We start from the raw sequence: 144,179 nt of genomic DNA on the forward strand, positions 1-144,179 counted from the left end.
GTTGACCCCTAAGCTCATCATAGGTTCGGTTTATACCCGATTCCATCTGGATCTCGTGACTTAACGGTTTAACGGTGTCGGCTCGTCGTTTCATGACTATATCTAACGGGTTTAAGCGAATAAAACATCATACTAGTATTACCTCGGGTCGGTGCTCGGTTTCCTTCTTGGTTTCGGTGTAGATAGGGAAGAATTAGAGAGAAATCTTAAGTGTGTGTTTAGGGTGGTGTATGGAATGTGTGAGAATGAATTAAATGAAGGATTAATGTTTTATATAATTATGGATCATGGACTTAAGCCCATGGTCTTTCCTTCTTTCATTCATAACACAAGTCCATAACCCATATCCATTTACCCAACACTAGCCCAACTCGTATTCTGTTTCTCTAAACCGATAACGACCCACTATAAAATAGACGATATTTATTTTATTAATAAAACCGAAATTAGGATGTTACAAGTCTTCCCTCCTTAAAGAGGTTTCGTCCCCGAAACCTAACTATTACATAAACAAATTCGGGTAAAACTTGCGCATCTCTTCTTGTTGGTGCATAAATGTCAGTAGTTCATAGTCTAGTGTCTGTAATCGAGTCTGTATTGTTATTTATGTTTTTGTTTAAAGCGAAGTTGTTAACAGGTTCGCCTAGGCGAACTTGTTGAACAAGCGAAGTTATGGACAACTTCGCCTGAACATATCAGGCGAAGTTGTCGTGTATTTATATACAGCTTACGGCTTGGTTTAGGAAGTTCGTTGAATCGTTGTTGATAGTTGTTTGAGTCGATCGAGTTGATGTGAGTCTGCAATAGTGATATCGTATCACGTGTTCGGTTATCAATATAACGTGTTCGTTTATCGTATCGTGTTTGTTTGTTTTGCTTTCTACACTCGTAACGATCTACGCAGGGATTCCGCACCTGAGTAGACCGCGATATCACGTGTGATCCGTCCAGGGAACCTACAATTGGTATCAGAGCTTTTGCTCGATTGTGTGGTTCGGGATATTCACGCGGGTGTAGAAATCGTCCCGTTTCGACTATTCGCGGGACGTGTTTTCTGTGTTTTTGATCATTCTTACCTCCTACCATCGTGTTCAAGCCTTTACACAGTCAAAAACCTCGTTAAAATCCGATTTACAGATCTGCAGAAACTTCGTGTTCATCAGGCGAAGTTGCCGTCACTGTGCGTAGGGTTTCGGCGAAGATATAAGGTTAAGCGAAGTTATCCACAACTTCGCCTACCTTCTCAAGTTCGCTTAACTCAAGCGAAGTTCTCTACAACTTCGCCTACTTCTTAAGTTCGCTTACCTCAAGCGAAGTTAAGAATCAGCGAAGTTAATCAGCAGTGTTATCAGCGAAGTTCTTCAGTGAAGTTCTCTACAACTTCGCCTACTGCGAGCGAAGTTATCCGTAACTTCGCCTACAGTACTTTAATATAAAATAAAAAAAAAAATAAAAAAAACTTTTAACTTTTCAGGTTTCTTACTTTTCGGGAAAGATGTCGTCGATCAACATCTCTGAGTTAGTGAAGATGGAAGTTGAAGCAGGGTCAGCTACCAAGGCCCCAAGATTGCTGAAGGGAACCGATTTCGTTGCATGGAAGGATCGGTTCATACAGTACGTCAAATACCAGGATGCGAAGATGTGGGTATGCATCCAGGATGGTTATATTCCACCAATTATGGAGTATGAAGGTCGTGACCAAATCAAGAAGTATAGTAAAATGGAAGAAGAGAAAAAGATGTATGAGGCCGAGAGCAAGGCTCATGCTGCTATTACTATGGCTCTTCCACAAGAGATCCTTCATACGTTTAGAAAGTACACATCAGCAAGAGAGCTTTGGGAAGCTCTTGAGAGCAGATTTGAAGGGAATGTAGGAATCCGGGCTTCAAAGATAAAATTGCTCAAAACCCAGTTCTCAGTCTTCAAGTATTTGAAGAATGAATCTTTAGATGATATTATCACTCGATACTACCATCTGATGACTGAATTGAGCAACTATTCCATTTCCTACCGAGAAGAAGAAATAGTTGAGAAGCTTCTAGATGCTCTCCCACCAAAATGGGAGATGTACACTGTGCTGATGAGGGAAGACAAAGACTCCCCCTATGATCTAGAAACGACAGTCAACAAGCTCAGAACCTTTGAGCTTAACATGGCCAGAAAAGAGACCTCTATGGATCAGGTTCAAGATCCAGGTATGTATGGAGCTAAAGTCAACACTAGCTCAGGATCGAAGACTGAATCGGCTGCCTACTACACAAAGGGAGAGTCGGGCCCCAACTCATCTCATGAGGGGCATGTGTCAGTTAACACAAATGGGGATGTTTGCTATATAGCAGCTGGATCGAGTGGTTCTCAACCCCAGGTAAGCAAGAGTAGTTGCTCTTCAAGTGTTCCCAGCAACAACTACTCCAAGATGCCTATGAGTGTCAAGTCTGCTGAAGAGCAGTTTGGTCTCTATGCTTCTTTTATCGCTTCCTTTGAGAACTATATTCAAGGAAAGATTGTTGATCCAGCTATGTTGGATGAAGATTATGATCAGATTGATGCTGACGATATGGAAGAAATGGATCTACAATGGCAGATGGCCATGATTGTGAGGAGGGTGAAAAGGTTTATGAATAAGACCGGTAGAAAGTTTGTCGGAGGAAGACCAGGGTTCGACAAGTCAAAGGTGAGATGCTACAATTGTCAACAAAACGGTCACTTTGCAAAGGAGTGTAGGAATGAGCGTGTAGAACGTGGTCAAGGAAAGTCTACACAGCATAATGAGGGAAGAAAAGATTATAGTGCCATGATTTCCAGAGGAGATGGTGAATAGAACTGGAACCTGCTTTCTAAAGAAACTTTTGAGCAGGCAAATTTGGCAAAGGTTGAAACTGAAGAAAGTGAGAGGGCTACCAAAGAAGAAAAAGCTCTTATGGCAGATGACAATGACCAGCTCTCCGAGGTATGTTCTAAACCTATATGTTCAAAATGTGAGAACTTGTCTGAGCAACTAGCAACCATAACTGATCAGTATGTTAGGTTGGATGCTGAATTTAAAACCTTAAAAGAAGATCATCACTTTATTAAATCAAGAGAAAATAATTATAAAATTAAAATAAAAGCTTGTGAAAATGATGTTAAAAGTTTAAAAACTAAACTTGCTGAAAAAATTGAAGTGATTGATTTAAGTTATGAGGTTTTGGAAGAAAAGACCAAACTAATTGCTGAGAGAGAAAAACAGATTGCTGACCACCAGGTGAAAGTGGTGGAACTGAATCGAAAACTGGAGCAGTTCAAAAATTCCTCTGCTATACTTGATCACCTTGTTAGTGATCAAGGTTCCTCTATCAAGAGAGGAGGAATCGGTTATCATGAGGTTCCACCACCGTACAATCACAATTATACTTTTAACCCTAGTGTTCAGAAATCTGTTGACTTTGAGGTTGCTCAGACAGTGCCAATTAAAGTAACTGTTAAAGAACCAAATGTTAGTGGAGGCGAAACAAGTTCGCCTGTTTCAAGTGTTAAAATTTCTGATCCAAGTCCAGTCTCATCAGATTCGGATAAGTCATCCGAGTCTGGTAAGGCAAAAGAGGAGGTTGTGTTACCCAAGAGTGGAGAAAAAGATAAAACAAATAAAAGTAGTACTCCACTAAACCCGTACGTCCCACCATATGTGAGACGAACTGGCGGTAATATAGCCTCGACATCTAAAACACCTGCTGATAAAAAGGTTGAACATAGGTGTTGTTTTAGGTGTAATCAATTAGGGCACATAGTTGCAGATTGCCCCCTGAAGCAGCGATTCAGTGGAGTAAGGACTACTAAAACTGAGAATAAGCCTAATGGTAATTATCATACTACTAAAAATGAAAACTGTTCAAAATTCAACAATGTGACTAATTCAGGTTTTCATAGAAACAAATCTCAGTTTTACACTGCTAATAACCAAACCACAAGCTATAATTCGTTCAATTCTCAAAGGTTTGGAATGCCTCACTATCAATCTTCAAGGAGGTATCCTAATGGGACTTACAGGAATTATCAAGACACTAACTTTGGAAAGCCAAAGTTTGGGATGTTTAGATCCAAGACCAATTGGTCTTGGGTCCCTAAATTCTAATCTTTTGCTTTATTGTGCAGGAACAGTTGAACAGGGCTGCCAACAATCTTTGGGTTGTAGATAGCGGCTGATCCCGGCACATGACGGGTAACAAATACTTGTTACACGATTTGAAACCTGTTCAAGGAGAGAGAGTAAGCTTTGCCGGAGAAAGTGGAGGCAATATTACTGGAAGGGGAACGGTGTCGAACGGAAAGATGACATTAGAAAATGTTAACTTTGTAGAAGAATTGAAATACAATCTGCTAAGTGTGTCACAGATTTGTGATAAGGAGTACACCGTTCATTTTACAAAGAACGAGGCGATTGTGTTGAAACCAGGTTTTCAGATACCTGAGGAGTGGATTTTGATGAAGGCTCCACGTGAAAGAAATACGTATACTATGGATATGAGATCAATTGAAATGGCCACGGCAGAATCATGCCTTATGACCAAAGCGAGTGAAACAGAGTCCGAATTGTGGCATAGGAGAATGGGGCACATTCATCTTCGGAAGATGAACCACATTGTCAGGAATGGGCTTGTGCTGGGCGTTCCCTTGAAAAATTTCAATTTTGAAGATAAATGTATAGCGTGCAAGAAGGGAAAGCAGCACAAGAAATCCCATCTCACCAAGAAAGTCAATTCAATTGCCAGTACTCTGGAGTTGCTTCACATGGATCTCTTCGGTCCCGTGAATGCAAAAAGTCTTGGAGGAACTTCTTATTGCTTGGTGATCACTGATGACTACTCACGATATTCATGGGTGTATTTCCTGAAATCAAAAGACGAAACGGCTCAGATGGTGAAGAATTTGATTACCAAAGTTGAGAACGTAATGGATAAAAGGGTTAAGTTCATCAGGAGTGACAATGGAACGGAGTTCAAGAATTTTGAGATGGAGATCTTCTGCCTTCAGAGAGGGATTGAACACCAATACAGCGCTCCGTATACACCGCAACGGAATGGAGTGGCTGAAAGGAAGAACAGAACGTTAATTGAAGGAGCCAGAACTATGTTGGCTGATTCGAAGCTTCCTGTGGTGTTTTGGGCTGAAGCTGTTGCTACAGCTTGTTATGTTCTGAATAGGGTCTTAACTGTTAAAAGACTTGGTAAAACGTGTTATGAGCTTATGCATGGGAGAAAGCCCAACTTGAGTGGTCTTGAACCATTCGGGTCCCCTTGTTCGATTTTGAAGACAAATTCTAAATTTGGTGAAGTAGCCGATGAAGGAATCTTAGTCGGTTATGTTGTTGGGACTCCCAACAGACGTGTCTTCAATACATTGACCAGCAAGGTTGAGGTGGTGTGTAACACCGATATCACAAGTTACCAACCGCCAAAACCAAGCAACGGACCTGCGGAGTTTTTCGACTATGTTAAACTTTTTAAGTCTTTTAACATACCGTATTTGGATATTTCTGAAGAAGAAGAGAGAATTGCTACGAAGATGATCCTTGATGAGGAAGAGAATCTATTGCAAAGACAGCTGATCGATAAATGTCAACCTTCCTCATCAAATGCTGTCATACCCCTGCTGCCTCGACTGAAGAAGAATTTTTCAATCCATTTCACTCTCAGCATGAAACAACCATTGACGAGCTCTCTTCTAACTTGGAAGACAATTTGCATGTCGGTTCTGTTCCGACCACGAGAATTCATAAAGATCACCCTTTGGAGAATGTAATTGGTGATGTGTCCTCAGGTGTACAAACAAGACGTAGCTTGAATGAGCACACCTGTGTTTACACAAGCATTAAGGAGACAGGAATAATCAACGAATGCTTGTACACTTGCTTTATCAGCCAGGTTGAGCCGAAGAATTATCAAATGGCTCTAAAGGACAGCTCGTGGGTCGAAGCCATGCAAGAAGAGTTGGCTCAGTTCAAGAAAATGGAAGTTTGGGATTTGGTTGAAAAACCAAAGCATGTGCATGCGATAGGCACAAAATGGGTGTTTAAGTGCAAGAGAGACGAGAAATGGATTATCATAAGAAACAAGGCGAGACTAGTTGTGAAAGGATTTAATCAACAAGAGGGTATTGATTATAATGAGGTGTTCGCTCATGTGGCAAGGTTGGAAGCCATTAGATTGTTTTTGGCGTTTGCTGCATATAAAAAGATGAAGGTATTTCAGTTGGATGTGAAGAGTGCGTTTCTGAATGGGAAAGTTGATGAGGTTGTGTATGTTGAGCAGCCTCCGGGTTTTCCTGACCCAGACTTTCCAGACCACGTGTACAAGTTAAGCAAGGTATTGTATGGACTACATCAGGCACCTCGTGCCTGGTACTCAACTTTATCAGACTACTTGCTTGAAAATGGGTTTGAAAGAGGGAAAATTGATAGCACGTTGTTCGTTAAGAGAGAAGGAAGCGACTTCATGCTGGTGCAAGTCTACGTGGATGACATTATCTTTGCTGCATCAAAAGTCTCCATGTGTCAGGAGTTTGAGGCCGTCATGAAGAAAAGGTTTGAAATGAGTGCTATGGGTGAACTAACTTTCTTTTTAGGATTGCAGGTTGATCAGAAGAAGGATGGGATGTTCATTCATAAGACCAAGTATGTCCATGATGTGCTCAAACGATTCAAGATGGAGGACAGCTCTCCATTCGACACTCCAATCTGCGTCAATCACAAATTGGGTGCTGAGTCAGACGGTGATGCAGATGTGGACCCAACACAGTATCCGGCTATTATAGGATCTTTAATGTACTTAACTGCTTCTAGGCCTGATATAATGTTTGTTGTTTGTCTTTGTGCTCGTTTTCAGGCAAACCCAAAGGAATCTCACATGAAGGGTGTGAAGAGGATCTTGCGGTATCTCAAGGGCAAAGCGAAGCTGGGGTTGTGGTACCCGAGAGGAGGAGACTTGGAACTAGTCGCTTACACAGATTCTGATTATGGAGGGTGCAATCAGAGTCGGAAGTCAACAACTGGAGGATGTCAGTTTCTTGGTGGCAGATTGGTGTCGTGGCAATGCAAGAAGCAGACTTCAGTCGCAATTTCAACCTGTGAAGCAGAATACATGGCAGCATCCAACTGCTGCTCCCAGGTTCTTTGGATTCAACAACAATTGCGCGACTATGGTCTGAATTTCTTACTTACACCTATTTGCATTGATAACACAGCTGCTATCTCAGTAACTAACAATCCCGTGAAACATAGTAAAACTAAACATATTGACATACGTCATCATTTTATATGGGATTGTGCTGAGAAGAAACTGATTGTGCTTGAAAAGGTGGATACGCTTGATAATTTCGCTGATCTTTATACTAAAGCGTTTGACAAATCTAGATTTCAAAACCTTATCGAGTTTAATGGGATGATCAATCCCGAGTAGTCATGCTTTTTATGTTTATTAATAAAAAAAAAAAGGGGTCACTATCGCTTAAAATTATGTCGGTTACCACAGTTTGAAGGACATGTCTTAGGATATGTTTTGGTCCTCATTTCTACTTGTAGAATATGAGAATAGCCATTAACCAGATGACTGAAAGTGACCGGGGCGGTTTATGATGAGTTTTCTTTCTTTCGCTGAAAATTAGTCGATCATACTTAGTTAGAAGGACACATACTTGTATGTGGTCGGTCCAGCTGATCCATTGGATCTTCGGGATAGCCGTTCACCTGAAGACTTGATTTGATCGGGGCGATTGAAGTCAAAATTTTTTTGGGAAATGAAATTATTTTTCAAGTCTACTACTTCGTAAGAAGTACGTTTTGCTATGTTAAACAGAAAATTGATCCAACCTTGGAAAATGATAGATATACTAACTTTGTATGCTTAACTAGTGAAGTTATTAGGCTTAAAAGGCTTTAGGACAGTCATTGTATGTCATGGTAACTTTTTATGGTGCGTAAAAGTAGACGTGATACAAACTAAATCTACTTGATTTTACGTGGAAACTCCTTAAGAGTTTTGCATGTCTTCATATATATCTTTCCGAATGATAGGCAGAAAAGCGATTACCCAGTCATACACGAGCCCATGTGTGTTCTGATTCCCGTGAAGATAGCGTTTCAAGAAACTGCAGTGATCCTGATTCGGGACTTGCAGTTGGTTTACTACTCTGAAGTCTATGTAAATTTGTGAGTTATTAAAAAAAAAAAAAAAAAAAAAATTGAGTTATTGAAACATTCTATAGCTGAAAATGTCAAGACTTCTCAATCATAGAGTAAGAAGGAAAACGGGAAGCAGATGAAGAGTAATTACAAACCTAATCAGACACTATGGGTCGAGGTCAATTCGGGGTGACTTGGGGAAAGCCAAATACGCTTTGAGAATAGATAGGAGGCATCATAATCTCTGAGTTGTTGCCCACTTAAATTTTGAGGCTTAATTGAATCTAACTCGTATCACAGAAACGATGAAAACCATCTTAAGTATATTACCTGCTTACACCCTGTTTCCTTATGCCATAATACAGCTAAACACGGATCTATGAGACAGTCACGTAATTAGTATGATTCCTGTTCGGATCTTTTCTAAAACGTAGCAGTCCCTATCGAGACTGAAATTCGATCCCTTATGCTTTAATTGTTAAAAGTTTTCTTTTTATGTAGTTGTATGCTTTTATAAAAGGTTACTTGGACTTGATCATGTTAGTTAATTCTTAAAGGGAAGTTTTAAACGTTAATTGCAAAATGTTCAAATTATAAGGGTTGATTTTGTAAATATAGGCGATGTTGTTAAACAGGCGAACTTGTGAATAACTTCGCCTAGGCGAAGTTAACCTTAACTTCGCCTGTATAACTTCGCCCCTATATAAGGATTTTCAAGAGTCAAACAGTTCATTATTTTCTGATCAGCGAACTTATCTCCGATTATCCAGCGAACTTAGCGATCTTAACCTTCGATCATACTTGTTTTCTTTCTTCGATCTCAAACCGATTTAAAGGTTGGTTGGGTTATTACATCGTATTATCCGTTCATTGATGTTAATCTAAGGTTGTTTCGACAACCGGGTAATAACCTCGGACGACCGATCCTTAAACCCGATTTCAAAACTTGTTTTCACGTGGTCATGTACAACCTGGTCGTTTAGTTATCATTAATATCATGTGTTTTAGCCTCCTCAATCGTCAAAATTAATCGAAACATCGGATTTTCGAGTTTGAATCAAACTCACTGTCGCCGATTCCTATTCAGGCGAACTTAAGGTTTAGGCGAAGTTATCCGTAACTTCGCCTGATGCTCAACTTCGCCTGAAGCTTAAATTCGCCTGAGGCGATGTTGTGGTGAGGTGAACTTAAAGATGAAGCGAAGTTGTTCCCAACTTCGCCCCAACTTTAACTTCGCCTGGATCCTTTTAACTTAACAATTATTAGACGAACTTAAAGATGAAGCGAAGTTGTTCCCAACTTCGCCTCAACTTTAACTTCGCCTATACAGTTTTTATCACAACTTCGCTCATGGTAACAAGCGAACTTGTGTTATGTCTTAATGTTTATCTAACTTGGTTCGTTTGTTGCAGATATGGCTGCTGTTGCCGGTGCTGGAGGTGCTGGAGGCGATGACGGAGGAGACAATCAGAGGCAATTCTTCCCGGGTCACAATATGTACATTACCTTAGACCCGGAAGCGAGCGGAGTAGAAGACTACCGTGAGATCATTTCTTTCCTCATTCGCTCGAGGATATTTCACGCAATCACGACGACTCTGCCGATATCCTTACCCAATATCGAGGATTTCTGACAGACGGTGGAGTATGATTGTCGTGCTGAGCCCCCGGTCATGAGAGCAACAGTAAATAATCAAGAAGTTCAGTTCTCATCTGAACAAATTCAGGTGGCGTTACGCTTTGGAGAGGAGACTCGGGACGACCCGACTGACTTTGTGGCTCCGTTTCGTGATGGAGCGTTTCTGCGAATGGGCTATTCTGGTCCATTGGGCGATACCCAGAGACGGAAGGGGTTCCTGCTCGATCAGTGGCGCTTCCTCATGCACGTTATGATAGTATGCATGTCTGGGAGGAAGGCGGACACTGACGGTATGGGTGCGACCATGCAGTCAGCAATGACTGCTCTGACTTATAACAAACGTTATAGCTTTAGTCAGATGGTCTTTTACGAGATCGACAGACAGAGGAGGGCGATAGCTCGGGAGCGGTTCATAATGTATCCAAGATTCATCCAGATGATCTTGAACCATGTGGCTCCGAATTTGCCTCAACGACGCCCGATAAGATACGTGGAGAGTGTGAGCAAACGTATCTTTGCTCAATGTCGCACATCCAGTGCGAGGAGCAAGCCTGAACTTCGTCCAAGGCATCCTCCACTCTTCGGGTACTTGATAAACCCGGGGTTTGTGCCAGCTCGGGGGGACGAGTTCAGAGACCCTCAACCACAACAGGCAGGAGCAACTCGTGATGTACCTACTGTGCCTGTTGTATCGGCTGAGGAGGATGTTGACCTTGATGCTGCATTTGGCGGCCAAGGTATCTTCGACATGGATCGTTTTGATCCACATGAAGAAGTGCAGGTCTCTGCTGCACAGGTGAGGGAAGTGATTGTGACTAGAGCAGCTACGACGGTGGCTGACTCCGATCTTGACGATGTTATGAATGAGGCGAGGAGGATGTTGGTGACTAGAGAGAGGACGTTGGGGAAGAGAAAGAGGACGGTGGATGATAGTGAGTCAGAGGAAGAAGAGGAGGACATACACAAGTTGATCAGACGTTCGAGACGTGAAAGGACAGGTGCTGGTATGGGAGCTGGAGAGACTTCACGAGTTATACATTTTGCTCCATCCGCACTGTCAGGTATGTCAATTGTTCCTACTTCTGTACAGGTTACAAGCGCTGCAGATGTTCCTGTGGTGGCTACATCAGCTGTTGGCATCCCATCCATCACACTACAGACGACGACTCCGGAGATTGTGTCGTTACCACCTCCAACGCTTACTCCTTCAGAGGTGGTGGCACGGTTTGTAGAGTCGACGGTCGTCGCAACTGCAGGGTTTTCGGTCACGATACCACCTGCGGTTACGTCCACAACTGCTTCTGAAGTCCCGGTTACATTCGAGATCTCTCATCAGTATACTCAAGACACATCTAACATGAGGTTTGATTTCGATGCAACCCTCTCAGACTCGGAGAGAATAGCTGCACTTGAGCGGGTCGTGGCAGAGCAATCGAGGATAAACTTTATCCAGACCCAGGCTATTCAACGCCTTGTAGCAGAGAATCAACTACAGTCGTCCCTCCTGGTTGAACATGGGCGTATTATAGATGCTATGAAGGAGTTCTTGGCATCTCAGGGGGAGACAGGCTGTAGAGGCGACGAGTTAAGGACGAAGAGGAGAAATGACAGAGACGATGATCCCAATGCACCGAAAGGTGCAGGTGGTGAGTTGCCAAGAACTACTCAAGCTCTTGGGACTTCCACAGCTCAGGGGGAGTCTGCAGGTGCAGTTGGTGGTGATGAGGTGGTGATGGTTGATGATGATGAGGATGTGATAGATGCGTTGAGAGAATTAGATGATGATATGCTAGAGGATGATGATGTGTTTGATGATGATGTGCTGCCGTTTGAGGAGATTGAGAAGATTGGCGCACAGATTGTGATTGAAGATGAGATTGAAGAGGGTGAGATAGTAGAAGAAAATGTTTAACACGAGATCCCAGATGTGGAGAAAGCCAATATGGGTACTGAGATGGAAAACGATGAGACTGAGTGGGAGGAGCAGCCTAGGTGGAAGGAACGCTGTGCTCATTGGTTTATTAAGACCAAGAAGCCTGCTGTTCCAACCATGTTCAAGAAGAGTTATAACATCAAAGGCTATGCTGAGTCGAAGAAGGGAATTATCTGTTGGATATATGATGAACATATATAGTTGTTTGTGGTGAAGCGTTTTGATGGTATTCAGTACTTCAAGAGAACCTTGAGATCTCTCAATACATTGCCGGAATGTGAGGTGAAGGATTTGGCTAGGTTGGGCCTGATTAATAGAAGTGACGACAACATGGCAAGAGTTATTGGGAAGATCGTGTGGAAAGAAAGCATAAAAGAGAAGAAGTTTGATTTATTAAAACCACAGAAGGGAAAGCTCGTGGAAGATACAGAAAGGGGAATGAGAGCAGATGGCAAGCCATGGATGGTGACGAAGTACAAACCGATCCGATGCATTAAGGAGGTTCCAATGAAGACTATGCCTCAAGATGTGTTGAAGAATCTTAAATGGTGGTATGTTGATTGCCAGACTGCTGAAGCCGTGATGGAAGACGAAGACGAACAAGAAGTGCTGAGGGTGTATGATCCGATGCATCTTGTTAACTTATCGAAAGCTGATCTGCAAGTGTTGAATGAAAAGAAGATATTCTATATTCCTGCTTGGAAGGACGAAGCAAGGAAATATCAGCGAGTAGTCACGGTATGTGTTAGAGAAGGAGTGCATGCGTGAAGATACAGGATTACAAGACAAGAGCTTAAAGATCGAGATATGAAGCTACTGCCAAGGGGGAGTCTGTTGGTGCATAAATGTCAGTAGTTCATAGTCTAGTGTCTGTAATCGAGTCTGTATTGTTATTTATGTTTTTGTTTAAAGCGAAGTTGTTAACAAGTTCGCCTAGGCGAACTTGTTGAACAAGCGAAGTTATGGACAACTTCGCCTGAACATATCAGGCGAAGTTGTCGTGTATTTATATACAGCTTACGGCTTGGTTTAGGAAGTTCGTTGAATCGTTGTTGATAGTTGTTTGAGTCGATCGAGTTGACGTGAGTCTGTAATAGTGATATCGTATCACGTGTTAGGTTATCAATATAACGTGTTCGTTTATCGTCTCGTGTTTGTTTGTTTTGCTTTCTACACTCGTAACGATCTACGCAGGGATTCCGCACCTGAGTAGACCGCGATATCTCGTGTGATCCGTCCAGGGAACCTACACTTCTTCAACTTCCCATGTAGCGTCTGAACCTTTGCGATGCTTCCATATCACTTTCACTAAAGGTATAACCTTGTGACGAAGTTGACTCTCTTTGCGATCGACAATCCCTATCGGTTGCTCAATGTAGTTCAGCTGTTCATCGACCTCAATGTCCATCAATGGCACGTGCGACGTGTCATCAGCTAGACACTTCCTTAGATGAGAAACATGGAAGGTTGAATGAATTCCTTCTAACTCACCGGGTAAATCCAGCTTATAAGCTACTTCCCCCATACGATCTAAAATCTTAAGCGGTCCAATGTACCTCGGACTCAACTTTCCTCTCTTCCTAAAACGAATAATTCCTTTCCAATGCGAGACCTTGAGCATCACATTGTCACCAACGTTAAACTCAATCGGCCGTCGCCGCTTATTAGCATACGACTTATGTCTGTCTTGAGCAGCTTTCATCTTTGCCTTAATCTGATCAAACTTTGAAGAAGTTTCTTGAACAACTTTTAGGCTTCCCATCTCCTTCTGACCAATCTCTCCCCTGAATAATGGAGTTCTACAGCGTCTTCCATACAACATCTCGAACGGTGGCATACCAATACTTGAATGGTAGCTATTGTTATAGGAGAACTCTGCTAGATGCAGATGATCATCCCAACTTCCTCCAAAGTCTAAAACACAAGCACGTAGCATATCCTCAAGGGTTTGGAACATCCTTTCAGACTGTCCATCGGTTTGAGGATGATACGCCGTACTGATGTTCAATCTTGTTCCCATAGCTTCATGGAACTTATTCCAAAATCTCGAAGTAAACCGTGTATCTCTATCGGACACAATCGATAACGGCACTCCATGCTTAGATACAACCTCTTTATTGAACAAGCTTGCCAACGTTTCTGACGAGATAGCCTCTCGTATAGGCAAAAAGTGAGCACTCTTGGTCAAACGGTCCACAATCACCCAGACGGTATCATGATGCTTAGTTATACGAGGTAGCTTCGTTATGAAATCCATGGTGATGTGTTCCCATTTCCATTCTGGTATCTCTAAAGGCTGCATTTTCCCATAAGGCTTCTGATGCTCTGCCTTGACTTGTAAACAAGTTAAGCACCTACTGACGTAATCTACCACATCATTCTTCATTCCTGGACACCAGTAGTCTCTTTTCAAATCTTGGTACATCTTCGTAGCTCCTGGATGAATAGAATATCTTGACTTATGAGCTTCATCTAAGATTCGACCTTTGAGATCTCCATGGCGTGGAATCCACATGCGGTCAAACCTAGTCTTAACACCATGCGTGTTTTCCATCAACTCGTCTTGCTGACCAAAAATCTTTTCTTTCTTTACTAGCCCTTCATCTACCAGCACTTCAGACTGCACCTTGATGATTTCTTCAAATAAGCTTGAGTTCATAACTAGCTGATATGACTTTAATGTTGCAATGACTTCCTCATTCTTACGGCTTAGTGTATCAGCGACCACGTTAGCTTTACCAGGGTAGTACTTAATATCACAGTCGTAATCCTTTATCAATTCTAACCATCTTCTCTGCCTCATGTTCAATTCCTTCTGCACAAAGAAGTACTTTAAACTCTTATGATCTGTGTAAATGGTACACTTAGTACCATACAGATAGTGTCACCATATCTTGAGAGCATGCACTACTGCTGCTATCTCCAAATCATGCGTCGGATAAGTACTCTCATGGACCTTCAATTGTCTAGACGCGTAAGCTATCACCTTTCCTCGTTGCATCAACACGCAACCTAACCCACGATGCGAAGCATCAGTACAAAAAACCAAATCCTCGTCACCATCGGGTAAAGCAAGGATTGGAGCTTGCGTGAGTCTCTTCTTTAACTCCTGGAAAGCCTCTTCCTGAAACTTACCCCAACTGAATAATATCGACTTTCGGGTCATGCCGGTCAACGGTGCGGCTATCTTGGAGAAACCTTCGATGAATCTCTTATAGTAGCCAGCTAACCCTAAGAAGCTTCATATATCAGTCGGATTCTGTGGAGTCTTCCAATTTGTTATCGCTTCAATCTTAGTTGGGTCCACGGTAATCCCTTCAGGATTGATCACGTGACCTAGAAATTGAACTTCTCGCAACCAGAACGCGCATTTCGAAAACTTAGCATACAACTTCTCTTTCTTCAGAGTCTCCAATACTTCTCGCAAATGCTCACCATGATCGGACTTTCTTTTGGAATAAATCAATATATCGTCGATGAAGACAATAACCGACTTATCCAACATTGGCCAACATACCCTATTCATCATGTCCATAAATGCTGCGGGAGCATTCGTTAGACCGAATGACATTACGAGGAACTCGTAGTGTCCATACAGCGTCCGAAACGCTGTTTTAGGGATGTATGCCTCCTTCACCTTCAACTGATGATAGCCTGATCTGAGATCTATTCGTGAGAACCAGCTTGACCCTTGCAGTTGGTCAAACAGATCGTCAATCCTTGGCAAAGGATATCTATTCTTTACTGTAAGCTTGTTCAACTCGCGATAGTCTATTCACATTCTCATACTTCCATCCTTCTTCTTCACGAACAACACTGGTGCGCCCCACGGGGAAACACTTGGTCTAATAAAACCCTTGTCGAGGAGTTCTTGCAGTTGGGACATCAGTTCTTTCATCTCGGACGGAGCTAGACGGTAACCCGCTTTCGCGACGGGCTGGGCTCCTGGTACTAAATCTATCTGGAATTCTATTTCTCGCTCCGGTGGCAACCCCGGAAGATCCTCAGGGAACACTTCTGGGTAGTCGCGCACGATAGGAACATCTTTCATTTCTTTGTTCTCGGCCGTAGCGTTGACAACATACGCCAGGTAGGCACCGCATCCACGTCGTAATAAACCTTCGGCTTTGATCATCGAAATGACATTAAGGCCGGAACTTTTCTTTATCACCATAAACCATCACTTCACTACCATCCAAAGACCTTAACCTTATTATCCTACTCTTGCATACTATCTGAGCTTCAAACTCAGATAACCAATCCATCCCCAGAACTACATCGAACCCTCCTAAGGTCATAACATACAAGGTAACAGGGAACTCATGTCCCTCTAATGCTATTTTACAGTTTTTAACCATTCTCATTATTTTAACAGAAGCGTCACTTGCGGTTTCTACTATAAAAGTTTCAGACACTCGGCAACATTTCATCTTCGCTAACTTACTAAACGGTGTAGCTACGAAACTTCTATTCGCACCCTAATCAAATAATACTAAAGTAGAAATACCGTTTACTAAAAACGTAACAGTCACAACATCCGGAATCTGCTTGGCCTGTTCCTGGGTCAGCATGTAGGCCCTAGTCCTTGGCCTAGTTTGATCGGCATCTTTCTTCACACTACCCCCAGCTCCACCATCAGTACACTCTCTTGCCATATGACCCGTCTTACCACACTTGTAGCATGCGGGTTTTACATCACACTCGTTAGCATAGTGCCCCACCTTCCCACACTTATAGCAGGCATTCGTCCCGAACCTCCACTCTCCACCATGAGCCTTTCCACATTTGCGACACACATCCAAACCAGTACCCCACTTGCACTCTCCACCGTGCACTTTCCCACATGTCTTGCACGTGTTTCTCTCCCACACCTTCTGCTTCTTGTCCTTCGAGTTCCACAACCGAGTACCCGGTCGCTTGACATTGACCCACTTCTTATCTTTCTTCTCTTCTTCCACCACAATATCATCCGCAGCCAGGTCTGCATAAACTATCTCTGCGAGCTCGACGGCAGAATCAAAGGTAGCAGGCTTACTTGTCCTGACTAGCATGCGGACTTTCTGTGGCAATCCCCGCACATAACACTTGATTCTCTTAGCCTCAGTGTTAACCATATCGGGAACAAACCTAGACATTCGGTTGAACTCGGTGGTATACTCACGATGTGTCATCGTTCCAGCTTTCAAGTTCAGGAACTTCATCTCCGCCCTCTCAACTTCGGCGTCAGCGCAGAATTTCTTCATAACTAGCTCCTTCAGATCATCCCACCTCATAGCCTTAATCTCCTATCGACTCTTCATCTGCTCAACCGAATCCCACCAGTACATTGCTTATTCTTCAAACGATTGGGTGGCATAACCGACAGCTTGATCGGGACGTCACTCGCTAATGCGGATAATTTTATCCATGGTGGTTATCCATTGAAGAGTAACGATTGCGTCTCCCAAACCAGTCATCTTTGGCGGGCCACAACCCTTAAAGGACTTATAGTTGCAACCGCCGCGGCCTCTCTTCTATCTTCAACTTTCACAGACTTAACCATACTCAAGGCCTCTCTCTCCTCTTCATCATCCTTCCTACCATCACCACCTGCCCCTCCAGCAGTTCTTTCACGGCTTCCACCAGGCCTCTCCGGATTCATGTTCTTCACAACAGTGGCTACAGCTTGAACGATAGCTGCTTGAATTAAGGGATCTAGCTGAACCCCTTCATTGTTGTTAAGGTTTCCTCCAGCTGCGCTTCCCTCAGCTTCGGTGTTGGAAGCTGTTTCTACCGAAGGTCGTTGGGCACGACGAGGCCTGCCACGACGTCTAGCAGGGCCCTCAGTTCTCGCAATTACTCCAGCTCCTGCATCGCCTCTCGTTCTAGCCATCGTATTCTAAAAGGGAAAACACAAACGTCATCACTTAAGGAACTATTTAGTACAAGGATAGTAAGGCTAACAGGTAATAACAGTGGCCAATTGTGATTAGCTAATCACGTTACTTTCCGTGTCCTATACACCTCCTCTTATGAGTCTATTTGTGCTGGTTCTATCCTAAACAGTTAATCAATCAAGTAATCCTATCCCTAACATTCACATTCATATTCAATCATACATTTTACCGTTACGGAACTTGCTTGAGTGACACATGGCTATCTCGAACTGGCATCTTCTTTCTTTTCTTACTTTAATCCCATTCTCAGTTCGAGTCTAAGCATATAGGATGCTTAAATCTCTCAAACTTTGCTCTGATACTAACTTGTAAGGCCCCGTTACCGATAGCCCTACTTTAACGTTGGATTTACTCAAAAACGCAGTTCTATATATCAGAGTTACATAAAATTTTATGTGTAATAATAAAACTTCAACCATAAAATTTTACCTAACCATCAAATCATGTCTTATAAAACATTTGTAGTCAATTAAAACAAAACGTAGTCTTTAAAACATCACAACATTTCTTCGAGATGCCAGTATCTTCGATTTCCATGCCATGTGTCTTCAGTCACGCGAGCTGCCTCAACCTATTTGCATGCGTGCATACTAAAAGTCAACTATGCTGAGTGAGTTCTAGTTAATCACATAACTTACTTTTCATACACATATACGTGCCCGAAGCTACGCATTACAACATATCAAGATCAGCATTCGTCCATACACATTCATATCTAACCATACATTATAAAGGGCGTTTCACCCTACATACCTTGGATAATTTTTAGGGTCCGGTACCCTCCATCCTTGGATATTATTAGGGTCCGGTCACCCTTCATCCTCGGATATTATTAGGGTCCGGTCACCCTTCGTCCTCGGATATTATTAGGGTCCGGTACCCTTCATCGTCGGATATTATTAGGGTCCGGTACCCTTCATCCGCGGATATTATTAGGGTCCGATACCATTTCTTCCATAGCTTCACACTATACCTGTCCTTAAATATTTTTCCTGACAATACATGCAATCTCCGAAGAGCGTTCACGTACCATTAACTTATCATACATACATTATGCATACATCATAAATATTTATACATGCATCTTATCTTACATCATACATAGCAATCACGTCTTTAGCTACCACCTGACGGTACATGCAATATCCGGAGATCGTTCACGCACCGTCAAGCAATCATCATACATACATCATACAAGGCATACACTTACCACTTAAGGTAAGTGTATTAACTATCACATCGAGTATGCACACAGCCCCGAATACATAACAAGGAAGTGGGGCTAGAAACTCACCTGAAGTCGGTTACGTTCACCGTTAATTGTTATTCCTTTCCTCAGTTGGGCACGGCTAACTGTATAACAATGGAATATCAAATACTACTCTAGTCATACTCTTGGCTACTTAATTCATCTCACATTTCTAAGCCGGTTTTACTTCATTGAATCATTAACGGCTAGTTAATCATTACTCGTTACTCTTTAAAAGGCATCTTTCATAAATCATTAAAGTCCAAAGGTCCATTATGTAGTTATCTCATTCTCTCTAAGTTCAGGGACCATTATGTCATTATGTTAAACTTCTAATTCGTCCCAGTCCTTTAACGAATCAGATTCATAACGAATGAACCCATTCGTTACCTTATAACGAAGCAGGCCTTATTCATTTGGTCTGGTTAGCGAATTGAACCCTATGACGAATTGAACTCTTAGCGAAACAGTCCACATAACGAATTAGTCCATATAACGAATTAGTCCATCTAATTCGTTCTCTCTTCTAACGAACTGGCTATAACGAATCAAGGGTGATTCGTCATCCCTTTCCCTTAACGAATTGAACACGAATTGTAACCAGTTCGCTATGTTCCCATGGACGAACTAGCTAGCGAATCACCTTTAATTCGCTATATTCCTATAGCGAACTAGGGTTAGGTCAGGAATGTCAGAACATTCCTTGACATTCCCCCTTAACCTCGTACCACTTTCCGGCGCCGCCTTTCCGGCGCCGTCATTGCCGGAAAGTCGCCGGAAAAACGCGATTTCGCCGGAAAAACGGGTTATAGCTCGTTTTTCACCGTTTTTCGTCCCGTTCGATCCAGATTTGAGCTAGGGTGACCCCTAAGCTCATCATAGGTTCGGTTTATACCCGATTCCATCCGGATCTCGTGACTTAACGGTTTAACGGTGTCGGCTCATCGTTTCGTGACTATATCTAACGGGTTTAAGCTAATAAAATATCATACTAGTATTACCTCGGGTCGGTGCTCGGTTTCCATCTTGGTTTCGGTGTAGATAGGGAAGAACTAGAGAGAAATCTTAAGTGTGTGTTTTGGGTGGTGTATGGAATGTGTGAGAATGAATTAAATGAGGGATTAATGGTTTATATAATTATGGATCATGGGCTTAAGCCCATGGTCTTTCCTTCTTTCATTCATAACTCAAGTCCATAACCCATATCCATTTACACAACACTAGCACAACTCGTATTATATTTCTCTAAACCGATAACGACCCACTATTAAATAGACGATATTTATTTTATTAATAAAACCAAAATTAGGATGTTACACATTTGCAGCTTTGATATCATCTTAAAATCACCTGATTGTTGTGCTGCAACGGCAACATTTCCTTGATTTCTTGGTTGAGTTTGATTGGGTATGTTGAGGTTGTTATGAGTAGCTTTAGGGAATTGGTTTTTTTGATAGTTTTGATTTTGAGGAACAACTTGTTGATTATACATTTGGGGCTGTTGAAAGTTGTTGAAGTTGGGATTGTTGTTGTTGTTGAAGTTGTTGTTTCTCATATGATTCTGCTGATAATTCTATTAATATTGCATTTGGTTTCTTGGCTGTTGATTTTGAAATTGATTAGCTTGAAAGTTTCAGGGCTGATTACACTCCCTAGCAAAATGTCCAGGCTGTTGGCAGTTGTAACAAATAGACTTTGACTTGTCAAATCCATTCCTTTCATTTGGCCCAGAGACCAATGATCTACCAGTTCTACTGAATAGCCTCTTGCTTATCAGTTCTAGCATTACAGCTTGCCATTTCAAATCTATATCCTCAAGGTCATCAGCATCTATTTGCTCCAAGTCATCTTGGATGACACTTGTGTGGATTAGATTTTAGCCACAAATGCATTGTATGACTCAGTGAAAATTGAGAGAAGAGTGCTTGAGTGTCATTTGCTTGACCAATGTTTCCACCATGGTATGGAACATGTCCACCTGCCATTGAGGCAGTGTCATTTTCTTCAATCAGTTGGACATTGAACCTTGTCTGATTTCCATGACTTGACCTACCTCCAACAAATGATCTAGGTATATCACCACCAAGTTCTGTTGGTTCCTCAATGATGGGAATTTGTTGTTGGTTCTTGGTAGACAAGTTTCCCATGGGTGCAATCAATGCATTTGAAACATTGAAACAAGGCTTTTCTTCTTTGATCATCTCATTTTCAATCATTTCAATTTCTGCAGCCTGAAGGAAGCACACTACATCATCCACTTTCAAATCATTGAAATTAGGCTTTTGGAGGATGAATTTGCAGGCAGCGTACCATTGCTTAGGCATTGAGTTGAGCAGCTTAGTATTCAAGTCAAAATCAGTCATGACATAATCAGTTGTTCGGTGGTCATTCACAATTGCCAAGAATATCTCAATGAAGGACTTTAACCTTTCTCCATCTTTGTACTTGAACCTCTTAAGCTGTTGCTTGAGTCTTTGCTTCTTTATGTTCTTGAGCTCAGTGTTTCCTTCAAACATTTCAAGAATTGCATCATACATTTCCTTTGCGGTAGGATGATGTGCAACCTTGGTAAGTATTTCCCAAGACAGTCCTAGCTTTATCATTGCTCAGGCCCTTTCATCCATTTTCCTCAACCTATCCCTTACATCACCAGTAGCAGCACCATCGGTGGTTGCTTGTGGACCATTTCTGATAGAACTCCACATGTCTATATCATTGTAGCACACAGCCGCTTCAAATAGAACTTTCCATTTGGTGAAGGTTTCCTGCCCATAAAGTCTAGGTATTTTGTTAGTAGACACTTCTTGTTCTTCAAGACTAGCCATTTTGATGGTTTGAATAAACAGAAACAGAGTAAAAATCAAGTTTTCTGTTGAAAATAATCAGATCTGATGAATCTGGTCCGGTTGGAACAAGAAATGATAATATAGATGTAAACTTTAATTAAAATAAGGAAAAGAAAACACCGGATGTTTGTAGATATGGACGGAAAAGAAGAAACAGAGCAGCTGACGTCACTCCCCAATGGAACAGTTCTTTGCTTACGTCATTGTTCTTCTGCAGATCTTCAAACAGCAATAATCAATCAACAACAAATCTTCCAAATCAACAATCAACAAGCTCTAATACCACTTTTCGGTCCCGAATAATCACTCAATAATCAATAACAATGTCATAACCCACACATATTGTGTCGACAAGAAGGTTAATGACGGATTGCTAAATAAGGAAAGATTCTTGTTTGTTAATGGCGGAATCAAAAACAAACAAGTTTTGTTGCTAATACGTTAATAATGGTAAAAGACACGAATAATAACTCAAAAGATTTCCATTTATATAAAGCAATTCATACAAATGATAATCTATTAGGATTTCTTGTCGGAATGTATAGTCAATGAAAACCTAGGACAGCCGTCACACTCAGAAGGAATATTCGATCTTATCTGAAAAGTGTAAAGGCTAATCCGTATTCCGTCTTGTCACCGTTTGGAGGCGTGCCATAAATTAATCCTTTTATAGGCCTGCCACCTCCTGACAGCTGTCATTCCTTCTAGAAACCCTAATGATTTAAAGATATTCAAAATACATATTCAAAACTATACTAAGTGTAAAACAAGTCTTCCAGGTAGGCTTTGTTGTAGTAAACTTTTTCGAGTAGACTCTGTGCTCTGCCTTCCTTTAGACTTGGTAACCTTGAAGTATGCTTGGGTACAGTTCTCCGGGTAGACTTCACTAAAAGAGTATTTCACCAAGGAAACTACTCACCGGGTAGACTTCAATCTTCTTGACTTTATCAGACTTTGCCTGACAAGATCCTACTACCATAATGTTCTTCAAGAATCCCTCCAACTCATTTTTTAGATAACTTATTAAGCAACCATAGTGTACTCGGTACACTTTAGCTTGCTCTGAGTTGAACCTTGCTTGGAAAGTAAGTACTTTGATAACTTTCAACAAGCTTGCCCGGATTCCATATTATTAATCAAACCTTGCTCGGTAAGAACAACTCTGCTAGATGCAGTGAACCATACTTGGGTTATCACTAAAGAAGATTTCAAGAAGGTAACTTTGCTCGATAGGAAAAATATCATGCCCGGCTAAGTAAAACCCTTCTCGGATGTCTCAGGTGTGCCCGGTTCTATACTTAGTGAATTATGAGGAGGTTGAGAAGTTTCCAAACTTCCTTATGATCCTTTTTAGGTCAAATCTTTGACTCAACATTTTCCAGAGTACGTCGGCCTGGATGATGTTCACCGAATTCCCTCCATCTACTAGTATCCTACGAACATAGTGGTTAGCAATAAACAAAATGATAATCAAACCGTCAAGGTGAGGATCCTGAACATGTATGCGATCCTCTTCGTCAAAGGTTATAAAACTATGATCGATTAAGGTGGTAGTCCTGATGGGTCTTTCACCATTGTCCGACTTGGTTTCATTGGAGTGTCGCTTCACCGAGGAGAATGAGGTTCCACGAATGTCTGAACCCTTGGAGAAAAAAATATGATGTTTGCGTTAGGTGGTGGTGGAGCTGCTTTTTGTGGAATTTCTTCAGGATTCTGGATCCTTGATTTATTTCTTCCAAGAAGCTCCTTGAAGTAGCCCTTGCATAGAAGATACCCAATTTCTCTCCTCAGACCGATACAATCGTCGGTCATATGACCGAAATCTTCGTGGAATGCACACCATTTGGACTTATCCTTGAAGGATATTGACTTCTCATTTTTCCGAGGCCATCTTGCTTTTTCTCCAAGATCCTTCATAGCACATATTAAGACATGAGTATCAACAGAGAAGCAAAACTCAGAAAATCTTGGATAATCATCATCATCATCATCATCATCATCATCATCCTCTTCTTCGAATGCTCGTACAGCTCGGTTGTTGAACTTTGATTACGGTTTGGGATCATTTTTCCTGAATGAGGATCCTTAAATCTTGTCAGGTGACTCCTGTTTATTTGGAGATTTTAACCGTTCTTGGATCCTGTTTTCATCCTCCAGTCTTATGAACCTGAGCGCCCTGTTTCTGACTTCATCTAATGTCCTGCATGTCATAAGAAGATTATCATAAAATGGGGAGCCCTTTTGTAACCACATCTTGAATGACTCAACAGCCGTAACCATGTAAAGATTTGGGATTTCTAAGGCCTCTCTTCTAAACTTTTTAACAAAATCCCTTAAGGATTCATCACAAAGTTGGACAACTCGATATAAATCACTAGTTAATTTCTCAAATTTTCTACTACAAGAAAATTGGCTATTGAATAAATTAACTAAGTGTAAAAAAATGAAGTAACAGAGTAGGGATGAAGACTTAGCAACCATTTAAGAGCGGATCCAGTTAATATGGATCAAAAGCCTTTGCACAGGCAGGCCTCCTTATGCCTTTTTGGGATGGGGTTGTTTCCATTCTCTCCCTATACTGAGCCACATGTTCCTCTGGATCGGTTGAGCCAATGTAAACTTTCATGCTGGGCATTTGGAAGCGTTTCGGGATTTCACCTTCACATTTGTTTGAGCAAACCTAGACAACTTATGGCTTCCTTCTGGAATTTTAGGACTGGGTCGAACCACTCCTGGAACACTGGATATCATATCCTTCACCTTCTGCAGTTCCTTGGCCATAACTAGATTGATACCTGTATCCTGCGCAGAAGATTAGAGTCTAAAGATATATGATTATAAGGGTTACCTCTTTGCTGACTAAACGTTGGCATCCCAGAATAGTAAGAAGCATCAGCTATGATAGTTGGTCCACCAGAGGCAAGGTTCTGCCCAGGGATAACGTCTCCCTCATAAACCTCTGACGACGTTTGATGTTGAAGTCCTGAGGATCCTTGAATCTTCATGAAGGATCCATGAGGTTGAAAGTTGAAGGATCCTTGATAAAACAATCTAGGAGATCCTGGCTGAAGGATGGATGATCCTTGCTGAAGGAAAAAAGGATCCTTGAGCTTGCTAACCCATGGACCCTGGTTGAAGGATGGATGATCCTTGCTGAAGGAATGAGGATCCTTGAGCTTGCTGACCCATGGACCCTGGTTGAAGGATGGATAATCCTTGCTGATGGTACGAGGATCATTGAGCTTGCTGACCCATGGACCCTGGTTGAAGGATGAATGATCCTTGCTGAAGGATGGAGGATCCTTAATCATTTATAGCCACAGATCCTGGAGTAATGAAATCCAGCATTCTGTTCATCAAGGGAGTCTGATCCACTACTGGCCTCTTAGTCTTCTTGAGATATTCTATCTCGCCTAGGATTTTTTGGTTGGTTATGTTTTGCTGCTCCATGTACGCCTTTACCTGCAAAAACATAGCAGAAACATCATTGTTAGTAGTTACCACAAAGGTGGTAGTAGAGGACTTGGAGCCTTGGAAGACTGGAGTCTGTGTCTTGCTTCCAACAGTGGTGGTCCTCTGTGCTCCCGCAGATGTAGGAGGCATTGGCAATGAAGATTTTGATGAGAGAGAAAGCGATGAAGGCATGGTGTTTGAAGCAGAAGTTTGTTGAGAGGCCATTGGTAATAGTATAGGTAGAAAATGTTAAAAATTGATAGAAAATCTTCCGTATTAAAGCACTAATTGTCCCACGGTGGGCGCCAAATTGTTTTGGTAAAGAATTGGTTTAAGGATAATGTAAACAAATTTGTTTAGTGAGCTACAGTGCTTGCGTTACAAAAATGAATATGTAGCAAAAAATGAATAAGAACACATAGATTTTTTATGAGGAAAAGCACTTGATTGGATTAAGGATCGCCTGCACAAAAACCCAGGTGTTGACAATTCGTCTATCACAACTTTATTAATAAAAAACAAGGTTATAAGGGTGGAGCGTATGATCGGTTATAATAAAGCTAAGTGTGAACAAGTGAAAACTAGAACAATCTATGCTAGTGAGATGTGATAATTGTATGTAAACAGTGTGTAGGTTGTGTGTTTTCTAAGCCGATCATAAGCTCAATATATACAAAAATATAAGCTAACTATAAGTCCTATAATGTCACACCCTAAAATCCACTAACGGAGTTTTACCGTCAGAGGGTGTGAACTAACAGGATCAGAATCATTAGTTATAATCAAACACCATAAATAAAGTTTTCAAACAACCAAAACATCAACTCTTAAGTATAAATGCGGAAGCATAAATTGTAAACCAAACAGTTGCGCCACACAGGATGACTTAAAAACACAAGTTGTTAAGACAAAAATTAAAAGATGTTTTTAAAACAATGGTGTTTAGCAAATGCATCTTCCTATACCGCGCGCCCGCCTCGGCTACCTGAGAATAACATACTAAAAGTGTCAACACAGGGTTGGTGAGTTCACAGGTTTATATAAATAAAATGTTTGCGTTTTAGCGTTTACGTTTTGCGTTACCAGATAGTGTTAAGTCAATTATATATCAATAGGTAGCTAACCTATCAAGCGTGTATTACTAAGTGTTCGACACCGAAGCTGACTGTTTATCAATTGCCTTGCCACCATGTCAACCATGACCATGGTAATGTGTTAGCCAAGATTACACCCACTCGACCTACAGTCAAGTTTAGAGTTGGGTGGGGTTTGTCAAACCCAGTAGTACTACTCAACAGTGACTCGCTATTATACAAATATTAACCGGTTCGATGTTATGAAGGACTTTGGTTGGTTTATTTGCCACTTAGTCTTACAAGTGATATATAAAAACTAAACAAAATCTACAGCGTTGGAGTATGTTATCTCCCCCTAATAAAAGCGTTTAAAAAGAGTAAAAAGGGGACGTGAAACTCACTGTTTGAGAAGATAACCAAAAAAAGATCCGAGAAAGGTTTGTGTCACAGAAAATCCTCACTAGTGTTCTAAACACAAAAATGAGATTTTCTAAGTATCGAACTACAAGTGAGTCCCTAGACTCGTCACATACAACTTATGCACGAGAAGCGTTTCGTGTTTCGTTTGTGTAATAAGTGCGACTCGACAAACACATTGGTGATAAGATACACATGTGAAAAAGTACTTAAGTGCCAAGTATTAACATCGTTCATTACTAGCAATTATCCCCACAAGGGCAATTTAGTCAAAATGTAGCAAACATCGATCAGTTATGCACTTTTCATGATAATTCAAGTAATTCAGCAGCTAAATTGTCCAGGCAGATTTTCACTCGACGAGATTACTCTATTTAATAAATCCTAACATGTCAAATAAATCACCAAAAATCATCACAGAAGCACACGTGTGTTAGGTTTCTAAAAATATTTTTATTATATTTTTATCATATACGATTTTATCACAATGATCAAAACATCAGAGTAAACACACATAAATGATTATCATGCGTAACAGAATGTTATTTGTTTTTCCTGATTCATGAAAAATCCAATTAATGCAAGACCAATTGGGTTAGATTCCTAAGTCAAAATATTAACTTCCAGAAATGGAACCAACTCATTTGGTCTTGTTGTTTATGAGATATAATAATTTCAAAACAGCCTAACAGTAGGTCTCCCAAATCAGCATTGCACAACAGTTTTGGAAAATAATAAAAACAAACTTTGCACGTCCAAAATTTACAAACTCGGACTTTTTAGAAACTAGACTCGACCTAATATATTATAGAATCAACAATCACTTCAGAACATGTAATAAACATGGAGTTACAGTTAGTTAAACACGAAATTAAGAATCTGTCCAGTATCAGTTTTCATCAAAACTTAATATACAAATAACCTATGAACTAGAAATCATGCATACAACCCTAACAAATCAACAATCAACATATTTAGAATTTACGGTTTATGATTAATGTGTTCAATGATGCCAAAAATCAATAGAATAGGCTACATATAGTGTTTAGTTTACCTAGTTAACACCTTAAGCCTTCAACAAGTTGCAAGGATGATTGTATGTGTATGTGTGTTGTGTGTTTCGGTCGATCCAAGGGGGGAGGGGGGCTGCCGTTGCCAAGGGGAGAGGGAGGAGGGGATTAGGGTTTATGTTAATGTTGTTTATATATTTAAGATAATATATCATATGTTACCACTAGCACCCTCAAGTTTAATTTAGCTTAATTCTAATACAAACTAATCTTTTTCATCCATAACGTGATGTTATACATACAAGCACAAGTTTACACATATAAACGCAATACGAAATTTTACAAAGTACTTGTTTATAATATTCATCGTTTGTTCACCAATGGTTTGAGTCGACTCGTGTGTGTTTCGGTGAAAGTTCGAAAGACTTGTATAATAATTGTCATGCGTCATTTAAGACCCTAACTTAAATGTAATGAGATATGCGTTACAGTTCGTGTGATCTTAAGTTTGAATTAACAGAGTTTGGATTAACAGAGTTAACCTGAAATTGACGAGTGCCACATTTAATCTCGCCACTTCTACATGATTCGTTGCAATTCTTTGGCCACGTGCAAAATTTCACGGACTTGCGGATAAATAGGTGGACTAAGTCTTATAACCGTTGAACATGTTAATCACAACACCATTAAAATAAACAATTGTTAGTAAACACTAAATACCGAGGATTCTTGATCCTGCGCTACCTGGAACATATCCTAAGGATAATTGATCCAAAAGTTACATAAGGATAACGTATCCTCAGCAAAACAAAATCTATGCCCTAACACAACTCACCTACGTGCATACTAAAAGTCAGCTACGCTGAGTGTGTTCTAGTTAATCAGGCATGACACATTGCATTCACATACATACTTATGCGTATCCGAAGATACATATTACATACTTAACCTTTTTTATCTTTCTTTCGTACATACATAAGTATATACCTTCATTCTTACTTTCGTTCTTTCATACTTTCATATTTTAATCTTATTTTACATACTTACTAATACATTTTAAAGAGCCTTTCGCCCTATTACCCCCAGATATTATTAGGGTCCAAGGGGCAGAGCCCCTAGCTGGGTCGAGCTAAAATTTTATTTTCATTAACGGTCCTTTACTAAAATTTCATCAAAAACCAATTTTTTTTATTACATACTTAAATGATAATTTACTCTTGGTAAGTACCATTCGTTATCCCATTCGTTATGACGAATGATCCCGTTCGTTTAATGAATAGCTTGATATGGGTCTTATCGAGACAACAAATGAATAAGACCATTCATGACTTCTATAAGACGAATGAGAGGCTCATTCGTTATAGGAGCACACAAGTGTATCTTATAACGAATGGTTTAATTCGCTGTCTTATCATGACAAATGGATGAGTAGCGAATGAGTAACGAATGAATAAGACCTTTCGTGAATTTTTTAAGATGAATGAGTGGTTCATTCGTTATGAGAGTGCACGAATGCATCTTATTCGTTATGATTGTTCAACGAATGATCAGCCATTCTCTTATCATAACAAATAAGCATCAGTAATATCCAACTTTGACCTGATTTGTCCAAGTCAAAAATGATAAGAACTTCAAACAGTCAACATGCACCAGATTTGCGATTACACCATGAATCATGATGAAATAACACAAAATTTGCATCATTAGTCTCGCATACACAGCGCCTATGAACCCCAATCAACCAAACACCTAAACATCCCATATTCATGGTCCATTTGATCGATATATACATCCGGTTAGTTATATGATCAATTAGCCTATCAAACGTTAACGAATTCCAACAAGAATCATTGAGTTTGATTCGTCTTTACCATTTATTAAGATATAGGAATACTAAACGAGCCGAGCATAAACGAACAAGTTTTAGTTCAATAACTTACCTTTGGTGGATCGGTTTCGCAAACACGATCTAGTCTTGATGTATGTCTTGCTCGTCATGATGCTCTAACACCCATGAGCTCGGGTCTTTTCCTTCGAATCTTGGTCCGAGATACAGGAGGGTGTATGTGTGTGTTTTTGAGAGTGTATGGAGGCTAGAGGATATGAATGAGAGTTTTTACTGTTTTAGAGAGGTTTAAGGGGTTTATATACCATTAAGCCCATGGACCTAAGGCCCATCACCATCCCTTATTTCATTTTAAATATCCAAGTCCACACTCTAATATTTTATTTATCTAAACTAAATAATAACACATTACTAAATAAACGTAATTTCTTTTATTAATATCAAAAGTAGGATGGTACAATAATTCTCCAAACAAAAAAATCAATTACATATTTCTCCTTCATAAAACACACCCACAAACACACACATACATATATACACACACCAGTAGATAACCCACCCGATGCAACGGGATCTGAAATCAACTTGCAATATGGAAATGCGATTATGTATAAAATGCAAAACAAAAATTTAATAAGACCGCGTTTACATAAACTTAGGTTAAGTGAAATACGAAAGTGAATAAATTTTATACAACATCAAAACTTTTAGTGCGAGAAGTAATCAGGAGTCATGTTCAATAAACGAAACATTCTACATAAAAAATATATAGTTATGTTTGCAACATTTAGTTTGTTACATAATTTATATCAAGATATTGTTAAAAATATATAAATATCGACTCGCACATTCTGAGGTACTTCTATAAATGATCAAATTTCTATTTTAGAAAAAAAAAAGAAGAAGAAAAAGGGGTTCACTTTGTTATAAAAAAACCAAACAAATAAAGTGAACATGGTGTATATTTGGATAGAACCTGGTTAGTAACAACTCAATGCCAAACAAGTCCTGATCTGACCATAAAGTATGGTTTGACCTTTACTAATGTGGGCAGCAACAGTTTGTATACCTTTAATCTTTCAAAGATTCAATCATCATTAATCATGCAACCACCTTCAAAATTTGTTAAATGTGAAATTTAAAAAGAAAATAAAACTTTGCAAAAGCATGGTGTTATTTTTCATTTAGCATACCTCAGACACCATTGTGAACCATGCTGCTCCAGCAATACCATAACCTAAAAATAAGCAGATGGTCATAACACCAATACCATAACTTAAAAATAAGCAGATGGTCATATCACCAATACCATTGATAACAGTATGTATAAATGATAAACCAAATTAATAGGGGCCAGTTGTTGCTTTCATCACTAGTTATTTTAGTTCAACAAAAAGTTGAACAACTACTCATAACCCGAGCGCGCACAATAAAAGTAGAGCTCAAACAAGCTCGAGCTTTTCGTAAGTTAAACGAGCCGAGCTCAGTCTAGTCGATCTCATACTTAGCTCGGTAAAAACTAGTATAATATTTCACCTTCCAAAGGCCAGTGACTTGTCTAAATACTGCCAATGAAAATATATAAGAAATTCACAAAAAAAATTATAAGTGGAAACATTTTGTCAAATTAATAATAAAAGCAATAGCATGTTGGCTTCTGACTAAAGAGGACTTCTTTTATGTCAATTGTTCAAAAATTTTATCGATTTCTTTATGCAACTTTTGAAAACTGTTAACCACAAAAAAACTTCTGATTAATAAAATGATCGAAAGAATGAAGAATAAATATAAAATAACCTGTTTTCCCCTGAACCAAATCCATGAACCATTTTCAAAAGACCGTTTTAAATGTCTTAGATAATTTGATTCGCAGATTTGCATTTTATATGAAGATACAAACATCTTTCTTTTTCCAAAAGTAAAAAATGGTCAATTTGACCATCAAAGTTAATGTCTTTTATAGAACTTGACTCATTCTTAATGAATTTTGAACTATATCGAGATTTGGTGTCTCAACTTCTATTGAGTATAACCTAGATTCCTGGCTCAGATAGAAATTTTCAAAATAAAAAAAAAATTAAATAATTTTCATTTTGAAGGTGATGAAAAAAAATATTATCTTTCTATAAAGTCAATAATGTTTGAAGTAATTAATACCTAACCAATATTATGAAGCTCCATTATAAGATCATGCTAGACAGCAAGTAATGTATCGTTCTCTCTGCCAGATAATTAAAATTAAGTTTTTATAAAATTGAAATTTCATAAGGGTTTAAAGAAAATGCAAAAAAGATATAAATAATACATTTGTTAAATAGTATTGTAGGAATCAAATGCGCACTCTCCACTATATAAAAGTTTTAGAATTACATAAAAATAAATAACAAATTAATTACAGTCTGATCAAGCAACTACTGCTAAATAAAATTACACTTTTAAAATTTAGAACACCTGCTAGTGATTTCTTTAACTAAAAGTAATCCAAGCATGTCTCACCCTCTACAACCTTCAGCAAGTTCATAGTAATAAAGAGCATCCAAACTGCCTTCTGCAAAAATTAACCTGTCATATTGGTGACAAATATTTCGACACCGTTACACATACCAGTTGACGTCTCTAAACCAAATTAAATAGTATAGTATGTTGGGTTTTAACAAAATTATCAAAGTCATATAAACCCATTTATATGAAAAACACGGTGTATTAAGTAGTTTTAAATCTTGTTGTTGTAACATCCCGTTTTCTCCTTTTATTAATAAAATAAATTGTGAGTTATTATGAGTCGGGCTTGTGTTGGGTTAAATAGATATGAGTTATGGACTTGGGTTAAAAAAGAAAGAAGAAAAGACCATGGGCTTAAGCCCATGACCCATAATATATAAACAACAATTATGTATTAATCATTCCATTTCACTCATTCCTTACACCATCAAAAAACACACACTTAGCTCTCTCTCATCCTACTTCCTCTCTCTAGCCGAAATCGCCAAGAAACCCGAGCACCAACCCGAGGTAAAGATAGTATGATATTGTATAGATCCAAACCCGCTGGATTTAGACATGAAACGACGAGCCGACACCTTTAAACCGTTAAAGTCACGAGATCCGGTGGAATCGGGTATGAACCGAAAAAAAAGATGAGCCTAGGGTCATCCTAACTCAGATCTGGATCGAACAAGACGAAAAACGATGTAAAATGGGGTAAAACACGCTTTTTCGGCCAATGCCCGGTTTTTCGGCACGGTGGCGCACTAGTACAAAATCGACTTTCATTGACATACCCCCTGTCAGGTCGATGCGACACTTTCGAAAAAAAGTGTCACCGAATGTATGCTTGAAAATCTAGGAATGTTTTGGTAACGATTTCAGCGGGCTTGTTGACTATTGCATAGAGAATCACCTCTTTAGTCACACTAAACATAACGTATGTCACAAAATATTAGTGACATTTAATCGTAATTTGACCAAATGTCACTATTTGGTCACGTTTTTCGTTTGTCACAAATGTAACTTTTTTTTTTGTGATACCGTAGATAAACATATGGTCACATATGGCATTTGTTTGTGTCATTAAATAATGGCACACATTCAGTAACATAACGTAACTGTGAGTAAATATAATTTACAATGACAGTAAACATTTGTTTGCGTGACGTTAAGTTTATGTTTATTAGTCACACTAATTAATTGTGTTACCATAAGTTAAAGTTTACGGTGACAGTCACAATTACAATGTGTCACTAACGATAACTAATAGTCATGACAAATGTAAAAAACATGTGACTTGAAGTAACAATTGGTCAGCTTCCTTTTTATTATGTGTCACTAAAAATTTAAACTAACGAAATAGTTATTGATGTATAAAAAGTTTATGGTCACAGCTCGAATATGGATGTGTGACAAAGTATATATTATGGTCATGGTTAATGGAATAAACATGTGACTAGAATTACAATTTGGTGATTGTTCACTTTATTAGGTGTGACTAACGGTTAATACTAAGAAAACGTTAGTGAAGTCTAAGTATTTTATAGTCACGGTTCATTTTAGTAAGCGTGACTAAATTTGTAATACTAAGGCAATGTCATTGATGTATAATTACTTTTTGGTCACATCTCCAATTCGGATGTGTGATAAAATATATATTATGGTGATGATGAATGCAAACAATTTGTGACTAGAAGTAAGATATGATAATTGTTCACTTTTAAGGTGTGACTAAATGTTTAACAGACAATCATCGTTATTGATGTATAAGAAGTTTATGGTCACAGCTCGAATATGGATGTATGACAAATTATATATTATGGTCATGGTTAATGAAAAAAAACATGTGACTAGAATTGCAATTTGGTGATTGTTCACTTTATTAGGCGTGACTAACGGTTAATACTAAGAAAGCGTTAGTGAAGTCTAAATAGTTTATAGTCACAGTTCATTTTAGTAGGTGTTGTTGAGTCAAAGATTTGACCTAAAAGAGATATACGGAAGATTGGAATCTTCTCAACCTCCTCAGAATTCGCTAAGTATGGAACTGGGCACACCTTAGACTTTCGAGCAAGGTTTTACTTAGCCGGGCATGATATTTTGTCTATCAGGCAAGGTTATCTTCTAGAATTCTTCTTTAGTGGATATCCGGGCAGGGTATGCAAATTTGTGTATAACCGGGTAAGGTTCACTAGTTTGTGCATACCTGGGCAAGGATCACTTTATCAAGCAAGCCTTTTCTTCATAGCCAAGGAAGGTTTACTCATGAGTAAGCTTTTGGCTAACCAAGCTCATGAAGCCAAGTGATTGGAAGACCGGGCAATGTATTCTTTAATAATACAATGATCCAAGTAGGCTTGATGTTTAATGAATTATCTTATGTAACATTGGGCAAGGCTCAACTCAAGCAAGGAATAGTGCTACCCGGCACACATTGCAAATAAGCTATTTTCTAGTAAAGAGTTGAAGGGACCATTGAAGAACAAGGTTGCTCGTAAGAATTTTTCGGGCAAAGTCTGATAAAGTCAAGAAGATTGAAGTCTACCCGGTGAGTATTTTAAAACTTAGTAAAATACTCTTTAAGTAAAGTCTACCCGAAAAATGTTCCCGGGCATACCTCTATGTTACCAAGTGCTGAAGGAAGGCATAGCACACAGTCTACTCGGAAAGTCAGTACTGCTGCAAAGCCTACCCGGAAGACTTGTTTTACACTTAAAATAATCTTGAATATGTAATTTGAATATGTTTTGTCATTTAAGGTTTCTAGAAGGAATGGCAGCTGTAAAGGAGGTGTCAGGCCTATAAAAGGAATAATTTAGGGCACGCCTCCTAAGGACAGATAGAGGAAATTACACTTTTGAGATAAGAAGGAATACTTCTCAGTGTGACAGCCATCCTAGGAATCGTACGGAAATAACTTTCCTCTCAAGAAACCCTAAATCGATTATCGTTTGTATGATGAATATTATATGAATGGAAATCTTTTGAGTGAATCTTGTGTGTGTTAGTTACCTTTGATTTATTTTTTAGCAACTACCCTGTTTGTTATTAATTCTGCCTTTAACAAACGGTTATCTTTCTAAATATAGCAACCCGTCATTAACTCTCTTGTCAACACATTTATTTGTGTGAGTTATGACTTGATTCGTGTAAGATCTACCTGAAATCGGGGACCTGACAAGTGGTATCAGAGCTTGTTGCTGCTATTTTAGTAAGATACTTGTTGTTGATTGAAGATTTGAAGAAAGATGCCGTAAGTAGACCACTGTTCCATTGGAAAGTGACGTCAGCTGCTCTGTTCCTGATTTTTCTTCCAGATCTACAATCTCTTGGTGTTTTCTCTTCCTTATTTCAATTAAAGCTTGAATTTTTATTTCTAAATCGTGTTCTAATCGCACCAGATACATCAGATCCGAACAACCGGTTCTCAGATCTGATTGTTTTAAAACTCTTTTTTTTTACAAATTAACTGATTTTTATTTTCAAAATGTCTGGTTACGAAAAACAAGAAGTGTCTACTAACAAGATTCCTAGACTGTATGGATAGGAAAATTACACAAAATGGAAGGTCTTGTTTGAAGCAGATGTGTGCTATAATGATGTTGATATGTGGAACTCAATCAGACATGGTCCTCAAGACACCACTGAGGGTGCAAACCCAGCTGCAACGGCGACTGTGCGTGAGAGATTGAGGAAAGTGGATGACAGGGCCTTAGCCATGATAAAGCTATGTCTGTCATGGGAAATATTGACTAAGGTTGCACATCATACTACAGCCAAGGCTATGTATGATGCAATTCTTGAAATGTTTGAGGGTAACACAGAGTTGAAGAATATCAAAAAGCAAAGGCTCAAACAACAGTTGGAAAGGTTTAAGTATAAGGAAAGAGAGAGATTGAAGTCAATTCTAGAAGATTTCTAGCAATTGTGAATGAGGTGAGAACCACTGACTATGTCATGACTGATTATGACTTGAATACCAGGCTGCTCAACTTAATGCCTAAGGAATGGTACACTGCCTGCAAGTTCATCCTTTAAAAGCCCAATTTCAATGATTTGAAAGTGGATGATGTAGTGTGCTTCCTTCAGGCTGCATAGATAGAAATGATTAAAAATGAGATGATCAAAGAGGAGAAGCCATGTTTCCTGGTCACCAATGCTCTCATTGCACCTATGAGCAACTTGTCAACCTAACACCAACAACAGATTCCCATGATAGAGGAACCAGTTGGGCATGGTGTTGATACACTAAAGTCTTTTGTTGGTGGTATTACAAGTCACCATGGTAACCAGCAAAGGTTCAATATCCAATTGATTGATGATACTGATTCTGCCTCCATGGCAAGTGGGCATGTACCTTACACTGGTGGTGGAAGTGGCCAAGGAAGTGAAACACAAGCTTTGCTCCTAATGTTTACAGAGTCATACAACGCTTTTGTTGCAAAGAATCTGATTCATACAAGTGTGGTACAAGACGACCTTGAGCAGATAGATGCTGATGATTTGGAAGATATGGATTTCAAATGGCAAGCAGCCATGCTAGCTCTTAGAAGCAAGAGGCTATATAATAGGACTGGTAGATCTCTTTTATCATACCCAATGAAAGAATTGGTTTTGGTAAGTCAAAAGCCATTTGCTATAACTGCCAACAACCAGGTCACTTTGCAAGAGAGTGTAATATATCACGAAACTATCAAATGAACCAGTTCCAAAATCAACCAAGAAACCAGAAGCATCAATATCCAATATCAACAGAACAAGATGAGAACCAACAATCCCAATAACAACAACTTCAACAACAATAACTATAACCCCAACTTCAACAACTTCCAGCCTTACATGAACAATCATAATCAAGTTGTGCCACATAATCAAGATTTTCAAAGAAATAACAACCAAAACCTTCAAAATATTCCAATTAACTTAGTGCCAACCAATCAAAATCAACCCAAAAATCAGGAAAATGTGGCTGTAATAACACAGCGTGAGGGTAATTTTGACTAGAGCAATCATGAAGAAGATATTGCTGATGACATCAAGAGAGGAAATGTTGCATTTATGGCCTTGATTGAGAAAGAAGCTGGATCAACATCTCAGGTACACTCTGCTCCTACTGTTGATTTAAATGAAATTATCAATGATTTGAAAACAAAAGTAGGAAAGCTGGAAAGTGAGTGTTTTAAGAAACAAAGTACTATCAATGGGTATGAGGCAAGTGGGATGATAAGTGAAGAAAGAATGAAAAGTTTGGAAGAAGACTTTATAATCAGTTATAGAGAGGTTTACCACTGAGATAGATGGGTTGAAGAAAATGACTGTTGAAGAAAAGGTGCAGAACACAAAACTGCAGATTGAAAATGATTTCTTGAAAAACTTGGTCTCCACAGGAAAAATCTGTGGTATTCAAAACCAAGTAAAAGATGAAGACAAATACAAGGCTACAACCACCACCATTCAACAACAACTTAATGCCAAAAGTTGATAAAGAGAAAAGAGATGCATATATACAACAATTCAAAGATGTCTTTGAAAACAAAGAAGAGTTTGTGGATTTGTATAAGAATGTTGAGGTGAATGAAGAAGGAGAACTTGTGGTAAAGAAAGATGTGAAAGAAGACAAGTCAATTGGAGTTCAAGTCTCTGAAGATGACTTTGATTCTGTTAATTTGAATCAAGATGATTTAAGGATTTGAGTGATCAAATTACTGATGAAGAAATCAAAGCTGCTGAAAGAGGAATAAGGTACAAGAAACCTGATTCAATTGAAAAACTGCCCCAACTTCCACCAGTGACACCTAAGATAAAGAAAATGAATGAATGACTTAGAAGAGAACATGTATCCTTTGATATATGTGAGAGAAAGAAGGTAAACTACAATCCAGTCAAGCCACCTTGCATTGATGTATTAGAGAGGATGAGTAAAAACAAAAAGAAAAGAGAAACTGAAGAAGTTAATGTTGAGAACTTTATCCCAGTTTACCCTATTTTCTCCAGTCAAGAGGTGTTTGAAATTGCGGAGGTGGAAACAATGGAAGAGTATGAAAAGAGGGAGTCTAGACATAGAGAAAATCAAGATGAAGAACCCTTGAATATGCAAAAAATTTTGTTTGTAAAGAGCAAGAGTGAAAGACAAGATATCAAGATTGAGGAATTTGTTCCTTTCTCAATTAATTTGTATAGTCTAAAAAATCAGAAGACAATTGGAGTCAGAGAACCTAGACCAAGTGAAAGGTTCCGAAAAGGAAGTGAGCATGAAAAATACAAGGGAAAAGTTTGGTGCAAGAAATGTGATGAGTATGGTCATCACACAGACTCTTGCAATGAAAGACTCAAATTCAAGCCTTTTCATGTCCCAGGTGAGACAAAGTATGGACTAGACTTTGTTCTGTACAAGTAAAAGTATGATGAATACCTAGGGAAGGGAAAGGTGTGTGAGAAGGTATCACTGAATGATACTAGCTTGAAACCATCAGTAAAAACCAAGAAACATGTAGTTGAACAAGCTAAAAGGAGCAGATTTTCTAAGAAGCATGAGAAAATTGTCAAGAAGAACTTCAGCCCTTGAGAATCATTCCCAAAAGAGATACACAATCAGTCAAACCTAATAGCTCTCAAGGAACACCAGATAGTGAGAAGACAAGAATCATAGGTATCTTTCCTAGAAAGAAACCAACAGAACTTACTGGTGATGAGAAGTTTATGATGAAACATGGTTATGAACCTGAAGGATTCCTTTGGAAACCTAAGGTTGAGACTAAGGTGGAGATAATTGCTGAAGTAAGAGATTACTCAGAAAAGAAAGACTATGTGGTACAAGAGTATAACACTTCATTAGTAGAATGCCAGAGCTCAACCTTATTTGTTAAAACTCCAAGAGAGTGTGGTTATGAAACAGACAATTCAGACAATATTGAAGTCACTCATGAAGATCCTATGCTAACAATACTCACTTTCCAAGCTGCCACTGAAATTCAAGTTGATGAGTTGCAAGCTGAAGTAGCTTGCACTTCATCACTCAACTAATCAGATTCTTCCTTTTGTGCAGGAACAGTCCACCCCTCTGAATGACATATGGTACATGGATAGTGGTTGTTTTAGGCACATGACCTGTGACAGGAGATCACTTGTCAATTATGCAGAAAAATTTGAAGGTCATGTGGCCTTTGGAAGTGATGAGAATGGTGGAAAGATTGTTGGGAAGGGAATTCTAACAAATGGAAAGGATTCACTTGATAATGTGTTTCATGTTGAAGGTCTACAGTATAATCTGTTAAGCATATCACAAATGTGTGATAAGGGTTACAAAGTTGGGTTTGATGACTCACATTATTTTATCCTAAAACTTGAGTTTGTGATCCCACCAGAAATGATTATGATGATGGCCCCAAGAAATGATTATGATGATGGCAACCTATATGAACTTAACATGAAATAAGTTGTTTCTAGGGGTGGTGCATGTTTTGTTTCCAAAGCCACTGAAAATAAGTCAAAATTGTGGCATAGGAAATTGTGTCATGTGAACTTGAAAAACATGAACAGACTTGTGAAAGGTGAGCATGTGATTGGTTTACCAATAAGAGAATTCAAATTAGAATATCATTGTAGTTCATGCCAAAAAGGCAAGCAACACAAATCCTCTCATAAGACAAAGCTCATCAATTCAATTGATCAAGTACTTGCATTACTTCACATGGATCTTTTTAGTCCTGTGAGTGTGCCAAGTATAGGAAATAAAAGATATTGTCTTGTGATAATTGATGATTATTCAAGATATACTTGGATTTATTTCCTGAGTACCAAGGATGAGACCGTAGAGTTGATAAAGGGTTGTGTAACAATGATTGAGAACAAACTGAATAAGAAGGTTAAGATGATGAGAAGTGACAATGGTACAGAGTTCAAAAATGGAGTTATGCAAGAATTTTGTGCAACAAAGGGAGTAATTCAACAATTCTCGGCTCCTAGAACTCCTGAACAAAATGGTGTTGCAGAAAGAAGAAACAGAACACTGATTGAAGTTACAAGAACCATGTTAGCAGATGCTAATCTACTAGTTACATTTTGGGCTGAAGCCATAATACAACCTGCTATGTTCAGAATAGGGTACTTGTCAACAAAAGGCATAACAAAAATCCATATGATATTTTCTTTAACAGGAAGCCTTATATCAAGTTCTTCAAACCTTTTGGATGCAAATGTTTTTTTCTAAACACTAGGGATTACTTGAACAAGTTTCAGACAAAATCCCTAGACTGTTTCGTTGTTGGATATTCTACACAATCAAAAGTATACAAAGTATATGTGAAAGACCATTTGAGTGTTATTGAATCATCTGACATCATCTTTAATAAGAATCAATTCAACACAGTTGATGGTGCAGCATGGTTGTTTGATCATGAGAAATTAATAAGGTCTTTCAAGATTTATCTTGAAGACTTTGATGATTCATTCTACAAGACCAGTGTAATTGAAGAGAAAAAGAAGACAACATTGGACTTGGAAGGATTGTGGAAGAAGGTTGCTAGTAAAGAAAAGGAGTATACATTTGTAAATGTTCCCTCAAGTGATATTGTTGAACAAGTTCAAGAAGATAATCAAGAGAACAATCACAGTCCAGAACAAGATCATGTAGACATAAATCAAGACAATCATGATGTGCAGCCTGATCAAGTTCAAACTGAGGGAAACACAAGCAACCAAACAAATGAAGAGGAAGCTGTCACTACAGCAAGGTTTCAAGATCTGTTTCAAAGAATAAACTTGGAAAACAATGGTGCATCCACTTCAAGACAGAACAATGAAGCAGCACCAGAGTTTCATGATGCAGAAACTGAATTGATCATTGATGAACAAGATATCAATGAAACAAATCTTGACACAAATGTGTCTGCTGATATGATTGTTCAGACCCCTTATGTTGAAAAGAATCATCCTTCTGAAAAAATCATGAGAAATGTATATGAAAGAGTCACAAGAAGCCATTTAGAAATTGCAAATATTTGTTTATATTGCTGCCTTCTACCCCAAATAGAACCAAAGTACATTTCTCAAGAACTAAAAGGAAATAGTTGGGTGGAAGCAATGCAGGAGGAGTTGGCACAGTTCAGAGATTTACAAGTGTGGGATCTTGTTGATAGGCCAATGAGCAGATATGCCATTGGAATTAAATGGGTTTTTAGAAACAAAAGGGATGAGAGGGGTTTGGTGATTAAGAATACAACTAGGCTTGTGGCACTGGGATGTCTTCAAGAGGAAGCAATAGAATTTGAGGAAGTCTTTGCACCTGTTGCAAGACTTGAAGCTATCAGGATTTTTCTTGCATATGCTGCCTCAAAGAACATTAAGGTGTTCCAGCTTGATGTCAAGTCTGCATTCCTGAATGGCAAGATTGATGAAGAGGTGTATGTTGCTCAACCTCCAGGTTTTGAGGATCCTTTGTATCCAAATAGGGTATATAAATTAAATAAAGCCCTATATGGATTGCATCAAGCTCCTAGAGCTTGGTATGATGAGCTGTCAAATCATCTTCTTGAAAATGGTTTTCAAAGAGGAACCATTGACAAGACACTCTTCTACAAGAGAAAGGGATCAGACTTGCTGCTGTTACAAGTCTATGTGGATGACATCATCTTTGGATCAACAAATGAACAGATGTGCATGGAGTTTGAAGGGGGTAATGAAATCCAAATACAGCATGAGCTCTATGGGAGAAATGAACTTCTTTCTTGGACTGCAAGTTCAACAGAAAGCTGAAGGGATTTTCATTTAACAAACCAAATATGGACATTTTAAATAAGTTTAATTGTCATGAGTACAAAACAGCCTCAACTCCAATGGACACAAAAGAGAAGATGATTGCTAATGAAAAGGGGGAGCCTGTAGATGGACATGAATATAGAGAAAAAATTGGATCCCTGATGTACCTTACTGCAACAAGACCTGACATTATGTTTGCTCTGTGTGTTTGTGCAAGATTCCAATCAAGTCCAAAAGTCTCCCATATGAATGCTGTCAAGACAATTGTTAGATATTTGAAGGGAAGACCAGACTTAGGAATATGGTATCCAAATAATCGGTCTTTTGATCTGATTGCATACAAAGATAGTGATTATGATGGCTGTAACATGAGCAGAAAGTTAACCTCAGGTGGATGTCAGTTTTTGGGTGACATGCTAGTGTCATGGCAATGCAAGAAGCAGACAACAGTCTCAATCTCAACTGCAGAAGCTGAATACATCGTTGCATCTGCTTGCTGTGCACAAGTTCTATGGATTCAAAACCAAATGCTAGACTATGGTTTGAACTTTCTGAATACCCCTATTCAAAACCAAACTGCTGCATACTTTACTGTTAAGAATCTAGTTCAACATTCCAAAACTAAGCACATTGAAATCAGACATCACTTCATAAGAGATTGTAATGAAAAAGGTTTGATTGAAATGCAAAAGGTTGAGACAAGTGACAATTTGGCTGACCTATTCACCAAACCACTTGAGAGAACCATGTTCAACTTTCTTCTGAAAGCCCTGGGAATGATCAACTCTGATGAGGCCTGATTAATGATGTGTGCCTAGTTGTGTGCCTCTATATGCTAACTGATTATATTGTTAGAGGTCACACAAATTGAATATTGAGTAAATATGCATGATTATGATACTTGTTATGTTTGACTGATATAATCTTTAACTGTCTATGAGTGCAAAGTTTGGTATCATTGATGTTTATGCATGTTTATCAGTTGATGTGTGTATGTGATTAGGATGAGTGTTTTTGTTTTGAATTACTTGTTAGTGTAAGCTTAACTGACATCACTGCTTAATTGCTTGATTATGTGTATTATCTTATCATTTTATGTTATTAAGATAGGCTAGACCTTGAATGTTAGTAATGTCTGCTTGTCTTGATGATGTTATGTTTGATTAAGATTTGATTATGTTACAACTGTTTGTGTCAAAAAGAGTTTTATGTCACAATTAAATGATAAAATGAATTTTCTAATGAATTTTGCATAATCACTTCATTTTGACCAAAACATAAGCAAGTTGTTACTGGTGTTTGAGAAATGATAAGATTATTCAGTTCAAGCTTTATAGAAGCTTAAAAGAGGGATTTTTAATAAGAAGTCTCAAGTAGTTATTCTTGCTTAAAATTATGTCATTTGCCAGTTGAAAGGACATACACTTGTGTATTCTTGGTCCTAAAATATCTACAGATTCAAAGGATAGCCATTAACCTGAAAACTGAAAGCATTTGGGGGCACTTATAACTTGATTTCTATTCCTTCACTTAAAAACTATGTCAATAGCTCTGACTTTGAAATGACATATTGTCACATGTATGTTTGGTCCTCCTGACCTCTTGTGGTCAAACAGGATAGCCATTTACCTGACAATTAAGAGAAATTGGGGTGATTGAATATTAAACTGAATTTTAATGGGAAATGATAGTACATTGACTACTTGGCCAATCATATGGATTTAATAGGCTGAAAGAACACTAAGTATAGTCATTAACATGTATGGTTGCTTTCCCATGATGTGTAAAATCCAAGGTGATATAAACATAATGTATATGCTAATCTTTATGAGGAGATACATAGTTGTCTTTGCATGTCTCAAGATAAATCTCTCCAAATGATAGGCAAAAAAGTGATTACCCAGTCATACACAAGCCTGTTGTTATTTGGTCAACCCAAAAATGAAACATGTTCTAATATGACAAAGAACATTGTTTAGAAAAGTTGTGAAAATATCAAAAACAAGGGGAAGAATGAATAAATCAACCAAAAGTTGATATGTGTTTAAAATATTTTATCAAACAAGAGGGTTACAACTAGAACTACAAAGATGTTGACAAAATCTGTCTCATCTTGAATGAAAGGCCTATTATCTAAACTGTAAGTCCAACGTTCAACCTCTATATATGTTTAAAAATGAAAAATACAAAAAGATCCAATAAGTTCTATCATACAAAAAACAAATTTTTTACCAAATACAGGAGGTTGGAGACAAATTGTGGTGATATGGAGAAAGCCAAATAAGCTTTGAGAAGAGATATGAGGCATCATTGCACAGTGTTGACCATTGCTAAATTATGCTTAAATTGAACCTTAATCATATCACCAAATAGATGAAATTCATGCTAAGTCAAGACCTGCTGTTAACCTATCTATATTGTCATAATAATGCTGAGAATGAAGTATTGAAAAAGCAACTTAGTCAATATGATCTCATTCTTGAGATCTTTTCCTAAAATGGAAGAAATTGTTTTGAAGAGAAATACAAATGAAATTTGATCTCGAAATGCACCATTTGCTCTTAAACTATGATCTTTAATGAAAAAATATACTCTGACAAGTGGTTTAAGTCAAAAAGTGTTGCATTTTGCCTAAAAAGGTTTGAATATGTATTTTCGGGTAAAGTTTGATGTTTTCTAACCTTCCCGATCACAAAACAGTTGAATAAGTATTTTCGGGCAAGGTTTGATGTTTTCTAACCTTCACGAACACAAAATAGTGTATTAAGTAGTTTCGGGTAAGGTTTGATGTTTTATAACCTTTCCGAGCAAGTTTAGTCACTTTGGAATAAGTTTATGATTTTCGGGCATGCTTTGAAGTGTTTATACTTTCCGGGTAGACTACACTACTGTACTAATTTCCCGAGCAAGCTTGATGTCTTGAGATGAATATGTGATTTAGCTAGATTTTAACAAGGATTTCTTGTTCCGGGCAAGATTTGCATCTTATATGCTGAATGATATATCAAACAAGCTTTGTGAACTTAGTTTTAGTACACCGAGTAAGCTTTGTGTTTTTAAGTGATTAAGAGTGAATATGTTTCTTTCTTTGAAATTACTTGTGTTTCCGGGCAAACCTTGTTTTTCCAGGCACACTTTATATTCCGGGCACACTTTGAATGATTCAAATGTTCCCTTAATATACTGAGGTAATTTCACATTTTATCCGAGTACACTTTGTGCTATGAAAACTCTAGGACAATGTATTTTTTATCGGGCATACTTTGCATCAAAGTATACTTGACTGATTATTTAACTTGTAATTGACCGAGTAAGGTTTGTGATTAAATGTTTTAAATGAGCATGGTAGTTAAATTAGATGAAAAATTATTTGGGCATCTTAACTGATTCCTAGTAAGGTTGCATGCTTGATGTGTAATACTTGATTAATGTTTCTTGTGATTTAGTTCTCAAGCAATCTTAAATTTCAAGTAAGCTTTCTTCATTTTAACTTCTAATTTATACCAACTTATAACCGGGTAAGCTTTGAGTAAGTGGAATATACCGAGTAGACTTTGCAAAATTTACTTTTTCGAGTAAGGTTTGCTAAACTTAAATATTAAGAGTAGGATGTTTTTTAAATGTTTTTAGAATATCAAGTGGATAATGTTATTGTTTGACAGCTAATAACTCACTAAACGAAAAAAAGCATTTAAAACCCACTTTTCAAAAGGTATATAAGAGGGAGTGAGAGGCGTTTTATACATTATTTTCCCTCTCTCTCTCCTTCCACCGATTACTGTAAGTAATATCAAACCGACTCATTGCATTCGATTAATCCTAACCCTAACATTACCAGCCCACTAATTCCGACTCGGTAAGCAATGATAACTTGTTTTCCGATCACAATTAGAGGATTATGGGCTACGATTATGTATTTGATTGCTAACACTCTGTTTTATGTATAGGTTATTAATTTGTCAAAGATTAGGTTCTTAATGAAATTTCTCCCTTTCTTCTTCAAATTTGTAACTTGAAATTGATTAAAGTAATGAACTTTTATGCAAATTTCACTTTGAATATGTTTGATTGTGTTGTTCAGATATGGCAGAAGAAGAAGATCAACCCAAATATTTCTTTGAACAGAAGCACAATATGTGTTCCATGTTGCAAATTACTCCTGACAATGAGCAGGTGTCGAGGATGATAACATGGTTGGCAAGATCAAATGTTAGTTTTGCTCTCACCAAGTGCCCAGTCATTTATAGAAATCATTCACTCGATTTCTAGCGCTCAGCTATACTGGTTGATGATATAAATGGACGAAGGATTGAAGCTACAGTGGCAAGACAAGAAATCTAGATAACAGAACAACTGATCAGAAGATGCTTGTAGTTACATGATGACGACCACAATCGACTTCAACACTGATCACCTGCTGAGAATCTTTGAACAAACGATGGGATATCAGGGGACAGTGCACGATGAGCAATTTCAAAAGGGCATGTTCCCTATGTTGTATAGATTTTTAATTCATCATGTGATTCAGGGGTTTGCCCCAAGGAAAGGATCATGGACTCTGATTAGTCGTGACCTAGCAAATGCCACTGTTGCTATCATTTATGATCTACCATTCAATTTCTCCAAGATGATATTTGAAGGAATGGTAGGAAATTTGAAAAAGACTGAAGTGGAAAGATTTCTGCAATATCCTAGGTTTTTTTAGATAATCTTCAATAGGGAGTTATAGGATCTACCCACTATTGGCATTACTCATGTGTTGCAGTATCCCAACACTTTTAAAAAGATTGTTATTGAACCATGACTTGTAGATTATGCCTGTACCTGAGTTAAGCTCAGAGGAGGACGAGGGGGGGGGGATGATGTTGAAGAAGGTGATGATGATAGTTCGGATAATGGAGGTCATGATGATGATGGAAATGAAGGAGGGGATGGAGGAGCCATGGATGTTGATGTACTAGTTCAGGGGGAGAACCAACCAATACCATCACCACCCCAAACACCACCACACCAACCTTTACCAATTGACCAACCCATACCAACACCACCTGAATCACTACAATCACAAGACCAACCACTCAATCCCCAACCCAAACCTTAACCTTAAGCTATCCTGAAACATCAACTCATATATCCCCAACACCACAAACACCACCAACCAATAGACCAATTCAAACAGACCCATTTATTCCAAGCCCACCCCATATACGATCACCACCTCAACCATTTATCCAAACTCAAACCCCAAACCTAGAACAATCTGAACCAGAACCGTTCTCTACATCACCACCTACAACCCCACATACTGACAAAGATCTATTTTAGAGGAACTTGGATTTGATATAAGAGAATGAAAAATTGAAGGAAAGAAATGAGGAAGTAACAAATGAGAATGTGATGTTGCTAGATCAGTTGGCCCAGACTATGATGAGAATTCAAACCCTGGAGCATGAGGTTGAGAAGACCTCAGCTGCCCCAAAACAGGGGGAGAATATAAATGTGGTTGCAACTGATGCTGAGAATGAGGAAGTGATACAGGATACAGGTGATGAGACTGTTGATGGTTTGAAATGTATCTTGAACACATATGATGATGATGAGGATAGTGAAGAGAGGAGAATGGAGGATGTAGACTATGAAGCTGACAAATCTGATGGTGGAGAACAAGACTATGATGAAAATGATGATATTGTGAATGTTGTGTGGAGAGAGGAGGATGATGAAATGAGAAATGATGAGGAGACATGGGATGAGATTGAAAAGACAAATGATGAAGAGAATGTGGCTACCACTGAAGTGGCCACTGATGCATTGAATATTCAGACTGAAACTCAAAATGATATAATCAATGAAGACAATGCTACTACAGAGGAGCCAATAGCCACTAAAATTGAACAACCTGAAAGCTCCAAGAGGGTAGAGCATGATGAAGAACTGGAGGCACTTGAAAAAGAGATTGATGATTATCAACAATCCGAAGTTGAAGAAGATGTGCAGAGGAGATTAGATAAAGGAAAAACAAAAGCGAATGAAGAGGAAGAAGAGCCTGTTAAGGAAAATCCTGAGAAAGAGATCTTGTTTAAAGATGATGAAGAAGCTTCTGCTGCTGCAAGGTGAAAACTTGAGAATATTGTTAGAGAAACAAGGGAGAGGGAAATATTGGCCCAAACCTTGACTCCTGAGGAATTGGCAGAGCATGAAGCACTGATCACTCAAGCCAATGTTGCCAAATAATAAATGAAGAAGAGGCTGAGGATCAGATTGTTATTGAAGCTTAGATTAAACTGAAAAGAGTTGAGGAAGTAGAAAATTGTTTTGCTATGGTGGTCAGTATGTTTCAACCTCAAAGTCAACCAGAAAAGAAGTCAACTTAAACTGCTGAACCAACAAATATGAATACAGAGATTATGGTTGAAGAGGAGATTGGTGAATCAATAGCCTCAATGGATTCCAAGAAATGGGCTGAACAAGTAAGAGAAGATATCAGGAAAAGCCCAACTGATAGTTGGCCAGAAAGAGAACATGTGACTCAATCTCATGAAACACTACATCAAAAGAAGGAAAGACTCTCTAATCTATATGAACAATTTGCAGAGAAAGTCAAAAGGTTTGCTAAGACCTATATGAGAAGAAAGACGGCACATGAACAGTCTGAACAAGAAAAACCTATCAAAAACGGAAAATGGGATGAAAAGAATAAATACTTTGTACAGACTCCTAATGAAGAGGCAAGTCCAATAAAGGCAATTCCCTTACAAAATTTGAGGCCAGAAGAACATGTGCAGGGAGTGCCAAATGTACCAATCCCTGAGAATCCAATTCCCAATGAACCCAAGATTGATGCACTGAATGAAACAACTGAGGAGGAGGATGATTCTGAAAATGATGATGATGAAGAAAATCTAAGGAAAGTTGATAAAGTTGCTAATGTTGTGTCCTCAGAAGTGACAATGACTGATGAGCAAAGGACAAACATTGAGCTGAGTATGTTGGAAGCTAAAAAGAAAAATCCATTAGTGATGAAACTTAGAAGCTTTGGTATAAGCTTTGAAACTTTGGCTGATTTGGATGACAATTGGTAGCAAAAGAGATTGGACAAGGAAAGATATGAAATCAAGAAATGAATGGAACAAAAGAACAGAGATGCCCTGAAATACAGAGACTACTTAAGGAAACATGGTATTCTGAAAAAGATCTGACACACTACAAGTTTGAAACACTGTTTGAACCCGGGGTGTATCAATTCAATAACAATTAACAAATCTAAGACTGTGTCTAATCGATTAATACATTACCTATAGATCTAGCTCATAATTACGTATGATTGAGTGTTATATATGTTTATGTATTATCAGTATATATGTATTAGTGATTATATAAGACTAGGATGAAGATCGAGAGAGGATTCGGACAGGGTTTCAATAATTAACTCTCAAAGCTCTAATTAAACGTGAACAGTGTTCACTATATATAGAAGATAGGCCTGGTTCGCTAACATTCCCTAGCGAACCAGACACTACTTCGTTACATACATAAATAAACAAAATAACTTAACGAAACAACTCCTGATTAGTTAACATTCCCTAACGAATCAGGAGGGAATAAGTTTAAGTCTTAGTTCGCTAAACAACATTAGCGACTAGACATTACATATAACGAACTAGACAATAACTTAATTAATTATTACATTAAACATAAAATGAAAACATTGACGATAATTACAAAGACTCAAGACGCAAAACCGTGCACTAACAGACACCCCCTCATCTTGAGCTCTTTGTCTTTAAATTACTTGTAGCACTTGGACTGCCAGTCTCTGCAACTATGAATTCCATTTTCATGACATACACGCACAACGCGCTGAAATTGCATAGCCAGGTCGTAGTCTTCATTGCGCTCGATCAGAATCTGTTTCCTGTGTAGCACGTCATTGTCGGTCTCAGATAAATTAATCAACCACATCGGGTCAATTATCTTGATGAGCTTAGTCTTCAGTCCTTTACCAAGGACAATGACGGCCTCTCCAGTACGATTGTCATAGTACCAGTGGTTGAACGTGAGATGCATCTGCTGGGGCATCGTCTTCACAGGAACTCGCTTCATCGTCTTTGGCGGTTTTACTTTAAGGACATGTTTCCTCCAACCAGCCCTTGGATCAATCTTGTCAATGCGCTTACGTCTCGGGACCTGGGGCTTGAAGAACTTAAAGCCATGATTGACCACGAACAGTAAGTGTTGATGAAACCACTCAGCTGTCCGGTAACCCCCACGATTGATAAAAGGACGTCTCGCGAGGGTACGGACATCCCATCGCGGTAAAGTAAGAACATCCTTTATCGTTTCGTAGTACTGGATCCCTTTCTCCCACTTAATTATACATACTTTAAGCTCAGGATCATAAATCCATGAGACAATATCACCATGTACCTTGGAAAGAGTCTTGAAGGAGGTCATTTGGTTTTCTTTAACCCATGCAGCAGCAGTGTCTTTCCGTTCTTGATCAACATATCGATACGCACTGATAATTTTACCCACTTTCTGGCGTTTGAACCATTTTGAAATATCATCAACAGTTATGACTTCAAGTGAATGAACTTTCCGCATACACTTCAACACCTTTTCCAATTCATCCTCAGCAATTTTGAACGTTTCCTCATCGAACACAGGAGCACCTTTATCAACGTTTGTATGTTGAAACAAGTCAGGATACCCCTCAGCAGTTACATCTTCCATCTCAACATCCTCATCTTCATAAATAAAGTTTGTATTCATCTGACTTGACGGATCATCCGATATACCTTCCTCATTTACCACTTCGACATCAGGCTCAGTCTCTAAAGCAGTCAACTGATCGTCATTCAACCCAAGCAGTATGGAAATCTGCTCCCGTGTCAAAGACTTTACGACAAACTCACCAACCTCTAACTCATCTCTGTTCACCACACTTCTAACCACCTCCGAACCATCTAAAAATATCAAAGTGTTGGCTGCAATCATCTCAATTGGCTTAGCGGCAGTTGGATCTTGATATATAATAATCTGTTTGCCCGAGTCTTCACCACCACTAGTACCTCTTCATCATTTGACTTTTCATTTTCAGCATTCTTGGTTTCTTCTCCACTCACTTCCCCTTCTTTCTCATCACTATCATCATAAACACTCATGATCATCTTCAAACCATCAACATTATCAATACTTACAACATCAGTCATACCCACATCAGCATCATCCATATTCTCCCCCTGTTTTGGGGCAGCTGAGGTCTTCTCAACCTCCTGCACCAGGGTTTGAATCTTCATTTCAGCCTCAGTTAACCTTCTCAACAACATTACATTTTCATTAGATACCTCCTCATCCCTTCTTCTCAACACAACATTTTCATCCATAACCTCCTTAACCTTTCTTTCAGCTCGGCATTTTCCAACATCAAATCCAGATTTCTTTGGAATGTTTCAACATGTGGACTAGTAGGTTCTTATGTAGAAAGTGGTTCAAATTCAGGTTGGTTTGTGGTAGGTAGTGGTGATTGTGTTTGATATGTAAATGTATCAGGTAGGCTCAAGGGTAGTGTTTGAGGTGGGCTAGAAATGATTGGTTCTTATTGGTTTAGGCTATGATTGATTGTTCAAGTTCTTCTCTGTGCTCCCCCTATTCAGGTGCTATAATCTCCATTTCTAGACCATCTCCACCTTCATCTCCATCAACATCATCATCATCAGAATCACCTTCATCATTCTCATCATCATCCCCTTCTTCCTCCTCTGAGCTCAGCTCAGGCACAGGCATTATAGCCAAATCATGGTTTAATAACCAAGGTAAAATTTCGAACGGAACATTTGAATTAAAGGTATTGGGGACACCATATTTCTTGATTCTTTTGTAAGCATCAGAGTCTTGCAACTGATGTGTGTCTCCAACTGTTGGTAAATCTTGTAGTTCTCTATTAAATATGATCTGCAGGAATCTTGGATATTGTAAAAATCTCTTTCTTTCTGGTTTCTTTAGATTCCCTACTAATCCCTCAAAAATCATTTTACAAAAGTTAAAGGGCAGATTAAAGATTATTCCAACTGTGGCATTTGCTAAATCATGACTCATCAGAGTCCACGATCCCTTCCTTGGTGCAAATCCATGAATAATATGATGTACTAAAAACCTGTACAGCATTGGAAACATACCCTTCTGAAACTGTCCTTCATGGAAATTTCCTTGATACCCCATTGTTTCTTCAAAAATTTTCAATAAGTGTGCTGTATTGAAGTTTATGTGATTGTGATCATCATCATTCAGTCTTAGACACCTTCTGATCATTCTCTCTGTGATCTGAATCTCCTGTCTGGCCACGGTTGCCTCTATTCTTTTTCCATTCACATCTTCAACAAACTCTACAGATCTCCAGAAATCCAAGGAATGATTTCTGTAAATTATAGGGCTTTCAGTGAGTGCAAAGTTGATGTTTGACCGTGCCATCCACGAGATCATTCGAGCCACTGGTTCATTTTCTGGTGTCACTTGTAGTAATGCGCACATATTGTGCTTTGGCTCAAAAACATACTTCGGCTCGTTGTCTGCCATATCTGAAATACATAAACAGACATATTCAAAGTGAAATTAGTTATAAAGTTCAGTACTTTAGATAATTTCAGTGTATATAAAAATGAAGAAGATAGGGAGAAATCTTCAAGAACCTGTTCTTCGACAAATTTATAACCTGAAAATCCTCAGTTAGCAATAAGCTTGCTAGGATAAACACATTCAATCATCAGGTATGCCCTTTCCCGAGGGATTTCACTATATCAAACCATACCCGAAAAATGACAAACTTAAACAGTGACATCTAAGCGTGCACTGAAAGATTAACAAACCTTTCCTAACAACATATTCACACAAAGCTTACTCAGTGTACTCACTTAAGTTCACAAAGTTTGCTTGGAAACACAATCAGCATATAACATGCATAGCTTGCCCGAAACAAGAATTTCTTGTTAAAAGCCAGCTATAACAACACATAATCATCTAAAGACTTCAAGCTTGCTCGGGAAATGAGTACAACAGTGTACTCTACCCGGAAAGTGTAAACACTTCAAAACATGGCCGAAAATCATAAAGTTAGTCAAAAAAAATGACTAAGCTTACTCGGAAAGATTGAAAATTATCAAACCTTACCCTAAACAACATATTCACACATAATCAAGTCAAAAAAGACTAAGCTTACTCGGAAAGGTTGAAAATTATCAAACCTTACCCGAAAATACATATTCACACATAAACAAGTCAAAAATGACTAAGCTTACTCGGAAAGGTTGAAAATTATCAAACCTTACCCGAAAATACATATTCACACATAATCAACTGTTTTGTACTCGGAAAGGTTGTAGTTCATTAAACCTTACCCGAAAATACATATTCAAACAGTTTGTGCTCGTGAAGGTTATAAAGCATCAAACCTTACTCGAACTTACATATTCAACCTTTTTTAGGCAAAATGCAACACTTTTTGACTTAAACAACTTGTCAATATTTTTTTCATTAAAAATCATAGATTAAGAGCAAATGGTGCATTTAGAGATCAAATTTCAGTTATATTTCTCTTCAAAACAATTTCATCCATTTTCTGAAAAGATCTCAAGTGTGGGATCATATTGACTAAGTAGCTATCTCAATACTTCACTCTCAGCATTATTATGACATATAGATAGGTTAACAGCAGGTAAAAACTTAGCATGAATTTCATCTCTTTGGTGATATGATTTAGGTTCATTTAAAGGATAATGCATTAATGGTCAACACTGTGCAATGATGCCTCATATCTCTTCTCAAAAAGCTTATTTGCAATAAATATTTTTCACGCTTCCGCACCGGGGCTCGGTTCTCACAATTGGTATCAGAGCCTGGGTTACCGAATCGTTCAGACTAACCGCTGAACAGATTAATTTCGCTCTTGAATCCACCATGGACGTTAAACGATGAAGTTTGTTGAAATTATTTTTGGGGGTTTTGAAATTATTTGATGATTCGGAGAAAAGTATATGGATTGATGTTTGGGTTGATGACTCGTTTGGAGATCCAACATCAATTTCATGTTTATTTGGTCAAAACGGTCCAGATCTGATGTAACAGTGTTATTTGGCTCGTTTTGGGGCAACACTGTTCATCCGATTATTACTAGATCTGAAAAGGTTGGTTATGATATGAAGATAGGTTTCTTTGATTTCGAGATGACTTGGATAGGGCTATAGTGATTAATTTCAGATTACGAAACTTGTTTCTGGATTTGAAAAATTAGGGTTTTGTGTGCTCGTGCTAAATAAACAGTAGATGTTTGTTGAAATATATTGCCGATGGTACAAACTGATAAGGAGAATGTATAAGTCAAGAATGAACAGGTACTAAAGGCAATTTCATCATTGTTTGTTGCAGCAGATGCAAAGTGAATATTCGAGCAGGTTCTGCAAGGGCAAATTAGTAATTGATGACGCAGAAATTAAGTTTTGATGTCTCGAGCACACTATAAAAAAATTAATATTGGACTCGAGTATGGAAAAATGACTAAGTGTTGCTTCGAGCACAGGAGGTGTTTTGCCCAAGAACATCTTTGTTTGGCTCGAGCACAGGTTATTTCGAGCACATCTTATATCGAGCACATCAAATTCGAGCACACTTTGTGAAACCCATAGCATATCCTTTGTTCTCAAGAAAACTATCTTCTTTAAGTCTCGAGCACACTTTGTTATTTTATTCGAGTAGACTCTTTTTCGAGCATATTTTGTTTTGTCTTGAACAATTATGCTTGTGAAGAGAAAACTCAAGTTTGTGTCGAGCACACCCTTGCTCCCAAGCACACTTTTGCTCGCGAGCATGCTTGGTGTTAAGTGAGAAAATGAAAAATCACAAGTACTCCCGAGCACACTTTTTCTCCCGAGCATGCTTGGTGGAAAATGAAAAGCAATAAGTATTCCCGAGCACACTTGTACTTCCGAGCACACTTTTGCTCCCGAGCACACTCTGTGCTCGGTGAAAAATTGAAAATTCACAAGTGCTTTGCTTTCCGAGTACACTTTGCTTCCGAGTACACTTTGCTTCCGGGTACACTTTGTGCTAAAAAAAAAATCACAAGTGTTTTTGCTTTTCGGGTACACTTTGTACTGGGAAAGTTCTTCCGAGTACGCTTTGTGTTAGGAATTTACTCGGAGTATATTTTGTGCTAGGAAACAGAGTTTGTGAAATATTTCAAAGTTTTGAAGAAACTTTTGAGATTTTTGGTACCGTTGACCGTTTGACCAAGCTATTCTCTACGAAAGATATATACCAGGGGTATTTTGGTAATTTTTCTCCAATCATCAACAAGCTTATGGAATTCAAACCTCATCCAATTTCACGACTTCATCAAAAGGATTTACAAGAACAAGTGTTGACTAAGCTTAAGGATTTAATCATTTTTAGTGTCAACCAACTTTTGAATATGTTCATCTGAGATTTTTACAATCTTGATGAGGATAATCAAGATTGTTTCACCCAAACTTGATTTGAAGACACATTTATTAAAGACAATTGCAATGAAATTGGGGGAATAAAAATCTTTGAATTTCATTGCAAATGGCATGCTTCAAATCAAGTAAAAGACTCGAGTTAAGGAAAAGGTGATCAAGATTAATAATCCAAGGTTTTTCAAAGATGTTTCATCGTTTGTAAGTTTTCCGATTTCCTAGTACGGATGAGAAGATAGAGTCATCACGAGTAACAATGTTGAAAGGATGATCAGTAGAGTTCAACCTCCTATGAAATAGTCACTTGAACAGTCAAGAACGGGTTATGGTTAACTTGAATGCTATCTTAATTCAGGAAATGGTTTGAAGATGATTTACAGGGGAAGAAACAGATTTGAAGAATGGAAGATTATTTGATGATCACAACGAGTTTATTTCTTTTTGTGATAACCTTGTTACTTGAAGTTGATCTTTGAAGTTCAAAGCCTCGTTCATATGCCCATACAACTATATCCAGAAGTGATATAAGAGTGATGATTCGAAATGAAAAATGGAAGAAGCTTAACGTGAGGGGGAGAATTTCAATGAAAGACAACGAGTTATGAGGTGATCATGAAAGAAATTCGATGGCATCGGTCTAAGGGGGAGATTGTTGGGACTTATATTTTAGACTGACGCATCGAATTAATCGTTGGGTGAAAAATGTATTATTTGGTCTCAACCAAGGGTGGATGGCTTGAAGACCAAGTCATGCTAGGCTAGTATAAATAGATGTTTTTATTCATTTGTCTAGTATGAGTGACTGTAATGTGTATATGTGAGATTTAGGGTTTTATCCCTTTGAGAGACTCTCTGCCTCCAGGATGAGCTCTCCTGGTGGCGGCTGAGATATTTCTTAATTGATTGTATGTATGAATGTATGTATGAGTGTTTCAACTTAATGAGAATCATTCGGCTAATATTTCGTATTACCATTTCTATCTTGTTTGTGTTTTGATTACAATTGTTCATCCTACTTTATTGTTGATTGTTAATCAAATCAGGCTCTCTCCCAATACACCTCATCCGTCCAACTAACATTATTCAAGAGTGAATACGAGTTAGATTCGATCCTAACCCTAGATCCGAGCTCCACACCGTTGATTGGTATTGACAATATTATTCACGCTTCCGCACCGGGGCTCGGACCTCACAAGGTCTGATCAATAGCTAAATTAGGTATCAAATCTTGAATAATTAACTGCAAGAATCGAGGATACATTAAGAATTTCTTCGACTGAATTGTCTGCTGAACTTGTTCTTTCAAATGATCGAAGACGACCTCAGAGAAGTTAAATGGCTTGTTCAAAGTTAACGCTACAAAGGCTGATTTCAAACTGAGTCGACATTCGTCAAAACCGCCACGACGACTACTCATACAATGAATGAGAACATGTAGAAGATACTTATATGGTGGGAATAAACCATTCTTTTTCAACATAGATTTATCAATATCTCCATCATAACGCACACGTGTAAATAAACCCTTGAGAAGTTGCTTGTCGAATTCACTCGGGTTGTTATCATTATCATCAAATCGAAGCACACGCTGAATTACTTCAACATAAATTATAATGGGAGTTTGATTAATCGTTGCTCGGATATGATTTTCCATCTCCACAAACTCAGCAGTTGCCCAAAACTGCCTGATAATACTCAGATACACTTTAGGTCGAGAAGTAATGGCATAATGTATCACTGACCGTCTTAGATATGAACGAATATAAGGAATGTGAAGACGTAATATGCATTTAGCACCAATAGTTATTTATAAATGGTGTATTCGATTTATTTACGCGTTTAGACGGTTGAAATACTTTATTTAAGTTAAATGTTAATTAAAAAGGAATGTCATTCGTTTAAATATCACTCGGATTCATTACCATCCAGTAACGAATCAAGCGATTCGCTATCAGGTAAATAAGTTAACGAAAGAGACACAACGAATCAACTATACAAGTTTAACGAACTGAAGTCTAGTTCGTGACAGATTTGGCGAATCCAAATTTGATTCGTTAAGAAACTGATTCGCTGAGCTAGTTCGTGTATTACCTTAACGAATTGGACACGAGACAATTCCAATTCGCTAAGGATAACGAATGGTCAATAAATTAGACTTAATCTTTGACCAGCATAGTCAAAGTCAAAATTACGATGAACACCGATAGTCAACAACACAAATCAAGCTTCAATTAAACCATAACTATCGTATGATAATCAAAACATTTTGTGTATTGAACTCGAAAACACATTATTAAGCTCATGGTTTTGAGATTGAGACTCAAAACCCAGAAAGACTTAGGTTAACCAGAGTATTCAAAACCCCGAAACCATTAACACACAATCGACCTAGCAAACTACAATCAAACATCGATTAAAGTCTACCAAGGGTATCGGAATCGCATTCCGATCACAAATGAATCATAAATAACCTACAATAACCCAATATATCTTAAATAAATCAGGGTTCATGAACTCGGAAAACCCTTAGACCACAAAAGTCCATAATTAGTCAATTAATACACCGTCATATTTGACGAAAATCACATCGCTGTGATCATCTATACCGTAGAAACACAATGATATTCTTGAAATGTCGAAATTTGAAAGTCGAATTTCAGAGAAAAATTTGAAAAAGATTAATTTAGGATGAAGGAAGAAGATGAACAGTGAAGAACTGTTCATGTTTCTTGTTTTATATAGCCTAACACTCCACCCAAGGTACTCTTTGTATGAATCAAGCATTCGTTTGAATTATTAAAAAAATAGGTAATTCGCTATTCCAATTCGTTACCTTAGAGTAGCGAACAAGACATGACCTGTTTGATTCTTTAAATATGTATAACGAAGTAGATGATTCATTACAGAGTGCGGAAGCGAATTAGGTGAGCGAACTGAAAATTAGTTCGCTAAAGAATCACCTAGTTCGTTATCCATACTTAACGAATTAGTTTTTAACGAATTAAACATTTTATTTAATTTTAACATAACTAAATAAATGAATTAAATAATGAATTAATTAAATGAATAAAATATTTTACTTAAAAAATTTTATCGAGAACCTTATAATCCCGATAATTGAATATTTTAAAGACCGTTCATTCTTACGAAACAAAAAAATTAAAACATTAAATAATATGTAAAATACGAAAGATAAAATATTTTTGGTATTTTGTAAAAATAAACAATGTATTTACAAAGAAGTATCCGAACATTAAAATTGGACAATCTTTTTGCGTTTTTCTATGATTTATCAAAACCAGTACATATTTTTGTGTTTTTTTTTAGTTTGAGCATAGAATCATATTGACCAAAATGCCCTTCCATCACAGTTTTATATTTCAGCGATATTATGACTGGCGTTAAGTCGAAATTTGAAAGTCGAATTTCAGAGAAAAATTTGAAAAAGATTACTTTAGGATGAAGGAAGAAGATGAACGGTGAAGAACTGTTCATGTTTCTTGTTTTATATAGCCTAACACTCCACCCAAGGTACTCTTTGTATGAATCAAGCATTCGTTTGAATTATTAAAAAAATAGGTAATTCGCTATTCCAATTCGTTACCTTAGAGTAGCGAACAATACATGACCTGTTTGGTTCTTTAAATATGTATAACGAAGTAGAGATGATTCATTACAGAGTGCGGAAGCGAATTAGGTGAGCGAACTGAAAATTAGTTCGCTAAAGAATCACATAGTTCGTTATCCATACTTAACGAATTAGTTTTTAACGAATTAAACATTTTATTTAATTTTAACATAAATAAATAAATGAATTAAATAATGAATTAATTAAATGAATAAAATATTTTACTTAAAAAAATTATCGAGAACCTTATAATCCCGATAATGGAATATTTTAAAGACCGTTCATTCTTACGAAACAAAAAAAAATTAAAACATTAAATAATATGTAAAATACGAAAGATAAAATATTTTTGATATTTTGTAAAAATAAACAATGTATTTACAAAGAAGTATCCGAACATTAAAATTGGACAATCTTTATGTGTTTTTCTATGATTTATCAAAACCAGTACATATTTTTGTGTTTTTTTTTAGTTTGAGCATAGAATCATATTGACCAAAATGCCCTTCCATCACATTTTGATATTTCAGCGATATTATGACTGGCGTAAGTCGAAATTTGAAAGTCGAATTTCTGAGAAAAATTTGAAAAATATTACTTTAGGATGAAGGAAGAAGATGAACAGTGAAGAACTGTTCATGTTTCTTGTTTTATATAGCATAACACTCCACCCAAGGTACTCTTTATATGAATCAAGCATTCGTTTGAATTATTAAAACAATAGGTAATTCACTATTCCAATTCGTTACCTTAGAGTAGCGAACAAGACATGACATGTTTGATTCTTTAAATATGTATAATGAAGTAGAGATGATTCATTACAGAGTGCGGAAGCGAATTTGGTGAGCGAACTGAAAATTATTTCGCTAAAGAATCACCTAGTTCGTTATCTATACTTAACGAATTAGTTTTTAACGAATTAAACTTTTTATTTAATTTTAACATAAATAAATAAATGAATTAATTAAATGAATAAAATATTTTACTTAAAAAAATTATCGAGAACCTTATAATCCCGATAATTGAATATTTTAAAGACCGTTCATTCTTACGAAACAAAAAAAATTAAAACATTAAATAATATGTAAAATACGAAAGATAAAATATTTTTGGTATTTTGTAAAAATAAACAATGTATTTACAAAGAAGTATCCGAACATTAAAATTGGACAATCTTTTTGTGTTTTTCTATGATTTATCAAAACCAGTACATATTTTTGTGTTTTTTTTTTGAGTTTGAGCATAGAATCATATTGACCAAAATGCCCTTACATCACAGTTTTATATTTCAGCGATATTATGACTGGCGTTAAGTCGAAATTTGAAAGTCGAATTTTAGAGAAAAATTTGAAAAAGATTACTTTATGATGAAGGAAGAAGATGAACAGTGAAGAATTGTTCATGTTTCTTGTTTTATATAGCCTAACACTCCACCCAAGGTACTCTTTGTATGAATCAAGCATTCGTTTGAATTATTAAAAAAATAGGTAATTCGCTATTACAATTCGTTACCTTAGAGTAGCGAACAAGACATGACCTGTTTGATTCTTTAAATATGTATAACGAAGTAGAGATGATTCATTACAGAGTGCGAAAGCGAATTAGGTGAGCGAACTGAAAATTAGTTCGCTAAAGAATCACCTAGTTCGTTATCCATACTTAACGAATTAGTTTTTAACGAATTAAACATTTTATTTAATTTTAACATAAATAAATAAATGAATTAAATAATGAATTAATTAAATGAATAAAATATTTTACTTAAAAAAATTATCGAGAATGTTATCATCCCGATAATTGAATATTTTAAGGACCGTTCATTCTTACGAAACAAAAAAAATTAAAACATTAAATAATATGTAAAATACTAATGATAAAATATTTTTGGTATTTTGTAAAAATAAACAATGTATTTACAAAGAAGTATCCGAACATTAAAATTGGACAATCTTTTTGTGTTTTTCTATGATTTATCAGAACCAGTACATATATTTGTGTTTTTTTTGAGTTTGAGCATAGAATCATATTCACCAAAATGCCCTTCCATCACAGTTTTATATTTCAGCGATATTATGACTGGCGTTAAGTCGAAATTTGAAAGTCGAATTTCAGAAAAAAATTTGAAAAAGATTACTTTAGGATGAAGGAAGAAGATGAACAGTGAAGAACTGTTCATGTTTCTTATTTTATATAGCTTAACACTCCACCCAATGTACTCTTTGTATGAATCAAGCATTCGTTTGAATTATTAAAAAAATAGGTAATTCGCTATTCCAATTCGTTACCTTAGAGTAGCGAACAAGACATGACCTGTTTGATTCTTTAAATATGTATAACGAAGTAGAGATGATTCATTACAGAGTGTGGAAGCGAATTTGGTGAGCGAACTAAAAATTAGTTTGCTAAAGAATCACCTAGTTCGTTATCCATACTTAACGAATTAGTTTTTAACGAATTAAACATTTTATTTAATTTTAACATAAATAAATAAATGAATTAAATAATGAATTAATTAAATGAATAAAATATTTACTTAAAAAAATTATCGAGAACCTTATAATCCCGATAATTGAATATTTTAAAGACCCCTCATTCTTACGAAACAAAAAAAATTAAAACATTAAATAATATGTAAAATAGGAAAGATAAAATATATTTGGTATTTTGTAAAAATAAACAATGTATTTACAAAGAAGTATCCGAACATTAAAATTGGACAATCTTTTTGTGTTTTTCTATGATTTATCAAAACCAGTACATATTTTTGTGTTTTTGTTGAGTTTGAGCATAGAATCATATTGACCAAAATGCCCTTCAATCATAGTTTTATATTTCAGCGATATTATGACTGGCGTTAAGTCGGTCATTGATATTGTTGTCCACTTAAATCTTATAACAAACCTTCGAGCATTTTCGTTATATGATTTATGGTTCAATTAGCGCATAGAATATCAGAAACTTTCAGCCCCTAATCTCGGTTCAAACTTAATTTGATTTTTGCCAAATCACCCAACTTGACTTAAACCATTATAGTGTTGATAAAAAAATTTTTTTGATACCAATTGTGAAATTTTGAGCAATGCATCAAGTTTCCTTTACCGTGAGTGAGTATGCACGAGACCATCTGTCTGCTTACATACATTGTATCCCCTGGGGTCCGTTTCTTATTGGTATTGAGACGCACGCAAGGGAGGAACAATTGTATGACTAACAACGGATTTTGATCAAGTCAGTAATTTAGATTGTACAAAGTACATCGGTGATCAAGTTTAATGACTTTTGGGTTTGCTCTAGAAAGCGAGTGAAATATTCATGCTTATGAATACCCAGATGATTAAGCCGCATAAAGACTCACAGTGTCCAGAATCCTAACGCTTGTTATTTGCTTTATTAGATTTTTGGGTGATCAACAACTATAACGCTAGAGTATGACCGGTTATTACATTTCTTCCATCTTCACCGAGACTTTTGCTAGAGACTAACACCTCTTTCAATTTGGCTTTTCTTTAAGTTTATATCACTTACTTTACTCTAACAGCTTGCTTAAGACCTATCAATGCACCAATGATTAAGCACACAGTCTTGTAAGCTTATTTCTTTCTGGATTTGGGGTCAAATAATCAATGTACTATCATTTTCTCTTTTTCTCTTCAAAAAATCAAAATTTTGAGGAGCATAAAACAAAATGAATTTAATTGCCCCAGTTACTTTAAGTTTATAAATTAATGGCTATCCTATGCATCTACAAGTAGAGAACATGACCAAAATATGCAAGCACGCTTCACAAACTTAAATAACTGACTAAATTTTCACCTAAAAAATAAAGTAGAAAGCTTAACGAACACCCCAAGTACTATCCATTTGTCAGGTATATGGCTAACCCGAAGATTTACTAAAAATTATCAGTACCAAACATATACAAGTATATGTCCTTCAAAATAGAAGCAAATGACATAATTTTCAGCGAACATAAGCAAGAATCTTTTTAGTTTTTCTCTTTACAAACTAAAAACACAATTTTTTTGTCTTTTTCTGATTTTTCTTTACAAAACAAGAAAATTCACATTCTTTTTGCCTTTTTCAAAATTTATCTGTACAAACTGAAACACAATCTTTTTGGTATTTTCAAATTTTAAAATGTTTTTGGGTTTTCAAATAATAGAACAAAAAAGAACACAATATTTTTGATTTTTCAAAGTTTTCTAATGTTTTTGGGTTTTATCTATACAAACAAAAAGCACAATATTTTTTTATTTTCTAGAAATTCACCCCCTAAAACCCAAAAAAAAAAATAGTAGACTAGAACAAAAACTAAAAATAAAGATAATCATCCTAACTTTAGGATCTCAGCAAGGGTCTTCAATCCATTTAAACCAAGCAAAAAATGAAAACGTGTTTTATCAAACGCTTTGGTAAATATATCGACTTTTTGAAAATCAGTGTGCACTTTCACAAGATCAATTAATTTCTTTTCATAACAATACCGTATAAAATGATCGAATTTCGATATGTTTCGTTTTAGAATGTTGTTCGGGATTCTTGGTGATACTAATATCAGCAGAGTTATCAATCAAGATTGAAGTAGTAAGAAACTTCAAACCGTAGTCGCGAAGATGTTGTTGTATCCACAAAACCTGGGAACAGCAACTCGAAGCTGCAACATACTCAGCTTCGACGGTTGAAGTGGAGACCGTTGTCTGCTTCTTACACTACCAGGAAACAAGCCGGCTTCCTAAGAATTGGCATCCCGCTGTAGTAGACTTGAAGTTGATCTTGCATCCCCCATAATCTGAATCTGAGTAAGCGGTAAAATCAAAGTTATCATCTTTTGGGTACCATAACCCGATGTCAGGATTTCCCTTTAGATATTGCAGAATACGCTTGACCGTTGCCAGGTGAGTCACTCGGGGACTAGCTTGATACCTAGCACATAAACAAACAGCAAACATTATGTCGGGTCAACGGTATCCTCCAATTCATCCGGTGATAAATTGTGAACCACGGGAAGAGGAGTAGAAGGGATTTTTCCGGCAGTATTCTTGAATCGGCTCAAGACGTCGTTCACATATTTTTTTCTTATGAATGAAGATTCCCTTCGCAGACTGATGAACCTGCAACCCTAAAAAGAAATTCATCTCTCCCATCGAGCTCATCTCGAACTTGGTTTGCATAGACTTCTCGGACTCCATACACAACGTGTCGTTTGTAGACCCAAAGATTATGTCATCAACATAAATCTGAACGAGCAAAAGATCATCACCAATATTTTTATAAAATAAAGTGCAGTTAACAGTTCCACGTTTGAAGCCGTTATCCGTCAGATGGTCGGCGAGCATGCCATACCAAGCTCTCGGGGCTTGATGTAGACCATATAATGCCTTTTTTAATCGGTACACGGTCAGGATAATCAGGATCCTCAAAGCCAGGAGGCTGTAAAACAAACACTTCCTCATGAAGTTCACCATTGAGAAAGGCACTCTTAACATCCATTTGATACACCTTGATATTCTTGTAAGCAGCATATGCTAGGAAGATTCGAATCGACTCTAATCTTGCAACTGGAGCATACACTTCAGTGTAATCAATACCATCTTGCTGATGAAAACCTTGTACCACTAGATGTGCTTTGTTTCTCACAATTACCCCACGATCATCTTTCTTACACTTATATACCCACTTAGTCGGAATTTCTTTCTTAACTCTAGCAGGTTTGTAAATAAGATCCCAAACACCTAAATGTGCAAATTACTGTATTTAATCTTGCATGGCTTCTACCCAAGATGGATCTTGCAGAGCCACACGAGGAGTTGTAGGCTCAACTTGGGATAAAAATCAAGTGAATTTAGCAACATTCGCAATTTTAGATGAGTGTAAGTCAGCATAAGCACATAGAGCATTATTGTCCCTTGAAGACGCAACTTGATGTCGTGTCTGAACCCCTACATCAAGATCACCAATAATGTTTTCTTGTGGATGGTAATTATGTGACACCCGGTAATTTCCCAATCCTATAAACTAAGTAATCAACCTAATAATTAGGTGATTGTGAATATTATGCGCGCTATGTTAGAATCAGCGCGGGCAATTGTTATGTTCGCCCTGCGCGAGCGCGCTATGATAGAATCAGCGCGTGCAATTGTTATGTTCGCCCTGCGCGAGCGCGCTATGTTAGAGTCAGCGAGGGCACGTTATGTGCGCCCTGCGCGAGCGCGCGATGTAAAAACCAGCGTGGGCATATGTTATATGCGCCATGCGCGAATGTTTTGGCTTTATGTTTTCATGTAACTTAACTTCATGTTGTCTAATGGGTTGACCGTCTCGCATGATGCTAAGGCGGGTGCATCCCAAATCGTTTATGCGCGTGCGGAAGGGGAACTAACCTCCCCGCATTGCGGGAACATTGAGAGCTAGTTTGTCTGAAGCTCCAAGATGGAATTGACTTCAACATGACTGATCACTATGTTGAAATACCAAGACCACCTGGAGAATTTACAAATGAAACTCAATGTCCCTGACTGCGAGAAGGTTACGTACCTACCCGCAGCAAAGAAATGTCCTTCACGCAAAAAGCTATGCGCACAAAGTGATACGCGTAGAACACTTAGTCTATTCTCCAGATGTAAGGAGATTACTCCCGCCCAAAAGGAAACAGTAGCGTGTTTCAGAGATTTTCCACTTTTTACTGTACACTGACAAAAGTACCTGAAAAAGCACACTGTAACATGAAAAGTCAACTGTCAGCCACCCTACTCCCACCAACCACAGACCTGCATGTCCTGACCAAATCAAATCAAAATCTTTTATCCACTACTCCACTTTTAAATAAATAATAATAATTTCCATACTTTATCATCATTACACCTAGATATGAAAAGATTACAATTCCCTAAAGCAAGGGATTGTGTTCCCTTGAGTTTGCCTATAAATATGTAACCCAAATTATCACCCAAACACACTTCAAACTCCTCTCTTAAGAACTGCAAACTTGCACTAATCATCTCCCAAGCATCCGTTGTTTTCATTTCCGATCCTGTTACTAGGTAAGCCGAGATTATAACCTTGAGATCTACTTTCCAACCCTTATATTCTCCTATTTCTTGATCTTAATATATATACTTCTTGTTATTTAATCGTATTCTAGACCTTCAATTCAAAGGCCAACACCAAGAAAACCCGAATCTCGATTAATCCCTTAACAAGAACCACAGGTGAGTCTCACAGCCCCTATTTTCACTATTTTCACTGTTTTTAAACTGTTTTCGGGGCGAGGGACACGTGCTTAAATTACGATTTATCATGGTATACTTACAAGTTATGTAAACGATTGTGTTTAAATTATGTTTCATGATGAGCAATGCAAACGGTTATCTATGGTTTACGATGTATGTGCGCCAGAACTCGAGTAAGTGATCACTTTACCATTGGAACTCTAAGGGTAGGGACTGCTGGTTTGATCCACCCACTCGTAGGGGTCGCACCTCTTTGCATGGACGAGTGCCTAGTATGGTCATGGGGCAGTACTATGGGATTGAGCCCGCTCGTAGGGGTCGCACCTCTTTGCATGGACGAGCACGGCTTTTCAGAAATGTCCACGCGCAACCCGCGGGACGGTATTACACTATTTCAGCTCGTAGTGGCAGCGCCACTTTGCATAGACGAGTATGTTTTCCAGAAACGTTCGCGCGTAACCCGCGGAACGGTCTTAACAGAAACATGTTGTCAGATCTATGTTTTCATACGGTGTATCAAGCATATGTTTAGACATGAAATCAGAAATGTGTTTTAATATGATTTTCGCCAAGACTATGACGCGATACGATTTATCAAGTTACTAAAACTTGTGAACTCACTCAGTTTATACTGATTCAAATGTTTTACGTGTCTTTCAGGAGATAACTAGGTAGCGCATGGAGTCACACTTAGAGCACCTCACACTGAACATCTAAAACTAGCTTTTTGGAAGATTTTAGTTCTATCCCTTCGATGCGCGTGGTTGTTCTCGCCGCGCAAGGGGATATGGCGTGGAAATCTTCAACAGTTTTTACACTTGGATGATTTTATGTAATTTTTAAACAATGTAATGTATTTGTATTAAACATTTCATGCGCAATGAAAATCTTATCTTGAATGTTTGCAATGGCCCGTGCTTAAGTATCAATCCCCACTCGCGCGCGCCCGGCTGTTTCCGCCGTTCAGGGCCGGGTGTGACAGATTGGTATCAGAGCACTGGTTATAGCGAACTAGGAAAAGAAGTTTTAACCTAGACTATAACCGTTGGGGAATCGCATGAAATATTTTTCAAAGAATATTTTCAAAAGAAACTATACACACACTTAGGAACACGGGTCGCACAGTGTCTAGTGAATAAAGATAAAGAACATTATGTGCTCAGAGTACATGCGCTAAGTTTAATATATTTTCACTCTTTTAAAGCGAGAATGCCTCCAACTAGAGCCAAGGGAATCACCATGACACCCGCGGAACTCGCGGAAATAATCGCGCAGGCGATCGCGACACATGAGGCCAGCAAGGCCGAATCAAGTCAGGGTCGTCAGAACGAGACCCCAGAACCCGAATCAGGAGCCTTGGACAAAGGGTGCTCCTATAAGACATTTATGGCCTGTAGGCCTTGGCCATTCAAGGGTACCGAAGGGGCCATTGGGCTCTACAACTGGATTGACAAGATGGAGACAGTTCTCTCCATTAGCGGTTGTAGTGAGAACCAGAAGGTCCTTTACGCGACCTGCATGTTCCAAGAAGCAGCTTCGTCTTGGTGGCAGCTTCAAGTGAAGACTTTGGGGCGCGAAGTTGCTCTTCACAAGACCTGGGAAGAACTGAAGGAAATGATGATAAGAAAGTTCTGCTCTCGCGCAGAAATTCAGAGCCTACGACAGGAATTCTGGAACCACACCATGGTAGGAACGGATATCGACGCCTACAACAACCGGTTCAACGAGCTTTGCCAGTTGGTGCCAGACATGGCAAACACGGAGGAAAAGAAGATCGAGAGGTATATCTTTGGGTTACCTCCTGTTGTTAGGGTTCCGCTCAACGCCGCAGCGCCTCCAACCTTTGATGAGGCGGTAGCGTGGGCCATCACCCTTACAAGAGATACGGTCCGTGCGGGTATGTTGACTACGCGCGGAAACGAGCAGCGAACCTCTGACTCCAAGAGGAAATGGAACTCTCACCACCGAGGGTCCGACTCCAAGCAGCCACCGTTCAAGAAGCAGGAGAGCGCAAAGGTTTACGCGATCCAAGCCGCAGAGCCATCAAGGAAAGGATACAGCGGGCCTCGCCCATGGTGCAGCAAATGCAAGTATCACCACGAGGGTGAATGCGCAAGAATCGAATGCGCCAAATGTGGCAGACCAGGGCACAAGGCGATGAATTGCCGTATCAGAGAAGCTGGAGCGAGCGACAACTGCTACGCATGCGGGAAGCCAGGGCATTTTAGTCGGGATTGCCCGCAAAAGGGAAACCAAGCTCGCGGGAGAGCTTTTGTGATCGGCGCGGGCGAAGCTAAAGAAGAGCCGAATGTGGTAACCGGTACGTTTTTGCTTAACGGCCATTTTGCATCTGTTTTATTTGATACTGGCGCTGACCTAAGTTTTATATCCGCTTAGTTTAAAAACTCCCTAGGCCTAGCAAGCAGTAGGCTAGACACGCCTTATACTATAGAACTAGCCAATGGTAGGCAGTTATGCGCGAACGAAAGAACTGAACAATGTGTAATAGTCATGGGAGGTCACGGGTTCAATATTAATTTGTTGCCAATAGACTTGGGAAGTTTTGACATTGTGGTAGGTATGGATTGGTTAGTCGAGAACCACGCAGAGGTTATTTGCCATGAGAAGCAGGTTCGGATCCCACTATTGAACGGAGAAACCTTGGTAATTCAAGGGGAAAGAAGGGGAGTTGCGACGAAACTGATTTCGTGCCTAAAGGCGCGCAAGTGCCTAAGGAAAGGGTGCTACGCCTTCCTGGCGCATGTAGTAGAGAAGAAAGGAGATGAGCGAAGAATTGAAGACTTACCAGTAGTGCGCGAATTTCCAGACGTTTTTCCTGAAGATTTGCCCGGATTACCGCCGCCGCGACAAGTCGAATTTCGTATTGATTTAGTCCCAGGAGCTGCGCCAGTAGCTCGAGCGCCTTATCGATTAGCTCCATCTGAGATGCAAGAGCTATCCAATCAGCTACAGGAACTATTGGATAAGGGTTTCATACGCCCAAGCTTCTCACCTTGGGGAGCTCCAGTACTGTTTGTTAAGAAGAAGGATGGTTCCTTCCGGATGTGTATTGACTACAGGGAGCTGAACAAGCTGACAGTCAAGAATCGGTACCCCTTACCGAGGATTGACGACTTATTTGACCAGTTGCAGGGATCCAGTTATTATTCGAAGATAGATCTACGGTCAGGATACCACCAACTTAGGGTCCATGAGGAAGATGTGCCGAAAACAGCCTTCCGAACTAGATACGGCCATTATGAGTTCTTAGTAATGCCTTTCGGGCTAACTAATGCGCCGGCTATGTTCATGGATCTGATGAACCGCGTGTGCAAACCATACTTGGACAAGTTTGTGATTGTGTTTATAGATGATATTCTGATTTACTCTCGGACCAAGGCCGAGCATGAGCAACACCTGAGATTGATTTTGGAATTGTTGAGGAAAGAAAAGTTGTATGCGAAGTTTTCCAAGTGTGAGTTTTGGCTTAGAGAAGTTCACTTTCTCGGTCACGTTGTAAACGAGAAAGGAATACACGTTGATCCTTCCAAAGTCAAGGCCATCGAAAACTGGGAAGCGCCAAAAACCCCAACTGAGGTGAGGCAATTCCTGGGACTAGCTGGCTACTATCGACGCTTCATTGAGAACTTCTCCAAGATAGCTCTACCACTGACCGCGCTAACTCAGAAAGACAAGAAGTTTGTTTGGGGCGAAAATCAGGAAGCAGCATTTCAAATGTTAAAACAGAAGTTATGTAGTGCGCCAATTTTGTCTTTACCCGAGGGGACGGATGACATCGTCGTTTACTGCGACGCTTCACATCAGGGACTCGGATGTGTCCTTATGCAGCGAGACAAAGTCATAGCGTATGCCTCGCGCCAACTCAAGACCAATGAAAAGAACTACACAACGCATGATCTGGAACTTGGAGCGGTTGTCTTCGCGCTAAAGATTTGGCGCCATTACCTCTATGGTACAAAGTGTGTAATCTTTACGGATCACAAGAGCCTTCAACATATATTTGATCAAAAGGATTTAAACATGAGGCAACGAAGATGGGTGGAGTTGTTGAATGATTATGATTGTGAAATTAAGTACCACCCTGGAAAGGCGAATGTGGTAGCAGACACGCTAAGTAGGAAGGAGCGAATAAAAACGCTACGAGTCAAGGCTCTAAGGTTGACCATTCGCGCAGATCTCTCTACCCGCGTCCGAGACGCTCAGCAAGAAGCCTTGAAACCAGAGTTTGTTAAAAACGAATCCCTTGGGGGTATGATTAAGGATTTGGAGCTCAAAGAGAACGACACTCGATATTTTGCTAACCGCATATGGGTCCCTCTCAAGGGAGGATTGCGCGAGCAAGTATTAAACGAAGCTCACAAGACGCGGTATTCCGTACATCCTGGCGCATACAAGATGTACCAAGATGTTAAAGCGCTGTATTGGTGGCCCAATCTTAAAGGCGCCATCGCGACGTATGTCAGTAAGTGCCTGACGTGTTCGAAGGTGAAGGCTGAATACCAGAAACCATCAGGGTTGCTTCAACAGCCAGAAATTCCCATGTGGAAGTGGGAACAAATCTCTATGGACTTCATCACTAAACTGCCAAGGACACCTGGGGGTTACGACACGATCTGGGTTATTGTAGATCGGCTAACTAAATCAGCACACTTCCTGCCGATCAAGGAAACCGATAAGCTGGAAAAGTTAGCCCGATTGTATATTCGAGAAGTAGTTTCAAAACATGGAGTCCCGGTGTCCATCATTTCTGATAGAGATAGTCGGTTCACCTCAAGATTTTGGAGATCGTTACAAGGGGCTTTAGGTACTCGTCTTGACATGAGTACGGCATATCATCCCCAAACAGATGGACAAAGCGAGCGAACAATCCAGACATTGGAAGATATGCTGCGCGCGTGCGCAATCGATTTCGGAGGTAGCTGGGATACTCATCTCCCATTGGTCGAATTTTCTTACAACAACAGTTATCACACAAGCCTCAAGGCTGCGCCGTTTGAAGCTTTGTATGGGCGCAAGTGTAGATCCCCACTGTGCTGGGCTGAAGTGGGTGACAAGCAAATGACTGGTCCAGAATTGATCCAAGAAACAACAGACAAGATTTTTCAGATACGGGATCGCCTTAAGACAGCGCGCGACAGACAGAAGAGCTACGCAGATGTGCGAAGGAAACCGTTGGAGCTACGCAGACAGAAGAGTACTTTTGAAAGTCTCTCCATGGAAAGGAGTCCCCCGTTTCGGCAAGCGAGGAAAGTTGAATCCGCGCTACATTGGACCATTTGAGATCCTGGAGAGGATCGGTCCGGTTGCTTATAAACTCCGTTTACCCGCCGAACTCAGTGGAGTTCATGATACGTTCCATGTATCCAACCTCAAAAAGTGCTTATCTGACGAAACGTTGATTTTGCCGTTGGAAGAGATTCACATCGACAAACAATTGCACTTCGTAGAAGAACCTATAGCAGTAACCGATTGGAAAGAACAAAAGTTACGCAGAAGCAGAATCAAGTTAGTAAAGGTTCAATGGAACTCGAGGCGTGGGCCTGAATTCACTTGGGAAAGAGAAGACCAAATGCGCATGAAATACCCACACCTCTTTCAGAGCATGGCTTCTGCCAGCAACGTCTCCTAAATTTCGGGACGAAATTCTCTTAACAGGGGGAAAATGTGACACCCGGTAATTTCCCAATCCTATAAACTAAGTAATCAACCTAATAATTAGGTGATTGTGAATATTATGCGCGCTATGTTAGAATCAGCGCGGGCAATTGTTATGTTCGCCCTGCGCGAGCGCGCTATGAAAGAATCAGCGCGGGCAATTGTTATGTTCGCCCTGCGCGAGCGCGCTATGTTAGAGTCAGCGAGGGCACGTTATGTGCGCCCTGCGCGAGCGCGCGATGTAAAAACCAGCGTGGGCATATGTTATATGCGCCATGCGCGAATGTTTTGGCTTTATGTTTTCATGTAACTTAACTTCATGTTGTCTAATGGGTTGACCGTCTCGCATGATGCTAAGGCGGGTGCATCCCAAATCGTTTATGCGCGTGCGGAAGGGGAACTAACCTCCCCGCATGGCGGGAACATTGAGAGATAGTTTGTCTGAAGCTCCAAGATGGAATTGACTTCAACATGACTGATCACTATGTTGAAATACCAAGACCACCTGGAGAATTTACAAATGAAACTCAATGTCCATGACTGCGAGAAGGTTACGTACCTACCCACAGCAAAGAAATGTCCTTCACGCAGAAAGCTATGCGCACAAAGTGATACGCGCAGAACACTTAGTCTATTCTCCAGATGTAAGGAGATTACTCCCGCCCAAAAGGAAACAGTAGCGTGTTTCAGAGATTTTCCACTTTTTACTGTACACTGACAAAAGTACCTGAAAAAGCACACTGTAACATGAAAAGTCAACTGTCAGCCACCCTACTCCCACCAACCACAGACCTGCATGTCCTGACCAAATCAAATCAAAATCTTTTATCTACTACTCCACTTTTAAATAAATAATAATAATTTCCATACTTTATCATCATTACACCTAGATATGAAAAGATTACAATTCCCTAAAGCAAGGGATTGTGTTCCCTTGAGTTTGCCTATAAATATGTAACCCAAATTATCACCCAAACACACTTCAAACTCCTCTCTTAAGAACTGCAAACTTGCACTAATCATCTCCCAAGCATCCGTTGTTTTCATTTCCGATCCTGTTACTAGGTAAGCCGAGATTATAACCTTGAGATCTACTTTCCAACCCTTATATTCTCCTATTTCTTGATCTTAATATATATACTTCTTGTTATTTAATCGTATTCTAGACCTTCAATTCAAAGGCCAACACCAAGAAAACCCGAATCTCGATTAATCCCTTAACAAGAACCACAGGTGAGTCTCACAGCCCCTATTTTCACTGTTTTTAAATTGTTTTCGGGGCGAGGGACACGTGCTTAAATTACGATTTATCATGGTATACTTACAAGTTATGTAAACGATTGTGTTTAAATTATGTTTCATGATGAGCAATGCAAACGGTTATCTATGGTTTACGATGTATGTGCGCCAGAACTCGAGTAAGTGATCACTTTACCATTGGAACTCTAAGGGTAGGGACTGCTGGTTTGATCCACCCACTCGTAGGGGTCGCACCTCTTTGCATGGACGAGTGCCTAGTATGGTCATGGGGCAGTACTATGGGATTGAGCCCGCTCGTAGGGGTCGCACCTCTTTGCATGGACGAGCACGGCTTTTCAGAAATGTCCACGCGCAACCCGCGGGACGGTATTACACTAATTCAGCTCGTAGTGGCAGCGCCACTTTGCATAGACGAGTACGTTTTCCAGAAACGTTCGTGCGTAACCCGCGGAACGGTCTTAACAGAAACATGTTGTCAGATCTATGTTTTCATACGGTGTATCAAGCATATGTTTAGACATGAAATCAGAAATGTGTTTTAATATGACTTTCGCCAAGACTATGACACGATACGATTTATCAAGTTACTAAAACTTGTGAACTCACTCAGTTTATACTGATTCAAATGTTTTACGTGTCTTTCAGGGGATAACTAGGTAGCGCATGGAGTCACACTTAGAGCACCTCACACTGAACATCTAAAACTAGCTTTTTGGAAGATTTTAGTTCTATCCCTTCGATGCGCGTGGTTGTTCTCGCCGCGCAAGGGGATATGGCGTGGAAATCTTCAACAGTTTTTACACTTGGATGATTTTATGTAATTTTTAAACAATGTAATGTATTTGTATTAAACATTTCATGCGCAATGAAAATCTTATCTTGAATGTTTGCAATGGCCCGTGCTTAAGTATCAATCCCCACTCGCGCGCGCCCGGCTGTTTCCGCCGTTCAGGGCCGGGTGTGACAAATTATGAATCCTAAGAGTAGGATTTTCAGAAACAGCAACATTTTCAAATAAATTAGTGTAATGTTCACCCAATTCAGGAGATGAAACATCACTATCAAGTTCAATAACTTGATCTACAATTGCATTATCATCAGATGAAGTAGAAGCATTATCATAATGAACAGGAGACTCATTATCAGGTTCATCAATTGGATTAGCAATTGGAGCTTCAACATCATTTGAACTTGCAAACCTTGGAATTTCCAAATGTTCTTCAAAATAAGCATGAACTAAATCTTCATCTGGATGATCAGTTGATGGAGTGAATGAATTAAATAAGCCATCATAGTCAAACATCCAGTCGGGACCTTTCCCTTGCAGTGGAGTAGTGTAATTTTGACAGTCAACATGGTACCACTCTTCAACACAACCAGACGTAAAGTTAAACACTCTTTTCTTAAGAGACGCATACCCTAAGAAATAACCCTCAATGGCTTTTTTATCAAACTTTCCAACATCCTTTTTCAACATAGTACACGGACACCCAAATGGTGCCAAGTACTTTAAATTTGGTTTACGATTATTCAATAATTCATAACTGGTCTTCTTGAGTCGTTTAACAGTTAGAACTCGATTGAGTGTATAACAGGCCGTATTCACCGCCTCATTCCAAAACTGAACAGGAAGTTTTGAATCAGCAAGCATCGTTCTAGCAGCTTCAATCAACGTTCTATTCTTCCTTTCAGCTACACCGTTCTATTGTGGTACATATGGGGCTCTGTATTCTCGTTGAATTTCCTTTTGGATACAAAAGAAATCCAATACAGTATTTTTAAATTCAGTACCATTGTCACTTCGAATTCTCCTCACTTTCAGTTTGTAAAGTGATTCGATCTTAGTGATTAGATTTTGAACAAGACCCGGTGTTTGATCTTTTGAACTCATAAATAGAACCTATGAATATCGTGAATAATCATCTGTAACAACTACGCAGTACCAATCTCCAGAAATACTCGCACGATTAACTGGCCCGAATAAATCCATATGAAGACGTTCAAACGGAGTATCAATGGAATTTAATAACTTAGATGGGTGCAATTTCTTCTTCTGTTTGCCTTTCTTTCAAGCAACACAGTGATCAGATAACATAAAATTCTTTAACGACACCCCCTCTACCAGATCGTTTTCCATTAAATAATTCATCTTTCGAACATGTATGTGACCCATTCTTTGATGCCAAAGCACTGAGTCTTTCTCGGTTGCTTTCGAGACAAAACACGTTTCGAACGATGTAGATACTTTAGTATTCATATTTAAGAAATAAATATCATTTGATCGAGGCGATCACATGACAAACATGTCCTCGGGAATTACGTAACCCGGTTTCAAAATCAGACACTCTTTTTCTGTAAATACTTCCGTGTATTGCTTATCACAGATTTGCGACACCCTAAATAAATTATGGTCCACTTTATCACAATAGTTAACTCTTTCAAAAGTAATCTTCCCGTTTGAAACATCACCTTCCTGTGTAATCATACCCCCATAATTCCCAGCAAACGCCACACAACCCCCTTGAATATTTCTCATGTTTGATAACAGGTTGAGAGTTCCAGTAATATGACGAGAACATCCACTGTACATGATCCAGTTTTCACCAGAGATGGTCTTGGATGTACCCTACACACAAAAGAAAATGATTAGTTCAAAAAGGCAGCCCAGGCCTCGGTCTTGGGTAGCTTTTGGTTTCCTTGAGAAAAATTAACTTTAGTTGCATTCAATTGTTGTCAACAACTTGAGAATAAGTTACTGGTTTCTTTGACTTTCATCTTAGATATGCAGCTTGAACCACATTTGAATTAACATTTTTGCATAATGGTTTAGTAGGAATGGACTTAGGTTTAACGGAACCTTGAGTTTCATTCACATGAACAACTTTTCGAGGATGTACACTCGAAAACATAATATGAGTATCATCAGCATACAACACAGGTCGTTTCAGAATCTCCTTTACCAAAGGAACTGGTTTTGAATGATCCTTGATAAAAGGATGAAGATTCAGATAGTTCTTTTAACTACAATTCCTCACTACATGACCCTGCTGACTGCAAAGAAAACAGCTTCGCATGTCTACATGATGATGTTGAGAGGTAGCTGGAACGAATGACTCAGAAGTTTGATGATGACTCACATTTTTTGTCATGCTCTTAGCAAACTCATCGGATAAGTCATATTTCTTTTTCAAGTAAAAAATCTAAATTAGAACAGTTTGAAAAACTTTTCAATGTATCTGTCCCAGTTGACTTCACAAAATTAATTTTCTTAGCTTGTTTTAAAACCTGCTTTGCTTTAATCAATGTGTCAGATGGAACTAATGTTTTCTCTTGAGCATATTGACGTTCAAGTTCACGAACCTTGGAAGTTTCATTGTGAAACACACTCTAAATCAGTTCAGGTTTAATGATACTTATTGGAATGTCTTTCTCAGTGAACATTGTGTCCATCCCCTTTAACTTAAACTCACGAGCAGATGACGGCTTAGATGCGTTAGGATTTATGAAACACAACAAATCCTCATCAGAAATTTTGGGTTTTTTTGATTTCTTAGCCTTCACTGGTTTGACAAAAACATCTTGTTTCATCTTAGTTGTGTGCGAACCATACACAGCCTCCTCAAATTCATGAGGTTCACACAGTATGTGATTAGAACTTGGAATGTTCTTGTTCTTGTGTGTAATTTCCGGTTCAAACACATCCTCAATGATAACTTTGTCAACATTTTCAACAAAAACTTTGTTGCTTTGAACATGAGGTTTCTGAGAAACAGATTGGGTTTTAACAGTTTCAGACTTACTTGTTTTAGATTTTTCTGAAATCACAGGCTCTTTAAGAATAACATCTTCCTCATTTGGAGCAAAAGGACTAATTTTATAATCATTTTGAAATGGTGGTTGAATTTCAACAAAATCTATACCTTTCTTTGAATCCTTTTGTTTTCCAGAAACTTCAATAACTTCATTCAACAGAAAAAATGAATTTTGAAATTTACCCAATTTGTTCTTTAACTCAAGAACCTCATTCTCAAGCTCGGTTATCTTTGAACAATGTTTCAAAATTTCTTGAAACTTTTAATCATTAATTGTCATTTTCACAGATAACTCAGCATTGAGATCATGATTACTTGTCGACAATGCTTCAATCTTTTTACGGGATCTCATTTGAGATTCAAGAGATTGTCAATAAGTATCTTTTAGAGAAGCAATTTCTCTCACTAAATTGTCATTGTGATTCTTTAAAGATTCTAACTTAGATTTTTTAGATTCACAATCAGTACAATCTACTTTAACATATGAGGTAGCAGAAATAGAATGACTAACCTCGTTTATCTTAGCCATGCATGCAAAGACTGTTGTAGGCTTGTCACAGGAATCATCAGAATCCGATCCAGATTCATTATCAGAAGACTCCTCACTTCCATGGAAATCTTGAGTCAACCCGAACAAAGCCAAATTAGCTTGATTATCGTTGCACAATAATCGTTGTGACCAATCATCTCCATTGGCTAACATCGCTTGTGACCCAGAACTTGATGATTTCTTCTCAGCATTATTACCTCGTGGTGTTGAAGAATTTGAACTTTGACCACGAGGACCATTATACTCCTTTTTTGGTTTTTCACATTCTTTTGCAAAATGACCGAATTCTTGACAATTATAGCATTTTACCTTCAACTTGTCAAATCCCAACTTCTTGTTTAGAGCGGGAAGATCTTTTCCGGTTCTTTGCATGAATCTTTTACCTTTCGAATAATCATTGCCATGTTCCATTTTAAATCGATGATTTATAAGTCGTCTGGGTCAATCTGATCATAGTCTTCATCAGTTAAATCACTAGTGGCAATTTTTCTACCAACCAGATTTTCATAAGACGTCATGAAAGCGGATAGAAAGGCAAAGTTTTGTTCAGCTTCTCTCATATTGACGTTTGGGGGTGATGAGTATTGATTTGCTGAAGACGAACTTCCTGAACCAGCAGAAACTTTTGGTGAGCCAGAGTTACCAGCAGTATAAAACATGCTCTAGGATCACTATAGATTGTTGTTTCATTCTCTTTTGCATTCTGTGTCAGAAAAGCAGTGATCGGTGAAATTGTTGAACTTAAAGGCATACTTCCCCCATAGAAAGCAGGATCTTGACTTTCCTTTGATGGTTTTTGACACTTGAGATCATACTCATGAGCTTCAATCTTTTGTAAACACTCACTTGCAGTCAAGTCTTCATTGAAGTAGCTGTTTTCTTTTAATACCATTAGAAATGTAGAGTACGAACTTGGTAATGCACTCTTAATAGTATCAATCTTGTCAATCTCAAAAATTTCTATTTTCATTTTATCCATATCTGCAATCAAGTGATTGAATCTCGTAGTCATCTCTTCAACCGTTTCACCTTTAAGTAAGTTAAAGTTTCTGAATTGAAACTTAAGCATCACCTTTTTGCTTTCAGCCGTATTTCTCATACTTCTCATTCGGATATGTTGAAACAAAGAAGCACATACATGAATACTACCCACTTGGTGAAATATATTTTCAGGTAAAGCCATAGTTAGAGTAGAATATGCTTTAGTCTCTATCTCTAGTGCCTTCTTCTCTTCTCGTGAATTTTGAGATATGGCTTTAGGTCTGAAGCCGATAGTCTCATCCCCAATCATAGGAATGGTATAGACTTCATCCAAACAATATGAGCAGTCAGGATGAACTGAACCTAAATGTGCACGAAACCGAGGTTCCCATTTGGCGAAGTCACTGAACGTCATCAATCTTGGACATTTTGAATGTGAACCTATCTCGGTATCAAGTTGCAACATTTGTTGCGTCAACATGTTTTGAGACGCTAATGTATACATACCGGCCATAGTTGACAAGTTTCCAAAGATTGAGGGTGTAAGGTTTAACGAATGAGAATTGTAACGAACAGTTAACAGTTGTAGCGAACTGTGAATAGTAGACTAACGAATCAAATCTTAACGAAGCTAAGATTGATCAGACAACGAATCACAATTGAGTTTAACGAATCAACCTAAAAAATCAGAAAGTCAACTAACGAATTGACTAACGAATTAGCTAGCGAATTGATAAGAGAAACTTCACGAATTAGAAAGTATTCAGTAGCGAATTACTTAAGAAAAACTTAGCGAAATAGATAACGAACCAGCTACAGTTGATTAGCGAATCAACTATAACGAATCAGGTTGTTACAACCATTTGTAACAAACGTTGACACCTTATACCACGTGGCAAAGGTTGTTATGACACAAATCCCAAAGTGCACGCGTGTCACACGAATCAGTTAACCTAAATAGCGAATTAGATAACACGAATCACAAATTTTTGCGAACTGGCTAGCGAATCACTTGAAGTCTATAATTAATTAGCTAAATTAGATAACGAATCAAAGTGAATAATATAACGAATCATCAGAAAGATGATAGTGAATCATATTCATCTTCAAATCTTCAAAGAAGATTTCCATAAATCTGGAAATGATGAACACCAACTCAGAACCTTAAATCTGTAATACTATCTCTATTCTAAACCAAATCACACAAACTACCAACCAAAACACTCGTAAATCGATTGTGAATCCAATACTCCTAACCTTGTTACCAAATATCTCCGAATACCAATTCAATTTTTCCAAAACACTGACCCTGTTTCGGCCACAAACCAAACTAATACCGAATCAATCCAAACCTCAATTCCACTCACAATACTTTACCAATACTCATATCAACTCAAATTAAATCCAAACCATCTATAACTCATTCAATTAACCATTAAGTTATTCCAAATTCAACCAAAACAGAACACGAATGATAACTAAGACTAATTAACTGTTTAAACACCCAATCAAGTGTAATTTGAGCCCCGAAAGCTCTGATACCACTTGTTTAAACCCGGGGTGTATCAATTCAATAACAATTAACAGATCTAAGATCTGTTTCTAATAGATTAATACATTACCTATAGATCTAGCTCATAATTATGTATGATTGAGTGTTATGTATGTTTATGTATTATCAGTATATATGTATTAGTGATTATATAAGATTGGGATGAAGATCGAGAGAGGATTCGGACAGGGTTTCAATAATTAACTCTCAAAGCTCTAATTAAACGTGAACAATGTTCACTATATATAGTAGATAGGTCTGGTTTGCTAACATTGCCTAGCGAACCAGACACTACTTCGTTACATACATAAATAAAAAAAATAACTTAACGAAACATCTCCTGATTCGTTAACATTCCCTAACGAATCAGGAGGGAATAAGTTTAAGTCTTAGTTCGCTAAACAACATTAGCGAACTAGACATTACATATAACGAACTAGACAATAACTTAATTAATTATTACATTAAACATAAAACGAAAACATTAACGATAATTACAAAGACTCAAGACGCAAAACCGTGCACTAACAAACACTCAGCGATGTTTACAACAGCAAAAGAGAAGAAATTAAAGAAAAATTTGTTAAAGAGAATGAAGAAGATGAAAAGCTAGAAACCTTGAAAGAAAGGTTTGATTGTTTGGAAAAGGATGCAGTTGAAACACTCTACAATAAAATGAAAAGAAAAGAAGAATCAAAGGAGTTGTTACAAACTGAAACATACAATGCTAAATCAAAGGCTTCAAAGCAAGAAAAGGAAAGACAAAGATTCACAGAGTATCTAAAGTTGCACAATCACTCTGAAGCTGACTTGAAAAACTGTACTTATGAGCAACTCAAAGATTTCTAACACAAAACAAATGATACTGAAAAAGAAAAAGAATTTGAGAAAGCCAAGCAGAAAGTTTCAGATGAAAAAGAAAGGATTGAAAAGATCAATAGCAAATATGGTGGACAAATTTCTGATTGAACATGGAAGAACTTTGAATGATGTGGAATTAATGACCCAAGATGTGGTTGAATATGAATACAAGATTTTGAAAAGAAAGATTCTAAATGAAGAAAGAGAAAGCCAGACTGAGCCTCCTAAAAAGAAAAGAATGTTAATGTCCATGAGGAAGAAACAAGAGGCTGATAAAACTGAAACACATGAAACCCCAATCCCAAAGGAAGTAAAACCTGAACCTATTGAAGAACCATTTGTTCCTTGGGAAAATGATGAAATGATTAATATCTTGAGAGGGGTAATGACTACTCAGAAGGGAATGGATGTAGATGCCTTTAATGCTCTAAACAAAGATGAACTTAAAGAGTTGCTTTATTTACAAAAGGCAGAGTGGGAAAACGTACTGTTGAAAGGTGAGAACCCTAGAAGCTTTGTTGCAGGAAGGTTTGTACCATAAGTGTTATTAATAGATCCAAGAATGGCAGAAATGATTGAAAGACTCTCAAGAGATGCTGGAGTGGTCTATGCTGATCTAATCTTCTATCCAAGTGAATAAATTGAATCTATGTATGCGAGAGCCTTTGGTCTCACAATGCCCAGTCAACCCATGATGCTTACACAAACAAGGCCATCTACATCAAGGCAACAATCAACAAATCACAGAGGTGAATCAAGTGGAGCAGAATTGCAAAGAACAACAATACCATAATCAAATGTGGATCTACCAAGAAGACACTACTTTCATTCAGTTTCTCAGTCTTTGAAAGTAGTAATGGAAAGTAAACAATTGAGAGACATAATTATGAAAAGTGATTTTGGTGAGTATACACAAGAATAGCTGGAGAAAATGGCCAAACTTGACCTTTATGATTATCATGATACCAGCAAGATGGCAGGACGTCAGCAGAATGAACTCTCCAAGTTCACAAAAGATGAAGCTGACAAAGGTTTCCCATTTCTGAAAGAAAAGAAGAGCTGGAGGGTAACAAAGCTTGAAAAGACAAGAAAGGCTGCCAAGCTGAAGAAGATAGCAAGTGCTGAACTATATTATCAGATGCATATCAAGGATAAAAATACTTTGTCAAATATGAACACTTGTATAAGAATAGAGAGAAGAATGACAAGGATTAATCATACTGTGCAGAAGAATGGCGTAGTTGCAGAGATTGAATACAAGGAAAACACATGCCATTATGTTCTAAGAAACTCTGATGGAATAATTTTGGGAATTATAAGAAGATATGAAGACTTGACTTACCTGCACTATGAAGCTGTAAGAGATATTAGGGATTTGGTCATTCCAGAAAGTCACACTCACTACCAATTCCTTGATATTTTCAAACAAAGAGCAGCAACTGTCACAGTAAATAGAAGGCAAGCCTACTATAATGCTAGAAGAAAATGATCTTTAGTATAAGCTTTGTTTTCTAATGTCTACGGACAACTTATAATTATGTAATTATTTGATTTTGTTATGAATATGTATTTTGACTTTGATTTGATTTTGTATTTTAACTGAGTGTATGTAACCATAGAGATGTTTTGGGTCAGCTGAGGTGTTCCAATCTAGGGGGAGATTGTTAAGTCAAAGATTTGACCTAAAAGAGATATATGGAAGATTGGAATCTTCTCAAGCTCCTCAGAATTCGCTAACTATGGAACCGGGCACACCTTAGACTTCCGAGCAAGGTTTTACTAAGTCGGGCATGATATTTTGTCTATTGGGCAAGGTTATCTTCTAGAATTCTTCTTTAGTGGATATCTGGGCAGGGTTTGAAAATTTGTGTATAACCGAGTAAGGTTCACTAGTTTATGTATACCCGGGCAAGGATAACTTTGTCAAGCAAGTCTGTTCTCTATAGCCAAAAAAGATTTACTCCCGAGTAAGCTTTTGGCTAACCAAGCTCACGAAGCCAAGTGATTGGAAGACCGGCAAGGTATTCTTTAATAATACAATAATCCAAGTAGGCTTGATGTTTAATGAATTATCTTAAGTAACATCGGGCAAGGCTCAACTCAAGCAAGGAATAGTTTACTTATCCGAAAGAGTTGAAAGGACCATTGAAGAACAAGGTTGCTCGTAAGAACTTATCGGGCAAAGTCTGATAAAGTCAAGAAGATTGAAGTCTACCCGGTGAATATTTTACTTAATAAAATACTCTTTAACTAATGTCTACCCGAAAACTGTTCCCGGGAATACCTTTATGTTACCAAGTGCTGAAGGAAGGCAGAGCTCACAGTCTACTCGGAAAGTCAATACTGCTGCAAATCCTACCCGGAAGACTTGTTTTACACTTAGAATAATATTGAATATGTAATTTGAATATGTTTTCTCATTTAGGGTTTCTAGAAGGAATGACAATTGTAAAGGAGGTGTCAGGCCTATAAAACGAATAATTTAGGGCACGCCTCCTTAGGACGGATAGAGGCAATTACACTTTTGAGATTAGAAGGAATATTTCTGAGTGTGACAGCCGTCCTAGGAATCGTACGAAAATAACTTTCCCTCAAGAAACCCTAAATCGATTATCTTTTGTATGATGAATATTATATGAATGAAAATCTTTTGAGTGAATCTTGTGTGTGTTAGATTCCTTTGATTTATTGTTTGGCAACTACCCTGTTTATTATTGATTCCGCCTTTAACAAACCATTATCTTTCTAAATATAGCAACCTGTCATTAACTCTCTTGTCAACACATTTATTTGTGTGAGTTATGACATGATTCGTGTAAGATCTACCTGAAATCAGGGACCTGACAGGTGTGACTAAAAATTTTAATACTAAGTTAACGTTATTGATGTATAATTACTTTTTGGTCACATCTCCTATTCGGATGTGTGATAAAATATATATTCTGGTGATGGTAAATGCACCCAATTTGTGACTAGAAGTAACATATGTAAATTGTTCACTTTGTTAGGTGTGACTAAATTTTCAATAGACAATCATCATTATTGATGTATAATTACTTTTTGGTCACATATCGAATATGGATGTGTGACAAATTATATATTATGGTAATGGTAAATGCATACAATATGTGACTAGAAGTAACATATGTTAATTATTCACTTTGTTAGGTGTGACTAAATGTTCATTACTAAGGAAATGTTAGTGAAGTGTAAGTACATTTAGTCAAAATGTGACCATTACTTATTACATTCTTTTAAGGAAACGTTAGTGCTGTCTTAGTAGTTTATAGTCACAAAAATAATCTTTACAAAAGAGTCTGACTATAAGTGTGTTAGGGTCATGTACTTATGTAACAATGTGACTAAAGGTTAAACAATAGTGACTCTAAAAATAATTCGTGACTTAATAGATCGGTATTATCCAGATTATAATTTTCATTTTATTAGGTGTGTAAAAATATTACTAATTAATTAGGTGTGATTATAGTGACAGTTTTAATTTTAATGTGTGACTAAAGGCTATATTATGGTTTTCAATGGGCCATTTTGCTTAAAAGATGATTAATTGAGCCTGTTTTTCAAAACACGATTATTTGGGCCCATTTTTGTTCTAAACACGATTATAAGCAGTTGATTTATGAATAACTAGTGTATGTAACCATGAGTTCGTCATCCTTTCTATTCACGTTTTGCGTAATGACTGTAGTTAATAAATGAAGGGTTGTTAATTATACAATCTATTATATGAATCCAATTTTGATTTTTTATCATTTGATCAAACTATTTGATATGTATGCATTTACTTTTGGATTTACCAAAATGTTTATATTTACTATACGATATGGTACAGCGGAATAATAAAATAAAGTAGTCACAACACATTCACTCTTAACATTCAGTATATCGATTATAACAATTTGAGTACAAACTGAATATCCGACACGACTATTACAAAAAAATGACATTAAAAGCTATATATTTTTTATAACAATCAGAGTACAAACAGAATGACCGTACAAACTGAATAGCTGTCGCACCCCGACCAAAGGCGGCGGAACATGCCGAGGTGTAACGATTGCCCATAAGCGCATGACACTAATTAAAGCGACAATATTTAACAAACTCATTTCATTTCACAACATCGAAAATCCACATAACAATATTCAAGAGATAGTCAATACAAAATATAACAAAATATAGCAAATCTAATATTATTCATTTTTGCTAATAACTTAAAGGTCTTGACATTCGTTTTCTCTCCAAGCATCGAATCAACCGATATGCTAACCTGTAACATTTCATAACATAAAATTTGTCAACACAAAGGTTGGTGAGAAATTGATAAGTTTGAGCAACAATAGTATATAGTAAGAAAAGCCACAAAACTAGTATACGAAACAATAAATAAGAGCTATAAACTTGGATAAAATAGTTATCGCTAACAAGTTAGCGACACCCAACTATAAGGGGATGCCAAATAGTTTAGGATTTTATAGTTATCGTTAATTGCATTACGTTAACGATACCTTTCCATGAGGGGTTGCCAAATGGTCTAGGATTTATAGTCCCACCATCCAAAAGCGATAAACACATAGTCAAATAAGCATAGAACACCAAATCGAGCAATTATTAAAGTAAAGTATACAAAAATGTTTATGGGTTAAGACCCAAGTATAAAACATTTATTTTAGATAAGATGAAATGTCACCCCAAAACAAAAGATAGAAAACGGGGTATGAAGTTACTCACGTTCAAGTAATAAACTTGAAAGATTGATTATTTGGAGATTTGCCGAAATGACGAGTTTAACGTATGAAGCCTAAATAAAAGAAAGTCTTTGATTTAGAAAGGTTGTCTTGAAGATCTTTACATAAAATAATTGTTGCAAAAAGTAAACAATTAAAATTCAAGGTTTAAAATGTAACTATTTAAGAAGTTATAACAATAACTGTTTCAAAATGTAAGTTTGCTCAAAACCGGGTTAAAGTATCTAACCTTAATATTTACTTAACCAACGTTAAGAAATAAGGTGAGAAAAATGCTAAATGCAAGTTCCTTTGGGACAAAGATACTAAAACGGGTTTTTAACGACTGTTCGGGTCTTGGTAATTGGTCAAACCCAAAGTCAACTTTCCGAAATAATGAGTGTTATGAGATAACTCAATAAAACTTATTAAGAATTAACCAAGAATGTAATTCTATTGTTTTAGAACTAACAACGCACGTTAAGCGAGTGTTCGGTTTTGTCGATCCAAACTATGTTATGATATAAAGTTGGATCCAATAATTTCAAGTACTTAAGAGAATAATTAAAATCAGTTTGTAAACTATTTTTAAAGAAATATACAAGTCTTGATAGCTAAAAACACACTTGTGTGACTTAAGCGAGTAAAAATCGGATTGGTTCGGTTTCCATCTCACAATATGTTCCTTGATGGTTTCCATATTCCCAAATATCATAGATCTTGTATAATAATCTATAAATGAAAAATATATAAGTTTTACAACTAAAAAGTTAACAACAAGTCTTTTAAGCAAAAGTTTCGGTTTGGTTCGGTTTTCATCTCCCAACGAGTTCTTAGATGGATTACACATGCTTAATATCAAAGAACTTGTAAAAATGATTTTTGAAACTCGAATCTAACATTAAACATGTTTAAACAACTATTTTAACAAAACTAGTAAGCAAAAGTTCGGTTCACGGTTTGGACTATTTACGGTTAAACCGAGGTTAGTCTCTACAAACCCCCACCATGGAACTTCATGAATATGACAAAAAGACTAAAAAGAGTAGAATTTAGTCATGGTTAGTATGTGCAAACAAGTTATGGGTGTGTATATATATCAAGAACACGAAGTCCTCCATGAAGCCTTGCCTTACGAGGTCCGAAACTTAACCAACCAGAGTCAAAGAAGTAACTATCAAAGGTAACAAGGGGTGTGTATTATATATATGTTGTACCACCATATTCAAGTGTTAGTAATGTTAGATGAACAAGTTAGAATGAAAGACTATGGTTAGTTTGACTTGAAAAGTCAAACCTTTAAGAATACATAAGAAATAACAACCTTGAATCTATGGAGTTTTGATAGATAATTTGGAGTAAGAGCAAATGTAAAAATGAAGGAGATGGGTTTGTATATATAGGGTAAGGGTCAAAGCTCCTTTGCATGGTTCTCTTTTAAGTTTACATGCAAATAGGTTGGTTAAACATACAAGCAAAGCACAAAACAACAAACAAGACCCGACATTGACGAATGTCACAATAACGGTCACCATCCTAAACTAGATTTAGCCTAACGAATGATATAGTATACCTCAGTTGTATTAACTTGAAAATTTGGATTTATCGAATTACCCATGGATGTCTTGGCAACACCCCAGCCATCCGAAGATCTAGTCTGTTGACCTTGTTCGAATCTATAATAATGATGGTGAATAAAATTTTTACGGAAACACCATCAAAGATTCAGATCATCTATCCGAGATTTAGACAGATGATACTATGAGAAATAATCCACCAAATCACGGATATTAGACTTGAACCGAAACCTTGTGATCTTCCTTTGGAGAGTAGTGATTGCATCCATGACCAAATCAGAACTTTATCATCTTCCATTTCATCTTCCTCTACATCAGTAATATTCATCTGTAACAACAAATCAACACAGTTAATTAACACACACAACAATGGATACACGCTGACGCTTCAAACTGTTTATAATCTAAACAGAACTTACAGAATTACACTGTCATAGACATGTAAGTAATATAAAAACTAGTAGACTAACCTTGATTGTTAACACCGTGAGAGAAAATCTGAACTAACAAATACGAAGAAAATAATGTGCAGGTGCCTTTTTAAGTACAAAAACATATAAAGGCAATGTTATTAATACTAAACAACTAGTTAGATATTTGGTCAGCATTGGAATACATGACAAAGTAACATTAGTTTAGGTGTGACTAATAGTAACCATTAGCAAACTAGATACAAACCGGTTCAACACAACAACATTATTTGCAAACCCACTCACTGCCAAATGCCACTATTTTATTAGACTTCTATTTAATTTGTTTTTCCTTTTCTTTACACATTAATTAGTTTAAACTATAACATTGAATTTTTCTAATAACTTTTAATAATTAAGTTTTTTAAAAAATCTAACAACACAGTCTTGTTCAGTTTGTTTTTGTGAACACGCCTGCATAAATTTTAAGTAAAATACTGTTTATAAAAAAATATATATTTTTAATAAAAACTAAATATTGACCGGCAACATGAGCTAAAGTGAAGATGATAAAAAACTTTTGTGAAAGATTTGGTCACATCTCCAATTTTTGTGTGTGACAAAATATATATTATGGTGATGGTAAATGCATACAACTTGTGACTAGAAATACATTTTGCTAATTGTTCACTTTGTTAGGTGTGACTAAATGTTAATTACTAAGGAAGTGTTAGTTTAGTGACAGTTTATTAATTAGTTAACATGTGACCATTACATTCTTTACATTCTTTAAGGAAATATTAGTGTTGTCTTAGTAGTTTATAATGACAGTTTTAATTATAATGTGTGACTAAAGACTATAATATGTTTTTTAAAGGGTCATTTTTCTTAAAAGATAATTATTTGGGCCGTTTTGGTTAAAATACGATATATAAACAGTTTTATCCAAGCGCCTTTCTTCATCCCTATCCCTACTCCCTAAACGCTCAGTTATTTTTCAAAGGAAACTCAAAATCATGGCGATATCCATCACTCTGCTACACCATGACGAAGGTATTTCATATATGCTTAATTTACACGTTTGATCGACTAATGAATAACCATATGTAACCATGCACGATATTTCATCTTCCTTTTCTATTAGAGTTTTGCGTATAATGAACGTAGTTATAAATACATGAACTGGGGTTATAATTAATTATACAATCTAGTATCTGAATCCGATTTTGATTTTGTAAATTTTGATCAAAATATTAAGTATGCATGTTCTTGTGGATTTAATGCAGAAGACTACACAAACGTTCAAGGGATTGAATACGACTACACCTTTAAGAAGGTGATTAAGGGTTCCCTCGTAAGTTATACCCCAATCTCTTATTTACTATTATAATTTCAATCAAAGATTACTGTATAATAAGTTATAAATTTATACTTGAAATTTTATTTTTTAATATGGCTGAAACTACCAGTTGCATTTGTTAACCGGTACAACATCCTGTCGAAGAACTTCATATTGAAGTTCAGATTTGGTGATTATGGGGATGTATTTGAAACAGTTGCTCGCCGGAACCCTAGGCAGTACGAGTCGCGTCAATACAAGGTTCGTAAGTGGGACGATTTTCTAGAAGAGGATGTGATTGATGTCGGGTTGAGGGCTAGTTTCAACTAGAGTGAAGACCAATCGATGTTCACAGTCTATCTTCTTAATAATAATTATTAGATATTTTATTTTAATGTAAGATTATATATTTTTGGACATTAAGTTTTTGTATCTACTAATTTTTAATTATATGAATGAATACTAGCTTTGATATGGTTTTAGTGTACTAATTGTTAATTATATGAATGAATATCTACTACTTTGATGTAGTTAAGGTAAAATAATATTGTCTTTTATATGAATAAGTTTAATAAATTAATAAGATATTAATGTCAATTAAATATTGCCTTTTATAGTTCTAAGGTAATTATGATATAAAGAAAATCACTTAGTGTAATGATAACATACATGGATGTTATATATGAATTACGGCTAAGTTTCTAGCCGAAAATAATTCAATGATGATCTATTCCATATAACTTCCAATAAACTTTATAAATAGCTTAACATACCATATCTTTCCAAATTCAAATTTAAGTATATTTACATAATAATTAATAATGAGATTCAACATATAATGAGAAAATATTACATAATAATGAGACTCAACAAATAATGAGAACATATTACATAACATATTACAACTATATTATACTATTCTAATATTAAGTAATGATGCGAGCCAATGGTCGACGTCCTTGATAATCAAAAAGGGTCCACTTGTGCCTGAAACAGTCAAATGTAAGCGTTAACTACACTTGTACAAATGTACATGTTGACAACTTAACGTTTCAGATTTAACAAATGCATCAATAGATTATCAAGAAAGAATTGCATACCTTAGTACGTATAATTAAATCCCGAACGTCATTGCGGTAATAGTTATCTCGGGATTCCCTCCCCAAATCCTTTTTTGACTACAGGGGGGAATACATTCTCATTCTCATAACTAATCACCGTACTGAACACCTCATCTTCTTACGCATGCGTGTAAGTTGTTGGAGGATTTTTGATTACTATTGACATTTTTTATCGAGCTGGTATGTCACATAAAAAACTTGTCGTGCTTGTGAGCCCAATATGAGAGGATCATCCTTGTGTCCTAATCTACTTAGTTCAACCAATGTGAACCAAAGGTCGTCATTCTTGACCCCGTTTTTATTTTCAACCCAGTCACACTGGAAAAACGGGATTTTTCTAAAGTGGTAATCAAGTACACATATGTCCTGTAAAACCCCATAATAGTATGTCTCAGTGTCCCTTTAACTTCTCTAGAAATGTGCAAGTCATTTGCTACTACAGTAACCCCACTGTTCTGGTGAACATTACCTTCTCGAGATTTTGTATGAAATGTAAATCCGTTGACGTTATACACTTCGTAGCTCAATACGTTTCTATTTGGTCCATATGAATTCCACCCTACGGTCTCTGATATACTTTCTCGCGATTGTGCTAACTCTCTCTCAACCTGATACATATATACTACAAAGGTGATCAAATATAATAAATATTTAACTAGTAAGGTCGTTATGAAATATGTAGTATAAGTACGTACCTCATATCGTAACCATGTTGTTTTCTTGTCAGGACGTTGTTGTTCAAGAAATACCATGTGCCTAAATATTGATGAATTAATTTTATACACCATGTAGTAGAAAATAAAATAATATAATCTATGTACATAATACTTACTCGATTTAAGAAACAATTTCGGATGTATTCTGCAGCACATAGAAATGTGCTTTCACGAACAAATCTGAAGAAATGTCGTCCATCGATTTGCCCGTTGATAGTGGGACTCCGTCTTTATTACTTGCTCTATTTTTATTTTCAATCAAGTTCCTCAAGCTATTAGGAATACCAATAGTGTTCAAGTCTTTTTTGAATTCGCTCAAGAACTCAATCGTCTCCTCATCAACACTCTGTTCAGCAATGCATCCTTCTGGCTTATTTTTGTTTCGCACGTGCCCCTTAATAACCTTCGTACACCTTTCAAATGTATACTTCCACCGAAATCATACGGGACCACATAACTTAACTTCCCTAACAATGTGCACGGTTAAATTAACCATAACATCAAAAAACGATGGAGGGAAGTATTTCTCGAGAAGGCACAATGTCACAAACAAATCTGCCTCCATTTTTTCAACCTCCTCGACCTCGATCTCCTTGCTACAAATTGATTTGAAAAAAGAAATAGAACCTGAAAAAAAAAGTATACGGTCACTTAACCACATGTTGTATTCCAACTTACCAAATAATTAAGGAGTGATATGGTGATATGAATATAAAAATAAGAAAATACCTTATTATAGCATATCTTGTGGGTTGTGGCATAATAGATCGTATTGCAAGGGGAAAAAATATTGTATAAGCATGTGATAGTCGTGTGATTTAAGTCATATTAGCTTCCTGTCCTTTAGACTAACAAAACTAGCAAAATTTGAACAATACCTCTGTGGGACCCTTAACTTGTATAACGTGTCGCAAAACTTGTCGTTTTCCTCTATCGTTAATATGTAACTCGCAGGCAGAAGCTTAATGTTCTTGACGTCTCTCTTGGGTTGTAACTCTGGCCTTAAGTGCACATCATCTAGATCTAGTCGAGCCTCGAATCCATCTTTCCTCTTCCCCGGAATGTTTAACAGTGTTCCAATTAGACTCTCTGCCACATTCTTTTCAATATGCATAAAATCTGTACAATAGTTGACAAAATTAAACCGCCTATATATAAGTTTTCGATGCCAAATATTAAATTTCTTCCAGTAGGGTTTACCGTTGTTGCCTTCTTCTATTGTATTTGATTCTTTTGTTCCCCTTTTTTTTATTTTCCCACCTCTCCCGTTCGAAGCTTGTTGCAGCCTGATACATTGTTCTTGTTGCCCTTACCCCAAATGTTTATACAATATTGCATCTCGTTATATATTTCCACCCATTCTTAGGTATTTGTCGGTCCCGTATTGATCACTCAAACTCACAATAAATTTCACAACCCACACGGATAATCGTGTCAACAAGAAGGTTGGTGACTGTGCTATTTAGGGTAAGAAAAACTGTTTGTTAACGGCGGAATCAGAAACAGAAACAAATGTAACAAACACAAACAATAACTAAAAATATTTCCATTTATAGAAAGGTTTCATACAAATGTAAATCTATTAGGGTTTCTTGTAACGAATGTTTATCCATATTAATCCTAGGACAGCCGTCACACTCAATCAGGAATATTCAATTTGGTCTGATAAGTGTAAAGTGGCAAATCCGTGTCTCTCGTCTGTGGAGGCATGCCCTAAGTTATTCTATTTAAAGGCCTGCCACCAACTGACGGCTGTCATTCCTTCTAGAAACCCTAATGATTGGTACATATTCTTATTACATATTCTTAAATATTCTAAGTGTAAAAACAGGTCTTCGGGCACACTCTGTGGTATTTGTCTTCTACGAGCAGACCTGGTAACCTTGAAGTGTGATGGTGAACAGTCTCAGGGTAGACTTAGAGTATTTTCCATAGAAAATACTCACCTAGCCGACTTCAATCTTCTTGACCATAGCAACTTTGCTCGATATGGTCCTACGGGCAAGTTGTTCTTCATGAATCCCTTCAACTCTTTGTTAAATAATAACTTATTAAGCAAACCAAAGTGTACTGGTAACACTGTTTCAACTGTTCTGGTAGCATTGCAGCTTGCTCGAAGTTGAACCTTTCTGGAGAAAGTACTTAGAATATTCTTGATCACTTTCAACAACCATGTTCGGACTACTGTTTATTATTCAAACCATGCTAGATCTTCCAAATACTTGGTTTCAAAAGCTTAGTTTAGTCAAGGGTTTGCTATTAAGCAAATTGTACTCGACTTGAAGAACACCTTTGCTAGATGAAGTGAACCTTGTTCGGATCATCACTTAAGAAGACTTCAAGAAGATAGCCTTGCCCGATAGGCAAAATACTTTTCTAGGACAAGTAAAACCCTGCTCGGATGTCCAAGTGTACTCGGTTTCCATACTTAGTCGTTTCAAAGGAGTGTTGAGAAGATTCCAATCTCCCTTAATCTTCCTTAAGTCATTTCATGTCAAATTCTTAACTCAACAATCTTTCCCTAGATTGGAACACCTCAGTTGTCCTAAAACACCTCTAAGGTTACTTACACTAAGTCAAAATACACATCAAATCAAAATCAAATTACATATCAAAATCAAATGATTACATAGTTGAAAATTTATCCAGTGGACATTATAAAGCAAACCCTACACTAAAAATCTTCATTTTCTTGCATTGTGGGCTACTTGTCTTCTTCCAATTGAGTTTCGAAGAATGTAGTGGCCATCATTTAGTTTGTAGTCGATCTCAGCAATTCGGCCATTCTTCTGGACTTCATGGTTTGGACGAGTCATTCTCCTTCTCATACTAATACAAGTGTTCATGTTCGACAAGGGATTTTTGTTTCTGACTTTTGAAACATAATCATATTCGGCATCCCTTATGTTCCTCAAACACATGGCTCGTCTGCTCTTTTCATGTTTTGTCAGTTCCCATTTCTTTCTTTGATCCAGAAGTGGGAACCCCTTTTCAGCTTCTCTCTTCAAATACTTTGGCTAGAGGATCCAGTTGTGATATTTTTGTGATTCGTTTCAGGTGAGTTTCATGATGCCTCTTTTTAAATTTTTTACGTTTTAGGCTAGCATACACATTTTATGACGATTTTACCCTTTTGAAGCGTTTAGATTATATTGCATAGTTTATGTTATTTTTACTATCTATGCTTGGAAGTTTGTATGTTTGATGTTTGTTTTCTTTGTATGTGTGTGTGTGGCCACCACGTGTATGTTTTTGTTAAGCCATGACCGGGTGGAAGTTGTCACACCCTCAAAATCCACTAACGGAGTTTTACCGTCAGAGGGTGTGAACTAACAGGATCGGAATCATTAGTTATAATCAAACACCATAAGTAAAGTTTTCTAACCACGAAACATTTAAGTGTAAATAAGTGCGGAAGTGTAAATTCATAAACCAAGTGTTGCGTCACGCAGGACGACTTAAAACCCAATTAATAACAGTTTAAAAAAACAAGTTTGCAAAAACGATAGAGTTCAATGTAATGCATGTTCCTATACCGCGCGCCCGCCTCAGCTACCTGAGAATAACATACTAAAAGTGTCAACACGGGGTTGGTGAGTTCACAAGTTTATATAAATAAAGCGTTTGCGGTTGCGTTTACGTTTTGCGTTTGCGTTACCAGATAATGTTAAATCAATTATATATCCATAGGTAGCTAACCTATAAAACAAGTATTACTAAGTGTTCGACACCGAAGCTGACTGTTTATCAATTGCCTTGCCACCATGTCTACCACGACCATGGAAAATGTGTTAGCCAAGATTACACCCACTCGACCTCCAGTCGGGTTTAGAGTTGGGTGGGGTTTGTCAAACCCAGTAGTACTACTCAAAAATGACTCGCTATTATACAAATAATAAACGGTTGGATGTTATGAAGGACTTTAGTTGGTTCGTTTGCCACTTAGCCTTTACAAGTGATATATAACTAATAACAAAATCTAAAGCATTTTGAAGTATGTTATCTCCCCCAAGTAAAAAGCGTTTAAAAGAGTAAAAGGGGAACGTGAAACTCACTGTTTGCAAAGAATTCAAAAACAAGTCAACCAAGAGATGCGCGTCACAGAAAATCCGCACTAGCGTTCTAAAACAAGAATGAGATTTTCTAAGTGTTGGAACTATTATTGAGTCTCTAGACTCGGCACATAATACCTATGCAAGAGATACATTTCGGGTTTCGTTTGTGAATTGTGTGTGACTCAACAAACACATTGGTGATACGTTACATGTGTGAACAACTACTTACGTGTCAAGTATTAATATTTTACATTACTAGCAATTATTTCCCACAAGGGCAATTTAGTCAAAATCATGGCAATTATCAAACAACAAGTACGTTTCACGTAATTTCGTATAGTTCAGCAGCTAGTTTTATCAAGACAGATTTCTACTTGAAATATTACTCTATTCAACAGATCACAACATATCAATTAATTCACCAAAAATCTTCACAAAAGCACACATGAGTTAGGTTTCCAAAACTATTTTTATTATATTTTTATTCCACGTAGTTTTCTCACAAAGACCAAAACATTACAGTAAACTCACAGCAGTCAAAATCATGCGCAACAGAATGATATTTGTTATTCCCCTTAAATGGTAATTTCAATTAATGCAAGACCAATTGTGTTAGGTTCTTAACTCAACATGTTAACTTCCAGAAGTAGAACCAACCCATTTGGTCTTGTAGTTTATGAGATATGATAATTTCAAAACAGCCTAACAGCAGACCTCATAATTCAGACTTGCACTTCAGTTTTGTAAAATAATAAAAGTTAACTTTTACACGTCCAAAAATTACAAACATGGACTTTATAGAAACTAGACTCAACCTAGTACCACATTAACATTCAATTACAGTCGTCTAAACATAAATTAACAATCTTTCCAGTACCACTTTACATCAAAACTCAACATTACAACAATCTATGAACCATAATCCATGCATATAACACTCTAGACACAATATTTACCAACCATGCATATCAATCTCACATTACACACATAGTAGGGTTTTTCTTGAAAGTTTAAATCTCACATTATAAATAACAATAACACAACAAGTTATCAATTTCATTAGCAAATCATCATCAAGCATATAATCAAACCCTAACTCATCTAAATCATCAATTTCGTGAATTAAGGTTTTGATTAACCCATTAAATATCATAATTAAACATATGGAATGCATAGAGTAGTTGTTATTACCTTCCTAGCACCTTAATTCTTCAACCAAAAGCTTGAAAATCCTTGTGTGTATGTGTGTGTAGTGTGACGGCAGCCAAGAAGAGAGGGGGGCGATCGGGTTTGGAAGGGAGAGAGGAGGTTAGGGTTTTTGTTATTAATTAATAATAATTATATTACACAATGGCCCCTCAACTTTTAGTTATTACTTTTCTAGCATAAAATAGCTTTTTGCATCTTGAGTTAATTTTCTACTCAATATTATCAAATAACACATAAGCCTAACATATAATTATCAATTACTTATTGTTTTGTTGTTTGTCGTTTGTTCACCAATGGTTTGAGTCAACTCGTTTGCGTTTCGGTGCAATCCCGAAAGACTACATGTGTAGTGATTGTCAAGCGTCATTTAAAACCCTAGTTTAAATGAAATGAGATGTGCGTTATAGTTCTAGTGATCTTAAGTTTGAATTGACGGAGTTTGGATTAACGAAGTTAGCCTGAAATTGACGAGTGTCACATCATTCCCATGTTGAAAGAATTTTCGTCCCGAAAATTTGAGTCAAGTCGCGATGGGTGTCTGAAAAGGCAAGAAAATTTTTCAGTTTGTCATTTCATCCCCTAGTAGAAAGAAATTTCGTCCCGAAATTTAATTCATACCTCTGGTGATTTCTGACGGTTTGACGGCTTTCGCGGTTTTTGGTGTTTGGTCAACCCTTCAAAAAGGTGAGGATACTTTTTCATCATTTGGTCCTCGCGTTCCCACGTGAACTCTGGTCCACGTCTCGAGTTCCAACGAACCTTAACGATTGGAATTTTGCTGTGCTTGAGTGTTTTGGTTTCCCAATCCAAAACTTCAACTGGTTCTTCGATGAAGCGTAGATGTTCATCAACTTGCAACTCGTCCAAAGGGACTGCTTAGGTTTCATCGAAAAGTCATTTCTTCAAATTGGATACATGGAATACATTGTGTACGCTACTGAGTTCCGTTGGTAGATCCAGTCGGTACGCCACCAGACCAATGCGCTCAGTTATCTGGTAGGGGCCAACGTATCGTGGATTGAGTTTGTTTCGCTTTCCGAAGCGAACCACACCTTTCCAAGGTGAGACTTTGAGTAATACTTGGTCGTTCACTTGAAATTCAAGAGGCTTTCGGCGCTTGTCGGCATAACTCTTTTGGCGATCTCATGCTGCTGCCATACGGTTGCGGATTTGAACAATCTTTTCAGAGGTTTCAAGTACTAATTCTGGGCCAGTGATTTGGCTATCACCCACCTCTGCCCAGCAGAGAGGTGATCGACACTTCCGTCTGTACAACGCTTCAAACGGCGCTGCTTTAATGCTTGCGTGGTAGCTGTTATTATACGAAAACTCTACCAAAGGCAAGTGAGGTTCCCAACTTTTTCCGAAATCCAACACGCATGCACGCAACATGTCCCCCAAGGTCTGAATGGTGCGCTAAGTTTGCCCATCCGTCTGAGGATGTTATGCTGTGCTCATATCAATGCGGGTGCCTAGTGCACTCTGTAGTGACTTCCAAAAGTGCGAAGTGAAACGGGAATCTCGATCAGATATGATTGAGACATGCACTCCGTTTCTAGACACTACTACTTTCATATAGATGCGAGTCATTCTTTCCATTTTGTCCGATTCCTTGATTGCTAAGAAGTGTGCAGACTTAGTCAACCGGTCAACGATCACCCAGATGGTATCGCATCCCGTCGGCGTTTTGGGTAATCCCATGATGAAATCCATGGAAATGTGCTCCCATTTCCACGTTGGAAGTTCCGGTTGCTGTAACAGACCAGATGGTTTCTGATATTCTATTTTGACTCTTGCACAAGTCAAGCATTTGCTCACGTAGGTGGTAATGTCGGCTTACATGTTTGGCCACCAGTAAAGTGCTTTCAGATCATGGTACATTTTATCTGAGCCAGGGTGAATGGAATATCGGGACTTGTGTGCTTCGTCCATCACTAGATTTCTCAACTCTCCGTATCGAGGGACCCAAATCCGGTTTTTGAAATATCGGACCCCGTCCGATTTGGTTTCAAGTTGCTTGTTCATGCCTCGCATGAGTTCTGATGGGAGATTATCGTCTTTCAAGGCTTCGAGTTGCGCATCGCGAATCTGATCGGGTAAGTTGGCGTGGATCTTGAGTTGTAATGCTCGCACTCGTCTAGGTTTATCGGTTTCTTTTTCTGCTGAGAGCATCGGCCACTACATTGGCCTTTCCAGGGTGGTACTTGATGGCACAATCATAATCCTTAAGCAGCTCGACCCAACGACGCTGTCGCATGTTCAGCTCCTTCTGATTGTAGATATGTTGGAGACTCTTGTGGTCGGTGTAAATGGTAAACTTGGTACCGTACAAGTAATGCCTCCATATCTTAAGAGCAAACACCACAACTCCAAGTTCCAAGTCATGGGTTGTGTAGTTCTTCTCGTGAATCAGTAGTTGTCGAGAGGCATAGGCTATAACTTTCTCGAGTTGCATCAGCACGCAACCGAGACCTTGTATCGATGCGTCACAATGTACCTCAAAATTTTCTGTTCCCTCGGGAAGGGCTAGGATAGGGGCGCTACAGAGTTTGGTTTTCAACAGTTGGAAAGCGGATTCTTGCGCGTCACCCCAATTGTACTTAGTACCATTGTGAGTCAAAGCGGTGAGGGGTTTAGCAATCTTTGAAAATCCCTAGATGAAACGTCGGTAGTAGCCAGTCAGTCCTAGGAATTGTCGCACCTCGGTCGGAGTCTTAGGTGCTTCCCAGTTTTTGATGGCCTCTACTTTGCCGGGATCAACATGGATACCATACTCACTGATCACATGTCCTAAGAAGTGAACCTCGCGAAGCCAAAATTCGCATTTCAAGAGTTTAGCGTACAGTTGTTCCTTCTTCAGCAATTCCAGGATTAACCTCAAGTGTTCTTCGTGGTCGGTCTTGTCCTTGGAGTAGACGAGGATATCATCAATAAAAACAATCACAAACTTGTCGAGGTACGCCTTGCATATTCGGTTCATGAGATCCATAAATACGGCTGGTGCGTTGGTTAAGCCAAAAGGCATAACCGAAAACTCGTAGTGACCGCACCGAGTTCTGAAGGCCTTCTTTGAAATATCCTCTTCGCGCACTCTGAATTGATGGTAACCAGATCTCAGATCGATCTTAGAGTAGTAACTCGATCCTTGAAGTCGGTCGAACATATCATCAATTCGGGGTAAGGGATAACGGTTCTTGATCGTCACCTTGTTCAGCTCTCGGTAGTCGATGCACATGCGGAAAGTCCCGTACTTCTTTCGGACAAATAAGACAGGGGCTCCCCATGGTGATGAGCTAGGTCGGATGAAACCTTTATCCAGCAAATCTTGCAATTGAGTAGACAACTCCTGAAGCTCTGCCGGTGCGAGCCGATACGGGGCTCGTGCTATGGGTGCAGCACCGGGGGTCAATTCGATTTGGAACTCGACTTGTCGAATAGGATGGAGTCCAGGAAAATTCTCCGGGAAGACTTCCGGAAAATCTCACACAATCGGTATGTCTTCGATTCGCTTCTCCTCCGCGGGTTTCTCGACAATATGGGCTAAAATTGCTGGATGACCCTTTCGTAGATATTTCTCCGCCTTCATGAGGGTGATGACGCTGGTGGTCATGCCGCTCATCTCGCCCTGGATCGAAATGATCTCGCCGGAAGGGGTAGTGATGTGAACTATCTTGTCGTGACATATAATCTCCGCTCGGTTCTCGGATAGCCAGTCCATGCCGACAACGACATCGAAACTACCAAGTGTAAAAGGTATGAGGTCGATATCAAAAGTATTACCCGACCGTTTCAACTTACATCCCGCAATTACATGAGTTGTTTCTATAGACTTACCGTCAGCTAATTCAACAGGAAACTTAGCATCTAACGGGGTTGTAGTTAAGTCTAAAAGTTTACTAAAGGCTTTCGATACAAAACTCCTATCAGCTCCAGTGTCAAACAAAAAAGAAGCAAAACAGTCGTTCACAGGAAACTTACCGGTAACCACATTAGGATCGCTGCGGGCCTGGCCCTAACCAATGATGAAAGCTCTACCTTTACCACTACTTCCACCACTGTTGTTGCCTCCATTGTTCTCATTCTGCTTTAGTTTGGGGCAATCCTTCCTGAAATGACCCTCTTGACCACACTCGAAACACCCTTTAGTCGCCGTAGGCTATTTAGGAGCACCCTTTACCGCTAGGTCTCCCCAACATTCCTTGGCCTGATGACCCATTTTTTCTCATCTCAGACACTTGATACGGTCGCATGAGCCAGCATGGTGATAGTTGCACTTGTTGCATTTCCGGTATTTCCCAGCATAGCCACTCGAAACCTGCCCGCCACCATTGTTGTTATTGTTGGAACCCTGATTATTGAAGCTCCGAGTGAGTTCGGGCTTACGGTAGTGTTGTTGCTGTGAGGGGTTCGATGATGAGGACCTGGTGTTGTCAGTGCTCAAGTTTTCACGGGTTTTAGAGGTTGAACCTCTAGGTGGTAACGCACCTTATGTCACTGCGTGGTCCGTCAATTTGTGAGCTAACCGGATTGCTTGTTAAATTGTTGTCGGTTTGGAAGACGTCACCATACCCTGAATTTGTGGTACCAGCCCATCGATATACATCTCGATTCTCTTACTCGGCGTATCTACCATCCGTGGACACATTATGTAACGATTACGACGAAACCAGGTATACCCTAACCGGTAGACGTTAGTTACGGCATAGGTAATGTCGGGTACATGAGTTACCATGGTAATTATACGAGAATACATGGTTCATTGTATTGATTGTACGTGAATATGTAATTCACGGTATTGAATATGCGATCAAACGATCGATAGTTATTGAAACCCGAGTGAATCGAGGGTTCAATTATAGACGAGATATATGATATTTAGTGATGTTACGAAGTATTAAAGCTTCGGGATAAGTGGATTAAAGCGCAGAAAAAGGATTTCGATTTAATGGTACGTCGGTACGTTAAACGAAACCTTTATTACCAAACCGAGCAAGAGACGATCGATCAAGCCGAAAAAGATTCACAATTATTAATACTATGATGTTTTAAGTTAATAAATGTCATGATTTAAGTTTTTAAATCGGTTTTATATAAATTTTATTTTAAGCCGAAAAACGACCGTTTTAGCCTCGTTTTAAGCCGAATTAAACGTTTAACCGAAAAACGAACTGAACCAGATTATCCAAAACATTATCCAGATTACGGAAATCCAAATGAGTGGCCAAGAATGAATATGTGGGTCCCACCCCACCCTTTATGGGTTCCGATCGGCCCCTTGGCCTTCATTTTCTTTTTTTTTTCTTTTTTCAATCAACAATCCACAAGCTTCATCAATTCCTCTCAATTTCATGAACTAAAAACCGAGATTTGGAGCAAGAAAAACAAGGTAAAGATCGAATTATATACGTTTCCATCTTCGTTTCTTGAGTTTGTTTGCAAGAAAATGAGGTTTCAAAGATGAAAACCGATTCTTGCATGATCAAGTGATGTATACGGGTTATACAAGGGATCTTGGTCCCGAAAGGAGTTAAACGAACCGAAAACGAATTTTTACGGTTAAATCTTTGTTTTTGGAATCATAACCGAAACCATGAAAGAAATGGCTTGATCGTGAGTGTAACTTGCTTGGTATTGTGGTATGTTGATTGTAGGCTCTGTATTTAGTGGTAGATAAGGCGGAAAGACGAGTTTGTAGCTCGTAGTAGCGGAAAACGAAAGGTATATTCGGTTATGTTCGGTTTTGGGAAATTTGGACAGATTGTTGATGCTTTAGAGTTAGGTCATGAAATTTTACAGAGGTGTTAAACACATGAAAATATGAGTTCTGTGAATTTTTGGTAATTTTTGGATAAAGGATGAATATTTGGTGAATTTAATGCTCGGTTTTGGCCAAAAATGGTGAAAAATAGTTAAATATCATGAAAAATTCTGGAAAATTTCGGATAAGCTTTTCATATCATGTATAAGTCACACACAAAATTTGAGGTCCATTGGAGAAGTCTAAGTAGGATTTTCGGTTAAACGAGTTCTATGGATTTCTAGCTCGGTTTTAGTAAAGAGGGCATGTAAAAGAAGATTTTGGTTCTGGAAAAATTACAGGGGACTATGTGGATGGCAGGGGACATCCAGGAAAAGTTTGGGATTTTTCTAAGATCGTTTGGTATTTACGACATATTTAGTGTTTAAATGGTGTTTAAAAATAGATAAATAAATTTTAAATATAGAAATTAATTCTGGAAATATTTTTATAAAATTCCCCACTGTTAAAAAGTGATTTGTGCAAAATTTCAAGATCCGAGAGTAAACGGATAAGTATTTGTGCTAATTATCAAACTTTTAAAGTTAAAACGCGTAAACCGGTGAAGTTCGCTTAAGCGAGCTGACTGGTGTATAAAAACCTTAAAAATGGACTATTTTCATATAATTGAGTTAAACAAGTAAAAATGAATCATCTGAAAATAATTCGGATGATTTGGGTATTTTTAACCGATTTAACAGTTTCCGGTACGCCAAAGACGGAAACGGGTCCCGAGGTCAATCGGGGCGTCTAAACCGAGTACTAATTTCACCAATTTAATTAAATTATCAGTCAACAACGATTTTCGGGTCCTGTGTGACCAAACTCATTTTGAAACATAAAATTTGATAACCGTGCTAGGCACGCAAAACGGGGAAAACAAGCTATTAGAAGATTTGACTGTTGAACTCTAAACGACATCACAATCTGAGTCCGGAAAAGTGTTTCTGGGTTAACCTTGCCCCCAGAACGGGTACAGTGCTGGGTTAACAGTGTCCCCAGATGTACCGGTTGATACGATTAAAGTTATATTAATATTGAGTGTATAGTAATGATCGTAGGGATCATATTACAGATTGGACGGGTTAACTGATATTGATTGTTGTTACCTGCTTGCATGTGCTAAGGTGAGTTTCACGAGCCCCTTTTTCTGAATTGTTTCAAATGTTTTCCCAGGGCGGAAGCATGTTACTACTGAAATATTTAAGTACATACTGAACGCATGGATTTGCGTGGATTTTACTGAACGTATGGATTTGCGTGGATTTATATATATTCTTTATTGTACGGGAATCGTACGGAAATGTACTAAGATGCTAATTGTCTGAGTTGTTAATATTGTAAGGTCCCGCAACAGTGTTCTGGGTTAACAGTGTCCCCAGATGTCATTGGAAGTGTTCTGGGTTAACAGTGTTCCCAGAGATTATTGGAAGTGTTCTGGGTTAACAGTGTCCCCAGAGGTTATTGGAAGTGCTCTGGGTAAACAGAGGTTTCACTTGTGGGCTCAGCATAATTACATCGATAATATTATATTTTGATATTGATAAATCATGGTTTACTCGAATTGTGAAACTCACCAACTATTCGTAGTTGACCCGTTTTCTCACATGCTTTTCAGGTACAATTAAGATGAAATGATTGCTTACGTGCTAAGTGCTTGATGTGTGTAAGATTTGCGTGCAGGATGTTAGGATACATTATAACTAATAGAGTTATGTATCGTATGGTATGATGTGTGTATCACCTAGACGGTAATGAAATACGAGATAATGTAATTTTGAAGTATATTAATGCATTCAGTTTTCTTTATAAACAATGTGGTTGATATCAGAGGTGTCTGTCGCATCCCGTTTACGTTTCCGCTGCGGTTGTGGGGTGTTACAAATTTTGGTATCAGAGCCATTGGTTATAAAAGAATTAGGATGTCTTTAAAAGATACCTAAAATATAACCAGTAGCCCAAGTATTATAGAATCTGAATATCAACTAATAATTTATAGTGACGAGGTCTGGATGAACTTGGATGGACAAGTGAGTTGTTATGGTCCGGAACATAATAGCAGACTTGTCCGCACGAGGGAATTCAGGGGAAGTCACGGGGTACATTAATAGGTAAAAATGGCAACATACGTGTAAAGTATATAATATTATTTATGTGTGCTAATGTGTATATATGTATATACGTGCATATCTTGTGGGTACCTGTATTGAGAAATGGGACCCGGATAAGGAACCGTGGGATGAAATAATAAAAGTACCGAGGATGCCGAAATTTCTAAGAGCATCGGTTGATGATGAGTCTGACTTATCGGGCCATAATTATGATAGTACCAAGTTAGATCTCCTGTTTGACATTAACCAGAAATATCTAGTAACCGTCACTCCCAACCAAAATTGATGAATCCCTTACCCTACCAACACCGGTACCGTATATCCTAATAACCCCAGATGTTCACCCGAACCGTCGACCCTCACGTACGGACGGATCCGTACCTGAACCCATTCTTATTCCATTAAGGTAAATAAATAAATAAAATAATAGTAATAATAAATTTGATAATAAATCAACAAATAAAAAATAATATATAGAAATATATATGTATTTCTCACTCTTAAACGTATGAGTCATACCACCTCCAGATCGAGAATTACCGATTTCAAAGAACCTAGAACGCCTGAGAACATTGACTGAGCAAGTGATAGAGATTCCCATAATAGTAATTAATAATATTTGAAGGCAACCCATGTTGCGCGATTACCTTGAACCTTGCAACTCCCTAGGTTATCCTTATATCCGTTAGATGCCTACGCCCATGTATGCTCGAATAGAATGACTACCCATACACAAAGAGGTGTTGGAGTCATTATAGCATAGTTGGTTGTTCGTTCGTAGATGGTATACCGTGTATGCCGGATATACAAATAGACACGGATATTATAACTCCATGGTACGTAATCGTTTGGTGCTCACGGTGAGCATGTATCGGTTATGAAGACATGCAGAAGGATATTGAAATCAAGCCTGCTAAACATTAATCTTTGTTGAGAAAGATCTATACGTCGGTTGGTGACAAGGATTATGAAACATATTTGAACGTTAACCGACGTCAGGTTAAGTCCATATGTTATTATATTTGTGGGACATATATATTAGATACTGATATGTGTAATATGTATGATAATATTTGGTGTGTATGTGTACCTGCTGTCATGATTGAGCTGGTAACGAGTTATACGGTGAGATTAGTATTGATTACTGCATACGAGATGAGTACGGCAGAATGACATAAAAAGAGTAATTCCAATGATGGAGATTGATATGATTCAGTTGATTGCTCAAAGATAGCAGATGATGATACCGAATGTCGTATCATAGATCACTGCTAGTGTTGATGCAAATGTGATCGCAAGATTGTAGATCGAGCAATCACATGAATATGAATATTTCAATTCTTGGTGGTATTACTAAAAGTGATAATGTTCCACCGAATACTATTATGACTACAAGTATTAGTTATAAACTAAACATGAATAGTAGTCGTAATGAATTAGATCCGGTATGAAGGATATGTCTGTTGATTGTGTTAAGGAAATTATTAATAGTTTACTGATGGTAAAGGGAGGAATAGATTAGCGAGTGGATAGAAAAGATCGAAATGGTTAAGGATATTGGTATGAGTCTAGAACATGGTGTAGTGAAATATGCTACAGATATGTTGGTAGATTATGTTGTATCGTGATGGAACACGATGGTACAAAATTACAGTTAGAAAATTGTTACTCAGATGTTATGGTCGGAATTTAAAATTCTTGGGCTAGAACACTTTTATTCGAGTAATTAAGTTCAGAGATTGGAAACTGAGCTATGAAAGGTAGAAATGTTGTGTGCTGATCACTTGGAACACGCTAATCGTTTGAAGGAATTGTCATGTCTGGTAACATGGCTAATTACTCCTGAAACTAAGCGAAGTGAGCGCAATATTGGGGACTAACTCCATCGATAAAGAGTATAGTCAATCCTGTAAAATATACAACCTTTGAAAGGGTTGTGTCGCAAGCCAGCATTGATATATTTTACTCTATGGGAAGTGGACTGGAAGGACGTTAGGTGAGACGTCGAGTAATAAAGAAGAGAAATGATAAAGGTATAGTGCAAGATAGGCTTTGAATAAGTAGGTATGTCATACAACCCAGAATTATACTAAGACTAGTTCTGGTGTGAAAACATGAACCACATGAAGGGTCCTGCCCTAACTGTGGAAAAATATGGTTATCGGCAGGAAGAAGAATGTCGAGTGATAGTAGGCCACGGGTGTGGTAAAGATGGACGTAATGCCCCATTTGTAGAACCAATTGAAGCCATGTGAAACAGCAACCCCAACCCATTCATGTACAACCACTCTGAACCCAACAACTTCAATAACAATCCATCCGAAGAAATCAAATTATGCCAAACAGTTGTACTTGCTATGAATGTGGCAGTACAGAACGTTTCAAGAGAGATTACCCAAAGTTGAACCAAGGTGTCGTGGAAGATGAACCTCATGACAAGCATCAACCTCTGATCAAGCAAGGAGCCGTGCTTTTGTGAGTAATTCAAATAAAGCACGTCATGATCCAAAAGTGGTATTAAGTACGTTGTAGTTTTAAATCAATAGGCTTCAGTGATATTTTTACGGTCGTCGATAGAAGTTAGTTCCTGCTAACCTCCTACCCTTTGGAAAGATACCGATTAGTGAAACTATAGAACCCTATACTGTAGAATCGCTAACGGTAAATCCCTAATGGTTAACTAAATTATACGGAATTGTCCTATTATTCTGAACGATTAACCTTTCCTTATTGACCTATGACCAGTAAAGCAAAGAAGTTTTGACGTAATAGTTAGCATGGATTGGCTAACTCAACATGAAGCAGAAATCAAATATGAAAAGAAGATGATTAGAAGCTCTCTTTCGGACGATGAAGCGATTAAATACAGAGAAAAGTGTACGGTATTATGTTGCCACTCAAATCTCATCTTGAGATGTTATAATATTTACGACAAGAAGACGTGGTGTATTTAACAAACGTGATTGCCAAAGTATTTAAAAGAAAACATACAGAAGATATCCCGGTGGTACGCAAATTTCCACAAGTTTTCCCAGAAGAACTCCCTGGATTACCGCCAACCCGACAGGTCGAATTCAGAATCGATTTAATGTCTCAAGCTGGCCCTGTTGCTAAAGCACCCTACCGACTTGCACCGTCCGAGATGCAAGAATTATCCAATCAGTTACAAGAATTGTTGGATAAGATTTTATACGACCTAGTTAGTCACCATGGGGTGCACCAGTTTTAATTGGGAAATGAAGGACGGAAGTGTTAGGATATGTGTTGATAAGGGAGAATTGAATAAAGTGACGATCAAGAATAGGTATTCACTTCTTCGAAGTAAATGATCTGTTTAACCAACTGCAAAGGGCGATTTATCTTTAGAAAATTGATCTTATATATAGTTATCACCAAATGAAAAATCCAAGAGGAGGACGTTGCAGCAACAGCGTTGCGGACTCGCTACGGCCATTATGAATTCTTATTCATGCCGTTCGGGTTAACAAATGCGCAGGCAGTATTCATGGAACTCATGAATCGAGTCTGTAAACCTTACTTTGACAAATTTGTCATAGCATTCATTGATGATATTTTGATATATTCGCAACGTAAAGAAGAGCACGAACGACGATTAAGGAAAATTGTGGAAGTGTTAAAGCAAGAGGAGTTGTACGCGAAGTTTTCGAAATGTGATTTTGAATAAAGAAGGCATAATCCCTTGGTCATGTTGTAGAACAACAAGGATTTCACATAGATCCAAATAAGATAGAAACCATTAAAATTGTGCCAAGCGCCGATTTTAAGTCTCCCCGATGGAGACGATGGTTTTGTCGCGTATTGTGACGCATCGCATAAAGGGTTAGGATGCGTGTTGACGCAGTATATTAAGGTTATAGCCTATGCTTCCCGACAGTTAAAAGTACACAAGAAAAATTTCACTACTCATGACTTAGAACTGGGAGCGGTTATCTTCGCACTTAAAATCTGGAGACATTATCTCCACGGTACGAAGTGCACCATCTTCACTAATCATAAAAGTTTGCAGCACATATTTGATCGGCAAGAATTGAATATGAGGCAACGAAGATGGGTCAAGTTGTTAAGCGATTATGACTGTGACATCCGTTATAAGCCCGGCAAAGCTAACGTCGCAGCCGATGCTTTGAGTAGGAAAGGTCGGGTTAAGCCATTGCGAGTGCGAGCGCTAGGGATGATAGTCCAGTCGAACTTTTCGGACCTGATTCGAGTCGCTCAACGTGAGGCGTTGAAAGAGGAACAGCGAAAAGGAGGAACTTTACGGCAACGAGAAGAATTTCGAACAGCACGTGGACGAAATTCTCTGTTTCAAAGATCGGGTTTGGATCCCGACCCCCCATGACCTTCGTGAATTAATCACGAACGAAACGCATAGATCGAAATATTTCATACATCCGGGATTGGATTAGACTATTGATGATACGAATATCTAAAAGTATTTTGTTAATGACCGAGTGTGGAGAAAGATATGGTTACGTATGTTGGTGAAAATTTAAGTTATGCAAGAGATAAGGCTGCACACCGAAAACACTAGGGAACGCCACAACGACAGAAAATTCGCCAATGATAGTGGGAATAAATTACAATGGATTTCGGGGCGCAAATTCCCAAGATATATCAAAGGCATGAGTTAAATTGGGTAATCGCGGATCGATTAACCAATCCTCGCATTTCATCCTGATCCATAACGATTACCACAATGAATTCTCGCCCAAATTCATGATGGTGAAATGGTATCTCGTCGTGGAGTACCATTTTCAATTATCTCATATCGAAATAGTCATCCCACTTCCATTATTGGAAGGCGGGGAAAGAAGCATCGAGAGCTTGAAGCTTTCTATGAGTGAAGTAATTATCACCAATTTGTTAAATTGGAAAATGGGCGTCACTCAAGCCATGAGATTTGAATTGATTCGAGAAACAACCAATCGGATTTATAATATTTAAGACAAGTTGAAAGCAGCGCGTGATTGGCAAAGGGTTTATGCCAACGTTCAAAGGAAACCATTGTCCCTAAATAGAGGTGACAAGGCATTTTAAGGCATCACCTTAGAGAGAGGTGATATGGGGTTTGGCAAAACCGAAAATAGCTTCTTAATAAATTGGACCCCATGAGAACTATCTCCATGGTTGGTCATTTAGTTTATCGATTAAAGTACTCTAGGGGCTAAGTACTATACAGGATATTTTGCCATGTATACGGATTGAAAAGTGCCTAAGCGATGGGGCAACGAAAGTACTAGTAATAGAGGTACTCATAGAAGACATGCTTGATATCATAACTAATTCCGTAGAGATAGTAGACGGGAAAAAAAAAACTAAACAGTTTGGACATACCAAGCTTTATTAATTAAGATTAAGTGGAATTCACAGTGAGGACCAGATTATACTTGGTAACGCGAGGGTGAATTCTGAAAAAAAAAAAAAAAAAAACCCCCACCTTTCTCTCGAAAGGAGATAGAGGGCGTGTAAAATTTCGAGGACGAAATTTCTTAACGGGGGGAGAATGTAACGATTACGACGAAACCAGGTATACCCTAACCGGTAGACGTTAGTTACGGCATAGGTAATGTCGGGTACATGAGTTACCATGGTAATTATACGAGAATACATGGTTCATTGTATTAATTGTACGTGAATATATAATTCACCGTATTGAATATGCGATCAAACGATCGATAGTTATTGAAACCCGAGTGAATCGAGGGTTCAATTATAGACGAGATATATGATATTTAGTGATGTTACGAAGTATTAAAGCTTCGAGATAAGTGGATTAAAGCGCAGAAAAAGGATTTCGATTTAATGGTACGTCGGTACGTTAAACGAAACCTTTATTACCAAACCGAGCAAGAGACGATCGATCAAGCCGAAAAAGATGCACAATTATTAATACTATGATGTTTTAAGTTAATAAATGTCAAGATTTAAGTTTTTAAATCGGTTTTATATAAATTTTATTTTAAGCCGAAAAACGACCTTTTTAGCCTCGTTTTAAGCCGAATTAAACGTTTAACCGAAAAACGAACTGAACCAGATTATCCAAAACATTATCCAGATTACGGAAATCCAAATGAGTGGCCAAGAATGAATATGTGGGTCCCACCCCACCCTTTATGGGTTCCGATCGGCCCCTTGGCCTTCATTTTCTTTTTTTTTTCTTTTTTCAATCAACAATCCACAAGCTTCATCAATTCCTCTCAATTTCATGAACTAAAAACCGAGATTTGGAGCAAGAAAAACAAGGTAAAGATCAAATTATATACGTTTCCATCTTCGTTTCTTGAGTTTGTTTGCAAGAAAATGAGGTTTCAAAGATGAAAACCGATTCTTGCATGATCAAGTGATGTATACGGGTTATACAAGGGATCTTGGTCCAAGAAAGGAGTTAAACGAACCGAAAACGAATTTTTACGGTTAAATCTTTGTTTTTGGAATCATAACCGAAACCATGAAAGAAATGGCTTGATCGTGAGTGTAACTTGCTTGGTATTGTGGTATGTTGATTGTAGGCTCTGTATTTAGTGGTAGATAAGGCGGAAAGACGAGTTTGTAGCTCGCAGTAGCGGAAAACGAAAGGTATATTCGGTTATGTTCGGTTTTGGGAAATTTGGACAGATTGTTGATGCTTTAGAGTTAGGTCATGAAATTTTACAGAGGTGTTAAACACATGAAAATATGAGTTCTGTGAATCTTTGGTAATTTTTGGAAAAAGGATGAATATTTGGTGAATTTAATGCTCGGTTTTGGCCAAAAATGGTGAAAAATAGTTAAATATCATGAAAATTCTGGAAAATTGCAGATAAGCTTTTCATATCATGTATAAGTCACACACAAAATTTGAGGTCCGTTGGAGAAGTCTAAGTAGGCTTTTCGGTTAAACGAGTTCTAGGGATTTCTAGCTCGGTTTTATTAAAAAGGGCATGTAAAAGAAGATTTTGGTGCTGGAAAAATTGCAGGGGACTATGTGGATGGCAGGGGACATCCAGGAAAAATTTGGGATTTTTCTAAGATCGTTTGGTATTTACGACATATTTAGTGTTTAAATGGTGTTTAAAAATAGATAAATAAATTTTAAATATAGAAATTAATTCTGGAAATATTTTTATAAAATTCCCCACTGTTAAAAAGTGATTTGTGCAAAATTTCAAGATCCGAGAGTAAACGGATAAGTATTTGTGCTAATTATCAAACTTTTAAAGTTAAAACGCGTAAACCGGTGAAGTTCGCTTAAGCGAGCTGACTGGTGTATAAAAACCTTAAAATGGACTATTTTCATATAATTGAGTAAAACAAGTAAAAATGAATCATCCGAAAATAATTCGGATGATTTGGGTATTTTTAACCGATTTAACAGTTTCCGGTACGCCAAAGACGGAAACGGGTCCCGAGGTCAATCGGGGCGTCTAAACCGAGTACTAATTTCACCACTTTAATTAAATTATCAGTCAACAACGATTTTCGGGTCGTGTGTGACCAAACTCATTTTGAAACATAAAATTTGATAACCGTGCTTGGCACGCAAAACGGGGAAAACAAGCTATTAGAAGATTTGACTGTTGAACTCTAAACGACATCACAATCTGAGTCCGGAAAAGTGTTTCTGGGTTAACCTTGCCCCCAGAACGGGTACAGTGTTGGGTTAACAGTGTCCCCAGATGTACCGGTTGATACGATTAAAGTTATATTAATATTGAGTGTATAGTAATAATCGTAGGGATCATATTACAGATTGGACGGGTTAACTGATATTGATTGTTGTTACCTGCTTGCATGTGCTAAGGTGAGTTTCACGAGCCCCTTTTTCTGAATTGTTTCAAATGTTTTCCCGGGGCGGAAGCATGTTACTACTGAAATATTTAAGTACATACTGAACGCATGGATTTGCGTGGATTTTACTGAACGTATGGATTTGCGTGGATTTATATATATTGTTTATTGTACGGGAATCGTACGGAAATGTACTAAGATGGTAATTGTCTGAGTTGTTAATATTGTAAGGTCCCGCAACAGTGTTCTGGGTTAACAGTGTCCCCAGATGTCATTGGAAGTGTTCTGGGTTAACAGTGTCCCCAGAGATTATTGGAAGTGTTCTGGGTTAACAGTGTCCCCAGAGGTTATTGGAAGTGTTCTGGGTTAACAGTGTCCCAGAGGTTATTGGAAGTGCTCTGGGTAAACAGAGGTTTCACTTGTGGGCTCAGCATAATTACATCGATAATATTATATTTTGATATTGATATATCATGGTTTACTCGAATTGTGAAACTCACCAACTATTCGTAGTTGACCCGTTTTCTCACATGCTTTTCAGGTACAATTAAGATGAAATGATTGCTTACGTGCTAAGTGCTTGATGTGTGTAAGATTTGCGTGCAGGATGTTAGGATACATTATAACTAATAGAGTTATGTATCGTATGGTATGATGTGTGTATCACCTAGACGGATACCCTATTCGATCGAAAGAAATATACACGAATCCGAAAGCTCTGCCTGTTAAGGTATGGCATTGTGCCATCGTGTAAAGTTTCTACTCTCGTGATTATCGTTATGATTATTGGTTTTATACTAATCTAGATATACTACATTGTGTTTAACCTAGGTGCTTAATACCAGGAAGCTTTCTTTAATTGTAAACTTGCAAGGTGAGACATTCGAGTTTTTATACAACTCACATTTACGTGAGACCACTATTTTTCCGCCATTGTCATGATAATTTCAAAACCTATAAAACTCATGGCAAATGTTCTAAATGTTTTCAAATATATTTTTAAAGTATTTTAAATACATTACAGTGATTAAGTCTCTGTAGACTTACGGGATGGTTACTACTGGTATTGTGGGGTTTTGTATACAAGGCTTGCCTACTGGGCTATTACACGTTACTTATTGGACAAGGGTTATCCAATAAGTAATATGACCACAGTCATAGATACAGTCGAGTGACAAGTACCTTTCGGTAATTTGTAAGCAGGCAGGTGTAAAAACATCTTAATGTTGTAACTGTAAAATGTGTCATTTACAAATGAATGTACTCACTAGTATTTCTTGCTGATCAAATATTTTAAACATGTTTCAGGTGACTTGGTAGAGATAAATGAATGATGCTTGCGGGCTTCCAGCTTAAATAAGTGGCTTGTCACCAGAATAAAGAAACACGTTATGTAAATAAGGGTTTAACCCTATAAAATTTATGTTTGTATCAAAAGGGATTAAGTTCCCGGTTTATCATAATTATAATCATGGTGTTTTTATAACTCTGATCATTTTCCTAACTACGGTTCTGATGAAATTTTCCGCTGTAAAATAATTTAATAAACACCGATACCACCAATCAATATTCACGGCTCCCCTCCCGGGGTATAGGGGTCGGGGGCTGTGACAGTTATGACAATGGTATTGTGAGAGATTGAGCGATATATACGGGACCGACAAATTGTTTCTGAAAGATAGGGACCACTTACGATTTATGCTTAATTGAACAAATCTAATCGTATCACTGAAATTTCAAAACATTTGTTGTTAAAGTTTAAGTGGACAACAATATCAAAGACTGACTTAACACCAGCCATAATAACACAAAAATATAAAACTATGGTGGAAGGGCGATGATCAGTATGATTCTCTGCTCAACTCACAAAAATATGTACTGCTTTCGTAGAATTGATTTCATATTTGTCTTAGATTTTAATTCTGCTTTAATTTCGAAAATGTTCAAAATCCAAAAAAATATATAATTTTTATTTTTTGTTTCTGCTTTATTTTTTATTTCCGAGCTAAGGGTAAATTTGAAAGAGAAAATACAAAAAATTTTTACCACATTCACATTAAGGTATTGGTTTTTACCCTGAGTGGTAAAAGTTTGAAGGTAAAGTTCATAAAAACACGAGTTTTTGATGCATCTTTATTCCTTGGAACGTTAAAATGAAAATTCATTTTTACTTTTAATTTAATACCCCATTCGTTACTTTGTTGTAATGAATGGAACACATTCTTTAACATAAATGATAACGAATGAAGGTCATTTGCTATGAATATTGATAACAATTGAAACTATTCGTTAGTGTTCATTCGCTTCTGCTGGCCTGATAACGAATGGCCTCATTCACTATTGATTGTGATAATGAATGAAGGACGAATAGTGTGCTATTCGTTATGTCTTTAAGTTATAGTTGATTCGTTAATTGTTGTTAACGAATTACTTAACGATTGAATGGCTATTCGTTAATTTTGAATTAACGAATGAGCTCATTCGTGTGCTTTGGGATGCATGCATATCTGACAGCATGTAATGCATAGTGGTACACAAATGATCTCATTCATCCACCTCGATTATTGCCCTCCCTAAGCAAAACCCTGCCTTAATTTTTAAGAAAATTGAACCTTCATTATATCAAATTTCATCGATCATTCGTTGTTCACAAGGTATAGACGATACCAACGCAATCATTTTAGTCAAAAATGACAAATATTTGATGGGTTAATTATGAGATTTAAATAACCGCCTTAATGATTAATCAAATGAACAAGCTTAACATGATTATTCGAGATAACTATTAATTAGAGTTTATTAGTGATGACATTACGAGTCTAGTAGTATAAATTTTATATCGATTCATTAAGTTTTCAGTTCAATTGCAACTTTGATATTCTTGTTTGACTAGTTAAGGTTAATTAAATTTTACTTTGACTACTGAGAGTCAAACTTTGATCTTTATCAGGTCTATTCGTTATGGATAACGAATGGAGGATCATTCGCATCTACAATAGCCGAATGAACCCATTCGTCATGCTTAGATAACAAATAGGTACATTCGTTTGTTTAAATAACGAATGAAACCTAATTCGTCTTATATATTCAACGAATGGACTAATTAGTCATTCGTTATTATGTTATTCGTTATTATAATGATAACGAATCGCCTCATTCGTTATAACGAATGGACTCATTCGTTATGACGAATGGACTCATTCGTCATAACGAATGGGATAACGATTAAGCTAAGATATATTGAACATAATACCAAGTTTCACTAAGTAGGAGTGAAATTTTGTATAATTTGTATGATAATAGGGTTTACTAATGTTCGGGTTTTTAATTCCTGATATGGCTGATGAAATTTTGGCTAATGCTCTATCACAAGAGAATCCTGTTATTCGAGAGGAACCACAATCATAACATGTTCAAGCACCACAGGAACCACAACCTCAAGCACCACAAGACGCTGCACATGCTATAGCTGAACTGGCCTATGACAAAAAACACAACATCTGTGCATTCCTGCAAGATGACTCTGTGGGCCGTGATATGTTTGGGGATGTAATTTCCTTTCTATGTCGCTAACGCATTCACTATGTTATATCCGCTGATGTCCCAGTACATTTTAGCGTGATTCGTACATTTTGGGATACTGCTCGATATGTTGATACTGTGAAGACTATCATAGCTGTTGTGCAGAGAAAGACTATCAGGATTGATGCTGACGTGATACTTCGAGTCCTTCAGTTTGCTGATACGATAGACCACCCTTGTGAGTTCAACAAGACTTTGATTCGAGGTTTATTTCAGCGATTATTCTACAAAGGAGATCTTGACTGTTCACAATACAACAAGGCGTACTTGTGCGAACAATACAAGTACCTGGTACAGGTGATTATACACTGCCTTGGTGGACGCAAGGGTGGATATGACTAGGGGTGAGCAACATAACCGCCATACCCTTTTAACCTAACCATAACCGACATAACCGAACCGATTTAACCGATAACCGACATAACCGGTGGGTCGGTTTAATGAAATTTTAAAAACTGTCAAATACGGGTTGATTTTGGTTAAAGATAATTCCATAAACGCCATAACCGAACCGACCCATTTATTTAACCAACAGTATGTTTGGGATAAACTTCCACAAAGCATGTTGTTGTGTTATATCATTTTGATATTTTAGTTCAACGTTTTTTATCAAATGAAGTTGAATTTCATTGTTAGATTATATGATGTCATTCTTTTTAATATTTGATATTAATATTAACGATTATATACTTTGTTAGATTATGTCATGTTGTTTTTTGTAATATTCGGTACCAAACTTCTAAGACCAGTTACATTTTTTTTTTGTTACGGTTAACCGACCCATAACCGCTCACTATAACCTACAAAACCGATTAACTATAACCGCCATAACGGGTCGGTTATGGTAATGGGTATTCATTAACCGACATATCGGTTATGGTTATGGGTTTGGCTCAAAACCGCCCCAAACCGACCCATGCACACCCCTTGATATGACGAATGCAGAATCATGATGCAATCCGCATTCGTTGCATTGATATTGAACAAGCCGTTCAACTTCTCCGAGCTGATTTTTTGTCATTTAAAGGAGAATTGCTTGGTTCGACATAGAAAGAACTAGTTTTTAATGTATCCTTGCTTTCTGTAGCTCATTATCAGCGATCTTATTCCCAATTTAGTTATTGATCAAACTTTGGTTGATGATGTTTTGGTATTGGAACATATATTGAAGATAAGATGAAACGTTTGAAGACGTATCGAAAACAAACTGCTGAGGATAGACCAAAGGCTAAATGTTTAATTGGTCGTTTGGCGAATCCTAATTATGTATGTACGTCTAATGATCGTTGGATCCATGATTTTTCTAATTCTAAACGTGAAGATGGACCAGGTGGGAACAATGACGGGAATGATGGTGATGACGGAAATGGGGGAGCTGGTGGACGTCAAACGGTTGAGACAGCAAGTTTTAAAGCTTCTCAACGCAAACGAAAAGGGAAAGTAGTTATGACTGAGAAACCCAAGAAGATGCGAGTACATAGGAGAAGTGGTGTGTAGATTGGTCCCAACGAACCTAGGTCGTCTGTTTCTCGACAAGTGCCGGTGGTACCTGACGGGTGGTCCATTGGACAACCCTTAAGTGATATAAGACTGTTAATAACCATGCATACAATCGGTTTATTTTGTGGAATTAGTTGACTATGGTTACTCATATAATTGCAGGTAGGAGAAGATAAAGGATGTAATTACGAGAACGTGGGCGAAAACAGTGAAGAAAACGGAGTTGAAACGAGAAAGATATGAAGAAAAAAAGAAAATGAGAAAGAGCTCCACCGTGGGCCACGGTCTGGACCGTGAGCCACGGTCCAACTGATTAAAAACGACAGTTTACACCGTACCGTGGCATCTGGAGAGCGTGGAGACCACCGTGGGCCACGGTGGGAACCGTAGGCCACGGTGTGGAGCTGTAAATGCCGAAAATACTTGTTTTTATTCCGTTTTTGGGTGTCTTTTCATCTATCAAACACTTTGGAACGACCGAGGGGCGATTTTTGGGTCCAAGAACAAGACTTTGGTGATTATAATCATTTGTTTTGGTTTATGATTCGTTCGATTATCTTAATTGAGGTGATGATTAATCAAACGATGTGTGGCTAGTACTCTTTATGTTCTCTCCCGAGTTGTAAGGTTTTCTAATTGGATATTGGTTAATCGTTTATGTTATTGATGAGATAGTATTTTGATCATATGTTATTTTGCTATGGTGATTGTGTGTTTGTTTTGTAATTGTTAGTATGGTATAAATTCGTGTTCTTGACTATCCGTTCTTGGTGCCATAGGCAATCGAGATTTAGTAGAAGAGCATTAGGGTTAACAATACTAAACTGATTTTTGAGTGACAACCTTGCGTTTTTGTAATCCAAGTACTTAGTCCTCTCTTATCACATCCAAACGCATTTTCACGAACTCTAATTGTGTAGTTCATCTCACAAGTAAACATTAACTTTATTAACATTGGAAACCTGAAATCGGGAGAGAGCATTGTTTCTCTATTGTTTAAAACTTGTTTAATTATTTCAGTTATTTTCATTAATCAAAACCAAACAACCAACTATTTGAATTTACTTTTGCGTTTAATTTAATTTAGATAAATAACAAAACTACTTGGTAACACTATTTCCACAAACTCCGCAAGTTCTAAAGCTTCTCAACGCAAACGAAAGGGGAAAGTAGTTATGACTGAGAAACCCAAGAAGATGCGAGTGCATAGGGGAAGTGGTGTGCAGATTAGTCCCTACTAACCTAGGTCGTCTGTTTCTTGACAAGTGCCGGTGGTACCTACTACTGTTAGTGCTCTGGCTATTAATCTCACGACAACGGCATCCACTGATCAGAGATTCGCTTCGAGTCCAAAATCGATGTTGTCTCCCATGCCGACATCTCCTATCACGACGATTGCTAGATCTCCTGCTCCAACTACGATGTAAATGCAGCCGTCAGCTCAATCATTTATGAGATTTAGTCGTCCTCAAGGTCCAGTTAAGCCAGTGCCTCCCTTATTTCATATTTTGATTGTTCCGCAACAAATGGATATGTTGTTGAGCTTGATCCACCTCCAGGAAAGTCAAATGGTTGCTGACCGTAACTTGAAGGATTAAATGAGGATGGATCAACGAAGAATGGTAATCCACATCTCCTACTATCAAAAAGAAAATTATGAGCTTCAAGCATTGTTACTGCTCAGGGGGGAGAAGATCAAAGAATAGGAGAATGTCATCCTTCAACTCACATATAAAGATGATATGCTAAAAAAGTTGAAGATTAACGATGACGAAAAAGACCCGGATACTTGAATTGGTGGAAGTGAGTAGAAACAATCTGCTCTTTTATCATCTGCTGGTGGTGTTGAAACCAAGCGCAACAACCTACATTTGGTAGTGTTCCGTGATACTACCAACGTGAAGTGTCGAGTCGGTGAAGGAAAACACCATCTTGTTTATAGATAACATTCGTGGGGTTGTCATGAGTACTGCTAATGCTGACGAGATTGAGGAAGGGGAATTTATGGATTATGCCTTGTCACATGACCAAAACTCGTTTCTTGGTCTGACCGATGAGGAATTGGATGCGTTAGAAGCCGAGGATGATGTTGAGGTAATTGATGATGATGAAGTTCGTTTGACTTGAGTATTTCATATGGGATACGTTGTTTATTTATGAAGACATCGAGGTTGAAGATATGACATCAGAGGAACATCCTGATCTATACATATGTTCCAATGTTGATCTGGGTGTTCTATTCTTCACCAAAGAACACGTACAAGCTGGTGAAGAGCATCTGGAAAAGAAAAAGAAGAAGAAAGAGAAAGTATCTGAATGTTGATCGGGTTCAAAGGATTCTGATTTCGAGGGCATGTTCGAGGTTCGTAACGAAGCTCGACTGTCTAAAATTATTGAAGCGTACCAATATGTTGATAAAGAACATGAGCCAGAGGTCAAAACACCTGCACCGGCTCACCAGAAGACAACATTCAAAGCATCGAAGACCGTCAAAGGTGATATTGTATCGTGGCTTTATGATTCAGAACTCAAGGTATGTATAATTAAGTGAGAGCATGGTGTTCAGTACTACCAATACATCACCGATGTTCTCACATTTCCGGGGTGGGATGTACGGACGCTAGCTAACCGGTCGTTCGTGAATCGAGGTGGCAATCAAATGGCAGGATGGTTTAATCAACATATGTTGTTTGAAGTTAATCATGGTTTCAAATTTTTCAAGCCACGGGTTCCAACAAGAAAGTATATAGATGAGATCGATCTGAAGACTAGTTGAAGGTAGCTCGTATTGAAGGTCAAGCCGCCACTCATAATGAAACGAGTGCCTGTAAAGACGTTTCCACGAAGTCTTTTCAAGACATTCAACTGGTGGTACTATGACAACCGTACCGGTGAGCTGTAATCGTTCTCGGCACAAGTTTGAAGACCAAGTTTATTCGAGTCATTGATCCGATGTGGCTCGTTAATTTATCGGAGTCGGATAATGATGTGCATATCAAGAATGAGATCCGTTTTGCTGACATGAAAGATTTTGAACGAGCTATTCAATTCCAGAGCGTCGTGCGTTTGGAGTTCATAGCTACGTGGATTGGAAGACAAAGAGGTTAAGCTAATTAAAGACAAAGAGTACAAGATGAGGGGGAGTTTGTTAGTGCATCATTTTGGTCGTCTCGGTCTTTGTAATTATTGCAATTTATTTATATTTATGTAAAAGTACATTTTGGTAATTTCACCATTCCATTTGTTAAGTTTAATTGTTCATTCGTTAGGGATGTTTTATGAATGAACCTATACGTTATATTTAATGCCCATTCATTAGGGATGTTTAACTAATGGAGCTAATCGTTATTAGTTAAGTACCATTCTTCATGTAATGTTGACGAATGACGTATAGCGAATGAGTCATTCGCTCACTGTTATGTTAAAGTAGGGAAAAAAGACGGACGAGTCCCATTGTTTATGTCGTGTATAACGAATCGACTTCGTCTTCTATATACTTGTTCCTGAAAAGTAATTTAAATATGTGTTGATAATTATTTCTTGTGAGTCGTTACGCTTTCCAATTCACATCTCTCGCACACACACTTCGTTCAATACAATCAATCAATTATCTATCACATATCAAGAGCTAGATCCGCCAAGGTATACTGTTATGAACTGAATCATATCAGCTCAATCAGGCTCTCTCAGACACCGACCACTATGACAGTTGTATGATCATACTAATCTGTGAATATGATGGACCTCTCCGAATGAGTTCAAATAAACAAATTATCAAGTAGCAAGTTAAACACATAATTGATAGCACAGAAGGTTAACAGTTTCTAAGGTGAATACAAATATTATGTAAATATTGTAAGTACGCATATGTCCCCAAAACGTTTGGAAAAACATGTAAAAAGAAGGGGAGTGATTACTCATCTTATAAGCAAGAAGAATGAATATTATATTAACTGTAATAAATTAACGTCAGGCTCGTCGAGATGAATCAACGAAAAATCCTATGTAATAATAATAGGAGAATACTACGAATAAATGAATGGACTAATAAAGATTTGAGATATGAACATGTATTTGAGTGTTTAAAATAAATTATTCATAGTCTGTTTTATAAGGATTATTACAATCTATATAACTATAACAAAAATAATTCTTTTTATTATAAGTATTATTTTTTATTTAAAGTTGTAATAAATAATAATAACCATGTATTTTATATTAAAAACCCTTTTTAAATCCTTAATATTAAAATCCTTTAACAATTTAATAATTATAATACATATACTCATATATATATATAAATATAAATACATGTGAATATTGTTGGGTTTTAGCAAGATTATCAAAGTCCAAATAAACTCTTTTATTAGGAAAACGAAGCGGAAATTATTAGATTTAAATCTTGTTTACCATTACACATACAACCCGACTTATGTTAAACCCAATCCAGGATCCATATACCTTTAACATGCTATCATGAACAACCATAGGGTGTCTAATAAACATACCTTCAAGTCCAGAAATTTAGAAGAAGACGAAGATATGAATGGAGAGATTCCAATGGAGGAATCCTCAAGCTTGTATACAAGCTCCAACAAACACCAAGTTGCTAGGGACATACACGTCTTGCAAATCTCCTTGTTCTTCTTTTGGGTTTTAGGCCGAGAGAAGAGAAGAGAGAGATGTATGTGTGTGAGAGAAAGTGGAGTGATATAAAAATGAGATAATTACATCTACCTATCACCATCCTTGCATGTCATTGAAACAAAACAAAAGGGAGAGAGGAGAGAGAGAGAGAGAGACGGCCCCATTGGGGCTTTTTCCCCCCAAAACCAAAATCCATTTTGTTTATTTTCTCTTTAAACATATTTTGTTATTTATCCAAATAAATAACATTTCTCTCAAACATAAATTATCCAAATAATTTATTTAACACAAAAATGCAAATATTTAGAAAACCCATTTTCAAATATTACAAGTGTTGATAATTATTACTTAGATCATATATAACAATAAATATCGTGGCGTTTGTCTAGCTTGTTATTGGGTATGACCCGACTTAGATCATTACGTACTAGCCACATCAACTCGAATATGTGTCTTGGGCAGATCGATTCCAACAATCTCCCACTTGCACACGATACATAGAAGATTGATGTAAATAGCAAATACCGCCTAACAACGGTTTACTATCCCTGATACGCATGACGAAGTGCCATTCAGTAACATCATCTCCTTCAAGCCCTCACTTGAAATGATTTAGGTGAAACTATCATTTATCCTTTTGCCACAAATGTCATGTTAAATCCAGAGACACATGGTGATCATTCTCTGTTGATTTAACTAATCAGGCCTTAGACATTTAACTCTCAATGAATAAGAGGGACTTGTACTAATCCCCTATTGACTACATACGTCTCTCACTATCACCTTGTACTATACTTGATCTTAGCCATATGTACTGACATATTTCAGAGTAGCGAAGAACTAAGTCAAAGTTTAATAGTTGGTGAATATCAAGACCCAATATGTATCTCAGGTCGGAGGATACTATGATGTTCACATTTACTCAAGTTTACTTATGATCACAAATCACAAGGATTCCATGCAGTAAAATTGAGGGCGGGTCATGTCCAATATTTATCCCATAAATATCTATGAACCTTGGCAGCAAACCCTTGCTATATTCTTACCTTATGAATATCTACCAATACAAATTCATAATAGTCTTACCTTCATATTTGTTCCCACAACTATTATCGACTACGGACATTTAGAATAATTAAAATATTCACGGATTAAAACATGCTAAAATGGAACATAACTCAAGAACATAACCATAACCAAAACCATATGATTGAGTTAAAATAAAATTGTTCCGATATCCAAATACAAATTTTTTGATCAAATCCAATCACTAGAATATCGAAGTCATAAAGCACAAGTATGACCCTAATGCTTCGGCCTTTTAAGAAGCTTCGTGAGTGGACCCGCAATGTTTTGATCAGTTTGAACTTTGCGAATACATATCTTTCCTTTTTCAACTTCATCCCTTATGTAGTTGAATCTCAGCTCAATATGCCTAGTCTTTTGATGTGCACGGGGTTCCTTGATTTGAGCAAGCGCACCCTCGTTGTCACAAAAGATTTCTATAGGGTCCTGAATGGTACGAACTACCCCTAGGTCGGCAATGAACTTTCTAATCCACGCAGCTTCTTGAGCTACCAAGGAGGCGACGATGTATTCAGATTCAGTAGTGGACAAGGCTACCACGTCTTGTTTTACGCTCTTCCAGGAGACATCACCACCATTTAGAACAAAGACATATCCCGATTGTGATCGAGATGATGGAAACTCGCATCCGTGTAACCCTTTATAACGAGTTCCTCCTCACTAGAGCCATATATTAGAACATATCCTTAGTCCTCCTAAGGTATTTCAATATGCTCATAACTGCCATCCAATGGCTAGTTCCCGGATTTTGTGATATCTAATTGCCATGCTCAAAGCGCATGACACATCCGGTCTAGTGCATATCATGGCATACATGATGGATCCTATAGCAGATGCATATGGGATTCCATTCATTTTGTCTTGCTCATGCTTTGAACTTGGACATTGAGATGCACTCAATATTGTTCCTCTTTGAATAGGTACCAAACCTTTCTTAGAGTTGTCCATCTTGAACCTTTTCAAGATTTTTGTCAAGGTATGCACTTTGATTTAAACCTATCAATCGCCTCGATCTATCCCTATATATTCTTATTCCCAGAATATAGGCGGCTTCTCCAAGATCCTTGATGGAAAAACAACTTCCAAGCCAGGCTTTTACACCTTCCAAGATTGGAATGTTACTTCCAAATAATAGTATGTCATCGACATATAGTACCAAAAAGGTAATGATTCTCCCACTAGCTTTCTTATACACGAAAGCTTCATCAGCGTTTTTGATGAACCCAAATTTCTTAACTTCATCATCAAAACGGTGATTTCAACTTCTAGATGCTTGTTTCAATCCATAGAATGATTTCTTTAACTTGCATACTTTATTAGGATGTTGGGGATCGAAAAAAGCTTCGGCTGAACCATATAGACATCTTCCTCAAGATGCCCATTTAGAAAAGCAGTTTTGATATCCATTTTCCATATCTCATAGTCATAATATGCGGCTATGGCAAACAATTCCTTATAGACTTTAGCATTGCTACCGGCGAGAAAGTTTCATCGTAATCAACCCCTTGAGTTTGAGTGAAACCCTTTGCTACAAGTCTAGCTTTATAAGTATCCAACTTTCCACGCGTATCATTTTTCTTCTTGAAAACACACTTACTTCCAACCAGTTTGGATTTTAGAGGTGGTATAACCAAGTCCTACACTTGGTTATCATGCATGGATTGTATCTCAACGTTCATGGCTTCAATCCATGTCACAATCAGATTGTGACATTGGATCTTAGTACGTGGTTGGCTCATCTGAATCTACAACATGGCATCTATCCATGAAAAATCCATATCTTTCGGGTGGGGTGCTAATTCTACCAGATTTGTGAACATTTTATGTGTTTTGATCAACCATTTGATCATTCTCAACATCCTCTTGTTGATTGCTAGTGTCAACCAAACGTGTATCGGCTTGTGGTTCTCGATCCTCCTCGAGTTACACAGTTCTATCAGTTCCTTCCATAAGGAACCTTCTTTCCATGAACTCAGCCTTTCGAGCTATAAACACTTTATTCTCGTTTGGATTGTAGAAATAATATCCCATCGAATCTTTGGGATATCCTACAAAGATACACTTCGTGGATCGGCTTTCAAGTTTGCTTTGGGTGTTGTTCTTGATATAAGCCTCACAACCCCATACCTTTAAATATGATAACGATGGAGCCCTTCCATGCCATATTTCAAAATGTGTTCTTTCCACTTTCTTGGTTGGTGCCATATTTAAAATACGGACTGCGGAGATCAATGCGAAACCCCAAAAAGATAGAGGTAATGTGCTTCTAGCCATCATGGATCGAACCATATCCAATAGAGTTCGATTCCTCCTTTAGGACACACCATTATGTTGCGGTGTTCTAGGTGAAGTAAGTTGTGAGACAATCTCACAACTCCTAAGATGTTCTAGAAACGTATCATTGAGGTATTCACCTCCTCTATTGGAACGTAGTACTTTGATTGTTTTGTTAAGTTGATTTTGTACTTCACTTTGGAAGACTTTGAACATTTCAAAGGCTTCATCTTTGTGTCTTAACAAGAACACATACCCATAATGACTATAATCGTCGGTAAAGGTAATGAAGTATCTTTCACCATTCCTTGTCATTCTCTTAAAAGGACCACATACATCCAAATGTATGATACCTAATAAATCTTTCACCCTTTCATTAGTTCCACTAAATGGATCCTTGGTCATCTTTCCCAATAAACAAGATTCACATTTATCAAATGAATCATCATTTGATTCCAAAAAACCATTCTTTTGAAGTGTATTGATGCGATACTTGTTTATATGACCAAGACGACAATGCCAAAGATAAGTGTTACTCAAATCCAATTTGAGTCTTTTGGTGTTAGCTTGGTACAACGAGTTATCAATGGATGTATTATCATGAACTAACTCATAAATGCCATTAGACGGCATCACTTTAAAATAAAAGATATCATTCATGAAAACATAAATACCATTGTCTACAAACTTTAAATCATAACCAAATTGTCTTAATAAAGAAACAGAGATAATATTCCTAGTCAAACTAGGGAATACAAAATGTTTTTCAAAAGAACTTCTAAACCATTTGGAAGCTTCAAAACATAATCTCCTCGAGCTTGGACGTCAACCTTTGCTCCATTGCCCATGAAGAGAGTAATATCTCCTTTCTTGTACTCATTTCTTCTTTTGAACCCTAGCAATGAATTGATGATATGAGTTCCACATCCGGTATCCAATACCCATGTGTTAGAAGAAATAATATTAATATCAATATGGATCATGAAAGTTGTAGCTGAGGTTTGCCCCGCATCCCTCTTAGCTTTCAACTCCTTGAGATAGGTCGGACAGTTTCTCATCCAGTGACCTATCTCTCCACAACCAAAGCACGGATCCTCAGAGCTAACCTTTAGCTTCTTGGGTTTGGGTTCCGCCTTTGCCTTTCCCTTGAACTTGCCTTTAACTTTTCCTTTACAACTAGCAACCTTTACCTTGGGTTCTGGATGATGCCTCTTCTTCAAGCCACCTTCATTGATCGCAAGAACGGGTAAATCCTTTTTATCCATTCCGGATTCGGCTGTTTTGAGCATTGCGTGAAGCTCACCAATGCTCTTGTCCCATCCGTTCATTTTGTAGTTCATAACGAATGTCTCAAACCTTTTAGTTAAGCCGTTTAGGATCAAATCTATGGCTAACTCTCTTGAGATGGGACAATTAAGCCATTCAAGACGATAAATTTGGCTTTTCATCTTAAGTACATAAGATGAGACAGATTGGGTTTCTTCCATACTACATGCATGAAACGCTCGAACCGTTTCAAAGCGTTCCACCCTTGCTTGAGTAAGGAACATTTCCTTAAGCTGGGTAATCATGTCATATGCCCCATGATTCTCGAAATCCTTTTGGATCTCGGGAATCATTGTTTCCAACATGAGGCAAGAAACTTGCGCCGAATCCTTGATGTATTTTAACCAATTCGCATAGGCATCCAAGTTATTGACATTAGGTTCATTGGGCATAGGATCGTCCAAAATATAGGATTTCTTCTTTTGCTTGAGAACAATTCTCAAGTTTCGAAACCAATCCATAAAGTTGTTGTAGTTCAGACGATCCTTGTCCAGAATGGATCTCAATGATAGATTATGCATGGGTGGGATAATAGCGTTCTGTGGGTTGTTTGCGGCCATCTATAAAAGAATTTATCAAAGCTCAATTTTAGTATTTTCGATATCATTATTAAAATTTAATCGTTAATACCCTTTAATGTCTCCAAGGCAATTAATGATTAAAATCTAGAACCCAACGTTTCATCCAAATATTAGTTAGGTGACCTTTACCCTAGTATTCAAATTAACAAGGTAGTCAACGTTTAACAATTGCAACCCTTTGCAACTTCTAGCTTTATGGTATCTGTTAAATATTATATGTTAAGTTGGCATGTTTAATCCCATCAACACCTTTGTATGCCATGCTTCGGTGACCCTATTCACATGGTTTCCAAATCAAGTCGTCCTACTTACACACACGTGTGAGTTTACACATACAAGTGGTTAGGTGACCTTTATCCCACAAGTATTGTAAATTCACTTCAATATCACAGGTTTTCTTAAATGTGGTTAGGTGTACTTTATCCCACATCAAGCCTTCAAGTGATTCGAGTGTCGTATAAAAGGATGGTGTTCAACTTGTTTTTTTTGAAAGGGATTTAAGTTTTCAAAATTCTAGATTGGAAAACTATTTGTGTACCTTCTATAAGCATGCATTCAAATATATGGTACCCTTGTGAAAACCAATTTTCAAATTCCTTTTAATAAAATCCATTTTATTATGAAATCATTAATAGTTAATAAAACCAGTTTTATAACTTAATAATTTCAAGGAATCAATTTTATGCAAGTCGTTGATTTTAATAGTTAACAACATATACAAATATGATAGAACATAATTAAATCAACCACATAAGCCTAAATAACATAAGTCTAGAACCATAGCCATCTAAGGTTGACAACACTTGCTGACCGAAACAAGTGTGTCAAAAGGTCTCTCCTAAGGGACGAGCATGACACAAGGTATGTGATGGTGAACTCCCACTTGACTTTGCATCCATATGATTCAGGCGTTCACCTCTTGTTGTGATCCTTTCTTCTTATTTGGGCTTCCACTTGGGCTTCCTCCAAAGTGGTGTTGTAGTTGCATCTTCTTTTACAAAATATATCCTAATACATTTTTTCTAGTAAATGGTTATTACTACAAACCATTTGAAATGAATAAATAGATTACAAACCCAAATAACGAATAATGAATAAATCACAACAAATCACTTCAATATACATAAGGTCATGTCTAGGTTATGAACATCCAAACAAGCAGGTCAACCTTTGAATAAACAGGTCAATCTTTGACCAGAATGATTCCTCTTTGGCCCTTAGTTCTCGGCCAGAAACAGAGAACAAAGAGTTCTCGGCCACAACCAAAGATTCAGAGTTTTCAGCCCGAAAACTTTGGTCTACCGAGAACCTAGTGTTCTCGGTCAACAGCGAGAACTAGTTTTCGGCTAACCGAGAACACGTTTTTGGTCAACCGAGAACTATGGTTGTAAACCATGAGTTCTCGAGAACTATGGTTATAACCATGGGTTCTCGGCCAACCGAGAACAGGGTTTTGGGTGTCTTCGGCCAGACCGAGAACCATGGTTTCCAAGCATTGTGTTCTCGGCCAGAGCTGAAGAAAACAAATTGTAAAAATAAATTAAAATATGGAGAGTTTTATAAAAATATTTTCCGAATTTTTATGATTAATTATCTATTTATAAAATTTCATTCAATGTCTTATAATTAAGTAATAAATAGCCCGTTTATACCAAAAGACACCCGAAAAATCCGATAATTTTTTCCAAGTGGTCACAATACCATGACATAGCTCCTGCAAAATCTTTAAATCTAACTCGTTGGCCAAAATGTCTTTTTGCGTGTTTTTCGGCTGTTAAAACTCGATTAAAACACAATTGCACAAAAAATACTTAGACATCTTCAAATCTTCCCAAAATTTTCCAGTGATCTTACCATAACATATATGGGTTCCAAACCAAATTTCTTAATTTTTCAAAAGTTTTAACTATTTTTCCTAAATAAACGCCAATAAACGGTAATAAATTCACCAAATATTCTCCGTTTATCGAAATATTTCCAAAATTTAACAGGGACTCAAATATGTGATCCCTAATGTACCTGAAAAGTTTTATAACCTAAAAACAAGCACGTCACAATCAAAGCACAAACATCCCCTAAATGAGTTAACCGGTAATACCTTGTCGGTTTTCGGTAGATCTCCAGGTCTTGGGTCACAAATTCAGTGTATCGACATATCATATAACATCAAACCAAGCATAAATCATCCATAGAACAACCTTGGTAATTAGGGTTTCGGTTTTGGTTTCAAACCGAACTTTTGAACCGTAAAAACGTAGTATTCATGTTCCCATCCGTGTTTTTGGAAAAAAAAAATCTATATGTTTCTGCTCTGTATACATGTTTAACATCAAAACATGATTTTAGTTGATTTTTATGGTTTTTGGATGGTTAAACATGTTTAAAACTAATCAAGACCTTAATTTCTAAGTTTAAACCATGTTAATTAAGCTTGAAATCACATAAAAATAGATGTTTACCGTTAGGGTTTTGGTTGCTAGAGAAAGGTATTCAGCTGATATTGATCTTGTTTAAGTTAGTATGAAATAATATTTAAGTATTTAACTATATACATGATGCTAGAAACAAAGGGGGGGGGTTCCAACTTGCCGTACACAAGTCTTGGGCCCCATTTGGGCCTCCTCTCTAGTCCAATTTGTCTTGGTTTTCGTGCCACGTTTAAATCTCGATCCAAAATTTATTTCGGGTTTGGTTTTTAGCGAGAAAATTAAATTGGGTGCGAGATATAGCGCGAAAAAGTTCGTTATTTTGACTCCTTTTTGCAAAATAATAAAAACATATTAAAAGGTTGTAAAAACCGAAAATATTTTCACGGATTGCTTAGAACATGTCATATAAGTGTTTTGTAAATCTTTTTTGGATTGACGGATGCTACAATGCTCATTTTCATGTTAACAGTTGCGTTTAAACTCATAGCGTATCAATAAACGAAATCTTTTTCGTTTAAATGGTTTTAAACGTATTGGGGCCTAAATATCAATATGTTAGCCACTATAATATATATAACTCGTATATGACCCCTTAGTATATATACAAGCCATAATTAGTATCGGTCGGTTACTCGTTTAGTCGTTACGAATTAACCAATTTATCATTTACTCGCTATGTAATGAATAAAGTATACCTCGTTTAGTCACGAATATAACATTCTCCCTTTGTTAAGAAATTTCTTCCCCGAAATTTGATGTGTCACAACGGTTTTCTTTTTAGGGAATAGGTGTGGGTATTTCTTTCAGAATTAGTCCTTTCGTTCCCAAGTAAATTCGGGTCCTTGTTTTGAATTCCACCGAACTTTTACCATTGAAATTTTATTGTGTCGTAACTGTTTAGTTTTCCCATCAACAATTTCTACCAGTGCCTCTAAGAAGTTGAGCTTTTCATTGATTTGAACATCATCCAGTGGTACTATTTCCATTTCATCAGTCAGACACTTTTTTCAGATTCGATACATGAAACACATCGTGAATGGTGCTCAGTTCTAAGGGTAATTTCAATCGGTAGGCTACAGGACCAATTTTTGTACTAATCTCGAAAGGTCCAATGTATCTCGGGGCTAACTTACCGGTATTTCCAAACCTTATAACACCTTTCCATGGTGATACTTTTAAAAACACATTGTCGCCTATATCAAAAGATAACGGTTTCTTGCGAACATCGGCATAATTATTCTGTCGGTCACGGGCAGCTTTCAGTTTTCGTTTAATCTTGTGGATCTTATCGGTGGTTTTTGAATTAAATCAGATCTGGTAATTTGAGTATCACCCACTTCTTTCCAACAAAGTGGCGATCTACATTTTCGCCCGTATAATGCTTCATAAGGAGCTGCTTGTATACTACTGTGGTAACTGTTATTGTAAGAAAACTCAATGAGCAGGAGGTGTTGATCCCATTTCTCTTTGAAATCTAGTACACAAGCACGAAGTAGATCATCTAAGGTTTGAATAGTTCGCTCGGATTGGCGATCAGTTTGGGGATGGTAAGCGGTACTCAGATCTATTCAGGTTCCCAGAGCTTCTTGAACTGCTTTCCAGAAATGTGAAGTAAAGTGACTGTCTCGATCTGAAATAATTGAAAGAGGTACTCCGTGTCGAGATACAATTTCATCAATGTAAATTTGGGTGAGTTTCTCGGTAGTGTAGTTGTTATGGATTGGAATGAAATGTGCGGATTTGGTCAATCGGTCTACTATTACCCGAATTGCATTGTGTCCTCGAAAAGTTTTGGGAAGGTGTGTTACAAAGTCCATGGTGATTTTTTCCCATTTCCATTGAGGTATTTCTGGTTGTTGCAACATTCCCGAAGGTTTTTGAATTTAGCCTTAACCCTTGCACAAGTTGCACATTTACTTACATACAATGCAATATCCTTTTTCATGTCAGGCCACCAGTAGAATTCTTTAACATCTTTATTCATCTTATCAGTACCTGGATGAATAGAATATTTGGATTTGTGTGCTCCATCAAGAATCAGTTTGCGAAGTTTATGAAGTGTTGGAATCAAGACTCGGTTTTTGTAGTAATATATTTCATCAATTTTCTTCTCAAATTTCTTTTCATTCCCGTGTAGTTCTTCCTTTTCTAATTGATCTTCTTTTAAGACTTCGTCTTGTGTAACACGAACTTATTCGATTAGGCTACTTTGGACAATCATTCCGAGTGCTCGTACCCTCAACGATTTAACTCTGTCCTTTCGGATTAAAGCATCAGCTACTATATTGGCCTTACCCGGATGGTATTTAATTTCACAATCATAATCATTTAACAATTTTACCCATCTTCTTTGTCTCATATTCAGCTCCGCTTGAGCAAATATGTGTTGTAGGCTTTTGTGATCAGTATAGATGGTACATTTACTGCCGTACAAGTAGTGTCTCTAGATTTTCAATGCAAAAATAACTGCTCCCAATTCCAAGTAGTTGGTTGTATAATTATTCTCATGTACTTTTAATTTTCAGGAGGCATACACTATTACTTTCTTTCGTTTCATTCGGTACGCATCCCAAAACTTTACGAGACGCGTCAAAATAGACCACCAATTCCTCAGTTCCATCTGGAAGGCTTAATATTGGAGCTTCATAAAACTTATGTTTTAACGTTTGAAAGGCTATTTCTTGTTCTTCTCCCCAGTCATACATTCATTCTTTTTGCGTTAGGAGGGTTAAAGGTTGGGAAATACTTGAAAAGTTTTCAATAAATCGTCGGTAATACCCGGCTAGTCCCAAAAATTGGCGAATTTCTTTTGGTGATTTAGGTACTTGCCAGTTCTTAATGGCCTCAATTTTACCGGGATCTACTTGGGTTCCTTGTTGATTCACAATGTGTCCTAAAAATTGTAATTCTTGTAAACAGATTCACGTTTGGATAACTTAGCGTATAACTTTTCTTGCCTCAATAGTTCCAAGATTACCCGTAGATGCTGTTCGTGTTCCTCTTTACTTTTCGAATATATCAAAATGTCGTCGATAAACACTATCACGAATTTATCTAGGTAAGGTTTGCAAACCCGGTTCATGAGATCCATAAATACTGTAGGCGCATTGGTCAAACCAAACGGCATAACTAAAAATTCATAGTGACCATACCGAGTTAGGAAGGTTGTTTTTGGGATATCTTCTTCCTGAATTCTTACTTGATGATAACCCGATCGGAGATCAATTTTTGAAAAATACTTCGCACCCTGGAGCTGATCAAACAAGTCATCAATTCGAGGTAAGGGGTATCTATTCTTTATAGTCACTTTATTCAATTCCCGGTAGTCAATACGCATTCGAAAACTTCCGACTTTCTTTTTCACAAATAACACCGGTGCTCCCCATGGTGAATAACTAGGTCGGATAAATCCCCTGTCTAGTAACTCTTGCAATTGGTTGGACAATCCTTGCATTTCAGAAGGTGCAAGTCGGTAGGGTTCCTTAGCAATGGCGGCTGCTCCCGGTATCAGGTCAATACGGAATTCAACTTGTCGGGTCGGTGGTAAACCAGGCAACTCATCAGGAAATACATCTGAATACTCGTGTACCACTGGGATGCCTTCTATTCGCTTTTCTTCCGGATCCTTGACTGTTATGCTCGCCAAGTATAACGTACAACCTTGGCGCAAATACTTTAATGCCTTAAGTTGGGATACAAGAGGCAGTACAGTACTAGATTTCTCACCTTGAACAGTCATTTACTCATCATTCAAAAGGGGTATCCTAACAGACTTATCCTTACAAATAACCTTCGCTTTATACTTGGATAACTAGTCCATACCGACTATAACATCAAAACTTCCTAATTCCACTGGTAGTAAATCAATAAGAAATGGGTGGTCATTCAGGACAAGGAACAGTTTCGGACTATGCGGTTAACAAGTATAGACTTACTGTTAGCGAGTTCTATAGTGTATGGTTTCGTTAGCTCACTAACCAGCATATTTTCTAAGGGTAAAAAGTTAACAGATACGAAACTTCTATTGGCGCCCGTATAAAACAAAACTGAAGCATAATGACCGGAAACTAAGAATGTACCTGTCACCACATTCGGATCATGATGCGCTTCACCTGATCCTATTACAGAAGCGTGTCCCCTAGTTCCGTTGGATGTTGATGCTTGTGCTTGGTTCTGCCTTCTCACTGCACCCTGATTCAGGTTGGGGTAGTATCACCGATAGTGTTCCGTACTACCACATTCATAGCAGGTACGGAGGTTCATGGTTTGTGGGGTTTGTTGATTGAGTTGTGGTCGGGTTGGTTGAGGTCGAGGTAGTTGGGTTGGTTGTTGTAGTCGAGTTACATTGTTGGTGGGGGTTCTACAATTGGGGGCATAATGTCCAGTTCTTCCACACTTGTGACAAACTACTGGTTTACAATCACCCGCATGATGAAAATTACATTTCCCACACTTCGGTAGCGTCCCTTTATAAGCCTCTTGTTTCACATTAGAACTGGTCATGGCATAATTTCGGGTATTCGGATGGGCTTGTTTGTTTTGAGGGTTCCCTTGCATCCTTATCCCATAATCAGATCGTTTTAAACTAGATATTTCCCCCGGCATCCTTATCACACAACTTCTCATAATATCAAAAGTAACAACACCCGCTTGAGATACATCACTTTCTAATGTTGAGTGGGCTACTGAATTAAATATGCTCCTCACAGCAGGGGTTAATCCCCAGATATAGCGTTTAATACGTTTAGCTTCCGGAGTAACTAACCACGGTACTAAGTGAGATAATTCGTTAAAATGGTTTGTATATCCCACATGGTCTGCACCCTTCATTTCCAAATTCCACAATTCATGTTCCAACCTTTGAATTTCGCTTTTTGGGCAAAAATGCTCTAGCAAAAGGGTTTTAAGTTCGGTCCATGACATACGGTTTATAGCATCTTGTCCCTTTATTTGAACCACTGTGTTCCACCACATCAAAGCATGATCCAGCAATATACTAGTAGCAAATTTGACTATACGGTCTGGTGGACATTCACTAATATTAATTAAGAACTCGGTCTTTTCTATCCGTTTGACTAATCCGTTAGGTCCCTCAATACCTTTGAATTCAGTCGGGTTACACGACTTGAATTGTTTATACGCACAATCCTAACATGGGGGTTCGGGATTATTGCGATTATTATCGGTATTTGGTCTAGTGTAATCATTAACAGTTGTGTTGATAACCGGTACGGGGTTTGGATTCGTGACATTATCGGTGTTTAAAATGGGTTTAGGGTTCCCAACGACATTAACAATCGAGCGAGTATCATTAGTGTTTATAATATTATCAGTAGTCAGCGGGGTAGTAACACCCGGGGCTACATTAGTATCTAGACGAGGTATATTAGTAGTGGCCGTAGTGGTGCTCGTAGGTTCATTAACAGTATTGTTGGCACGTATGCCTGCAGTGACTTGTGCTACAATTGTCGGTATCACTGCTTGTAGTTGACGAGCAATCATTGCGGCCACTTCCGCCTCAGATAAAGGGTTTGCTTTCTTCGGGGATATTCTTTAAAATAATCAATTACATATAATAATTAATACCGTTTCATCATAATAAGCACAATGTCACGATATTATAATTCACAAACACGCAACTATGCCAAAAGATGAACACATTTGTATTAGACATAATCATTACTGTACATATGCATCTCAAAATTTAGCGCATTGGCTTAACCTAGTATAGGCCAGCGCTTGAATATGCGTATCAAAATTTGTTACTAAGTGACATATAGACTTAACCTGATAAGAGCTAGTGCTTGTAATAGTTATAAACCGCAAACAACTCCTAAGTCAGCTCAACATGCCGCTCTAAAATGATGCATGGGATATTAAAAGACTATATACAATCAACTATTCTACTATGTTCTACTTATCCATACGTACTAGATACACCAACCATGCAACGACCGCTATTAATGCTACAATGATCGTCCTTTCAAACCATAACTGAGATTCCACCTGCTCCATACGGCATCGGTTGCCAGCTTTCATTCTCCTCACATCCCTCATATTTTGGTGTAGGTACCAAACATCTTCCTGGGTTTCTTGTTTGAATTGATTAAGGTTATTTATTGATATTGCTTGTTCCAATACTTGGTCAGTTAACACCCTTAACCACTCAGGGTCAGTCATGAGAGGTGGTTCCTGGGTTGACATTGGTACACCCCAGGTAGGGACACATATCTCGGTGACATGTACCCGCAACGTCTCCCCCCTATGGTAAGTCGAACGGGGTGGGGATAGGGTGCGCTCAGGTGGGTGTACGGAAATACGAGCGGTCTGGTGGGTTCTGTTTGTAAGAGTGGGTGGTGAAGCATGGGGTACTGGAGGTGTATAGGGCTCTCACTGGGGTTCGGTAGGCACAAGTAGCTCCAACATCATGCCTAGCTGATTCCCTAGGAGAGTAACTATCACACCTATAGCCCGATAAATCAGGCTGGTCGGTCGGCACTTCGTGAGGAACTACAACGTCCCCTAAGCTCTCACTCATCTTCTCCTCCGGTTCCTCCCAAGTTTCTTCTTCTGGGTCCTCCTCCTCTTCATAATGCTGGTACCGCAATAGATAACCGATCGGTAGACCTTGACATGTTCCTACACAATGGTTAGTAATAAGAATAATATCTTTAAATCATATTAATCATAATAAAATACATGCAGGTATTTATACACATAAGCACAAATAATCGTTTATATACATATATATTTTTTATTATTATATTTTATACACATATGTTGTTGTTTTTACCTATTGTATTGTTTATTGACTCCTTCTCGAATTCCCACGTATAAGCAAGTCCGTTATTACGTTCAGGACCATAATAACCCACTTGCTCATTCAAGTTCATCATGAGAATCATCGGTATATATTATTTAATATTATTTTATTCCCAAAGATAATCGATCCTAAGGTTATATTAGAGTATCCTAAGGGACTTCCTAATTCTTTATAACAAATGGCTCTAATACCAACTTCTGTCACACCCCGACTAGGTAGTTGCGGAAGCGTAATACGGGAATGTAGATAATACTGGTATCAACCACATTGTTTATAAAGAAATTCAACAAACTAACTTATATCATATTACATTGGTAGGTACTAAGTTAAAAAGTAGGCGAAAACACATAACCAGTTCTCTTGGATGCTTATTCTTTAATATATACTCGTATCTATCTACAACGATTCAACTTCATATTTTAGCACCGAGCACGTAGCAATCATTCCAACTTGGGTTCACCTGCAAAGCATGTTAAAACGGGTCAACTACGTCTAGTTGGTGAGTTTCAAGTTTCACAAGTACGAACGAAAACCAGTATACGAAATCATAGTATTCATGTTTTGTAAATATGTGATGTAATTATACTTAGCCACGAGTGAAACCTCGACCAGTTCCCATTATGTGGCCTCTCCTGCCCACGCACTTCCTATTCCCACATTGGCTCTATTTGCCTCAAGTATGTACTATGTCTAACACCACATAGCATGTTACAAAAGTTCGCATGGTCATGTGCAATAAACATGTTCCGGCATACCCCTCCGGTCATGTCAATTGGGTTTGTCAAACCAATAGTACTATTCACATTCCTTCGGCTCGTAGTTAATCACTCGTGTGGAAGGCCTTTCAAGTGCTAGCACTTAAATAATTCACATCATCACACGTTTTCAAGTATATGAGTATATGTAAACAAGCTTTCCACCCCTAAAGTTCGTAGACCAGTTTATAAAGTGGGGTCGTGAAACTCACCTTAGCGTAGTTCAAGCTGGTAATACGTGTCAGTAAGTAATGTGTCTCGATTATAGCTTGAATCCTATAACCGGTGTAGTACTGTTAATACCAGTACTGTGTTTAAGCTAAATTGGGTTGTATAACTAGTCTGGGTATAGCTGTTAGGCTAAGAACATGACCATAGTCTTAGATTGTGACTTAGTATACTATGAAATGTTCAAAACCAGATTTGGCTCAGTTTTACCGTTTTCCGAGCCTTGCCAAGTTGATCGTTTATACGTTTCGGGATTAGGTAAGATCACACAAACTTAAGTACACATAATGATTGATAAAATGATTCGATTTATGAAAGAATTTTGAAGTTTCGGTATCTGGATTGATCGCAGGGTTCGTTTCCGATTTCATACGGGTTTGATTGTACAAAACGCGTACAATACACCCGAATTGTCCGAAAATCTCGTAAAAAGTTCGTGATTATCAAATTCATCCAAAACTATGATATTTGACCACTTATGATATTTTGACATACCGGTCAGTTCGTTAAACACAAAACTGCCGGTTTCGTTAAAACAAATATAATTTAAATTTTTGATTAATCATAACTAATTATGCACTTGTATAAAAATTATGAAACTTTTTCTAAAAATAAATTAAAATATGGAAAGTTTTATTAAATTATTTTTAGAATTTTTATGATTAATTATCTATTTATAAAAATTCATTCAATGTCTTATAATTAAGTAATAAATAGCCCGTTTATACCAAAAGACATCCAAAAAATCCGATATTTTTTTCCAGTGGTCACAATACCATGAAATAGCTCCTGCTAAATCTCCAGAATCTAACTCTTTGGCCAAAATGCCTCTTTGTGTGTTTTTTGGCGGTTAAAACTCGATTAAAACACAATTGCACAAACAATACTTAGTCATCTCCAAATCATCCCAAACATTTCCAGTGATCTTACCATAACATTTATGGGTTCCAAACAAAATTCCATAATTTTTCAAAAGTTTTAACTTTTTTTCCCAAATAAACGGTAATAAATTCGCCAAATATTCTCCTTTTATCGAAACATTACCAAATTTTAACAGGGACTGAATTATGTGATCCCTAATGTCCCTTCAAAGGTTTATAACCTAAAAACAAGCACGTCATAATCAAAGCACAAACATCCCCTAAACGAGTTAACCTGTAATACCTTGTCGGTTTTCAGTCGATTTTGATGGTTTTAACGACTCTCCAGGTCTTGGGTCACAAAATCAGCATATCTACATATCATATAACATCAAACCAAGAATAAATCATCCATAGAACAGCCTTGGTAATTAGGGTTTCGGTTTTGGTTTCAAACCGAAATTTTGAACCGTAAAAACGTCGTATTCTTGTTCCAATCCGTGTTTTTGGTCAAAAATCTATATGTTTCTGCTTTGTATACATGTTTAACATCAAAAAACGATTTTAGTTGATTTTTATGGTTTTGGATGGTTAAACATGTTTAAAACTAATCAAGACCTTAATTTCTAAGTTTAAACCATGTTAATCAAGCTTGAAATCACATAAAAATAGATGTTTACCGTTAGGGTTTTGGTTGCTAGAGAAAGGTATTCAACTGATATTGATCTTGTTTGAGTTGGTATGAAATAATATCTAAGTATTTAACAATATACATGATGCTAGAAACAAAGGGGGGGGGGTTCCAACTTGCCGTACACAAGTCTTGGGGCCCATTTGGGCCTCCTCTCTATCCAATTTGTCTTCGTTTTCGTGCCACATTTAAATATCGGTCCAAAAATTAGTTCAGGTTCGGTTTTTCGCATGAAAATTAAATCTGGTGCGAGAAATAGCGTGAAAACGTTCGTTTTTTAACTCCTTTTTGCAAAATAATAAAAACATATTAAAAGGTTGTAAAAACCGAAAATATTTTCACGGATTTCTTAGAAAATGTCATATAAGTGTTTTATAATCTTTTTTGGCTTGACGGATGCTACAATGCTCGTTTTGATGTTAATGGTTGCATTTAAACTCATAGCGTATCAATAAACGAAACATTTTTCGTTTAACTGGTTTTAAACGTACTGGGGCCTAATTATCAATATGTAAGCCACTATAATATATATATAACTCATATATAGCCCCTTAAAATATATACAGGCCATAATCAGTATCGGTCGGTTTCTCGTTTAGTCGTTACGAATTAACCGATTTATCATTTACTCGCTACGTAATGAATAAGGTATACCTCGTTTTGTCACGAATGTCACATTTTTAAACTGTGTGAACTCACCAACTATTAGGTTAGTTAACATTATTTTATATATATGTTTTAGGTACAGTTATTAGAGGATGAAACGGATGAAGACAATAGACCTAGGATATATTAAATAAGAGTTGAATGTTTCATTTTCATTGTAATACATTTATTTGCAACAAATTGTGTACTTGATGCATTTGAATGAATTAATGATAATATTGTCACTTAATAGTGTCACACGTGCTTTGAACAATCTTTACGCCACACTCGGGCGTATTCCGCTTTAGCCGGGGTGTTACACATTGGTATCAGACCCGCGACTATAAAATAGGACCTTAGACGTAGTGTTCAAGTTAGTTATAGTTTATTTGCCTAATTGTTTAGGTTGCATGATTAGAAAATTATGTGGGCCTTATGTGATTGTTCAATGAACTTGATTAATATTTTATTGTGAATTCATTTATGCCTCCTGTACACAAAGCACACACAAGTCCAAGGCTTATGCCTAAAAGGAAAGATTTTTCAAACATTTTCAACAATCAATTTTTATTGTGGTGTTCTGATATTTCTTCTTCTTAAAGATGGTTCTTTATGGCGGGTATGTTGTAAACTGTAAGGGGGGGGTGCTTGTTTTCTGAAACTCTTCACACCAAGGTTATTGAAACCTAAGGATAAGCAATGCACATAAATCCCAATCAGACACGGGACCCGGTTGTTTACCAGGAGAGTTAGGAAAGGGCATGAACTCTTAAGCCAAAGCATACCACTTTCAACGCCATTAGAATCACAACTTTAAGTTTTCAAATGTGACCATGATCTCTTTGTGAAAAGAATATGGTTGCACTCCTAAGGATGTCACGTAAGTCATGGTGGTTCATGCGACGTGTGACTCCAACCCTCAATGTTTTACAATGTGTTTTAACTGGAAGTCTGTCAAGTCATGGTGATACATGAATACCCAGCCATAGTGGTTCATGAGAACTCTAAAGTTCCATAAAAGATTTAATATTTTCGTCATGATTTTTTTTTATTTTCAATTATGTAATTATTTATTTATTTATTTTAAAACAAACTTTAACAACGATTTTTATACCACACCCTACCCAAGTCTCACGATTTTCGTTATCATTGTTCGCAGAATGTCTCTCCGTTTAATAAAGCGCCGTTCTTCTGAAACCTCCAGCCACAAGTTAACTGCTCGGATCACTAAACAACTAGCCGCGGTTATACCCGATATGATGACCCAAATTCACCAAAACCTTTTTGTCAGTATCACCTCTGCTTCAAGCGAGCCTAAAGCATCTCAATGTTCATTTAAAACATTCACAAGTACCAAACCCGCAAATTTTGACGGAACTAAAGGTGCCACTGCTCTACTTCAGTGGTACGAAAAGATGGAGAGAAAATTCCTCCACATTGAGTGTCCTGATGAAAATTGAACCCGTTTTTCTACAAGTGTCTTTGAAAAAGGGGCTCTTACCTGGTGGGTGAGGAAAAGTCAATTCGTGGTGCCGAATCTACCAAGGCTATGCCATGGGATGAATTGAAAGAACCGATGACCAAGCAGTTCTGTCCTCCAAATGCGCTCATTAATTTGGAAGCTGAGTTTTGGAACCTCAAATAAGAGAGCGGTGAGCACACAGCTTACACTACTCGTTTCAATGAACTCAGTATGCTGGTACCGCAGCTTGTTACCCTAACATAGCATGCTATCGATAAGTACATTTGGGTACTACCGAGCCAAATTCAAGATAGTGTCTTGAGTAATGCTCCCAAGGAACTTGGTGACGCGATTAACCTTGCTGCAACTTTAACTTATAAGCATGTTAAAGCCGGGACATTGACATTGAAGAAATAAAGCAACCTTCTGATAAACCCTCTACCGAACCCAAAGAATCGAAACCCGAGTCATCCAAGCCTTCTTATTCCTCAAACCACCATAACATGAAGTGCAAGAATTATGCGCTAACCCAACAAACTGCAGCCCAGCCCAACTTTGCCCCACCACTCAGGTTACCCTACAACGGCCCTCATCCATTGTGTAATATTTTCCAGCAACACCATTCAGATAGTACGACATGCCGTCAATGCAATCATTGCAACCATTTTGGACACCCTAGTGCCACTTGTCGGGAGACCACAATTGCATCAATTTCTCCTCTAAGGTTCGCTCAACCTAACCCCCGTCCTGTACCGTATGTTCAACCCATTAACCAGATGTGAGCTTGCTATAATTGTGGTGACCCTAAGCACTTTCGTAACGCGTGTCCACAACTCGCAAATTTGAACTCGCCCCAGCTTGCTCTAGATGCGCGGTATTAGGTCCAGACGTACCAAACCCAGCAAGCTTACCAACCAGAGGTTCCACCATTGTTGGCTAAACAATCTCAAGTTCAGCCATATCCAGCCAATCAGGCTCATGAACCACAAGGTGGTCATATTGTTTAAGCTGCTCAAGCTCCTCAAGAAAATCGTGGGCGTGCTTTCATGATTAACGCCAACCAATCTCAGGAAAGCGGAGATGTGGTGAATGGTACGTTCCTCGTAAATGACCACTTTTTAAGAATATTATTTGATAGCGGAGCTGATACGAGCTTTGTGTCTTTTGAATTTGTATTTTTACTTGCTAAACCCCGATCTAAGCTTAAAAACTCGTACTCTGTTGAGGTAGCTAATAGTAAAACTGTATCAATTGATTCGGTGATTCGAAATTGAAAGTTAGATCTGCATGGCCACAAGTTCTCAATCGATCTCAATCCTTTGCAATTGGGAAGTTTTGACATCATAGTAGGCTTGGACTTGTTATCTGTTCAACAAGCTGAAATTGTTTGCTTTGAGAAGTTCATTCGTATTCCGCTTGCCGATGGTCAAATCCTTCGTGTCTCTGGTAAAGCCTTCTTCTTCGAGTCTAAATCTTATCACTTGTTTTCAAGCCCAAACGTACTTACGCAAGAAGTATGTAGCATCCGTAGCTCACGTGGTGGAAAATATGGAAAGGAAAATTGAGGACATTCCTGTTGTTCACGAGTATCCTGAAGCTTCTCCCGAGGATGTTTTTGTTCTTCCTCCTATTCGTGATGTTGAATTTCGAATCGATCTTGTGCCTAGTACAACCCCGATTGTTAGGGCTCCTTATCGTTTTGCACCCCCAAGATGCAAGAGTTGTCTAATCAGCTCTAAGAAATTTCGGAAAAAGGCTTCATTCACCCTAGTTCGTCCCCATGGGGCACACCCGTTCTATTTGTCAAGAAGAAAGATGTATCCTTCCGTATGTGCATTGATTACCCCATACTCAACAAACTCACAATCAAGAATCGCTTATCCTTTGCCTAGTATTGACGATTTTTTTTTATCAACTCCAATTAGCTTCATGCTTCTCTAAGATTGATCTTCGTTCGAGTTAGCATCAACTAAGCGTGCATGAAGATGACATACCCAAAACCGCTTTTCGGACTCGCTATGGGCATTACGAATTTAGGGTTATGCCTTTTGGGCTAACCAATGCACCCACGGTGTTTATGGACCTCATGAACCGCGTATGCAAACCTTACTTAGATAAATTCGTAATTGCTTTTATTGACGACCACTCCTACTGAAGTTCGTTCATTCCTTGGTCTTGCGGATTACTATCGTCACTTCATTCTTATTTTTTCCAAGATCGCTTTTCCTCTAAATTCTTTAACTCACAAGGATAAACCTTAGGAATGCGGACCTAAGAAAGATGAAGCTTTTCAAACTATTAGGCGTAGGCTTTGCGATGCACCGAACCTTGCACTTCCCTAGGGCAATGAGGATTTTGATGTTTATTGCGATGCTTCCAATCAAGACCTCAGCTGTGTCCTTATGCAACAAGGTAAAGTTATCGCTTATGCTTCATGAAAACTCAAGGTTAATGAAAGGAATTAAACAATGCACGATCTTGAAATCGGTGCTCATGTATTCATGTTGAAAATTTGGAGTCATTACCTCTATCTCACTAAGTGTGTGGTATTCACCGACCATAAAAGTCTTCAACATATTTTCGACCAAAAAGATCTAAACATGTGAAAACGACGATGGGCCGAACTACTTAGTGACTACGACTACGAAATTCGTTACCACCCTTGTAAAGCAAATGTTGTAGCTGATGCCCTTAGTCAGAAGACCCATGTGAAATCAATTCTGCTTCATAGCGTGACCGTTCAAATCAATCTCCAACATGTGTCTGTCACCGAGGGTAATATATATGATGAAATATCCTATGGTTCCAAGAATCAGCTTGAAACTAAGCGCGATATTTTGTTGTATTACCTCAATCGTTTGTGGGTTCCTAATCATGACAATCTTTGCACATTCATCATGTACGAGCTCATAAGTCTCGATATTCCATTCATCCCAGTGCGGTTAAGATGTATTTTGATCTATGGTCCACATTTTGGTGTGGGGTATGAAGAAAGATATCGCGTTATATATGGGAAAATGCCTTACTTGCGCTAAAGTTAAGGCCGAGCATTAACGACCTTCTGGTTTACTAGTTCAACCACACATCCCCATTTGGAAATGGGAGGATATCTCTATGGATTTTGAGTTCAATCTTCCGACTACCCAAAACCGCCACGACGGTATTTGGGTTATAGTCAACCGTTTGACTAAATCTGCTCATTTCATCCAGATCAACGAAAAGTTCGGTTCATCAACTCGCTCAAATTTATGTTCAGCGTATCGTTTTTCGTCATGGTATACCTTTGAGTATCATTTCGGATTGTAAAGACAAGGAAACTAACATAGCCGTATAACTTTGGTAAAGGTTCGTTGGGAATCCAAGCATGGCGATGAATTCACTTGGGAATGATAGGATCGAATGCGAACAAAGTGTCATCCTCGTTTTGTTACGAATTCCTCTACTTAATTTCGGGACGAAATTCTCCAAAGTATGTGAGATTACCTTAAACCTTCAGATCTCAGATCTGATAGATAATAATAACGATTACAGATCTAGTTCATGATGCTCTTATACGATTATGTATTATTGTTATATATTAGTTA

Source organism: Bidens hawaiensis, unplaced genomic scaffold, assembly GCF_021521415.1.
Source record: "Bidens hawaiensis isolate Kalapana, Puna unplaced genomic scaffold, B.hawaiensis_p1.1 tig00007460_1, whole genome shotgun sequence".
NCBI classification, from domain to species: Eukaryota; Viridiplantae; Streptophyta; class Magnoliopsida; order Asterales; family Asteraceae; genus Bidens; species Bidens hawaiensis.